The following is a 115913-nucleotide window of genomic DNA, read 5'->3' as shown; positions in this document are numbered from 1 at the left end:
TATATTGAGTTTTGTATTTGGGACATGCATCTCAAATCGAGTGTCCTAATTACAAAGCTTTAACTTTAATAATAAAAAAACTGCTCTTCCATGCCATAGACATGATGTAGGCTAGATCATCCAAGATCATCCAATGTCATTCAATATTAGTAAGGGCCATCACCACCTATCGAACAGCAGAGTTTTCACAACAAAAATAAAGGAAATGTTTTTTTCCCCAAAGTGGCAGATCACTAGATGGTGTCGGCTCTTACTTCTGTAAAGACACTTTGCCTGATTTAGGCTACGTTACTTATATCTATGGCAGGAAACTGGAACTGAAGAGTACATCCTGTACTCAGATAAAGGAATTTATTCAATTCAAATAGACTTCTTTAAATAACTCCTGGATTAGAGCTTTGTGACTAGGGCCCAATGCCAAATTTTATTCTTTAGTCAAGAAACTAATAAAAAGCTATTGTAATCAAAAGTGTTGACAGGAGCTAGATTGTTTTGCCTGGCTCCCACAATTGATTTGTGTTTCATTTTGAATCTAACTCTTACACTGTATTTTTCTAGATTTTCAGTGTCTTTAGTCTGCAACTATTTTATTTAGTTATGCATAAAAAACTTCTGTCAGAAGGCACAGGCGTCGTTGTCCATCCATCAACAGTCCAAAGCACGCTTGACCATTGTTCCATAGTACAATTTCTGTGTTCTTGTGCATATTTTAGCCTTTTAGTCTTGTTCCCCTTTCTTAACAGAGGTATTCTTACTGCAACACATCTTAAGTCCTGATTTCAAGAGTGACCTTCGTACTGTTGATTTGACAGACAACGACACCTGTGCCTTCTGCCAGTTCTGCTGTCAGTTCAACGCTTGTCTTCTTTCTATTCCTTAAGGATATTATCTTCAGGTATTGCTCATCCTTGTTAGACAGCTTTTTATGTCTTCCAGTCCTGGGTTTGTTAATTACAGATGATGCTTCTCTGTACTTGTTGATTATGCTTTGGATACCACACCTTGAAAATCAACTATTACACGTAATGGTTTTCCTTCTTTATGCAAGTCAAGGTTGTTATAATAGCAGAAAACACTGGTGGAGGCTTTGGGTAAATTGTTGATGCTCATAATGCATCAGAGTAGAAAAATGTAACATGTCTCAGACTTTTGCACATATATATTATATGAGAGAGAGAGTAATCCGTTGCATATCCGTCAGTCACATATCCACCCTAACCATTTATCTGCCATGATTTATTATTGAACAGAGAATATTAGTTCAGAGATTGTAGATTCTACCAATGTTTTCATACACTGTGTTGTATCTGCTCCGTGTGATGCTCTTGCTGGTGAGCTGTTCAGCGTGTTGATATGTAAATAAATCCTGTTCGCCTGCAGGGCATGTGTACTTCCTCCGTCTCGATCTCCTGCCTGTCACTCAGCAGCGAATGCACGCATTCACACGACAAACAGCTACTCTGTCACAAACATTAATACCCTGAATCTTTCTAAACTACTTCTTTCTAAAATCTTAAGGGAGCTCTGTAATAAAAGCTGAATCTCAAAACAATAATTGTGTCAATATAGTAATTGTCATAGCTATGGATAATGGTATTTAAAATAAGATCCATTCATCTGACTTTTTACATATCTGCCCTTACTCTGGTATATATATATATATATATATATATATATATATATATATATATATATATACACACACACACACACACACACACACACACACACACACACATACAAGTACTGTGCAAAAGTTTTAGGCAGGTGTGAAAAAAATGCTGTAAAGTAAGAATGCTTTCAAAAATAGACATGTTAATAGATTATATTTATCAATTAACAACATGCAACATGTGACCATCCTTTGCCTTCAAAACAGCATCAATTCATCTAGGTACACTTGCACAAAGTCAGGGATTTTGTAGGCATATAGTCAGGTGTATGATTAAACAATTATACCAAACAGGTGCTAATGATCATCAAGTCAATATGTAGATTGAAACACAATTATTAACTGAAACAGAAACAGCTGTGTAGCAGGAATAAAACTGGGTGAGGAACAGCCAAACTCAGCTAACAAGGTGAGGTTGCTGAAGACAGTTTACTGTCAAAAGTCATACACCATGGCAAGACTGAGCACAGCAACAAGACACAAGGTAGTTATACTGCATCAGCAAGGTCTCTCCCAGGTAGAAATTTCAAGGCAGACGGGGGTTTCCAGATGTGCTGTCCAAGCTCTTTTGAAGAAGAACAAAGAAACAGACAACGCTGAGGACCGTAGACGCAGTGGTCGGCCAAGGAAACTTACTGCAGCAGATGAAAGACACATCATGCTTACTTTCCTTCGTAATCGGAAGATGTCCAGCAGTGCCATCAGCTCAGAATTGGCAGAAAACAGTGGGACCCTGGTACACCCATCTACTGTCCGGAGAAGTCTGGTCAGAAGTGACCTTCATGAAAGACTTGCGGCCAAAAAGCCATACCTCCAACGTGGAAACAAGGCCAAGTGACTCAGCTATACACGAAACACAAGAACTGGGGTGCAGAAAAATGGCAGCAGGTGCTCTGGACTGATGAGTCAAAATTTGAAATATTTGGCTGTAGCAGAAGGCAGTTTGTTCGCTGAAGGGCTGGAGAGCAGTACACAAATGAGTGTCTGTAGGCAACAGTGAAGCATGGTGGAGGTTCCTTGCAAGTTTGGGGCTGCATTTCTGCAAATGGAGTTGGGTCAGAATTAATGGTCTCCTCAATGCTGAGAAGTACAGACAGATACTTATCCATCATGCAATACCATCAGGGAGGCATCTGATTGGCCCCAAATTTATTCTGCAGCATGACAATGACCCCAAACATACAGCGAAAGTCATTAAGAACTATCTTCAGCGTAAAGAAGAACAAGGAGTCCTGGAAGTGATGGTATGGCCCCCACAGAGCCCTGATCTCAACATCATCGAGTCTGTCTGGGATTACATGAAGAGAGAGAAGCAACTGAGGCTGCCTAAATCCACAGAAGAACTGTGGTTAGTTCTCCAAGATGTTTGGGCCAACCTACCTGCCGAGTTCCTTCAAAAACTGTGTGCAAGTGTACCTAGAAGAATTGATGCTGTTTTGAAGGCAAAGGGTGGTCACACCAAATATTGATTTGATGTAGATTTTTCTTCTGTTCACTCACTTTGCATTTTGTTAATTGATAAATATAAACTATTAACATGTCTATTTTTGAAAGCATTCTTACTTTACAACATTTTTTCACACCTGCCTAAAACTTTTGCACAGTAATATATATATATATATATATATATATATATATATATATATATATATATATATATATATATATATATATATACACACTGCTTTGCAAAAGTCTTGCACATGTTCAATTTCAATGCATTATGAGCATTAACAATTTACTTAAAGCCTCCACTAGTGTTTTCTACTATTATAACAACCTTGACTTGCATAAAGAAGGAAAAACATTGAGAGAAATAGCTTGCATCACTTGATTTTTAAGGTGTGGTATCCGAAGCATAATCAACAAGTACAGAGAAACATCATCTGTAATTGACAAGCCCAGGACTGGAAGCCCAGGATGATAATATCCTTAAGGAAGAGAAAGAAGACAAGTGTTGAATTAACAACAGAACTGGCAGAAGGCACAGGTGTCGTTGTCCATCAAATTAACAGTCCAAAGCACCTTTGACCATTGTTCCATAGTCCAATTTCTGTGTTCTTATGCACATTTTAGTCTAATAGCCTTATTCCCCATAACAGATGTATTCTTACTGCAACACATTCTTTAAGTCCTGGTTTCAAGAGTGACCTTTGTACTGTTGATTTGAAGGATAAAAAGGAAAAAAGAAAACTAGTGGTATTAAGGGGAGAGAGACATGCAGTGATGGTTTTCACTCAGCCTGCATGAACAGAAAAAACGTAAGTCCAGGGAAGGCATTTGCCCAGCCTGGACAAAAGATAAATGACATCCAGTGAAGGCGGTTGCCCAGCCTGGATAAAGAGTGGTGGACTGAAGGTGCTACGGTCCAGTGGAGGCATGTGGCTGTACGAGTGTCTGGTGGTGTAGCAGCATGGGTGCAGCAAAGCAAAGCATAGGAAAGAACGGAGTTTGCAAGCAGAGAAAGAAAGAAACCTAAACGAAGTTGCGGTTACAAGGTTGGCGGCGTTACGTTCCTTATTCCATGGTACCTGTGTGGATATACTGGAACAGGGCGAGAAGTGCTGTGTTACTGTTTGACCGAAGGAATATCTGTGTGTTTACCTCCTCTTTAGATTCATAATATACAACAGAAAAGGAAGCGCAAGTAGTTATATGTGAGTACTAAAACATACCAACAATTATTCTGTGTGAATTAATTGAGAGTGGATTTGAAAACTGAACTCTGTGTGACAATGTTTTTAAGAAGACCATTCTGTTGGGGTGGATGTTTTTACTCACGGCTGTATATACAGTACTGCATATGTACGCTCACTGTTTATGGTTGTCTGGACTGTTTTAAATGCTGCACGGTTTAAAGTTGTGCTTCAGTATTTCCATGCACTGTATCCACATTGGTTTCTGTGTGGATCTTTGTGTTAAAAGTATATGTCTTTTGTGTAAACAATTTAAGTGTGCTTATTGGTTTAGAACAAAGCAACCCAGACCCATTCCCAATGGACTGTGTGTTTTAAAAAGGGGAACAATATCACAGCAGTAAATAAATATCTGACTGTGACAGAGAGCGAATGAATCCAAGTCAACAATCTCTGTCCCAACCTGTGAGGGCATGGTATAACAGGAACAGTGTGCCCCGGACTGGATGGTTTGACAGTTCATTCCAGGGTCAGTCGGAAGTCGGCCATCCAGGAAAAGGGGGCGGAGCCCCAATAGCAGAAGTCATTGCTTTAATGCGGTAGGTAATGCGGTGTCAGTCATGGATTGGAGGATACGTGATTGCACTCGCTACCGAAGAGGGCGTGACAGAGGGTCTATCAGGGGGTGTGGCTGAGAAATCTGTTCCTATGTAATGTTTATGGACAGACCTGTAAAAGGAGTACAGATATACAATAACAGTGTTTCGTGTTTTGTTTGTTTTGTTGTTCTGTCATTGCTTGTCATTGTTAGACAGCTAACACTAGCTGGGAGCTGTCGCTAAAGGCTAGCACTAACTCAAACATCACTGCACTACTGTTCACAAATAAATTGTATTTCACCACTTGCACCAAAGCACTCACTCTGGTCTTGTGATCGTGTTTGTGTTCCGTGTGTGTTTATTATTTCGGGACTGAACCCATGTGTATTGCCAGGGATTATTATTTACGGACGCCAAACAACCAGGATTATAAAAAAGAACAAATAAAGAATTGTTTGGACCGTGAACTTTGTTGTGTGTTATCTATTTACGCATTGCATCTCCTGTACACCTATGCACTACAAATCACTTTGCTACTCTGTCACAGACTGTTTTTAGTTTTTATTAAGTCGGGTGTTACAAGTCAGCCAGGACACTGCAACCAGGGCTGGGCTGTGGTTCCAGCTCTTCACCAGCAGTGGTCTCCAAAACACCTGCCAAGGAAAACAAAAGTGAATTATTCAAGTAAAAGACTGTGTAACAATAAGTAAACCTAAACTTACCTGTTGTTCCTGTTCGGACCAGAAGACCGCCAACTTGTCTTGTGGAAATATATCCAAAACCTGGAGATACTTACCTGCATACCTGAAAGGAGCAAAACTACAGTTACTACGCAAACACTTGAGGATTACAAAAAAATTAATTGTGAATGTGATACTTACCTTGAGTGTACCTGTGCCTGGAGACCTCAGAAAAGTGATTTTGGTTTACCGTGAAAACCTGGACTGGACGCAAACAATTTCTGTTTAATAAGTTTGTGTTTTTACTTGCATTGAGATCAACTGATGCAAGGCCAAGCATAGTGCCTGCAAGGCGTATACACAGGGCCCATCAATCCTGACAATATTGCCAGTCCCTGCTGCTGAAAAGCATCCCAATAACATGATGCTACCCCCGCCATACTTTACAGTGGGGATGATGTTACCTGGCTGGTGTGCAGTGTTTGATTTGTGCCACACATACCGCTCAGCGTTCAGGCCAAAAAGTTCCACTTTAGTCTCATCAGACCACAATACATTCTGCCACATAACTGCAGTATCTTCTAGCTGACGTTTTGCGAACTCTTTGCGGGCAAGGATATGGGTTTTTTTCAGCTAGGGCTTCTTCCTTGCCACTCTCCCATAAAGGCCCTTTTTGTGGAATGCCTTGGAGATTGTTGATACATGAACATCATTGTCCATCACAGCCACTGACTTCTGTAACCCATTCAGAGTTTCCCTAAACTTCCTTAAAACTTGAAACTCAGTCAGAGTTTCCCTAAGTGCCCTTCTTGTCTGGCTACTAAGTTTAGAGGGGCGGCCTGATCTATGCAGTGTGGTGGTAGTTTCGTATTTTTCCCACTTCTGTACGATGGACTGCACTGAGCTCCGAGGGATGTTCAATGCCTTTGAAATAGTTTTGTACCTTTCCCTAGATTTGTGCTTCTCTATAATAACATCCCTGACTTGCTTAGAATGCTCTTTCATCTTGATTCTTTCTTTTGAAAGTTTCTACCATACTGTGGGACCATACAGAGAGAGCGGTATTTACCCTCACAGATTAATTTAAAGCAGGCGATCCACTAATTTCTTACACATGGTGGAGTCCATCAACAAATTACATGACTTGTTGAGGTAATATATTGCACCTGAGCAAATTTAGGCTTGCAATTACAAAGGGTATGAATACTTTTTTAATCTGATCATTTCCGTTTTTTTATTTTTAGTAAATTGTTGAAAGCTTTTGGAATTTCTTTTGATTTGACACGGTGCTCAAGGCTTTGTAGATCAGTGGGAAAAAATCCTATTTTAATCTATTTCAAATTCAGAATCTGAGACTCTTAAATGTGAAAAAAGGGATGGGGGCTGAATACTTTTTCAAGGCACTGTGTATATATATATATATATATATATATATATATATATATATATATATATATATATATATATATATATATATATATATATATACATAATATATATGTATATTATAATATTTATTGTTTATTATTTTATAAACATCTTAACACGGTGTGGCCCCTGCCTGTTTTTAATCACATGAAAAAATTGTCCTTGTTTGCCTGTGAAAGGACTACAACTTTTTGAACGGTAAAACACTAGCTAATTTAAAAAATTTAAAAAAAAAAATAAAAAAATTGGGACAAGCATTTAACTAAGTGGCATTGATTACACATTTTCTGTAAGAATCCTAGTGCAGGTTTAATAATCAATACACAAACTTTGACATGTTCTTCATCAAGCTCCAGCACAGAGTAACCATATCAGTTTTTCGAACATTTCAATCAGAGATGCCTTTATTTCCACGAATATGCTTTGTTTTTGTTAATTTCTGTTAATACTTTCATGTAGCTTTTTTAAAGGGTTTTTTAGACAAGCTCAAAGTAGCTCAAAGCCAGGTTAATTATAATAATAATAACAGAAGCCAGAACCACTCTGAATAATTGCCTGCTCCATAAAATAGTTAAGAAAATACAAAAAAGATATGAGAATCTAATTTGAAGCTACTTACTCTAACAGTAAAAAAAACATTCTTATTCACGGACTACATGAAAAAAAAAATATACAGACTTAGTTTGCCAGCATGTTTTTGTCAGCAGGAGGTGAGACACTCTTTAGCTGAAAATAATTAGGATGAGGCCTTGATTAGCAATTTCTTGAAAAGATGACACACAGAATGCCAGTGAAGTGCGCGAAGAGGGTGCAAAATGCAACATTGAGAGTGCAAAGAGTGCTTTTCACCTATTGATTGACATGCATACGCTTCACCACAAACAATGTTGCACTGAAGTAGAAGCCCACCGACAACTACAAGATGATTTCTGGTCAATGCCCTTGCAGGAATTAGAAGCTCTCATTGCACTAGTACATGCCCGGGGGGCATTTGGTGGCAGTAGCCTGTCACCGTACAGTTTGAGGTCCAGTAAGTGGGGAGTTGCTTTTTTTTCCAGAGACAATGCCAGGAATCTTTTTTGTGAAATTTTGCGATTTTCCGCGTTTTGATCTAAAGCAAATCAGAAGCGCCCGACTTCAAAATGATAAATTTGCCCTGGTATCTGAACTCTGGACCTGCATCATTGACAATAGCATTCTCTGCTACAAACAATGGCAGAATGCCAGAAACAATGCCAAACAATGCCAGATTATAAAATGTAATGGCAACAAGACTGTTGATAGCTGTGCAAAATATGGCAAATGTATTGTATATGTTGAAAAGCGCAGGATCTGTACGATTTGTGCCAACACTTAGACTTTGTAAACAATTGTAAATGAAGCCCATTCTGTACAAATGTTGTTTATTCATAGTTGCGTTTATGTGCTTTGTTATGTAGGCAAAAAAAATTGGATACTTATTTACACTGTTTCAGTTGTACAGTTTTGTATGTAAATGATGTACCTGTATATGCACACATTTATTTTCAAATATTAGTTTAGTTCATTTTTTACCATTTTTTGAGGTTTCGCTTTATATAATATGTCTATATATAAACACATTGCTGTTCAAATGTTTGTTTATTTACACTGGTTCGGTTGTGTAGATGCTTATATGACGTTCCTGAATAAAACTACTTTCTTTATAATATTTAGTATTTTTTAACTTGACAAGTCTTGGGAGCAGAAGTGCAGTGTATACCGGAACTGTTCATTTTACTCCAATTGTAGCCATCACACTGTGCCTTATAATGCAAGATAGGACACCTAAAACAAACCTTCTAAAACATCCCCTGAGGAAAAAACTACAATTGTATAAAGCATTGTGTGTAATGGTATGTTTAAGGGATAGGTTAGGGAGAACACAGTGCTTGCTCAACCTGCTCAGCGTGTGTTGCTGATCAGACACAGAGAAACAGCACATTCACACCTGCCTTTGCTCTTTTATCCTCATTTGGCCCTATTGTTGGATTCTATGGGACTGTTATTAGTATTTTTGGTTTTATTATTTTAAAAGGAAAAGGATCTAAAAGATTCCACTTCCAGACCCTCACAGTTGGTTTTGGTTTTTAATATAATTTAATGAAAGTCCACCCCACCCCCACCCCCCCCCCCCCCCCCCCCCCCCCCTACCCCCCACCCCAACCCCCCCGCCCCCCCTACACCGACAATTGGACTTCCTAAGATTCATAACTAAGCTCCAGAGCAGAAGATAATCTTTAGGGATGGAGGTAAATTCACTTTCTGCAGCCACGCTGTCTATCTCAGCAGTTTAATTCTGAATTGGTCCTGCAGGCAATCTGTTCTGATGGGACCTGAATTAGACAGTAGAAAGCATTTTTGTATAGGCTTCTAAACGGCTTTTATTATTAATTTCCATATCTATTTTTTTCAGTAGACGTCTTTTAGCTCAGGGTGATGGGGGTGGGGAAGGAAGGGCTTACTTTAGCCAGCATGAATGCAACCTAAAAAAAGAAAAAGTAACTGGCATTTGCAATGTACAATGGTACCGAGATATCTCAGAGACTTCTGCACAAAGCTTGTATAAAAAGCAATTAGTTTTAGGGTACTTTTTTCAACAATAATATTACAGCATCTTGATCTGAGAAACATGGTAAAAATTGTTTGAATGTGTCATGTCACAGTTGCCAGAAAAAACAGCATGAAAGTTGCCTGGCGTTTCATAGCTTTAAAGTTTCTGTCAATTTTTCAAGCAACTTTTTCACAGAGTAGCTCAACTAAAGCTAGCTGTTGGTGAAATTTGCTTAAAATGGCCCTAAAAGTTGCATTATTGTTTTTCATGGAGTTAACAGTTGTAAAAAAAATACTTACACTGATATTAAATTAGTGTAAAGGACTGTGGCTGGGCAGAAGCCTTTCTGCTGTAAATAGTGTGTAAGGTTGACAGAGATGGGGTTAAATCTGTCCCTGCCAACAATCACAGGAGGCCATTAGATAATTGAGTGCTGATTGTTATTGTCCACCTGTATCAAAGCAGTGAGAAAACATTTGTTTTGTGAAGGAAGTTTTGTGAGTTCTTTAAGCCTGTATTTTGACTACTTCTAGTGAATTGGTTGCCCAGCCTACATAGTATTGTTTAAGCCTTTTATTTTAGACCCTGAGCCCTGTTTATTTGTTGTTTGTTTTAATAAATGTGCACACTTGTGCTTGAACTGCAGCTATTCTACCACAAGTGATGTCAGTAGTGGGATTAAACGGGCACCCCTGACACAAGACCAAGGACCACCATGGTCGAAGGAGGTGAGCGGACCACCTTCCGAGAAGCCCAGGGGGCACAAAGATGGTTAAACAGGCGTCCCCTTACAAAAGCCCAGGGGTCACAAGAGGGGTTAAACAGGCAATCCCTCACATAAGCGCAGGGCTTTTGTAAGGGGGAGCCCGTTTAACCCCCTTGGTTACCTCCGGGATTTTGAAAAGGGGTGCCCATTTAACTCCCTTTGTGACTCCTGGGGCTGTGAGGGGGTGTCCATTTAACCCCATCCCTGCTAAGCTTACATTACCCACATACTATTCACACCAGCAAGGCTTCTGCACTGTCACAAAGACCATTACATTTTAACAAGTGGATCAAGAAATCACCCCTGGGGGAAAACAATAGTAAGATTAATAGCAAAAACCACAGCTAATTTCTTAGAGCAATAAGTGGGTAATGCAACACACGGGGATCCCCTGGTGCTGCAAAATGCTCTAAAAATTATATAAATGCATTCAGATGATATCAACCTTGAAATCTTGAAATACCGTCCTTTTTGGGTAAAAATAAAACTTTCATTTACATAAAATTTAAAGTATGTTAGCTAAGCAGTGTTAGAAGTGTTTTTCACTCGCATATAAGATACAATGAAATAGATTAACACAAACAGTAATGAACAGTAAACTATGTCTGTGTAAGCTGGTATGTAACCAGTATCTGTTTTTTGTTGTTGTTGCAGATACAGTTATATTGTACACACAGAATGTGTGTTATTTAAATGGAGACTCATTATTGCCAATTTATTTGAACAAGGATTGTTTATACATTAAATATCGAGCCATGAGGTGCATGTTGAGGCTAGCTCTTGGAGAGGATGCTTGACCAATAGGTTCTGCACTGCAAATCATGCTTTTATAGATTACAATCGACCAGCCTTCCAGGTTAACACGATAAGTCATCCTCACTCATTTCCCAGGAGGTTTCTGCTGAATGCTACCAGTTCCTGCCAAGTATCCTCTTGAAATCCTCTACATAATTTAAAGGGAATTGCAGCAGCTTTATTAAAAACAGACAGATTCTCTCGTATATATTGTAGAACATATATACAGCATGAAAGTTGCCTGGCATTTCATGGCTTTTAAGTTTCTGTCAATTTTTCAAGCAACTTTTTCACAGAGTAGCTCAACTAAAGCTTGCTGTTGATGAAATTTGCTTAAAATGGCCCTAAAAGTTGCATTATTGTTTTTCATGGAGTTAACAGTTGTAAAAAAAAATACTTACACTGATATTAAATTAGTGTAAAGGACTGTGGCTGGGCAGAAGCCCTGCTGCTGTAAATAGTGTGTAAGGTTGGCAGAGATGGGGTTAAATCTTCCCCTGCCAACAATCACAGGAGGCCATTCTCATATTAGATAATTGAGTGCTGATTGTTATTGTCCACCTGTATAAAAGCAATGAGAAAACATTTGTTTGGTGAAGGGAGTTTTGTGAGTTCTTTAAGCCTGTATTTTGACTACTTCTAGTGAAGGTGGTTGCCCAGCCTACATAGTATTGTTTAAGCCATTTATTCTGGACCCTGCAAATGGACCCTGCAAAATGACCATGAAAAATAACTGTGATAAACTTTTTTAAGGCATAAAGGCATGTCTTGAAGTGGTATGCATGCTACACATGGGCATGCTTTTCTCATATTTTTGTTTTATGGCTTTTAATTGTAATCCTTTTGTGATTAAGAGTCCTTTACAGTAAATAAAAAAATACATAAAATATGGTTTACTTATGATATATAATGGTAATGAAACCATATATATGCATGCATAATAAATATGCTTTACATATTTAGCCATAGCTCAGTTATTTGTAACATTGAAAAACCTGAATCAAATTTGAGTACATTTTGACAAATTGTGTTTCTTTTTTACTGACACACAACTGATAGTGCTGTTATTTTGTAGTTTTTAATGTAAGTTAATAACATTTGTAAATATATATTATAGAGGGGGAGAAATTTGCCATGACATAACAGCTGTAAAATAATTCTGCATGATTACTGATTTGTACCAAGATCTGGTGGTATTGTGTTAAATTGTATTACAGTATACTGCAGGCTGACTGAGAAATAATCATTCTTTCAAACTACGCAAACCAGAATAACAAATTTATTGTGTTAATAATGTGCATTAATATTTATCAAATAATAAAAATAAAACTTTTTCTGCTCCTGAATAAAAAAAAAAATACAGTGCCTGAAATGGTCCTACTGTATGTGTGTTTTCAATAAAGAACTTGTGTTTTGGCCTATTAAGATTACTTGTTTTTCACAATAAAATTAGTATACAGTACAGTACAGTACAGCCTTTCTAAAGGATTGTGGCTTTTACATGTACATCAGGTTTTGTCATTTATCATCAAGACTGACTATATAATAGGCCTTACAAAGTCTGCTTTCACATCTCGATGAGAGGAACAAGGACAGATACAAGACTTTCAGGCACCATCGGGTACCAAACTTCATCCTCAGCTGCAGAGAGTGAAAAAAAGCAATCAGTAATCTCGTGATTGATTTCCTGCTGCCACAACTGCACCAAGAAGCCACAATCGCTGCTCCAGCTCCTGCCTTAAGCTTTGCGCTTCTTTTTGAAATTTCTGCAATCCTAAAACTAATGCCCTGGCTTTAATCTGAGCAGTTTAAGTGTCCTTAAAAAAGGGCAATGCAAGGAATTCTCCTGCCTGATCCCAGATTTAATTGCCTAGTGCAAAATAAAATTGGTTTGATGCTGTTTCTATAATTCCTCATGGTAATTTTTTTATTGTTATGGCCACACTGGGAGAAAAAGGTAAAAGAGTGACTCCAAGCTCCAAAGTCGATACCAAAAATCAGCAGGCATTGTCTGTTTAACGACACTTGGTTTTGCCTTGTGCCGAACAACAACCCTAGGTCTGCATATATTGGGCCATATTTGAACACCCTTTTGTGTGTTATTGCTTCTGTAACTAATTAAGCCAATGGGGATGAAATTGCACAAATAGTATAGGTAATGGAGGGCTTTGACCATAGATGCAGCAACAGCATGTCTCCAGCTTTCAAAATTATTATTGCATTGGTGACATGCTTGATGCTAGGCTTGAAAAGACTATAACAAACTGTCAGATTCCAGTCCTTTCTCTGCGTCCTAGGCTTGTTGACTGTTTTACCACTGGCAATTACAAAGCAGTGCATGGGAGGACAAGCAAAATATGGCATCACACTGACTCAAAAGGACATAAATGGTATAGAAGTAGAACAAACTAAATAGTTAAAGCTATGTTATAAGATACTCCAAGTACATGTTTATTATTTGCTTTTATTACCATTTCTACAGAAGTTTCTCGTATGTACGTGATAATGGTGGATATAGCTGGTGGGTAGCGCAAGAATGCAGTTCTAGAATCCAGAATGCTGTAACCAGTATGTGAAGGAGATCAGAGCGGTCTACAGTTAACAACAAAGTGATAACTAAACTGATTGGTGAAGATGGCGGGTTAACTGGACAATGTGACATCGCTTTACTTTAGTTTAGGACTTCAGAAATTCTAGAACTTCTTTTCATTGGACACAGCTTTACTGTAAGCCTCAGAATACTCCAGGCAACATTGCAGAAGAAGCATTCAGCGTGGGCTTGTTGTGAAATGAGAAACCGGAAGGCTTTTGTTAAAAATGATTGAGCCATTGGTATGACGCACCAAAGTCATCGGAGGATTAGGTGACGAGTATACAATAACCCTGGTCCAAATTTTATTTGGCACTTTGATTCTTACAACAAGCTTAAGCTGTAATGGTCTCTGTATAAATGGATGCATGGATGGCTTTTCATGTAGTGTCATCTGGCTTGAGGTCTACTCAAGTAGCAGTGACCCCAGACTAATAGCAGCTTATTTTACAGGGGCCGGCTGTCCAAAAAGGGTCTGTGCAGATCGTGGAATGGAAAGCATCCATGTGGAACAAATGCAGCGATCTCTTTGTCGCAATGCCACTGATCGTTTTGCTGGCAAATATGTTTCTGGTGTTTTACAAGTGCTGAAGGAAGAGGATCAATTCACAGGGGATTTTCTTGACAAGTCTCTGATCCAGTTTTGTTACATGAAAATATTACAGGTTATTAATTATTATTATTATTATTATTTTATGGTTATAGTATAACAATACTTCATAGTCCTGTAATGTGTTGATATTTTTTAGACATAGTTTGTACACAAGGTGTATCACAAGTCTTTTTAAATTAGCTCCACATTGATAAAAAATAGAAACATCATGCACTGTACAATACTCTATTTCACCTTGTTCATAGTTAAACGCAAAGAATACGTACACCCATCCCATTGGTGCTCAGAGAAACCGAACTACACCTCACGATCCACTGCTCATAATGTACACCCATCCCATTGGTGCTCAGAGAAACCGAACTACACCTCACGATCCACTGCTCATAATGTACACCCATCCCATTGGTGCTCAGAGAAACCGAACTACACCTCACAATCCACTGCTCATAATGTACACCCATCCCATTTGTGCTCAGAGAAACCTAACTACACCTCACGATCCACCGCTCATAATATACACCCATCCCATTGGTGCTCAGAGAAACCGAACTACACCTCACGATCCACCGCTCATAATGTGCACCCTTACACATCTCTATGGAGTTGTTGATCATCTCTGTCCCAGCAGCAGGGATGACATTTTGAATTGTGAAGAGAAATGCCTCACAAGGAGAAACTATCCCTGTGACAAAACTGTATTTGAACTGTGCTGCCTTCTGATGGATGAATGTGGACTTGATCCACCGGGTGATATAGACCAAGCCACACATCTCTACATCACTTTCAAAGAGGAAATAGGGAATGTGCTATAATCTTCCCCATTGTTGGTCTTTATTTGTTTAAATTTATATATATTTTTTGCCATTTTTCAAAATAAAAATGACAACCAACCAAAAACTGGCTATAAAGTTATTAAATGCTTATGGCAGAGAAAAAGGAATTGTGTTATTACCATTGAATATTCTAAAAATAAGAACATTTCAGATAATTTTTTTTCATAAAGTTCCTAAAATAATTAAAACATTTGTAAAATAAAATAAATAAAAGCATCATAAGGCACAAAATAAGCCCTTATTCGCACAGCTGTATGCTATTTAAGACTTAAATGTGACTAATTAAACAATATCAATTTTCAAGACATGTTGGTAAAATTCTACATTCCTTAAAAAAACGGAATATATAGTGAATTGTTTAAGACATAAATGTTTTACTGCCTACTGTTCTTTTAATCCATGTGAACAGAACCCAGAATGGCAACACAAATCTAGATGACTTAAATCACAACTGTCATCCTTAAAACACAAAATGCGTGTGTTGTGCAAACAACCTACATAGTCTTTGAACCAGAGTGAAAAAATATACCTTATAATTATCCGAAACCCCAATTAGCACTAATCTTGGGTTACCTTACCAAAAATAACATGAGGTAGATCAAGATTAGTGCTTATCGGGGTCTATGGCACCAGCCATATATATTTGCATTTCCTGCTTTTAACATCCAAATGGCTGACAGCTCATATTCAAACATCCTTTTTACATTTTCAGTCAAGTAAAGTGTTATATCCAATCCAATTAAAAACAGAAAAAAATGTACATAATAAAGTACATGATAGTACATTGTTCTATGGAAGGCCTTCGAAATTTAAACATAACATGTAATTTAACACACTATCTTTCTTAAATTGGAATAGACTTCTGTAGACAGCCCACTGTTTTAAAGAACACACTTTTACAGAGTTTATCACCTGCAGTTAAATTGCTAAAACTCTTTTTTCTCTATCTTTCATCAGTTCTTAACCAACTCGAATTTATGTACTGTAGCACCGCCTGCTCAATCTGCTCAAAGAAGAGTTATCCAGGTATAGGCTCATTGAATTTCAAGTAAAGTTCTCAGAAAAAGTGCACACAAGTCTCTGCATATCTAGTTTATAAATATGACTTCCCACCTTAATTAAAGCATTCACATTATGTCAATTCTGTGACAATCACCAGCCTAAATATTCTGAAATTCACATCTAAATTCTGGATAGGAATTATAGAAGCATGGCACCTCTAAAAGCAGTCCACAGGTGTGTGCAATCAGCCTTCGTTCCAGACCTCTCAGAGTAGTAAATTGCACTTCAATTTTCTCAACACATAATATCTGCTCTCGACACAAAGCACAAGAATTTCTAGAGTCATCCATCATCCGAAGAGCGAATTAACTGCTTTAAGAAATTCAAAGTCTTGTTCTGGGCTTCATTCTGAACCTTTGCTTCAGTAAGTTTTAGTATTCCTTTTACGGAGGCCTTCGTGGCCTCATATAATTCTACTATAGCTGAAGCATCTGAAAAAAACATTTGCAGAGTGCTGTGGTTTATATTGGACATAATCTCCAAGGCATATTTTGGTTCTTGTATCAGCTGTTTATGGGCTACTTGCCATAAACTTCATGGAAGTGTGTGACAACACATTCTTTAAAGAATTTCCAGCAACTCATCCTGGTCATCTTCTCCAATGCTACCATTCATTACTGCATGTATTATATCGTTCTCAAAAGAAGCAATAAAGCTAAAAAAAGAATCAATCAATATTTTGGGAGTTGTTTCTGACTCTCCGTGGACTACAGCAACAGCAAATGCAAGGGCGAGTTGAATTGGGAAATAGGAATTACCTATGTACGTTCCAATTCTCCTTCAGTGCGGTTCTGCATAAAAGCAGCATATGCATCCTACGAGACACCAGACGCTTCAGCACCTGCTTCATCAGCAAAGGATATTTTCAGAGAAGCATTCAAAATGCTTGAATCTTTAAATGCTGCTATCACATACTGAAGTGTGATTACCCTATGTAAAGTCATGTACCACACATCTGACAGCTGCAGTGGAGGCAAACTGGGTGCAGGTGTTGAGTTTGGTGGCAGTGGGTGTACCTGTTGCAGAGCAGAGCTGGGTGCAGGTGTTGAGGAGGTGATGAAAGTGAATAATCGTTCTTGTCTTATAGGTGAGTTTGGTGGTCTGTGTTCAGGTGTAGAACAAAGACTAGGGTTATTGGTTTCAAGTATTGGCTTAAGGGAAGTAGAAACTGTTTGGTATGAATTGGGAATGCCTGGTGTCACCCAAGGCACGGTGTCATCACACACTTCACTTTCAACGTTGAATGGATAAAACTATACCTCCGAATCAAAAGAAAATATACCACTTTCAAAAACAGAAAATGTCATGTTTCCAGAGCTGCAGAGGCCAAGGTCACATTCAGTGGCGGTAGAATCAGTTAGAAAGCAATGACTGTCAGGCATTTCATTCAGTGAATCACTTCTTACATTTTTGGAACAATTTGAGGTACATGTTTCAGATACTGGGTACATGCTGCTTTTTTCTAGAAAATGAACTTATGCAGACTCAGCAGCAACGAAAGGCACGGTGCAGTCTACAGTATTTGACATTTCTTCTGGAAGATTGTCTGCCACTTGCACGGTTGTTTCAACTCTATTTTGATCCAGAGAAGCCAAGTAGAAACGAACAATCCCCATTTTAACTTTTAACACATTTTCTTTAAAGTCACAGATTTTAAAAGTGAACTCTTTTCCATTCCCTTTTTTTTGACTGGCCATCAAGAAAAAACAGATCTTTCCCAATCTTTAACAACCTATCACAGTCCATGTTCTTTGGGACAGAGATTTTTCTAGTACCACCCTGTGACAGAGAAAGAATGAATCTTGGTAATAAATCTCTCTCCCGACCTGTGAGGGCACTGTATAAGGTAAAGAAAGTGCCACAGACTGGATGGTTTGGCAGTTCATTCCAGGGTCAGTCAGAAGCCGGCCATCCGGAAAGGGGGCGGAGTCACAATAACAGAAGTCATCGCCCCAATGCAGTAGGCGATGTGTCAGTCATGGATTGTAGGATACGTGATTGCACTCTCTACCAAAGTGGGCATGACTGAAGGTGTATCAGGGGATGTGATGAAGCAACCTGCCTCTTTTTGTTATGGTTACAAATGGAGCGCTGTTTAACCATAACCATATTTGTTTTTGTGTTACTAACGACTAACACATTGCAATACTGCACTGGTCACCATTAATTGTGTATTCACTACTGGCACTGCTTGTACTTATTATTGTTTCGGGACTGAAACCCTGTATTGTTTAGCTGTGCAAATATAAATTGCTGTGTATTTGCCAGCATTATTAGATAATGGTACGAAGAGCCACATTAAAGCTGCTTTTTCCATGAGCATTGTTTAGTTATTTATTACTGTGGACTGCATCATCACCTCTACACCTGCGCACTATAAACCACTTTGCCACAGGAACATGGACTTGTCTCACATTGTGTATCGAGCCAAACTCTATTTTCCTGTTGCTTTTTGTTTCCAACCATTGATTTCCCTACTTTGGGTTGTGAATGATTTTCATCATTATAAATCACATATGAGAAATCAGCCAATCACAGAGCAGCATTTCCAAACATTCCGATACCTCTTATCTTGTGTATAAATGTCATCCAGTGCATAGAATGATCTGTATTTTAAAAATAAAACTCTAAATAAAAACTTAGCAAAAATGGAAAATCCTGTTATTAACTTCGACCTTAGTTTGAATTTGGATAACTAATTGGGACATTTTACTTACCAATGTCACTGGCTGTGAATATGTCACCCAAACATCAGCATTACAGACCACAAATCACCAAGGTGGACTTAAAGACAGTCCCAATATCATTGATATACAATGTACTCACAGCCAGATTAAAAAATGTATCCTTTAAAAAGTTTTAAGCTTTAGGTTTCCAAGCTTTAAACTATACAGCCAAGACTTTTTCAAATTCCACAAAACAAATAAACAACTTTATTTTATATAGTGCCCTTAAAAGCAATCACAGAACAAAGATAAATTCAACAAAAACAGTAACACATATTGTAACAGAATAGAGTTCCACAGTTTTGAGGCATAGCAACAGAAGGCCCTGTCGCCCACAGAGCGCAGGCGAGCAGAAGGGACACACAACAGCCTAAAATCGGTGGAGCGGAGGTTGTGAGTGGGGGCATCGGATAAGCGTCAAATTTCGATTTCTCATTGATTCGTCTGAAATCAATGCAAAATCGAGTTGACCCGTCTGGCTTATCGACTAAAACAATCGGACTGTTCCAGTCACTGTGGGACTCTTCTATTACTCCCAGTCTCAGCATTTCGTCAATTTCCGCTTTTATTACCAGTCTTTTACGCTCAGGTATACGGTACGGCCTCTGGCGAACTAGCGCCCCCGACTCAATATCAATGTGACGATGGGCTACTCGGTCTGCCCCGGGACGGGAGAGAACACATCAGGAAACTCCGCCACCAGACTGTGAGCCTTACATTTCTGCATTGGTGTCAGATTCTCAGCAATCTGTACCGATCCTTTTCTTGCCAATACAGAAAGATCAGGTCCCAGGTCCGTGAAGTCATCTGCATGTGCCACTAACAACGCCTCTGGTTGCAACCAAGGCTTTAAGAGATTGATATGGTAAATGTGTTTCTCTGTCCGTCGCTCTGGCTGGCAGATCTCATACTCCACCTTCCCAACCTGGCGTGTAACCTCAAAGGGTCCTTGCCACTTAGCCAAGAGTTTCGACTCAGAACTGGGTAATAACAGAAGTACCTTATCCCCCGGCTGAAATGTGCGCAACCGGGCTCCTCGGTTACATTGTGTCTCCTGTCTGTGCTGCGCCTGCTGCAAATTGTCATGTGCCCATTTCCCCACAGACTCCAGACATTTGCACAGGTCAAACACATACCGGATGGTATTGGTCGAATTGTCCTGCTGTTCCTCCCACATCTCTCTGACCAGATCGAGCACGCCCCAGGGTCTCCGCCCATACAACAGCTCGAATGGTGAAAACCCCGTAGAAGCCTGGGGAACCTCTCTGATCGCAAAGAGAAGGGGAGGAATCAGCTGGTCCCAGTAACGCACATCACTACGAATAAATCTGCGCAACATGTTCTTAAGGGTCTTATTAAAGCGTTCCACCAAACCGTCGGTCTGAGGATGAAACACCGAGGTCCTAATGGTCTTAATTCCCAAAATCTTATATGTTCCGCGGATTAGCCGGGACATAAAATTGGTGCCTTGATCGGTTAGTATCTCCTTGGGAATCCCCACCCGGGAGAAAACCTTTACAAGCTCGTTGGCAACAGACTTAGCGGACATAGATCGGAGGGGAATTGCCTCTGGATAACGCATAGCGTAATCCAGAATGACAAGTAGGTGGGTGTATTCTGCCGCACTCCTTTCTAGTGGCCCAACTATGTCCATCCCATACGCTCAAATGGAGCTTCCACTAGGGGCAAAGGCACCAGTGGGGCTCGTGGAACAGCTCTAGGGCTGGCCTTCTGACATTACCCACAACGCTCACAAAACCGCTTAACATCGCCATCCAGCCCCAGCCAGAAGAACCGTGACACAAGCCTTGCTTTAGTTTTATCCCTTCCCAAATGACCAGACAGGGGAATAGCGTGAGCCAGCTGCAACAAATTCTCCTTAAAGGGCTGAGGAATGAACAACTGATGATGCACTTCACCGGTCTGGGGTAATTTATCAACACGGTACAGTAGGTCTCGATCAATTTCAAAGTGGGGGTACGTGGTGGCGCGTCTGGGCTCAACCACCCGACCATTAACCACCGCTGCTTGGTCAAAGAGCCTGCCCAGCACGTCGTCACGCCTTTGCTAGAGTCGGAAGTCACGGGAACGAGCTAAGAAATCAGCTCCCATGGCTTCCAACTCGGGGTCAGGTCGATCCCGAGCAGAGGCAGCCGAGCCAGACCCCTGCGCTGGCTCCACAACCTTCCCCCCGGACTCTTCACCAACTGCCCCCACCTGAAACTTCTCCGACTCCCTCCATTGCCAGCCCTCATTCTTAGCGATCCGGCGCTCCCGTTTAGTTTTACGGGGTTTAAATCTATGGCAAAACCATTCTGGATCGCGAAAGGGAAAAATCTCTCCAATTACTTCCTCTTTCTTAGCCAATAAAGAAGATTGGGCTGTCAGAGCAGCCAACCAATCTTTAAACTGCTCACAGTCCCGTCCCAGAACTACTGGTACCGGCAATCAAGGACATAATCCTACCTGCACCTGCGTCACCTGCTGGCCAATAGTCATACACACATTGATCTTGGGATAGGAGCGGACATCCCCATGAATACATTTACTATGCACCCGTCCCAATATACGTTTATGCCCTGGTGAGATTAGGCTCTCCTGTACTAGAGACTGACCACACCCTGAATCCAGGAGAGCCTGGGTTTTTGTACCATCCACTGTCACAGGAATAAGAAAACCTGTGTGCTGAAATGACTGAGATAATTGAACGTGCCTACCTGGTCAGCTGAGGTCACACTCCATCATGGGGCAATCCCGGGAGAGGTGGCCAACCTCCCTGCATGTCCAACACCTCGGTTGGTTTCTCTCCCCGAAGTTTTGGCAAAAGGGGGAAACACTGGAGCCATACAAGGGGCTCGCCGATAAGGCGTCCGCGCGAGACCCCGGTCCAACACTGCAGCAACCCGTGGGTATCCCCACCCTGCCCCAGTTCCCGGGCCGGGAGCTCCAGCCGACACCCCCCGACCAAATCCTGAACTACCCCTTCCCCCGAGTCCCCTCGCCCTCTCCGGGACCAGTTGAGGGGTTGATCCGGTGGCCGCGCTCCTCCCAGATGGTCTCACCGGCATTGGCTCTGCCACCTGGTACTGTTCCACCAGTTCGACCGCCCAATCCAGAGTATGATGCCTGTCGCTAGACCCATAGCTGAGGTCCCGGGGCCAGACACCAGAAACCGCTCCACCACGACCAGCTCCACCAACCTAGCTTTGGTGACCGCGTCCGGGTTCAGCCAGCCCATGGCATAATCGTTTAGCCGGTGGGCAATAGCTCAGGGGTGCTCCCCCACCGCAAACTGCTCCTCCCGGAATTTCTTCAGGTAGCCCTCCGGGGTGCCTCCCACAAGACTCAGGATGGCTGCCTTCAGCAGGGGGTAATCCAGCATGTGCTCCGGGGACAGCGTCCTCGCAGCTGCTTGAGCCTCCCCGGTGAGCTGGGACAACAAACAGCTAGCCCACTGGGCTTGGGGCCACCTGGCCGAGATCGCCATGGCCTCAAACACATCCAGGTAGGCGTCAGGTCGATCCTCGGCCATCATTTTGGTGGGTCTCTGTAGGGAGTCTAGCCGCCCCCTTCACTGCCGCGGAGGTCCATCATCACGGCAAACTGGGTAGCATCCATTGCCAGTCTGGTCCTTCTGTAAATGCACTGCTTGGGGCAGTGCCAGTGAATCCCACTGCTAACACCACGTGTGGAAGGGTGGTAGGTAATTCACTGACACAGGAGACAGACAGTTGAATTTGGCAACACCGCACAGGTGCCCAGTTTTATTTCAGGGTGCCTTTTTTTCTTTAGTCCCGCAGATGGCGCTGTGGGTCCGTGGTCTGATTTACCAACGATGGTAAACAGAACCACGGGCATACCAAGCGATGGTAAACAATACCAGCGCCCTTGCAGGTGCTTCAAAACAATAATTAAAAACAGAAGACACAAAGAAACAGGGAAAATAAAACAGTAACAAAAACTACAAAGAAAAGATGCTGCACTATGCAGCGATATCCCGGTCGCCGCTGCCCGTGCGACCCGGATCACCGTCCTACACTGCCAGCTCACTAGCCTGCTCTGATATACTAATCAGGGGTCTGCCCAAGGGTTCCCCGCCCTCAGTGTCTCGTTCTGTACCTCCGTTTCTTTCTCTCACACTGGTTCTCGGTCGTTGACCAGCGCTTCCGCACTCTCGGCGCGTTTAACAGGGCAGATCTGAGGAAACAACAGAGCGTTAATTTATAGGGCTAACAATCTCCCAAGACGCACCTCTCAGCCATTCAGAGAGGGGGAAAGTCCACACACCCCCTTTCCCACCTCCCTGTGTCACTGCCATGACTCACAGGTGGTTGTTGGATGACTGCCGCCCTTTTCCTGCAGCCCGTGAACACCCCAGCAGAGTCAGCATAGATCTCTCCCTGTTACATACAACCAGGTACCATCAACTGACAAATTTACAGCATTGGTTTTACGTAGCTGATGGGAAGTACCTAACAGCATAACCTCGGTCTTATTACAATTTAGGTGTACAAAAAATGTGCAACATCCAACTTTTTATGTCAGAGATACAGGCATTAAGAACAGATGCAGCTGCATCAATATCAGGTTTAAAATGAATATAGATTGGAGTGTCATCTGCGTAAAAATGATAATTCAGGCCATGTGATGTGAAAAAAGGGAAATCTTTTTTTTCATGCAAGTCTTCAGGAACATTAATAGGTTTAAATGATATAGTCATGTATAATAAACCTACTACCTGCATTCTTGATCCTATAAATTAGGTCGCTGTCATAAAGTCAATGATCAAGAAACATTTTTCTTGCAAAGATATTAGAAAGGGTAGTTGCAGATCAACTGCATTATTTTTTGAAATTTATAATTTAACATTATTTTTTTATCCATGAAAAATGTCAGGCTTGTTTTCACATGCACTTAGTACTTAGACAGCTCTTGTTACAGTATTAAATTATCTATTAATTGGCTCTGACTCTGGTTATTTATCAGTTTAAATTTTATTAGATGTAAGTGCTGCTTTTGATACCATGGATCACTCACTCTTAATCAATCGCCTGCAAAATTGTGTGGGTTTATCTGGAGTTGTTTTATCCTGGTTCAAGACTTATCTTTCATAGGTCTCAATTTGTTTTAATTAGGAATGAAAAATCTACATTGTCTGAATTAGTTTGTGGTGTTCCACAGGGCTCTACTCTACTTTATTATTTTCCATTTATATGCTCCCTCTGGGTGATATTATAAGCAAACATGGAGAAAATTTCCATTTTTATACAGATGACACCCAACTGTATTTGTCTCTAAAATCTGGCGATGTCAATATAATATCTTGTCTTACTGACATTAGGACCTGCTTCTCAAAATGTCTTAATGTTGAATGCAAAAAAAATTAAGGTTTTATTAGTGGGTTCATCAAACCAGATAGATAAGCCTGAATCATTTGGCCTGGATTTCAGAAGACTTCATTCTGAACCAGTAGTAGAAATAAGAAATTTAGGTATGATCTTCGACCCTACTCTTTTATTTGAGAAACCTATCAAAACTGTTACACAATTGTCATTTTATCATTTGAGAAATATTGCAAAACTTAGACCTATAATCTGTACATCTGACGCTGAAAGACTAGTACATGCCTTTGTATCCTCCAGAATTGATTTTTGTAATGCATTATTTTCTGGCATCCCAAAATGTTTATTGTCTCATTTGCCACTGGTTCAAAATGCTGCTGCCAGAATCTTGACTAAAACCATAAAAAGGGAACATATCACCCCAGTGTTGGCTTCTTTGCATTGGCTTCCTGTACATTTTAGAGTTGATTTTAAAATACTGTTATTAACTTATAAGGCCCTAAATAACTTGGATTCGATTAAGTGCTCAGTAGAACGTCAGGGGCCGTTTGATTCGATTAAGCCGAGACTCTGCTAGGCCCCCACTCTCATAACACCAGATTTCACCAAGAGTCATCCTCCACACTGATGCATCGGATGTTGGTTTGGGTACAGTTTCATCTCAAAAGATAGACAGAGTAGAACACCTGATACTGTACCTCAGCAAAAAGATGTTTCCCCAGGAGAGCAACTACTCCGTGGTCGAAAAGGAGTGTTTGGCCATTAAATGGGCTACTCACTCTTTATGATATTACCTGCTGGGATATTCATTCAATCTTGTTACAGACCACGCCCCACTCAAGTCGTTAAGCACAATGAATGACAGCAATGCCTAGATAATTCTGTGGTATCAGGCAATGCAGCCCTTCATATATCGTTTGATTCACCGTGCAGGGAAAAAACACCAAAATGCTGATTATTTTTCCTGGAAGGGGGGAGTAATGGGAAAGATGGATTCAGCCAAGTGTTCCTTCAGCTCTACTCTATTTGACAGAGACAGAATAATTCTTGGTCATAAATCTCTCTCCCGACCCATGAGGGCGCGGTGTAAAGGGAACAGTGCCCTGGACTGGATGGCCAGACAATTCATTCCCAGGGTTAGAAGGAAGTCAGTCATCAAGAAAGAGGGCAGAACGATGATACACTAAATCACTGACCCAGAAGGGAAACAACGTGGCAACCACGGAGGAGTGATTGCACTAGTTAACAACGGGTCATAACTGACAGTATAAAAGGGGGTGTAGCAAAGTGATCTGTTCCTTATTATGGTTAAGCTGACCCGGATGGAAAAACTTGTGTTGTTACCGTGAGTATTAACAAATATACTGTTTGTTGTTATTTAGATGGCTAACACGATCCGGAGCTGTCACTAAAGACCAGCAGTAAACCCGGACAACAGGACTATTAGGACCAACCCGTGGATTACAACGAATCAATACCCACCGCTGTATTGCTTGTTATCATTATTATTTACTGTTTTTTATGTCAGCAGACCACTGGATTGTATAAACAAACACCACTGCATCTGGATTATCATTGTCTGTCTGTTCACTGATAACTACCATAAATAATACATAAACTAATGTGTATGAGAAAACCTTAACACAATAATTTTAACCTGAAATATATTAATAATACCAATATGACAATCATAACCTTAATTATAATTAATACCATCAATGTAATACTATACTTTACTCTATTGAAAAAAAAAAAAAAGTATCAATTTCCCCAATGCACCAAGGAAGCACGGTATCTTAGAGATTATCACGTACGTACGAGATAGAGTCTGTGGTTTTTTGGGGGGGGGGTTTGTACTGTGATTCAGGGCTTCCATATATTATCCTTGCCTCAATCTTTAATATAATCATTATGACCTATTATTACAGGAAAACCAAGTATGGACATTTACCTCATTAATTACTAATAATAATCTGCATAAACTACAGGAGTTTACAGCCTTATGATTTACAGCTGACGTGCTGCCCATGTATTATAAAAAGACTTGTGTGCAATCTGTAGTTAATAAACACAGACATCTCACATCTTCAATGACTTTGCCTCTGAACAGCTGCACAAACCAACTGGCAAAGTTAGCAGACTAAAATGGTGTCCAGATTTCAACTGTAATATATTTAAATTCAAGAAAATAATGTAAAAATGAAAAAAAAAAAAAACTATTGCCAGGTTAATGTAAAAAAATACCAGGCACATGTTGCTTTGCTTTATTTTATTGTATTACATTTTTTAACCAGGAGACTATCCTTTGGGAAATAAGCCTCATTTACAAAGAGACAGCAACCATCTTCATAAGCAAACACATGTGCAATGTATTACTAGCACAATACATTACACTCAATAAAGAATGATATTAAAAAAATATTTGAACATGTTAAAATATCAAGAATGCACAGGCCACCTAATCAACCACTTAAACTGCATCCTAGGTGCGAATTTATGTTTGTTACCATATCAACAACAAAATGACCACTAGACTTTAATATTACCATGTTCCCTTAAAAATGAAAATCCCCTTGTGGCAGAGCAAAGCTCTGCCCTTTTAAATTGGCAGGGATGGGGTTAACTTCCCCTACCTGCCTGGGTTTATTATGTTCAGGTGGCTGGGGTTCATTAGTTGATTAGGTTGATTAACGATCAATCAGCGCCCAGCCACCTGATATAAAAGGAGGCCTCAGCTTCTCATTTGGGGAGAGGGAGCTGAGGAAGCAGGTTGGTGTTTGTTTTGTGGTTTTTTGAATTTTCTAAATCCAGTGAAGGCATTGCCCAGCCTGGAAACTTTATTTTTGTGAGTTTTGTTTTTGCTTTATTTGTGTTTGAGTATCTGTTATTTTGCCCTTGTGCACTTTATTTTTGTTTATTTATAATAAAATAGTTATTTTTTTTGAACTGCAGTCTGTCTCTGGGCCTCTATCCACTCGCCAGCCTGCCACATTTGGTGTCAGAAGTGGGATAGCGCCACCTAGAGGCTCAGAGCAGTATTTTTTTTTTTTTTTTTTTGAAAAAAAAAAAAAAAAAATGGGAAAGAAGAGCAGACAGTGGAAAAGGCAGGACAAGCAGCAGCTGAAGAAATGTAAGCTGCTGCAGCCACCGCTGGAGGACCCGGCCAGCCTCTTCCCTTGGTGTTCCTGGTGCGGGAAGGAGGACCATCGTTGGCGGTCCTGCCCAGATGTGCCACCGGCAAACTGGTGTGGCCGGTGTGAGGAGGACGGCCACAACTGGGCAGGATGCCCGTACAACCAGGCCCAGGAAGAGGTGCAGTATTCACCCCGGGCATCAGGGGCCACCCCACTACCTCCAGCACCACCACCTTCACCACCGTCCCAGGAGATCTGGGACTGGTTGATGCACCCTGAGGCAGACCTCGTCCACGATCTCCCCATAGTTATCAACACGCTGTGGCGTCGAGATGGGGAGAGGTGGGAACAGTGGGAGGAACAACACCACCCGGCGTCCTTCCCAGAGGTTGCTCTCATGGTGGTTAATTACCTGGCGGTAGACATGGGAGATGCCCCGGTCACTCCAATAAAGAGGGGTGAGCCGCCTTCCCGAGAGCCAGAGAGGGGTGAGGAGCTGCCGTCGTCCCCAGAGCCAGAGAGGGGTGAGGAGCTGCCGTCGTCCCCAGAGCCAGAGAGGGGTGAGGAGCTGCCGTCGTCCCCAGAGCCAGAGAGGGGTGAGGAGCTGCCGTCGTCCCCAGAGCCAGAGAGGGGTGAGGAGCTGCCGTCGCTCCCAGAGCCAGAGAGGGAGGAGGATCTGCCGTCGCTCCCAGAGCCAGAGAGGGGTGAGGGGCTGCCGTCGCTCCCAGAGCCAGAGAGGGAGGAGGATCTGCCGTCGCTCCCAGAGCCAGAGAGGGAGGAGGATCTGCTGTCGCTCCCAGAGCCAGAGAGGGAGGAGGATCTGCTGTCGCTCCCAGAGCCAGAGAGGGAGGAGGATCTGCTGTCGCTCCCAGAGCCAGAGAGGGAGGAGGAGCCTCCGTCGCTCCCAGAGCCAGAGAGGAGTGAGGAGCTGCCGTCGCTCCCAGAGCCAGAGAGGGAGGAGGATCTGCTGTCGCTCCCAGAGCCAGAGAGGGAGGAGGATCTGCCGTCGCTCCCAGAGCCAGAGAGGGAGGAGGATCTGCCGTCGCTCCCAGAGCCAGAGAGGGAGGAGGAGCCTCCGTCACTCCCAGAGCCAGAGAGGGGTGAGGAGCTGCCGTCGCTCCCAGAGCCAGAGAGGGAGGAGGATCTGCTGTCGCTCCCAGAGCCAGAGAGGGAGGAGGATCTGCCGTCGCTCCCAGAGCCAGAGAGGGAGGAGGAGCTGCCGTCGCTCCCAGAGCCAGAGAGGGAGGAGGAGCCTCCGTCGCTCCCAGAGCCAGAGAGGAGTGAGGAGCCGCCGTCGCTCCCAGAGCCAGAGAGGGAGGAGGAGCTGCCGTCGCTCCCAGAGCCAGAGAGGGAGGAGGATCTGCTGTCGCTCCCAGAGCCAGAGAGGGAGGAGGATCTGCTGTCGCTCCCAGAGCCAGAGAGGGGGGAGGATCTGCTGTCGCTCCCAGAGCCAGAGAGGGAGGAGGATCTGCCGTCGCTCCCAGAGCCAGAGAGGGAGGAGGAGGAGCCTCCGTCGCTCCCAGAGCCAGAGAGGAGTGAGGAGCTGCCGTCGCTCCCAGAGCCAGAGAGGGAGGAGGATCTGCCGTCGCTCCCAGAGCCAGAGAGGGAGGAGGATCTGCCGTCGCTCCCAGAGCCAGAGAGGGAGGAGGATCCGCCGCCGCTCCCAGAGCCAGAGAGGGAGGAGGAGCCGCCGTCGCTCCCAGAGCCAGAGAGGGAGTGAGGAGCCGCCGTCGCTCCCAGAGCCAGAGAGGGGTGAGGAGCCTCCGTCGCTCCCAGAGCCAGAGAGGGAGGAGGATCTGCCGTCGCTCCCAGAGCCAGAGAGGGATGAGGAGCCGCCGCGCTCCGCAGAGCCCGAGAGGGAGGAGGAGCGCCGCCGCTCTCAGAGCCCGAGAGGAAGGAGCCGCCGCCGCTCTCAGAGCCCGAGAGGGAGGAGCCGCCGCCGCTCTCAGAGCCCGAAGGAGCCGCCGCCGCCGCTCTCAGAGCCCGAGAGGGAGGAGCCGCCGCCGCTGCTCTCAGAGCCCGAGAGGGAGGAGCAGCCGCCGCCGCTCTCAGAGCCCGAGAGGGAGGAGCCGCCGCCGCTCTCAGAGCAGAGGTGAGGAGCCGCCGCCGCTCTCAGAGCCCGAGAGGGAGGAGCCACCGCCGCCGCTCTCTCAGAGCCCGAGAGGGAGCCGGAGCCGCCGCAGCCGCCGCCTCCGCCACCAGAGGGAGCCGGGCCGCCGCCTCCGCCTCCGCCACCAGAGGGAGCCGGGCCGCAGTCGCCGCCTCCGCCACCAGAGGGAGCCGGGCCGCAGTCGCCGCCTCCGCCACCAGAGGGAGCCGGGCCGCAGTCGCCGCCTCCGCCACCAGAGGGAGCCGGGCCGCCGCCGCCTCCGCCACCAGAGGGAGCCGGGCCGCCGCCGCCTCCGCCATACCAGAGGGAGCCGGGCCGCCGCCGCCGCCTCCGCCACCAGAGGGAGCCGGGCCGCCGCCTCCGCCTCCGCCACCAGAGGGAGCCGGGCCGCCGTCGCCGTGCTACCTTGGAGATTCGGGGGCCCCCTCAACCAAAGAAGGCTTGGGGGCTCCGACATCAACCCCGCCCACCACCACCCACCATAACAGCCCACCCAAGGGACATAATTGGACTCTTGGGGGGAGGGGGGTGGGGAGGGTGGGGGGAAGGGGGGAGTTGGCCGATTGCGGCCGGTGTACGTTGTACATGGGGGGAGGTGTGTGGCAGAGCAAAGCTCTGCCCTTTTAAATTGGCAGGGATGGGGTTAACTTCCCCTACCTGCCTGGGTTTATTATGTTCAGGTGGCTGGGGTTGATTAGTTGATTAGGTTGATTAACGATCAATCAGCGCCCAGCCACCTGATATAAAAGGAGGCCTCAGCTTCTCATTTGGGAGGAGGGAGCTGAGGAAGCAGGTTGGTGTTTTGTTTTGAATTTTCTAAATCCAGTGAAGGCATTGCCCAGCCTGGAAACTTTATTTTTGTGAGTTTTGTTTTTGCTTTATTTGTGTTTGAGTATCTGTTATTTTGCCCTTGTGCACTTTATTTTTGTTTATTTATAATAAAATAGTTATTTTTTTGAACTGCAGTCTGTCTCTGGGCCTCTATCCACTCGCCAGCCTGCCACACCCCTGGATTGATTTTCAGTGGGCTTGCCAATCAATTTATTTTTTAAGGTGAAGAGTAGAAAGTAGCCTTTTGATGCAGAAGTCAGTCCCCCTGTTATATACCGAGCATCAAAAGAAACTTATCACTACTATGACACATTTATTTTCTAAAATAAATAAGGTATATAAATGATGGACATTGACAAAATGTTTTTGGTTTCTTTTTAATCACTCAATCATTCATCCTTGACCATGACGCGCTTAATTGACTATGACTGAAGCATATGCACTTAATCACCTAATTAGTGAGACAGTTGATTGGACACTGGATATAAAGTGATCTCAGCTGTTGAATTGTAATCTTCATTAAATGCAATGAAAAAAAATCACAGAAAAAAACAATTGGCCATGTCTGTCAAGAGAGCAGCGCCTTCGTGCAATCAGCATGTTAGAGGCTGGACTAGGGCAGCGTACTGTGGCTCGCCGTCTTGGGTGCTCACAACCATCAGTTTCAAACCTGCTGAGATTATATAACCAGACACACATTGTCAATGACAGGCCACAAACTGGGAGACCAAGAGTCACAACACATAATTTTTCAGCATCTTCTTGATGTCAATTGTTAATCAGCACAATAAGTCACTGCACCTGCTCTAAAACAGAGTTTGTCATTTTTCGATTACATCTAGTGAATTATATCCAAATATAAGTGATATGTTTATTTTGATGCTCAGTCCTATGTATATATAATATATATATATATATATCTATATATATACATTATATATTATATTAATATATTATATACAATGAGATAATATGATATATATTTACTGAGAAAATCTTTCGTTCATGAATCTGACGAAAAAAAAAACTTTTTTTAGACGTTGGTCGCTACATTGTCGATAAGTCAGTAATTGTATTACGTTGCGATTATACAGAGGGGTCCCGTAAAGGAGTATTCCTCATAATCAGAACATATATATATATATCATAATATATATATATATATATATATTTATAGAGATATATATATATATATATATATATTTTAGGAGGTATCTCCTAAGGTTTAATTAATTTGGGACCGGATATATGTTGTGTTGGAATATGGTACACCACGTGACTGTATAAAGTTATTCAATAATACACACGTACATGATAAAGTAAAATGTTAAAAATTACAAACACATTTTAACGCTCGTTTTGTAAAATTGGCAAAGCGGTAAGTAGGACGTTTCTTGTATTCCGACTTGAATGGGTAACTTACCCATGGTTGATCACATCGTTCTATTAGCCGGACCATACTTTAACAGAAGTCATTTCTATCTGAACTATTGTTGTTCATTACGGTTAACATTTATGTCCAAAAGCAAAGCAAAACATTTGAATTAATCTCCCAAATCCTGACTAATTTAACTATCCTACTAAATTCAGCTTCTTATATAACATTGCCATATACTCCAAACACAACATGCTTTGAAACAAAAGAAGGTAACCGATAGATTTAATAGATTTAAAACAAAGCAAAAAAATGTATTGCCTTAATTTTTTTCAAGAAAAACATGATTACAATAGACCTACTTCTGATTTGGCTTGACAAATACGAGGCCTAAAGTGTGTATCCTAGCAACGCGCTAATCTATCGAACAAGCACTAAAAGAAGCGCACTATCACAACCTCAAGGTTTTAATGCAAACCGGCAACAGGAGACTTCAGACTGGGTTTTAATTTGATGCATCCCCTAAAACCAACAATTGACTTACCACCAGTACTACAATATAAGATCAAATAATTGATGATCCAAATGATTAGATCGGATGCTGACAAAGTCTTGTCTCATTATTAACTTATAATTTCAGATAATAACCATATGACGAAGACAGCATAAAGTTAAACATTTTAACTAACAATAATAAATAGAAATGTGTCCAATTGATTAAAAAAATGTTTAACTTGCACTACCCCCTCTATATAAATGAATGTGTACATTGTTATACCATTGCAATTGAAGATGCTATAAGGCCAAAATCATATTTTCCAAACAGATATTCAAACTTTCAATCATAATCACATTTAAATATGTTTTACATTTTAATCCAAACCACTTACTACCCACACACAATCAAATTGCATCCATTAACCATAATCCATATTTAAGATAAGCAGTCGTTTGATTATCATTATTAATATGGTCATAATCAGGTTTAAGCTTGATAATAAATTCCCTGTTTGTAATTAAAGGCAGCTCTTTCTGTCCTCTGATTAGTAGACTGATTAAGAATGAGGTGGTTGTTTAGGCTCTTTTTGACCTGACAGATGTTTAACCCATAACTACTATCCACCAACAAAAGTTAATTAAGTACTATCCACGGGTCCAGTGGACCCATCGTTTATTTGGTCTATGAAACTGAAAAATGAAATTCACCTTAGCAAAAGAAAACAACACTACTCAAATATTTCTGAGCAGTTTCATTGCTCAAATGCAATTTGGACACAGTTGACGGGCACATCAAAGACATAAAAGGGCCTGCCGTACATGCCCCCTTGCAACACTGAGAGAAATGCATTTGTAAACAATACCACATACTGTAGAAAAAAGTGGTATTTCTTACATCCACTAGGGGCACTATCTACAAATGTTTCTGTTTGAACCAGTTGTATTAGTGCCCAGCTCCTTTTGAAGGGTTGAAACTATATTTGTGGCCCCCTGTTAAAATAAAATTGTCTGCCTTTGGAAACTGTAGAAATCCCTCTTCAGAAAATAAAATTAAGGAATAACAATCACAGCAGAAAGCACAATTAGAAGAGGGCATGCATTGTATTATAAATAAATATGAAGATTGTATATCTCTAAACCATGCATATTTACCTATGCTTTGTAGCTGGAGAAAAAAAAAAAAGTCTGAATCCTATTCTATATGAAACATAGCATATTCACAAAATTAACACAGGTTCTGTGTCATATACATACACTGTTTCAATGTTTGGCACAATACATTATCAAGGGCAGACACATTGTATTCTATTAAACCTCAATTCCCAATAAAACAATTTAGATCCTGCTTATTGTTGTCTATCTACAGCCTGATCTACGCATTGGCTAATGTCATGCTCAGCACATTTCTTTGGAAATGTCACTGACTGTTATTCAGTCTCCCAGTTGATATGCTTGGTGGCACCTCTGCCCGTGGGTACCTCACCTCCTTACTGTGTCCTTGTTAAATCAAAGAGACATCAGGATATCTGAGCTCAGATGAAAGCTGACAGGTCTTCAGAATTCAGTGCCAAACAAAACCAATTTACACAGTGGCTAATAATAGTACCTTACCATGAGACACAGGTGTCTTCTCCTGCAACCGATTGCATTTGCAATCTGATAAATGATCCTGTAACAGTAGCATTTCCAGCGTATTAATGAATCGAAAAATAAAATACATGAAAAAATATTAACAACAGTGAATTAGTGAAGGCATTAATGCATTAAAATGCAGTGAGTTTACAGTTGAATGAAATATTTATACCGGTTTAAAACTCCAGGTTTTTATCTGGTGAGAGATATGGGAATGTCCGCACCTCCAGGGGGATCTACAGTGCTTCCTCACAAACTGATTTTGTCAGTTCCAGTAACTCCTTCCTCAGGATGCTCCTGGAATAACCTTTTAACCATGTGATGAAGAACTCATCACGTATAAGTACACGCATAAAAAAAACCCTAAAAGATTTTTTTGGTTTAAAAAAAAACACAATTTCTAGGCTGAACTCTGAAATGCATATTTAAAACTGGAGTGAGGTTCGAGGGTGGAATCATGTTAAAAGAGAACGAAAATTTGTGTTTGTGTTTTTAATAATAAAGATACATACATACAGGGGTGGGAGTGTTCCGTCTATAGACGATTTTCCATCTTAATATTTTGGGAACTGTGAAAAATGAGCGTGCGTTTGGAATGTGTACTGCAGCAATGGTGGGTGTTGGCGAGCCGAGAGCCGATTTTGTAGGCAAAAACAAAACATTGTTTTCAGCTTCTTGCAATTTACAGTGAAAAATATGCATTTTATTTTCCTTACAGTATTTTACATTGCAAAGTCATACTTTTATCAGAGCCGTGCATTTGGTTACTATGGCAATGGAGGCAAACAAATACTGACTTCATAATTGGTGTCTGAGTTATACTTATAATAGTCTGTACATTGACATAGCTAGTCAGTGGCATATATGATGTATGATGTTACAATGCACTAATAATTTGAAGGCATCTGTGGTTTTACAACTTCATAACTGTTTCTATGTTGTATTAGAAATGTAAAGAAAAATACAATGCATAAAAAACAAGTACAGAGAGAAAAAAAAGAAACCTTGTTTAAATGAACTACTGCACAACGCAAGTGATGCAAACTATCTTCCTTCTGTAGATAGCCATTTTGTATTCCTTCGCCGTCCTGTGTGCATTGCACTTAAGCAAAAAACAAACAAACAAAAACGCCCACAAATAATATTTACAAATAGAAAAATTCTCCAAAGCGGTTAACATCCTTGTTTACTATTGAAATGACAACAAAGTTTTAATCAGCCTATCAGTGCGTCTTTACTGCTTTTCTGTGACCTGTACTGTGCAGGACCAAGTTGGTGCTGCATTGTTCTGATTTAGGTTGTTAAAATCTAGTTTTCAGCATTGGAGGCAAAATAGTAGAAATGGATGACAAAGCAAAAAAAGCAAAGTATATTTCGGTGATTGGCTGTGTCAAGATCATCTGTATGAATACTTGCAGATCTCTCCCCTCAAGGAGGGTTTTCAGAGGAGGAGTGAGGAGCGAGGAGCGAGAAGCGAGGGATTAATTTAAAACAGAAACGTATAGCTCATGAAGGTGATTGCCCAGCCTGACTTCGGGTTTGTTGTGTTTTGTGTTCGGGATTTGTTTTATTTAAAACCTTTATTTTTGCTCTGTGAGCAGTGTTTGTTAAATTTTTTTTTTTTTGTTCTTTAATAAACAGCGCCATCACGTGTTTTTTTTTAACTGCAGTACTTACCTTACCTCTGCGTTTTTGTTCCTCCTTCTGGCCTGACGTCACCGCAATGCCATTTCCTGCCACATGTGGTGTTGTAGTGGGATCACCAGCGCCTCCTGTACGCAGGCCAGAAGAGGTGCTTCAGAAGGATACTGCAGGTTTTTTTTCTTCTTTTTTTATTATTGTAACTTTTTGGAGTGAGCAAGAATGTGGGAGGAAAAAGGAGCTGGAGGAAGCAACAACAGTAGCAGCTGCTGAGGGATGTCGACTGGGTCTATGTCTTGGATGAGTGGTGCACTGGTTGTGGGGAGTTTGGGCACACAGTGGCTATCTACCCTTTCCAATACGTAGGAGAGGTGTTGGCTGCCCAAATGAGCCAGGACCAGGCACCCTGGAGAACTCAGAAGAGCCTCCGCCCTTTAACAAAAACAGGTGAGGAGGAGGCAGACAGGAAGGAAGGAGCGGGAGAAAGGGGACATGGACCTGGAATCGGAGGAGCCAGAACGTCCTGCGCCTGAGTGGGTGGAGCCCAAAACGTCCTGCGCCTGAGTGGGAGGAGCCCGAACGTCCACAGCCCAAGAGGGTGGAGTCGGGACATCCACAGCCCAAGAGGGGGGAGTCGGGGCGTCCACAGCCCAAGAGGGGGAAGGGCGAACATCCACATCCCAGGTCCCTGCCAGCAGAGGGAGAATGCCTGCTGGTTCCACTGCCATGGGAGGACTGCTTGTCACTCCCACCTCCACCAGCAGAGGGAGAATACCTGCTGGTTCCACCTCCACTCCCGTGGGAGGACTACGTGCCATTTCCACCTCCACCAGCAGAGGGAGAATGCCTGCTGGTTCCACTGCCATGGTCGCTCCCACCTCCACCAGCAGAGGGAGAATGCCTGCTGGTTCCACCATCCTGGACCAACCTCAAGGGAGGTACCCTGCTGACGTACGGCGAGGGAGGCAGGTGGTGGTTCCCTCCTTATGGACGACCAAAGGGGAGGTGAGGGCACCCTCTGATGCACCAGGTAAAGGGAGAATGCCTGCTGGTTCCTCTTACGGGAGGATGGCTTGTGACGGTCCCCTCCACCGAACAATCCTGACCGGTGGAGGAGGGTGGAGGTGGTTGTTAATGGAGGATGGCTTGTCACTCCCACCTCCACCAACAATTAATTAATTTGGGAGATGGCCACCTTCTGCACAAGGTTTTTCTAAATGGATGGGGCTTCCCATCCACGCTGCAACACACTACAAAATTAAAACAAAACAATTGGCTACGCCGTCAATACATTTTTAAATACATAATAAATGCACGGCTTTCACCATTATTTAAATATATATATAATAAATCATAATAATAACCACAATACAATAATAATACAAAAACAAATACACTTTATAGGAGCAGGGTTCTGCCCTGCCCCCTTCTCCTGCACAGGGCTCCCAGCCCTGTTACACCCTCATATTCTGATACTCTTAATAAAGAATATTGTAACCACGTTTCATCACAGTCAGAGAAATAGTGATAGTAGTGTCAGTCTATCTTGTCACATAGATATATATATCTATATCTATATCTAATATATATCTAATAGATATATATATTATATTTTATATATATATAATTATTTATATACACTGCATTTTTATATATTGGCATTCCATCAGTTAGGTTTTTATGTCATTTGTAATTATGTGCTGCTTTTTTTCTATCTTGAACTTAAAATATGTATTGCATGTGTACCTGCTGTGTGTTTTTATACTGAGCTTTGCTGTGTTGTTTGTTGTTGTTGTTGCTGTGTTATGTAATGTACAGCGCTTTCAGATGCTCTGCATTCAGGCGCTATATAAATTAAAGATTATTATTGGTCGTAGTAGTACTGTGCAGTATTTCATGATTATACTAACGATTTCCCACATGTTTAAAGTGTCTGAAATGAACGTCCGAAATTGTGAAACTGCAAAGGATGTTCGCCTCCTGAACAAAGATTTTTTTCTGATGAAAGAAGATTAGACCCTTGTGAATAAGAATACTTTGACATGTGGCCAATCCCTTTTTTGAGATCAAACATCTAACTACAAGAGCTGTACTGAGCATGCTCAGAACCAATGTTTAAAACCCTTATAACTTAGAAACAGATTAATATTTTTTCATGAAATCAGAAAACGGCACTATTCTGGGCCAGTCCCCTTGTACCCCAAAACTGGCAAACAAAAATTCCATTCCGCATATCCTAGCACACATCCAAATTTTCGTGCAAATCCATTGAGCGGGGTTAAAGTTATTAAAATAAAGAAATTGAGGTTTATCATTAAATTGCCTACTCAACCCAAATATATATATAGGTATGATATATACCACTCCTGGAGTGATGATAAGGCATGAGGCATCAGCTACATGTCATATGTGGGAAGAAAAATAATTAAAATAATTAAAACATAATTAAGACAAAACCAGAAACCTTTTTTGTGTATACATCCGCAATGTAATATAGTCCCAATTTAATTCATTGTTCGCTTGTTAAAAATAAATTGCACATGTTCGTTTATTGTAGATTACTGCATTGAAAGTGCCATCTCACTAGAAATTAGAGGACTGAGCACAAACTGTGATGATTCCCTTAATGTTCTTGAGATTTCTTTTACTTATTTCCAGAAAATGAATGTCCTTTTTTTCTTTAAGTACATTAACCATTAACATTAACCTGTATTTTGTGTGTGTGTGTGTGTGTGTGTGTGTGTGTGTGTGTGTGTGTTTGTGTGTGAGTGTGTGTGTGTGTGATTCAATCTTTGTTTAGGTCAAATAGGTCAAATGTCACTCATTTTTAGCTGTGGTTTTGTAACTAATAACAAATAAAAAGGCAGTTTGTCATGGAATTTCGAATGTAGCTGCATATTGATTTATTCAGTGTGAAGCGGCTCATTAGTTCATTCTAGCTCATTCTAAGCAGAAGCTTTTATTATTATTATTATTATTATTATTATTATTATTATTATTATTATTATTATTATTTTATTGTGCATTCATATCTTTATTTGAGTGAGTCTTCCACCCTCAAAGTCTCAGCGTATATTGCAGTTGCCCGATATCCACAGTTGTTTGTCAAAGGTATCCCAATGTATGCTTCTGTTGCACACATTAAGTGGTGATTTCTTGTTTCTTTGAAAATAGATTTATTCAGGACTACAAGAGCACAACACAAACAAAGCAGTACATAACTGTAACAAGCTGAACTGACTGTTTTTTGTTTTGGAACTTTTTTTTATATTAGAATAGGGAGATTTTGGGAATGTACCATCACATATATTTACCATAAATAAATAGGGGTGTTTATAGGAATGTACTATATACATGTATTCAACATTAATTTTAGTGTGTTACACTTCTATAAATTAGGGTTTCTAAACTTTGGACAACCACTGTGTATACACACACACACACACACACACACACACACACACACACACACACACACACACAGTTAAACAAAACATGGATATGCTAAAAGATGATTTGAGTAGGAATACACAGTCATTTGCTTAGCTTCTTTCCTGTGCTGTATATCCAGTATGTATAGCACAAGCGTGGCTATATCTGGCACGGGATACATTTTTGTGGAATAAGTAGAATAACAGGCTTACAGTGACTAGTTTCAAATAAGTATTTGTTTACATTCCTATCCAGCTGTGCTTCGTTAGTTCAGACAATACTGCAACCGACAGGTTTTATAACAACTTTAAAATGTCTGAAATAATTTCAGGTTTCTATTGTTATTTCCATTTGGACCCCAATTTCCTTGAGAATTAGTTTTGTCAAGAAATGCCAGTTACCGATTTGTTTGCGTCTGACTTATCCGAACAGCCTGTAGCCCCTTCGTTACCACTGGTAACATTAGGAAACAGAGGGGCTACAAATTGACAGATTGAGCTCAAAGTTCTATCTAAAAATATGGTTTCGAATTGAATCTAATCCAAGCATAGTCTGCTGAAAATGAAAGTAAAGTCCAGCAGGTAAAATAATTCCTGAATTAATTTATTTCATGTACAAATTGTACACATTTTATTGCTATTTATTTTAGATATATACTTAGGAGGATTTCCTGACATAAACCAATCGACCCTGTCAGGTCTCATGTTTATTGGGACACCTTCCTGCGGTGAACAAAAACTGTATATGTAGGACCCTGGAAAAAATGTTAAAATCATATTGTCGTGTATAGCAGGGATTCGATCCAGAATTTTCGGCTCCAGTTCCAAACTGCTGATTTTGTTCCGTTACACTTTGAACAAAATGAAATACCGGTTACTTCCAGTTTAATTTCTATTGTAGTCATGTAGGATATTGTATTGGTGTTCATAGGTCTTCATTTTCTGGAATAAAACAAAAAAACATGAAATACGGTAAACTCCAGATAACTCGGCACTCAAAGGGAAAAACGTGTGAGTGGCGGGTGCCATTCCAAATATTTTTTGTTTAGTTTCTGGCCCGCGTTTGCGCATAGTACCAGACAGAATATTTGTTTGTGTGTCTTAAAATCTATTACTGTCTAAACAGCACATTAACTCGGTGCATAGCACTTTGGGCTTTATTTGGTGGTAGACAGCAATCTGTGCATAGTACCCTGTACACTCACCGGTGCTCCCATGTTTGGTGCACCTCCATTCCCCATGCATCAACCTGGTGCATAGCACCTTGGGCTTTATTCGGTTGTGCACAGCACTCCGTGCATAGTATCCTGTGTACCCTGTGCTCAGTGCTGGTGCATAGCACTCACGTGCAAAGCACCCCGTTCACTTATTACTGGTAAGTATGGCATTTCACGACATGTGAGGTGCGGGGTCAGCCTCCCTTCGAAGGCCGTCCACAATATGTGCGTCCAATGCCTGGGCTCAGCGGGCACTGGCAGACCACACCTTTTGCAAGGTGTGCTCCAGCTTCACAGGACCCATGCCAAGAGGGCCAGCCATGCTGAAGGTCGTTCCGTCACCTCTGGCTCGCCAAGGCCTTCGTTGTCTCTATTGAGAAGCCCCTCTCATGAGCCTTCTGCGGTTCCTAGAGCCCAGTCTGTGTCTTGCTCCCTTGAGCCCAAAACCAAGAAGCCTAAAAGGTGCAGGCACTCCCCAGATGAGGATGTGTTAGCCCTACAGGCTCAAATGTCTCAGCTAGCAAGCACTGTTGCTAACCAGCAATCGTTGCTACAACGCCTTGTTAATCTGGCAGCTCCCCCTGCACCCACTCTGGCCTTTGTGGTACTGCATACTCCCTCAGCCTCGATACTAGTCCCCCCTCTCCCTCAGTCTGAGGAGCAGCAGGAGGATGTAGTGTCCCTGAGCATCTCTGGAGGAAGGCAAATTTAAAGAGGGAACAGAGGAACCCTCCGTCATGGAAGACTGAGGAGACCCAGGTTCGTCGATTGGTTTTCGAGACCTCGGCATCGGCATCCTCCCGGACATTTTGGAGGAGGTACAGTCCTGGTGGGACAACCCAGCATCGGTGCTTACTTGCTCAAAGCGGGTGGAAGCTTTATATGCCCTTGTGGCAAAGCGTAAGCCCTGCACATGGGGAAAATATGTAGTTTATTGTATGTTTGGGTTAATTGTTAACATATTGATTTAGTTAATTGTTTAGCTGCTGTGTCGCTCCGCCGGGGGCAATTACCCGTCTGCGTGGGGCAGCAGCTGAAAGCAATCAGCTGTTCCAGCAGGCGGATGGGCGTGTCTCAGTGGAGCATCAGTATAAAAGCATGGCGATCACTGTGATCGGGGCTGCTACAAGGCCTGCCGTTTTCACGACACCTTTGATTTATAGTTTGTTGTACTGTGTTTTATTTTGCACTTTTTGTACAGCTTGATGTACTAGTCCTCTGTGCGTTACCATTGCTGGTAACATCACATGACCACCTTTATTTTACATTCGTTTGTTATTTGTTTGTTAATAAATCCTGCGCGCCTGTGCCGGCGTTTCAACACCACCTCTGTCTCTCTGTATGCTTGAACAGCGGCTACCCACACGCGTGATCCGAGGAAGACCCTGTCACAGCCCTCCATGGCTGTTTTCAACAGTAAAATGTCTTAACTTAATATCCATGAATATAACTAGCAAACCTCTGATTATTAACAAAGTGCTTCACTTGTCACACATACTTTTACAGCTTGTTTTCTGTGTACATAACTTAATAAGTTAATAATGGTACTTGTTTATTTTGAGCGAATACAAGACTGATTACGTAACGTGGATCCAGCATGTTGCCGACGGCAAGGTTGAAACCTGAACTAAAGGCAAATATAGTGCTATTTGATTTACTGGCTGCTCTAAAAAACCACGCTAAATGTAATGTTATTCAGGCTCTGATTCAATCCATGGGCAGGAGATGTCAGTCATTATCGATGCCAATGGTGGGCATACCCGTTACTGATTTCTGTTCACTTTGCACTTTGTTTGACCTTTGAAAGTGACTTTATTGAATGTCTTCATGATTTCTGTACAGGTTAAAGTTCTTTGGAACTATTTATTTAACTATGCATACTGCCATACTAATGAATAAAAAGTATATACTGTTGTATGTGTGTGTGTCTATTACCATAAGGTATTCCTTTGCTTATTAATTTGTGAATTTTTAGGATGGATTTCAATCAAGCGCAACAGTAGCTCCTTAAATGGTGTAAATTATAAATTAGGCCCTTTAGAACCCAGAGCTGAGCTGTCATGGCCTCATTGAAACTTTGTACTCCAGACCAATTATTTGACAAATAAAAAGAAACCAAATTTCTCATAAATATTTTACAAAGAACTGTTTGGAGACAACTTGATGAATAATTGATTTGTAATCCCAAATCGGAGATTAATAAATGATACTCTCATTTTCAAAGGGTGACCACTTTCTTGCTATTTCTTGCATGGGTGCTGTCTGAACTGATTGTATATGTCCATCTGGTGGTTATTTAGCTATTCTCCATTAATTCCTTACTATCCTGTTTAACCTGTAAGGCTCACCCTGTGTATAACAGTGTGGCACGGCAGGAGCCCTGCACATGAAGAGTGGATTTTGTGTGTATATATTATAAATAGTATTGTGTAAGATGTGTGTAATTATTGTAATTAATTAATGAAGTACCTGCCACTCCTGGGAGAGCCTACCTGCTGTGTGTGATTACTAGATGTGGAATCTAATCAGCAGGTAGGTGTTCCAGTGGGGCATCAAGTATAAAAAGGTGCTGTATATTTATCTCAGCGCTGCTGCAAAGCCAAAGTTGAGGGACTGAAGATCGTCCACGCTACCCGGACCTAAAGACCCTCTGATTGCCGTAAGAGTGACTCGGGATCAGAACTAAGAAACCAAAACCGCGAGTCGAGGTTTGTTTAGTAATGACCAAAGAAGACTAGTTCAGGGGTTGTAAATTCCCTTAGTGAGCGAGGTGCATAAAGTGTGACCTCCATGCATTAGTGAGTAGCTCATACCATTTCACAGCATCTTTTATTTTATAGTTTTTGTGCAATGTTTTATTTTTATGTACATTCTCCTGTATGTTTTCAGTGCGCAACCATTGCTGGTAGTGTCATGTGAGCTGTGTTCACAATCTGTAAATAAATCCTGTTCAGGATCAACATCAACATCAACCGCTGTCTCACTCTCCTGCCAGTCTATCAACAGTGAATGTACACACCCACATGCCAGCAGCCTTTGTTTACATTCTTATATAAGATGCGCCTCGTATAATGTGCACCTCTTCAAGTGTGTGTGTGTATATTGTGAAGGACTGCTTGTTCTTACCGCGCTGGAGTGTAGCAGGCAGGCACGCAGAGAACCGAAGTAGGGGACGCAGAGAGACACAGAGTTAAAAACGCTCGCCGCAAGGCACAGTATTTAATTAACAAAAATAAACAAAACAGATACCGGAAACCTGCACAGCTCATCACAGACGTCGTGCATTGCTCTTTTTTTTCAGCTGCTCTCTGTTCCTTCTAAATACGTGCGCTCCTCCCAGACATGCCCTCCAGCCAACTCAAAACAGTGGCGTGCCTCGGACAGAGCGTACACACAAAATAAATGTGCAGGTATATAGCGAGACCCTTTTTCAAAGGGAACTTTGTAGGGGTCTGTGGCAAGGCAAAGTTCTGCCCTTTTTAAATTGGCAGGGATGGGGTTAATTTCCCCTACCTGCCTGGGTTTATTATGTTCAGGTGGCTGGGGTTGATTAGTTGATTAGGTTAATTAACGATCAATCAGAGCCCACCTGACATAAAAGGAGGCCTCTGCTTCTCATTTGGAGGAGGGAGCTGAGGAAGCAGGTTGGTGTTTGTGGTTTTTGTGATTTGTGAATTGTGAATTCTACATCCAGTGAAGGCATTGCTCAGCCTGGAAACCTTTATTTTTGTAAGTTTGTTTTTTGTACTGGTTTTTTATTGTTTAAATCCCTTAATTTTGCCCTTGTGCACTTTTATTTGTGTATTTACAATAAAATAATTTTTTTTTTGAACTACAGACTGTCTCTGGGCCTCTATCCACTCGCCAGCCTGCCACATTTGATGTCAGAAGTGGGATAGTGCCACCTAGAGGCTCAGAGCAGTATTTTTATTTATTTTTTTTAATTTTTGGGATAATTTTTTTTTTTTTTTTGAAAAAAAAAATAAAATGGGAAAGAAGAGCAGACAGCGGCAAAGGCAGGACAAGCAGCAGCTGAAGAAATGTAAGCTGCTGCAGCCACCGCTGGAGGACCCGGCCAGCCTCTTCCCTTGGTGTTCCTGGTGCGGGAAGGAGGACCATCGTTGGCGGTCCTGCCCAGATGTGCCACCGGCAAACTGGTGTGGCCGGTGTGAGGAGGATGGCCACAACTGGGCAGGGTGCCCCTACAACCAGGCCCAGGAAGAGGTGCAGTATTCACCCCAGGCATCAGGGGCCACCCCACTACCTCCAGCACCACCACCTTCACCACCGTCCCAGGAGATCTGGGACTGGTTGATGCACCCTGAGGCAGACCTCGTCCACGATCTCCCCATAGTTATCAACACGCTGTGGCGTCGAGATGGGGAGAGGTGGGAACAGTGGGAGGAACAACACCACCCAGCGTCCTTCCCAGAGGTTGCCCTCATGGTGGTTAATTACCTGGCGGTAGACATGGGAGATGCCCCGGTCACTCCAATAAAAAGGGGTGAGCCGCCTTCCCGAGAGCCAGAGAGGGGTGAGCTGCCTTCCCGAGAGCCAGAGAGGGGTGAAGAGGTGCCGTCGCTCCCAGAGCCAGAGAGGGGTGAGGAGCCGCCGTCGCTCCCAGAGCCAGAGAGGGGTGAGGAGCCGCCGTCGCTCCCAGAGCCAGAGAGGGTGAGGAGCTGCCGTCGCTCCCAGAGCCAGAGAGGGGTGAGCCGCCTTCCCGGGAGCCAGAGAGGGGTGAGGAGGTGCCGTCGCTCCCAGAGCCAGAGAGGGGTGAGGAGCCGCCGTCGCTCCCAGAGCCAGAGAGGGGTGAGGAGCCGCCGTCGCTCCCAGAGCCAGAGAGGGGTGAGGAGCCGCCGTCGCTCCCAGAGCCAGAGAGGGGTGAGGAGCCGCCGTCGCTCCCATAGCCAGAGAGGGGTGAGGAGCTGCCGTCGCTCCCAGAGCCAGAGAGGGGTGAGCCGCCTTCCCGGGAGCCAGAGAGGGGTGAGGAGGTGTCGTCGCTCCCAGAGCCAGAGAGGGGTGAGGAGCCGCCGTCGCTCCCGGAGCCAGAGAGGGGTGAGGAGCCGCCGTCGCTCCCGGAGCCAGAGAGGGGTGAGGAGCTGCCGTCGCTCCCGGAGCCAGAGAGGGGTGAGGAGCTGCCGTCGCTCCCGGAGCCAGAGAGGGGTGAGGAGCTGCCGTCGCTCCCGGAGCCAGAGAGGGGTGAGCAACTGCTCCCAGAGCCAGAGAGGGAGGAGCCAGCCGCTCCCAGAGCCAGAGAGGGAGGAGCCGCCGCTCCCAGAGCCAGAGAGGGAGGAGCTATGGCCCAAGGATGCCTGACTTGCACCGCCCAACGATGCCTGCCTTGCACCGCCCAGGGACACCACGCCCGATCCACTCAGGGATGACACATTTGCATCGCCTGGGGTTGCCTGCTGCTTCGCATCGCCTGGGGTTGCCTGCTGATTCGCATCACCTGGGGTTGCCTGCTGCTCCGCATCGCTTGGGACTGCTGGTGTCTCCTTTTTGTTTTCTAGGGTTGCCGAGGGTCCGCTGCCGTCGCCGCCTCCGTCACTAGAGGGAACCGGGCCGCCTCCGCCACTAGAGGGAGCTGGGTCGCCGCCTCAGCCATTAGAGGGAGCTGGGCCTCCGTCGCCGCCTCTGCCACTAGAGATCCGGGGCCCCCTCAACCAAAGAAGGCTTGGGGGCTCCGACATCAACCCTGCCCACCACCACCCACCATAACAGCCCACCCAAGGGACATAATTGGACTCTTGGGGGGTGGGGGGAAGGGGGGAGTTGGCCGATTGCGGGCGGTCTACGTTGTACATGGGGGAGGTGTGTGGCAAAGCAAAGCTCTGCCCTTTTTAAATTGGCAGGGATGGGGTTAATTTCCCCTACCTGCCTGGGTTTATTATGTTCAGGTGGCTGGGGTTGATTAGGTTAATTAATGATCAATCAGTGCCCAGCCACCTGACATAAAAGGAGGCCTCTGCTTCTCATTTGGGGAGGAGGAAGCTGAGGAAGCAGGTTGGTGTTTGTGGTTTTTGTGATTTGTGAAGGCATTGCCCAGCCTGGAAACCTTTATTTTTGTGAGCTTTGTTTTTGCTTTATTTATGTTTGAGTATCTGTTATTTTGCCCTTGTGCACGTTTATTTTTGTTTATTTTTAATAAAATTAGTATTTTTTGAACTACAGACTGTCTCTGGGCCTCTATCCACTCGCCAGCCTGCCACAGGGTCATTTTCAAAGTTTGGTAATTGATGCTGAGTAAATCTCTTATCTATTTTAGAAAATAGCTGAAGATGAAAAAAAGAGAATTGAAATCCCCTTCAAGACTTTTTATCAAACATAAAGGTAATAATAAAGGCATGGACTATGTACAGCATACATTTATCCTGGGATTACTACTACAATAGGTGGCTGATGCAATCCAATGTCTTGTGGTCTGGATCAGCACGCCTTGTTCATCTGGTAGAGTTAACAGTGCCATGGGAGGATGCTGTGGATGAGGCGTATGAGAGGAAGAAACTTCGGTGTGCTCAACTAGCTGCTGAAGCGGAACAGAGAGGATGGAGAGTCCGAGTTTACCCAGTGGAGGTGGGTTGTCGAGGATTTGTGGCACACTCTACAACCCAGTTTCTCAGAGATGTCGGGTTTAGTGGTCAAGAGTTGCGTCGCACAATGAAGAACTTATCTGAAGGAGCAGCAACTGGCAGTGGTTGAGACGGAAAGATTCTGGATGGGGATCTCAAGCACAATAGAAAGAAAGCAACACTGATGTACAGGTAAGTAAGCTGGGCTGAGCTGAGTGGGGGGTGGAGGGGGTGATGCTGGGATGCCAGAATCACTGTTGAGCCCTCTTGAGGTGTCATGGGCTAGTCAACGAAACACAGAGGATGGAAGGTGCCCACTTGAAGACCCCAGCGATGTATCCTACTTAACACAATCCTCGGAGCCAGTGTTGCAGCCGTTGTGTGTGCTGATGCGCTGGGGAAGCAAAATGAGCTGATCCCTGGAGCAAGCATTACACTTCAGCAATCAACACCAGACAGAAGGATATCTACATCATCAGATGGAAAACAATGCAAATGGATGGAGATGCGGATGGATCACATTAGTTTGCTACAAAGCTACGTCTTGGTTGGTACTTTTCTTGGCAAGTGCCAAGTTCAAATCAGCATAAAGTTTAGTATCTACTCTCATGTAATGGAAATCAAATCAAGAAAATTCAGCAGTTTTCTAAAATTATCTAAAATCCATCTGTGGCAAATCCCGACAGGGAACAAGTTGATAAAATGAACCCCTAATTAATGGGATCTATGCAATAGTTCATTGAGTGTCTAGGCATGTAGGCACTTTTGTGAATACATTTAAATGACCTTCAATAAACACTCCACCAGTAACAGGTGTGCAGCATCTAGATCTGTATACAACAGGGACATTTTAATTCAGTGCAATAACATTCCCTCCTACACACATCCACACACACACGCAAATCATTGACAGTCTCACAGGATGTAGTTGTTAAACTAAATGAAGGATGTTACATAACAGTCCACAAGCAATAATCAAGATGTTGCACTAGAAACAGAAACATTAAGCGTGGAGGCTTTTTATTTTTCATGAAATGAAAAAAGCAAAGATGTCTCTTTCACACCACTATTCTTAATTTAATACATGGGAGCATTAGTATTTTTGATTTATTTAAGAGATGCCAGTGGCGACTGTTAAATTATTCTTTCACAATGTAACAAATTATTTGAGTTCAAACTGTATTCTGAGTCATTGTTATAGAGCTATAAAAAATCTTGACGTGCCCTACCCACACATAATAATTGGTATGTTATATTTAGGCAAATTTATGAATATTTATGCTCACAACTTGTTCAATTTTTTTTTTTTTTTTTTTTTAATATGAAAAAACAGTCTTAACTCACAACCTTGATACTGGCATCAAACCATCAAGGGTAAATGGCTATACAAAAGCATTTATTTATTTTATTTATTTTATTTAAACATTTTATAGAGCGAAACAGACCACAAGTGGTTTCAGAGCACTGTACTGGACATATACAAAAAACAGCACACAGCATGAAATATCAGTATCAAAACATTTGACAATGCATTCTCCTGATTAAATTAGTATACCTCATGAAATAAGAATGCTTTTAGTTTACAGTAGATGAGGAACAGCTAAATGAATAAGAAAAAAACAAAGATTGAAAAAAACAAAAAAAAAACGAAAGCATAGGCTGGTTAATGTACTTAAAGAATAAAATATGTACATTCATTTTACGGAAATAACTCAAAAAAATCTCAACAACATTAAAATAATTTTATGTCAGTGCAAGAAGTTTAATTGGGGACTAGTATTCAGTCTCCAGTTTTATAACTATATGGACTAAATACATATTTTAACAGTAGAAGTTTTAACATCTCTACTAACAGTGAGTTTAAAACCAGCAATAATGTATTCCTGTCAGTGAAGAAAACTCTTAGCAAAGCAGGTAAAGACAAGGCCAGACACGACCCCCCCCCCCCCCCCCGAATTACCAGCCTGGATTTCAAGTGTCTGTGGGAAATGGAGGCAGTGTCCCCTGACACTGCAGTCTGATTGGTGCGTAACATCTGGTTCGATCATCAACTTAATCTGGCATGACTTGGTGTCCAATAACTAACAAAAACATATTTTGAGATGCAAAAGGATGAAAACATACTAAAATATGTGTGCCTCGCATTAACGAGTTTGTTAACATTAACGAGTTAACAAACTCACTTCAAGATCTGGCTTCAGCTTCCATCGCAGCTGCTCTCCTTACTTCCTTAGGGTCACTTAAAACTCCGCCCATCATCACAGCTTGTGCTCAGTCTTCTAATTTCTAGTGAGATGGCACTTTCGATGCAGAAATTCACATAAACTAACATCTGCAATTTATTTTTAATAAGCGGACAATTAATTAAAATAAATTAAATTTGGGACTATATTACACTGCGGATGTATACACAATAACAGTTTCTGGTTTTGTCATAATTTAATTGTGTTTTAATTATTTAAATTTTTTTTCTTCCCACAAATGACAGGTAGCCGTTTTGTAAGCGGTACAAAGCATTTAGGGCTGTGCTGTTCCTATGATATTTACCACTTCTGCATGGTATATGTCATGGGAACCGCACGGCCCATCGTGGTTTATACATTACATATATAGATTTTAAAAATGTACGATTGAATCACTCACTTGCATGCATGTTTGTGGCTGGTGAATAAACGGCTGGATTATTGATCTGCAGGATTTCTCTGCGCCATCCTAGTCCCCCTTAACCTAACCTCCCAATTTACCTATCTGTTGACCGAAATTTTGGAAGATAAATCTATATAATAAGTACAATATTCTGTGTGTGGAGTCCGGATGCTTTATATGTACTTTATAGCAAGGCGATCAATAAGGAAACAATATTTCATACCCTCCAACTGTACCGATTTAGCTGGTACAATACCTAATTTCTAACTTTGTTACCGAATCCCCACAAACTGTGTGTACCGAATTTTCAACTGAATTCTCCTGCTTCAGGAGCAGGAGCACTAGCACTCAGAGGCATGTTCGTGGCTAGCTCCATTACTGGGGTGGGGGGGGCATTGCTGAGCAATGAGCGAGTTGGACCCACTATCTGTTAGCTCCCACGTTGCTTATATATGTTCATAAATAAAAATAATTTACTGACCGTATTGTATTATATTTATTTATTCCAGTACTGTTATAGTTACACATTTACTTTTTTTGTTTTAATTTATGTACATTACCTTATTATGCTTAACTGGCACTCCTGTTGCCTGGAGATACACCCCAAGATGTGAGCAATCCTGCTGTGCTGACGGCAATTGCTTCCTTAAAAGGTGACATCATAGCTCTTAAAACACATATATATACACCAGAATTGATAACAAAATCCATGGGGCTGCCTCCCTGCTGAGTGGGGAGATTGCTATGGTTCGTAGCAAGTTGCAGTTCTCTATAGCGACACTGCAAGGTTCTGTTGACACACATGGGAAACTACTGGCGATCTTGGAGCAGACAACTTCTGCATGGTTGGATAGGACTGTGTCGTTGGAGTCTGAGGTAAAGTGACTAACATCTGAGCTCACGGGTCTTCAAAATAAATATGAAGATTTAGCCAGAAGATCCTGCATAAACAACCTCTGCATAATTGGAATTAAAGAGGATGTGGAAGGGCTTCGATCTACAGAGTTTGTAGCACAGCTTTTGAAAGACTGTCTCAATCTGCTTGACAGAGCCCGTAGAACTCTGCAGCCAAGGCCCAAAGAGGGTGAAAGATCTCGCCCATTCATTCTCCATGTTCACTATTTTCACGTATGCAAGGAGATCCATCAAGCCAGCATGGGGATCCAACTGGGCTTTCAAGGACAAGGACGTCTCTCTAGATCTGAATCTCACAGAATGCACTGTGCACGGATCATGTGTTTGTGTATGCTAACACCTCATTTGGGGAGGTATTGGGGGTGGAGTGGAGGTGTGTTTAATAGTTTTTCTCCTTCACTTTTTTCTCTTTCTCTCTTATCTCTATTTACTATTGTACTTTCTTTGGGTGCTGCCAGACTGTCTAGGATGGGAGGTGTTGCGTAGCTAGTCTTCAAGCAAGGTTGTGGAGGTCCCCATAAGTTGTACTATCTCTTTATGGCTTCTAATATGACAAATACAAGTGGTGCTGCTCGTATAGGATCTTGTTCTGTTCACTTGGTTAGCTGGAATGTTAGAAGGCTAATTTACCCAGTAAAGCAAATCTCACCTCCAGCAGCTTAAAGTTGACATTGCATTTCTTCAGGAAACCCATTTACACACCAGAGATCATTTTAGAATGCATAGAGACTGGGTTGAACAGCTTTTTCATTCAAATTTTCACAAGAACACACCCTTCATGGCTGATCAAGTCACGGCAGACCCATATTATTGTTACAGGCAAGATTCATAATACCCCATTAATACTGGCCAATGTTAATCCTCTCTAATTGGGATGATAATCAGTTTATTTCTATTTTTTGTCATCCCTACCAAACCGCAACTCTCATCATCTGCTTCTAGGAGGAGACTTCAACTGTTCTTTATTCCCTGCTTTGGACTGCTCTTCCTCTAACTATGTCCCCCCCCCCTGAAAATCTTCTTTAGCCATTCAATCTTTTCTCAACAATTACACAATCTCTGACCCATGGCACTTTTTCTTTCCTTCATCCAGGCAGTACTTCTATTCTCATGTCCATAATACGTTCTCCTGTATTTTTATTGATAACAGCATACTCTCCTCCATTCAATCTTGCAACTATCGTGGCATTGTTATTTCAGACCATTCTCCTCTGGTTTCTTTTACTACCCCAGCTTCAATTCTCTCCTACTTTCAGACCAAAATTTTGCTCAGTTTGTCTAACCAAATATATATTTTTCTAAACACCAAGTCTCCTCTATATTATAGGAGACCTTAAAGGGTACATAAGGACCTTTTTATTTTGTGTTACATGTTCCCATTTGTTGCTACAACTGTTTACGTAAGGTGTGTATATTTTTTTTTTTTCTTTTTTTACATTTTGACCACTTTTTTTACTTTTAAATTGCATTCCCTGACTCAAGATGGATTCCAATGTACCCACATGGACCTCTCAGAACTACATTTCCCATCATCCTTTAATCTTTCCATTGCTGTAGCCTGATCTGTTTAACAACAACAAAACTTCAATAAAAAGAATTGTAAAAAATATACTAATGGTATCTGTCATTGTATTTATATATTCAATATGTATTTGGAAAGAACATACAAGTGTTTATATAGTTTATCATGCAGGGACAGAAGATGATATTTCTTCTGCAGTATTTGTGTACTTGGGTAAGAGATATAAGTTCTTAAAATTAAAAAGGATACTTTTGGAGTCAGTTTATACCACCTGATTTAAAAACAAATCATCAAATGTGAGCCAGGACAGGGCAACTGAGCACAGGGTTAAGAACAGTGAAGGCTCTTCAGTATGATAGAATTTGTTAGTGGGATTTTGTGAGACATAATGAAAAATATACACATTTTTGTTGTATCTAAATGTAAAAATGTGCATTCGAAGTTGCAGGAAATTGCATATTTTAAAGTTAACATTTCAGAAATTCTCTGCGAGGGGCATGTCCCAGACCCCTTTGGAAGCAGGTTGCTTACTACCACACAATGAACTGCTTGCTCTCTTAATACCACACAAGTGTACCTGTTTTCATCTCTCAAATGTTGGAGGGTATGATATTATCATTTCTTTGTTGGCATAAGTGCAGTATTGGTACAGTTTTTAAAGTATATATATTTTTGGACTCTTTGTTGTTTTAAAAATTGTCTCTTGCCATGGAAAAGGAGAGCACAAGAGACTGAGAAAAGAAGATTTACAGAAATCCAGAAAACTGTAACAGCCTAGTACAAGTGGGAGGAGACGCGGTAGCTAGCTACATCAAGAGCGGCAATTCTATGGACTGTAATATTAATATTATTAAGGCAGGGCTAAGGAGGACTAATTAAGATTATTGTGTGTACATTAGTTCAAATTAACATTACGATTAAAATGTAAGGCAGCAGTAATGCAAGTTAGCATTAACGTATGTACAGTAAATATTGGAAGTACTTGTGACTTGTAAGCAATGTTGCATTTTACTCACCCAAAGTAAATCTTATGCACAGTGTTCAAATTGGAGGAGAGTAAATTGCTCAATGACCCAAAACAAAATCTGGAGTGTTGGGTTCTCGTCCACAGAGCTACATTTAAAAATCAATCAGCCTGTACCCATGCTGTGTTGGTAGCCTATGGTCTCAGCAGCATTAAAAGAGTTTCAATAGAAGTGCCCACCTGGCTGCGGCTATCACACCTCATGCAGAGTTAATGGAACAAACTACACTAAGACAGTTTTTCTTTCTTGAAAAATACAGTCTTTCCTGGCCCAGAGTTCAACCTTAATGCTAAGCTAAATTCATGTTAAACTCTTACCAGTGTGGTACTGTTTATTAAACGTGGAGTGTCTGAGTCTGCTTGACAAACATGTTGCCGAAGATGAGTGCACTATAAGAATGGATTTTGGAGAGTGATTTCTTTATTTTTATTTCAAGTACGTTATGTACTCTTTGTCCTATACTCTAAAGAAAGCATACATTATGTCAAGATGTCAAGGCCTAAGGGAACAAATACAATATAGCTTTGTGTGTTTTTTCAGTTTATCCAATGCAGCAACAAAAGAAATATTCAACAGCTTAAGATTTTAAAATCATTGAATTCAATATAAGCTCTCTAACTTTTAATAACCTGAAGAATACATGCAGGAACTGGTTGATTTAAAACTATTTTGAGTATTTCTTAAATCGAAATTATCAAAGTCGATCAGTTTGGTTATTTCTACTTTTATAATACTTATAATAGTATCACAAAATGTCAACGATTACCAAGTTATGCAGATTTCCATAAACAAAACAGTAGTATACTATATTTAAATATCTGTTAAATTACTGGTTGGTATATAGACATAGGTATATAATCTAATTTTGCGAACTGTATTTGTCTATTTACTTCCCTGCAAAATGCAATTGTTTTCATTGACCTTACAGTATGGCCCTTGAAATGAAAACTATTTTGTTTCGTCGAGCTATAGCAGCTCCATCTGCTGTCTGTTAGGTGGTAAAGCCCTAAGACAGTGTCAAAGCAGAGTCCCTGATTATTGGGTGCCACCCTCCGGGATTACTTGTAATTGCACTCTCCAGGAGTCTAGGATATGTTTTAATTCAGTGGTTCCCAAACCTGGTCCTGGGGACCTCTTTTTTCTGCTGGGATGCATTCCAACTGAGCTCTCACTTATTTAAGTAGACCCTTCATTGAACTGATAATTTGCTTAATTTTTAATTGGTTTCAGCTCTTAAACAGTTGTATATTTCAAGTTAGCTATAACATTTCATGTGTACATGCTGGTAAACTCAATGTTTTGGTATTATAAGTGGTAATCCGTGATATGTGTTTGTGCCATCAGTAATGTGGAATCAAATAATAGTTAGTCAATTTAGGAGACACACACACACACACACACACACACACACACACACACACACACACACACACACCCTTCCATTGCCATGGTACGGTTGGGGTTGAATAAAACTAAGTAGTACTACTTAAACTCAGGCTATCAACCATGAAGCAGAGGGGTTTAGCAGGGCCTGGTGGCCGAGACTGAGTGCTCTGCTGTCTTTCTGTTTTATGCAAACAGCAATAAAAAAACAACAACAGTGTCCAAGAGATTTCTTGTCCATCAAAAACACAACAAGGAGTAGAACTTCAACTTTTCACCACATTTTTATGTCACAAATCGAGACGGAATGTGACACACGTGGATCTCTCTGCAAACCACTGTTAAAGAAGATTTATAAAACAAACCATCTTAAATCAGCCAAGAAATAAGAACAGACATCTGACGCATTCTTCAACAAAATGCTCTGGTCCAGTGAGAACAAAATATAACTTTTCTCCAAAAATGGACAATAATATGTTAGGAGAAAAAAAGGGGGGGGAAGCCTTCAATGAAGAAAACCTTGTACCCACAGTGAGACATAGAGATGGTTCGATCATGAAATGGGAGTCTTTTAGTAGTTCAGAGACTGGCAACATTCATGTGATTGAAGAGCGAATGAATGCAGCTATATATCAAAACACTCAAACTGTGTCATCTGCTCGTAGACTGATTGGCAGACAATTTGTCTTCTTACACAACAGCCCAAAACATACAGGTAATGCAACTCTGGAGTTCTTGAAGAAAACAAAGACAAAAGTTCAGGAATGGCCTTTGCAATCATCAGATCTCAATCCAATAGAAATGCTTTGGACTGATCTGAAAAAAGATGTAACCAAGCATTGTGTATCCAATCTGTAGGAGCTGAAGAAAATATGTACAACAGATTTCACCAACAAGATTTAAAAAACTGGTTATGAGTTATCATAAATGTCTGAAAGCCGCAATAAAAGCAAAACGAGGACACACAAAATATTAAAGCATGAACAAATACTTTAAATGAAATATGTTAGTAGGGTTAGAAATGAACTAAGAAAGGGTTAATATTATTGATGGAAACGAAATTTACCAGACATAAGTTATCTTCATAGGAAAATAGATTGTGTCTGTGTAGCAAACAACTATATTAAGAATGCAGACAAGGGGGTTTACGAAAAGGAGAGTATATCTGTCTGAAGATTGTGCATTTTTGGTTGAACTCAAAAGCACATGCCCACTTGTTAGCTGCTGTTCACTACAATTAGCAAGTTATGGAATATCAGGTGGTAAGTGTGATGAAAATAATGTCCTGTGGAAAAATGGAAGTAGAAGATAGACATAGCACTTAAGCTTGTTTATCTGTCCGTATAAATTGGGGGTACACACAACCACCGAGTGAGACACACTTCTAAGAGCTTCTGTTCCATTCTGAAGAATGCCAATGTGACTCCCAATGGGAAGGGAATATGGCCATTTACCATTAAAACCTAGTGACCAATTTAACATGTCCAATGTTAATCTCTATTAATGCATGTGTTCTTTGAGACTTGGAATCAATAAATATAATACTAGTTAAGTTCAATCATGAGTCATTCTCATCTTAATTACAATTGATAAGGACAATAATGAATCATTATTATAAATATAAGAAAATAAAGCATTAACCTTACATATAACTGAATTCTCTACTTCACATATAATTAAACCTTACAATCTTACATATAACTAAGGGTGTGTTCACACTGGGTCCGTTTTATTGGGTTTGGTCCACACTGAGTATGGTTCGGTATGTTTGGTGTGAGGTATGAACAACAAAGTCCGCTTGGGAAACTGAGTCTGGTTTGCTTGCTAAACGTCAATGTGAACAACTGCTTGACTCAGCCCTTTTGCACATAGGAAACAAACTATACAAGGGAACCTGACTTGGAAGTAAACATTTTGAGCATAGTTTAGTTCATATTCTGAGGAAACAAGTAAAGCAAGTAGTGTCTTTGTGAACTACATTAGGGTTACCAGACATCCCCTGAAAATTGTGATTGTCACAGATTCAGCCTTAATTTGTTGTCCCAGTCAGATTTTGCTTAATTAGACCTTTTTATTTGTTTTCAGCTCTTATCAGTTGCATATTTCAAATTATAACATTTTATTAGTAACTTGAACTCTGCAGCAGTTTAAGAGATGAAAATGATTAAAAAGGTTAATTAAGCAAATTCTCAGTTCAAATAAGTTAAGTAATTGAGAGCTCAGCTGGAATGAAAACCAACAGACACAGGGGGTCCCCAGGACCAGGGCTGGAAACCACTGGACTAGATAACAATAAATGATTTCTTATAAAATAATCAGTTCTTATTATGATCTGCAATAAATTCACCCAATGTTTAATTAGAAATCTGGACAGTGGGAGAAACTGAAGCTAAGACAGAAATTTGGCCAGACGAATCCACGCGAACTGGAGAAAACACACAAAAATGGTAAAATATTTAGTATTTTCTTAAATTACTTTGTTTAATGCAGACAGCAGGAGAACTGTGCAAAATTACACAAACTGCATTCTCCTACTGTAGCATTCAACACATGCATTAATTAAATTAGCAAAGTGCTCCCCCAGTGCTTGCTTCCACAGCAAAATATGTAAGACTCTAAAACATGCTATATTAAAAACCAGAGCGATACATCAATTTCTGTCATCTTTCAATATGCCTTGCAGGACATCCAGTTCACACACCATATAAAGGAACTGAGTTCACTTGAAAACTGCATTGTGAACACAAACAGACTCCATCCTGAAAAAAAATGAAAAAGGACCAAAAAAACAAACTTAGCTCGCATCCAAATGAAGGCGGTCCCTTTTCTCGCAGGTAAGTGTGAACAGTAAGCACATTGATACATCGTTTCAAATTAAACAAACCAGACCGAGTCTGATTGAAACAGACCCAGTGTGAATGCAAATGTTTTCTTAATTTATTTTTTTATAAAGAGTATCTGTTAAATTATTAAACATTGTGTATTTAGCATGCTGTCGTATTAAAAGTACAATTTAGTGTTTGTTTAGAAGGGTTTTCAAAACAATTGCAAAATAATAGATATTATATAATTCTATAATAATGCAAGCATTTCCCTCTGATACTATGGAAATATCCCACAAAATTCATCAGAGTAAAGCAAGATAAAGCATATTTAAAAAATAATAATAATAAAAAATTGGAAGCCATGGTAAATAATAGAAAGTGCATAGTATAACTGATGAAAAAGCATGAGACAAATGGAAAAGTGCAAACATACAATGGTATATAATGATTAAACACACATAATAACAAGGTAATGCTAAAATGAATTGAATACTATTTGTACAAAAACTAAACTCTTTACTTCTACAGCATTATAGCACTCTGTACATATATTTTACAGTATTTACAACAATTAGTTAGTTGTCCTTTGTCATCATCCTAGTCATTCAATTCAAACTAACATTTTTTTCATCGAAAAGAAATACCCTGTGTGCCTGTACAGTAAGAGACAAATATACCAAAGACTATACTGTAGATACTTTCCTCAGTCCCTTTGCATTGCAGTGTCAAAACAAGCTAATTATCTGGTCATGCTCCTTATAGGTAAAAGTGGTATGGACATGCTCTGTTATATTAAATAATGTATTCTTCTTGGTTTTTTTTTTTTGACTAATGTGGTATTTCTTACATCCACTGGGTGCAGAGTGTTGCAGGGGAAAAACAGAGGTGCTGTTGATATTCTATACATGTGCCAAGTTGTACTTTACAGCTGTTACCATGCAAGTAAATTTTAAAAAGCATCAGAATTATTTTTCATTTTACTAGAAAAATCACATCTGGAAGATGAGAAACTTAGTAAATCAATATAATATATATATATATATATATATATATATATATATATATATATATATATATATATATATATATATATATATATATATATATATAATATAAATAAACATTGCATGCATACAGCATTTGTTTGCACATTCCTACTAAATCTGTAGTTATTAGAACTTGTGACAAGAAAATACAGTCTTCTAGGGGAATAAAAATGAGTTATGTCTGATTCCCTGTAAAGTCCCTTAAAAGTTTAATGGCTTCAATCACACTGACCCTGGACAGCCATGGAATAATGCATGGGGCAAGTGAATAACTGGAACTTTGAGATTGGAGGGTGCCAGTTTTTAATCTATTGCAAATAGAGCAAGGGTAATATGTTAGCACTCAGCATAATGGCTCTGTAGCATCCTTCAAAATCCTAGAAGAAAGATTTTTTTCTCAATTTTCCTCAAGATGACTTGCATTGGTAACATTCAAGAAAAGTCTCCTGAACTGTGTAGACAGATGCCACCTGAAGCCTAACCTGAACACCCCTTGCATTCAGTAACGGGGCCTCACTCAAGCAGACACAACAAGACTGTTGTGCGCTGGTTCTGTTGAGACCACCACATTCACACAGCCAAAACTGAATATCTTAAACCCTTACATTGTTCTTTATGTATGTGGTAGTAGCCAAGTAGGGGTGTGCAAAAATGTGTACTTGGAATTACCTTTAAGAAGTTTTTACCTCAAGGTATTCAATAAATCTATTTATTAACGTGTTGATTTCAAAACAAGAAAAAACTGTCCTCCCTCGCGTTTACAATTGAGTACTAAGCACTGGCAACTTACTTCCACATTGAGTGTTTTAAAAGCCGAATAGAAGAATATTTTCCTCTGATCCGGGGCGCTGATATTGTGTACCAAAGCTGTAAAATGTATTTTCAGTGGTACACAATTGTAAACTTGAGGGAAGACAGCTTTTCTTGTTTTGATATAATCACATTAATGAATGGATTTATTGAATACCTGCCAATAAATAATTCGTAAAGGCAATTCCAAGTACAAGCAAACGTTTTTGCACACCCCTATAGTCAAGCTTGTATTCGTTTATTGTTGATTCAATACAAGTCATACATAATTAATATAATTTCCATTTTCCTAATCTGTCAATTCTTACTTATTTAATATTGTATTATATGTGTCTGTATGATTTTGTATTGTTGTTTATGTTTAGTTCTTTATTTGCCTTGATTTCTGAACTAGCTATGCCGCTGCTTCTGAAAAGGCTGATCAAGGCTGCGTGTGGGAAAGTGATGTGGGGAAGCATATCAGTGTTGCACAAGTTTCAAGAACTAAATGCTTTGTTAAAAGGCTTTGGTGCAAAGAGCAATGATAATATTCTTCCCCACCTCACTGCCACACATCAGCATTTCAAAGTCTTTTGAGAAGCAATTATTGCTGGAATACTTAGTAAGCATGGCAAATAATGATCACAGCAGATAATATAATACAGAATCTACATGATACGATTTTAAGAATGTAAGACATTTTATATTTGGAAAATGTAGATATATGATATCCCTTTAACAAATCAAATCATTATCAGACTGCAGTCTTGCATTCCCCGGTATGCCCCAGAACACCTAACATTATACAGTACAAAGTTATCAAGATGGAGTTGGGAATAAGCAGCAGAATAACAGCATGAATCCGAAAGCATCAGGAGAATGACTACTGCTTGGCAGCGTGCTCTCTCCTGCGACGGTTCTTGAAGTGCTGCTCGATGTTCATCGTCACCTCTCTCTGCAGGTTGCAGCTGTTCATCTTGCCTCCTGATCGCACCCAGGGGTGCTGCAGGACCTGCTGAGCAGTGTATCGCTTGTGCTCATCAACCACCAGCAGCTTGCTGATCAGGTCTTTGGCACCTGCAGTGAAACATGACACGGTAAGGAGTAGTGTAAGAAATGGCTGGGTAGAACTCATGAATCTTTAAAATGACCTTTTTCATTTTAATTTACTTGTTTGCACTGTTTTTGTGGTGGATTTTCATAAGAACTTGTTATCAATTACCTAAAGATCAAGGGTCTATAACAGTAGTCCTCAAAGTGGTGCCCGCAAAGCCAGGCCATTGTGCCCTTGGCAGCTGTTCTTAAATTATGGGTTGTGAACACATTTTTGGCGGGGTCCTAGTGTGGGAAAATAAAAAATAAAAAAAAGCCTTAAACACGTTTTCCAACAAAAGCGCCACAGGAGTCTGTTGGCAGTGCTGCTCGCTTATGCTGTGGTTGTACGTACGCGACATTTTTTTTTTTTTTTTTTTTTTTTTTTTTTTCCTGAATTGCTTCTGCGATACGATCAACCAATCTGCATTGTCTCTGCGGTAGCCAAGTCATAAATTAGCTGGGTGGGACATAAACTGTTTTTGTTTCATTGCAGGTACTGACAGTAAGCTTAACCAATAGAAGAGTCAAATATCTGCCAAGTTTTATGCAGTTGTCCAATCATAAGCAAGCAGGGGCCGTTCACGGTATTCTACAGGGAAATTGAAAGCGAGTGAGTAGCCAAAGGAAAAGTGAAAAATCTGACAGCTGTCCAATCATTCGTGAGCAGAGGCGGGGTGTTAATATGTGGGGTGTTAATTTGTTAGTAGGCACTGAATTTCGCCGACTGTTATTGAGAAAAGTAATACATTTCAGTATTTAGAATTTAATGTTCTAGCTCTCTATATTTTAAGTTTTTTATTTCACCAGACACGTGAAACACTGTAGTATATTTAGTTACGAATCCACTTTCTCTGAATAAGTGTACTGGAGATGAATGAACGACATATTTGTCAGACTGAAACAAAGCTATCTATACTCTATATATAATGTCGCGAGAAGGCAGTGTGTAAGGTAAGAACCTATGCAATAGTCAGCGTGCCCGCAAACAGCCAAGTAAGATCAATTTATGCCTGTGCCAAAATTACTTTGAGGACCACTGGTCTATAAGATGGTAAATTTACCTTCAAATGACGGCCAAAACTGAAATATTTACAATGGAAGTTAACCTGTCTGCAAGATTTTTATTTTTCCCCATGTCTATCGGATCATGTGTAGAAACACTTTTTAAATGTTGATTTTTTTTTATTTATTTTTTAATGCGAGCCATCTTTAAACAACTTATGTATTAACTTCTGTTGAGATAAATAAATAATACAAAAAAAAATATGAAAGCTGGAAAAATGCCAGAAATTAAATAAGAATGTGACAATAGACATATTTATTTTTTCTGCAACTACACCCTATAGTAGTTACATTTTTGGCTGTCACTTGTAGGCAAAATTTCTATCTTATAGACCATTGTCCTTTTAAATCACTTTTAAATATGCTGTCTGATACTTTGGGGCCCCCTTGTGCTGATATGGCTTCACAACAACCTATACACAATATGTACTTTAGTGGTAGTCATGAATATCACATTGTTTAGTCATTCTTAATTAGTTCTACTACCAATATACAGTTGAACTGTTAAAAAAAAAAACATTTAGGAGGTGTATAGAATAAATAATAGTAGCCATTTATTTAAGTGCAATTCAATGCATTTAAACCAAGAAGCATAGGCAAAGGCATTAATTAGTAGTTTGTCTTCAAAATAAACAAATCTGAGGTGCAGTGTTTTAAAGCTGCACTTACCATCGGAGATGCTGTCCCAGTAGGGGGACAGGAACTCATACTCCCCGAGCTGGATGATTTCAAACAGCTCCTCCTGGTCTCTCTCCAGACTGCGAAATGGAGGGAAACCACACAGCAGGATGTAGAGGATCACACCAGTGGCCCACATGTCAACTTGCAGACCATAACCTGAAAAAAATATCAACACAAAAAACCTATATTGTATAGTATGGATTCACTAATATGAGTAGGATACAGTAACATGAGTGGAATAGCATTAGACGGATAACATGCATTGCTTACTGGGACTAGTTTTGAAAGTGTCTTTGCACGTTCCACTCCAGTGGTCTCCTGCTGAAATTTAGGATGGAGCTGCACTTCGGTAGTTTAAACAATACTGCCATTGATGCATGTTTTATAACAACTTTAAAATGTCTGAAATAATTTCTAATTTCTGCCAGTGTCTGACTTATCCAACCATCCTGCAACCCCTGTATTAACACAGGTATTGTAGAAAACAACAGGAAGATTGCAAATTGACAGACTGAACTCAAAGTTCAATCTAAAAAGATGGTTGCGTCGAAGCACAGTCTGTTGACAATGCAAGTAAAGATCCGCCAGGTAAAATAATCCCTGATTAAATATCAAAATTTAGAAATTGTATTAATATTCATTTTAAATATATACTTGTAGTATAAACAGAATACAGACAGACCATTGCCTCCAAGTGTCCTCCAGTTAAAGCTATTATATGACAAGTGCTTAGGTCTTTCCTTGCTTTAGAGTTCTGCGTTTTAATCAAAAAGTCAGTCAAGTGCAACTTTTACTCTTAGTTTGACTAAATCAGCTATTGCTATGAACGTTTTCAAGCAGGATAACAGTATTTGGAATCCCGGTTCTTCTAGGGTTTCTTCAGAGTAACACATTGGTATTATAATATTCTCCCCATAGGAAAAAGGGTTACTATACAGAAAATAATAACGCCTTATTTATTCTCTTGTCTAAAGAGCTTTATTTTTTAATCCATTCCAGGAATTTACTCAGAGAATGTTAACCAGTAATACGTGTGACTTTGTTGTATTGAGTCTATTTCCATGTGACATGCATAATAGCTATTTGGTTCTGCTCATTTAAAGGGCATTTCCACAGCCAGACTTACCCTTCTCAGAGAGTATTTCTGGAGCCACATACGTAGGTGTCCCACAGACTGTGAAAATGGGTTCAGTCACCTCCATTGCAAGACCAAAGTCTGCCAGTTTTAGTGTAGTGCTTCCATCCACATTATGTTGAACCTTACAATAAAGCACAGAACTTCAGTCAGTATAGAAAACAGAAAGACTATCAGCAAAACAATGTTATGTCTTTCACCAGGTATACATACAGTACCTACATTTATCTGGGCAAGAACAATAACTTTTTTTGCATTAAACAATGAGAATATATGAAAAAGCAACACATCTGCAGTTTTTATGACACCACAAGAGGGCAGAAGGAACAACAGGTTGCAGTACTATCATGTTCTGTATGTTTGGTAGAGCTGATGACTAAAAAAGCAAAAACTAGCACCCAGTTATTAGCAGGAGTTACTGACCCCATATGTTCCGAATCACACTCTGAGATCACAGGATGCGGGGCTACTGGTTATTCCTAGGGTCAACAAAATCACTATGGGAGGAGAGCTTTTTCTTGGAAAGCCCCTAAATTGTGGAATGCTCTGCCTGCGTCTGCCACGGAAGCTGGGACCATTACAGTTTTTAAATCAAGACTGAAAACTTACTTTTATAAAATATCTTTCTTGTCTTTTGGGTTTTAATGTAACTTTTATATTGCATATTATTATTATTATTATTATTATTATTATTATTATTATTATTAGTAGTAGTAGTAGTAGTAGTAGTAGTAGTAGTAGTAGTAGTAGTAGTATTAATTGATGTGTGTATGTAAGTATATTTATCTGTGTATGTATATTTATTTTTATTATATTGTTTGAATATGTTATTTAAATGGTATGAATGTGGTACATTTACAAATTTATCACATTTGATACATTTTTCTACAGTGTACTGTACAGTGCTTTGAGATACTACAGCTAGGCTTTTTTTTATTCACCAGACATGAACATAAGGATTGGTTAAATTGTTTACTGGTTATTTATTTATCTAGAGTGCACTTCAGTAAATAATGAGTGTAAACATATATAATTATGAATTGCATTTCAAATACCCTTCCTAGATGTTGTTTGCTGTACTGTACATCAGAAGGCAACTTCATCATAGTGGAAAAAGACAATGGACTAGATTTTCAAAGTTATTTACTCACATTAGCACAATTTCTTTCTGAAAGGAAAGATCAGCAATTACAATTACAAAAGTAAATAAAACAACATAAGACTGTTTAGAACGCATAATTTAAATGTGTGATTTGTTTATTTACCACACCATACCATACCATACCAATTCAATTTATATAGCATCAATGTGCAAGCATCCCAGGCACTTTACAAAAATAAACAGCAAGACAAAAGACCTCCAAACTGCACACTTGTGAAAGTCCAAATCAAAGAGAGATGTTTTGAGCTTACAATTAAAACTACTGACTGACTTATCTTTCCAGATTCAATTTGAAAGTGAGTTCCAAAGTGAAGGAGCTAGAAAACAAAAGGCCCTTCTTAAGTAATTCTTGGAATTAACAAAAGACCATCATTTGCCGATCTCAAAGCATGAGCCAGTTTTTTAAAAATAAGTGATTCATGCAAATAGGAAAGGCCAAAACCATGAATAGCTTGTAAGTAAAGATCAGTGTTTTGAAATCAGGGCACTGCTTCACAGAAAGCCAATGTAGTCAAATATGGCAAACGGGCATAATGTTGGTAAGTGTTCTTGCTGCAGCATTTTGTATTGCTGCAACATGTTCAATAAGCCCCCTCATAGGGGATGCAGAATGTATTCTGGGGGGCCTGAGAAGGTTCCGGAAAACAATATATAAAAAATTACTGTGCACATCTTATCCTATATAAGTGAAAGTTTCTAGATGGCGCTCTGCATCTGATTGGTTCCTTTTATTTAAGCTTGCGTATTACTGGAAGAAGTCTGCTGCCATCTGGTGATGTACGTTGTTTATTGGCTTACTATGTGGTGTGCACATTAGGCATTAGACACAGTCGGTAAACTATTATTTGCAGTGTTAAGTTGGATCGGTGGCTGGTTCGTGCGAAAGAAAGGGACATACAGAGAAGCGAGTGCAAAGTTGGATTTTCCAGACAAGAGGAAAGGGGGGCGCAGTCCAAAAAAGTTTGAGTACTATTACCCAATAGGTTGCAAAAGTGTGAATCACCGTGTCCGCGTTGACCTGGGACACCACAGGCCTCCATCTAGCTATATTTCTCAAGTGCCATAAAGAAATTAATAATTGAACGTTAATGGTCCTCAAAAGTCAGAGCAAAACTAGTTTAGTAACTTTATTAGGTGCTGTTTTCCTTTCTGAAAAAAACAAAAACAAGATGACCATTTGGAGTAAAGGCTTTGAAAATCTAGCCCAATGTGTGAAATCAAGAGTTACAGTATCTCACCCCTGGAGATCATCAACCTCAATAAAAATCTATGAAAAAAGAATCATATCCTTCCAACAATATTGTCACAATCTAATATATCAACAGATTAATTTGTTGTTTTACTTCAAGAAATAAATGAATACATAACATGTTTGTTATTTTAAAGATCTTCATAATTGCACAGGTCAGCATGCAAACAGTAAATGTAAACAGTAGGCTGTATTTGTACTAAAAGTCTGTGCTTAATTGCACCATTCATACTGTACATAGTCTAAAGCCTACAGTGTTGCAACTGCTGAAAAAAAAACTGAAAGAAAATAAAAGCAGTGGGTTGACCTTTAAGACTCATGCCTAGATGTGTAATTCCATTCTCATCATCTGCCTTACACACGTGTCATTTACTTGAGCCCCTATTTCTTATGTTCATGGATACAAGACTGGTAAATGCTGCTTACAGCAGTGTATGACTGAAATTGTGTTCCCACACTCCACTCACTGAGCTTTATCATTCCTGCTAGAATTAGCTTAATTTTTACAGCTCCTTTATCAAAGCTTACAGAGATGCACCTGCCTGCACACCGCAGCACCATGCACCTGGACAGCTCATAACAAAATCATATTAAACGTATATGAGATGTGTCACTGGCTGCCTTCAGCTATTATTCTAATGAAATGTGAGTTTGTTAAAGATTTGTAAATATGTTAATTCAGAAGCCATAAATTACTCCTTATTTTCCATGATCATTATAAAACTGCATGACTATTATAAAACATAAGTCTTCATTGACCAAGAGCATACATTTAAAGTTTAAATGAAAACTGTGGAATCATGATACCTTTGGTTTTCTGATTCACTTATAAGTGTTAACAATATACAAATTTGGATCATCTGGTCTTCATGAAGTATGTTGACTAATTCCTTTGAGTTGGAGCATAAGAATGTCCCAGAGCTCTTAATTGTCAGAAAGCCATAGGGTCATAGTATTTCTAAATGCCCACCTTTATTGGACTCAGCTAGATATTCATACAATTTCCGATACACTGCAGACTGAATAATCTTGTTTGGGATCTCAAGTACCATCAGAATGTAAAAGGAGGTTTATTTTATAACATATACTTAAGCAACAAGTCATGACTGGAACATATACAAGATTTACAGAAATAAATTAATGTATGTGGAAGCACGCAATTACATGTTTACTTACCAGCAGGTTCTCTGGTTTGAGGTCCCTGTGCACCACATTTTTGCTGTGAGTATAAGCCAGCGCCTGACAAAGGTCAATGATCATGAGAGCCGCACTGTGCTCGGTGAACTTCACACTATCTGTGATGGCATCAAAGAGGTCCCCTCCGTGAACAAACTCCATGATCAGATAGACCTCGCTGTCAGTCTCGTACTCCTCCAGCAGTCTCACAACATTCGGGTGAGAGAGGCTTTTAATGATAGAGATCTCATTTTCTATCATGTGCTCCTTCCCCTTCAGTTTGGCTTTATCAATAATCTTCATGGCATACAGGGCGTCTGTGTTTCGAAGCTTGCACTCCTTCACAACTGCAAAGTTCCCATCCCCAACGGTTCGACCGATCTCATAAAAGCTCTCTATGTCACTTGCTGTTTTTATGTGTCTAGATTTTACAGCAGATATATTTGTAGATTTTTTTTTAACATTTTCTTCCTGGCTCATTGCTGGACTTCTTTTCTTTTCTATTTTCTCAGTAGCTTTTTCCCCTTGCTCTGCTTTTTCCATCTTTTCATGAAGTTCTTTCTTTTCATTGCTTTTTTCAGTGTTTTCTTTTTTAGAGGGTATTTTCTTTCTTATCTCTGCCCCAGAGCTTTGCTTTTCTATGGGTTTCTGAGGTGCTTCTACTTCCCCCACAGATTCATGAATTGCCCTTTTTGGTTCCTTTTGCACTTGTGGATTTTCTTTTTGTACCATCTTCTTTTCTACCTTGTGTTCTGCATGTTCTTTAGCCACCCTGGAGTGTTCCTTGCAAGTCTTTTTGATGTCTTTCACATTATCTCCCTCTTCTTTTCCTTCCCTGACATTTTTCTGCAATGCTCTAGGACCCCTTTGCCTTAGTTTTTTCTTTTCTGAGTGCAGGTCATCAGGCTGCTCTTTACCCCTCCTTTGGACTTCTTTTTCAGGTGACCCATCTTTTTCTTTGGTAGATTCACAGTGCACTTTGAGGTGTTGTTCTCTTTTACACTTTTCACAGTATCCCACATCATAGGCGACTGCCCCTTTATCAATTATCTCATCTCTTATTGGATAAATCTCCTTTGTTCTTTTCCTATCAGTCAGCTCTTTCTGTTCCTGTTCCCAATGTTCCTTCTTCCATTTTCTGGCTTTCACTCTTTCCTCTTGTCTGGCCTTGGCCCTGACTCTTTCCAGGTTCGTACCAAGGTGTTGCTTAGCAACCTCAGACTCCTCATCAAAGCCGCTGTCTGCCTTGGAGCCCTTATCATAAGTCTTGGGCTTCTGGGAACGCTCCCAGTCTTTTTGAAATAGGCTCTGAGAATATGGACTATCAGGATAGAGATCCTCCAAAACCTCCTGAACTTCCTTCAGAGTCAGCTTTTCCCTTCCAGCTGCAACAAAGACATCATCAGCACGGAAGAAATCTGACACACTACAGATTTCCCTGCCTTTAAGGGTGAATAGTTTTCTCACGTGGTCATTCTTCCATCGAGGAAAACCCAGAGCTTCTGATATGTCTACAATGAGCTGCTCAAAGGTCTGTACAGAACGTCTGTTGAGAAGTATTGTTATCTTCCTTAGGTGTCTCCTCCCTCCCGGCTTCACCACAGTCACTATCCTTGGTTTGACTGGGCTGTCCATTGAATGGATTTTGGGGAATGCATTTCCATGGTGGTGGAACTGCATATTAAAACAAGTTGGGCCAAAGATTTTGCAAGCGTCCTGCAACCTATGGGTGGGTAGATAGACTGAAGTCTACTGAAACTGTTTCTTTGGTTTGTATCCTTTACAGAGATGGGGAATGAGGCTCTCTGCCCTGCAAAGTAAAACAAAAAAGCTTTGGTTAGCTATGAAATATAATATTAATATGCACCTGAGTCCTGCTTTTATAACCTATTATCCCTAATTAGCTTTTAGTAGTAGGCAACGTTGGATATGTAAAACGGGAATGTGATATAATTTGTTGGTTATCTCTAAATTAAAAGGTGAACACATCCAGTGTAACCTAGCGGTGCTCATTATTATACATATTGCAAATAACTGCATAGATAACATGATTGAAAGAAGTTTGAAAGGAACCCATGATATTATAAAACCATTCAGTGCCATCAGCGTCCATGTCCAGTGAGCTTCTAGAACACCATAAATGCCCACTAGGATGTCAGCACATTGGCTGTCCCACTTCATAAGCTTGTCAGTGTCAACTTGACTTTCTTCTACTTCAGGACAGCATAGGTTAGCATCTGGTTTGCAGCTGCTGGTTTAAGAGACACACTATTATAGGCTCTTGTTTCAACAAGGTGCTCAAACTTCACAAACTGCTGGCTGTACAAGCTGCTTCAATGTCCAGATAAACTAAGACATTTTTAAATGAGGTTTATTCTTTTTATGCACCCCAAGCCTTTGATGTGGAATGGAAAGCGGCAGTCAGATGGTGCAGCCTTCATCGACGTGTACTACTGTTTTTAATTGTGATTTCATGGAACAGGAGCAAGGGCTTTGAGGAATAAGCCCTGGAACTTGAAAGTAACTATGTGCTGGAGACTTTGAGTTTCCCCTTGGCTCTTAAACCGAACAGCCTCCAAGGCTGGGAAGCAAGCATTACTTCCCCAAAGGGGAAAATGAAGAGAAGGATAGAGGATACATTTGAGAAGACTAGAAGTCACCCCGACTAACAAGGAACGCCTACACTTCAGGAGATCGGCGCAGCCAGACCTCTGAGACAGAGCCACGTAGGGCGACAGGAATTCTGAAAGAGTGAAGGAAATAAACAAGCAAAGGGGCCAGAGTGGAACACTGGTATTGATAAAAGCAAGAAAAAACAACATCACAGTATTCACATTTTGGTACAGTTATTCTTTAAGCTTACCACATTGGAATTGAAATCTTGGTGCTTGTATACTAGGATCCCACTTGCTCGCTTTAAATATTGGTCTTATGTTGTACTTGCACTGTACTGTACTGTAATTGACATCTAAGTGCTGCAGCAGGAAAGATGTTTCAGGCACAGTCCTCCTTAGTTTTGACTTCCTCGGCTCTTTACAGACCTATCGATCTTGAACTGCCCTTATATAGAAATTATTCATTTCAAACCAAATGCCAACTAAAACCCTTTACTGTACAGCCAAGTAGGATTTATATGGTGTTTCATATTTTCAAGTGATGTTTTTTTTTTATTTATTTATATGATAAGCCTTATTTAGGATTAGTTGTTTTGGTGATGAAGCTAATTTAAAATGGATCATATTGTATCTTTAAACTATAAAGCAGTGACTATGATCCAGGAAATAAGTAAGTTACCGTCCTGTGTTGAGGGGTATTTAACATCTTGTAAAGTTATAACTTTGAATCTCTCTCCTTGGGACTTGATTCCCTGCACATGTTATAATAAACCTATTATTAATTTAGGAAAAGGACTTTGTGTATTTTCTTAAGAAACATCGGAACTCACTTTTTAAATCAATATCAGCCACCCTCTTAGAGGAGAGACCCTTTTCAGATGTGATACCGAACCGATTGGGATCCAAGGCTGGACAGCATGTTTGCTGGCCCCAAGGGGAACAAGTGATAGAAAACAGAGATTTGAGAGAAGTGCATGGTGCTACCTGGCTCAGGGAGAACCACCCTCTGGGAGGTGAAACCCAACCGATCGGACTCCATGGCTGGGAAGCATGTATGCTGCACCCCAGGGGTAACCTGGAATGATACAGAGATTGTTAAGATTTGGCCGGAGGTCCCCTCTGGCTCTTGGAGAACCTTCCTCTTGGTGGTCGAGGCTAGCTCTGCTGGGCCCAAGGTTGGGAAGTGACATCACTTGCTCCCAGAGGGAGACCATTGCAAAGGTGGCGATGCATTTTGGAGACGGGAAGGAAGGTAGAAAACACAAAACAAACAGAGAAAGGGTGTTCGAACCAGGGCTTAAATAGGGAGGTTAATTGATAGATTGACTTGATTAACTAGGGGGAAGCCCCTGCACCTGCTCCCTGAACAACATCTTAACACTAGATCTACCAGACATACATACTGTATAGACAGTGGCTCTTAAAAGTATTCCCCCCAATACACAAAAAAAAGTCCATTATGTCAAAGCAAAAAATAAAATCTACAAATTGTTCTAAATTAATTTCAAATACAAAACAGAAAATAATTGATGTGGAGCAGTAGAGAATTACAGTGTCTGAGATTTGTTTGTTTCACTGTTTTAGTTTATACTGTTTAAACTGTTTTCTGTTTACCCATCTTTTATTTTGTGCCTGAGTTCGACTGTGTTGGCTTTTCAACAGTAATTTCCATCCCTAGTCTTGGAATAGCTGGTTTGCTACACTATTATTCAGAGACGAAAGTGAGAAGTAAAAAAGGTGAAAAGTGGCAGGAATCTGGGATACACTGCTGAGCTGGATGTTTTGCTCAGGAAACCAAAGATTCAGATTACACCTGAAATTAGAATTTATACCAAATACTAAGTGAACTTTAACTGCTAGTTTCGCAAACCCAGAGAAGCCAATACTTGAGAGTGAACAAAACATCACCTGCCAAGCGAAATTAGGCGAAATTAATTTTTAGACAAGTCAGGACAGTAAAATAGGGTCTGTGAAACTTCATGTCAGAATCCAGTCAAATAAAGTTGAGGTAAAATATATATTTAGTTTTATAGTGAAATCTATTTTTTCTTACCTGTGCACACGGGCTGAAATAAATGCTGTACAGCATGTCTTTTCTTTTAATGTTCTCGTTCGTTTGGATCTGAAATGTAACATGTCTACAAGACAAATCATCATCTTTACCTTTTGTTTGCTAAGATGTTTTTCTGTTTGTACTGCCAATTTTTTATTCAACTCAAACTGGTTTACCTTCCCTATCAAAAGCTGAAGGAAGTAGAGAATCAACCTGGTATGGTAGGCTTGCATGGAAGAATCTGCCTCTTCCTCCTTTGAGAGAACATTTTTATAAGATCTGGTAACTTCTTTAATCTGATCAGGAAAGTGCTGTGTCCCCTTGAAAAGAAAATGCTGATAAGTGGGTCCTTTAATTATGGGCTTATTCACTGACCAAATGAACATCTCTCTGCCCTTCAGCATCTTCTTCCATTTGCCACGTAAGTTTCTTCTCAGAGATTTTTGTGGATGTCTTGCTCTAGCTTAGGCACTCAAGTTTTTCTGAAAGTATATTGATACTATTTGGCTTTGGAAGGAACCCTTCTGAGAGTGAAAAAGAAATGGATAGTTGAAGACAGTGAGAGCTGACATCATTTTAAAATTTCCAATAGTAACATCATATCATGATAGCCATCTGTGGGGCACTATATTCCTTGGCATAGTGAATTTCATTCCTAGAATCAGACATACTTCTTCCAGTGCTTCTGTTGACCATTTCAAGTCATTGAAAATGTCAGAGTCCAGCGCTTGCAATCATCTTTAAAATGGCATACAGAATTGCTTGGTAGCAGTTTCTAAACCACTCTCAGATCCACGCATGACATGGCAGTCCATTAACACTGACACAAGGTTCTCCCACAAAATTTGTTTTTCTTCAAAGAGTTCTACAGTTTTGTTAAATAGGGACTGGTTGTCTATCCTGGTTAAACTTAATTATGTAAGATGCTTTACAACAACTTCACCTACATTATAAGTAGCTAACTAAAACACACTGCACCGTCTTTAAATTAGCGCTTGCTGACTCATCTACGTTCAGAGAGAACTTATTATTTTGGAGGTTCTCTATAGTGTTGGATGTAAATGTCTTAGCCAATCCTAGTTTCATTTTAGGAAGCTGCTGTGCGTGATATTGAGAGCTGCTGTAGGGCTTTTGGGTCTCTACTTAAGGCTTTGGATACATCCATTAGTACTGGTGCAAGGGTAAAAGGCAATAAATGTTCTGCAAGAACCCCTAGGAACATTCCCTGCAAAAATGAAAACACTAGTTACTTATATAATATGAATACAGTCGAAGCCACTAAAGCGAGACGCCCCGGTGGAGTGGACAACCGTTGCGCTTAAGCATGAAGAAGTATGTAAAGCCAAAAAAACATTTCCTGCCAATTAAGTCTTACTTCTGTGCTGTAATTTTATTTACTGATTGATTGCCGCTCACGCTGAATAGCATCTCTGTTTTTGCTTATCCTCCCCAGCTGGCTTTTAGAGATGTGAAATTGAGCAGCAACGGAGGACAGAGACGATGTGGGGTTCTGCAGAGCTTCCAAAACCTTTACCCTGTCAGCAAGTGACAGTTTGTTTCTCCACTGAGACACAATGTTTGCTGAAACTGCTTATCAACTTTCAGTGTACAGACAAAGCATAACTCGTGAGAAACCCGCCAATCGTTCCACTAAAGCGAATTTTAGTTTTTTTTATCATGCCTACAAACCAAAGTTGACTTGATTTTTATTTTTTTTTTAATTTAGTAGTCTCCAATTATTTTGTATTATTTTTTCTCACAATTTAGAATATCCAATTATTATTTAGGCTCAGCTCACCGCTACCACTCCTGTGCCACTCGGGAGCGGCGAAGATGAGCACACGCTGTCCTCCAAAGCGTGCGCCGTCAGCCGACCGCTTTTTTTCACACTGCAGACCCACCATGCAGCCACCTCAGAGCTATAGCTTCGGAGGACAACACAGCTCTTGTAGCCTTCTCCCAAGTCAGCACCAATCTTATTGCTGATACCAATGAGTCCTAGAAAGAGTGTGAATGACATTTCTGACCTGAACACATAGTGTCTCAAATCAAAAGGTTTGACAATTCGATCCTGTTGTCCAGCTTCCACTCAGCGCATCTGGGTATCCATCAGTACATCTTTTTTTCACTAGTCACAGCTGACAAACACCTTCTATCTTGGTCTATTACTGTGTTATATTAATAATACAATAATTTCTCAAAATATAAATCTCACTGTACTGTACTGTTCACCTAAACTACATTCGCCTAAACAAAATCGATTTTTTTCAAGATATAACATTTTTTATGATATAACGGTTTGTTTTTCAGACAAGCATCAGATTCAATTTTGGGACTTATATCGCTGCTCCATGTCTGCGGCACCGACATTTTCTGTTTTGGTCTCCCTGTTTTGACCTGGCCATATTGTAAATGTTTATTTTAAGCACAAAGTTGACATTTTCTACTTCATTTTATAACTCACATGCACTAAGCTAAACCCACTGTTTTGACTGTGATGGTCAAAATTACAGTTTCGGTAGTTCTAGGTATAACATATTATATCTCCATAAGTTTGTGCAACCCTGGGTCTTCTGATGCTTTGAGATGTTTAATAGATATATTTAGGAAGTCAAAAAAGCACATACGCCTAGCTGCCAAATCAGTGGAGAAAAATGCATTTAAGGTTTAAATAGAAAGTAGAGTGTTACATCATTAACTATGTATAGCTATGGCCAAACGTTTTGCATCACCCTATAGAATTAACACATTTTGCCGAATAAAAACCTGTCGAATAAAGTCGAATAAAAACTGTTGAATAATATTACGTTAACATGAATTACATACAGCTTTGTAATTTTCCATATACTTAACAAAAAGTGACATTTCAAAATCTAACATGAAATATTGTACTAGTAGACTTTTGCAATATCACTTTGCAATTTATTTGGTTAAATGATGTTAAATAAAAGATCTAAATTATGTTCATATAGTTTTTCTTTACAATTACGTCTCAATTCTAAATTTCTAGCAAAAATTTGGCCGTAACTGTAATAAAAAACATTACAAACACATGAATAGATTTAAATAGAAATAAGTGAGTGCAATTACCATGGCATCAAAAGCCTAGAAGTACCTCCACTGTTTAAAACGAGTGATCAGGAGATGATTTATCGTATGCATTAGTATGAAGAGATTGTGGGACGGGGCTGGAGATGCAGTACTGACTGTCCTGTTGATATGCAGTGCCTTTTCAACCTGTTTTACTTTGAATAAAATTACTTTTAAACAGTGCGTGCAAAATAAACAGCTTGTGTGAAAATAAATGGGATGATGTGTCTGACAGGCGTGAATAAATGGACCGCAAAGGGTTAAGGTATCATGGAATTGAGTCAATTTATCAATTTATTTTCCTTTATTCTTCTGTATTATACACTATCTAATGTGTATTTATTCCAAAACAACAAATTGTAGGCAATTTATGTTATATTCATTTTTTGTAAAGCTTTGAATTATTGGATCATTTATTTTATTTCTTATGTATTTCTGTATTATTTTTATATAATGCTGTACCTGTCTCTCCTACATATTTTATTTTGCTACATTCTTGGCAAAATACACCATAAATACATTTGCATACTTTACATGTGCATGTACAGGTTTTAATGCCCTTCAATGTGTCTATGATCTGTTTATGTTCATTGTGGACCAAAATTTCAGCTAAATTTGCATCCCTTCTAAAAGTATATATATATATATATATATATATATATATATATATATATATATATATATATAATATATATATATAACAATAATTGCTAGAAAAACCACTTTGAATGCTTTAAAAAAAAATAGGAGAACAGCAATTTCTAAGTTTAAAACTAGTAAAAAAAACAAAACAAAACTTTGTGCTGGCGCCGTTCTGAATTGTGCAGTTGTTGCACAGAGAATTGAAGTCTAAATGTCCTCTCAGCGAGCTATCTCTTAAAAGAAAAGGTGTGCTTATTAAAACAGCTGAATGTTTCCTAAACACAAAAATAGGTTAGTTTCAGAGATTCTGAAAAGAAAAGATGCCTACTTAAAAACAAAATGGATAAAACCCGAATGCAAGCAAAAAGCACCTGAATCCTTTCAGTACGAACAAGTGAAATGGTTTAAACACACTCTTGCTAATAACTGGTATAGATTTTGTTGAGGCATTGACGTGTTTAAAGTGTGTGCAGTAATAAAGTATTTTTTTTAAATGATTCAGCTGTTTCGTTATTTTACCTTTTTCTAGATACAGAATTACATTTTTTTTTTCAATAACTCTGTAATCCAACACGCTGTCTAATCTGGTATAATGCATTGTTTATGCAGGTTTTACTGTATAAACAATGCATGAGTATTCTTATCACAGGTTCTGTAAACAGTAACCAGACAGGCTTTAGGGAAATTAATTCTTAATGCAAACTCTGTCCTTGTGTAGCAAGACAGTAGATAATGTAATGTAGCACCTTTTTCATATTCATAGGGTACACTTGTCCACAAGAGCATGCTTCTTCAATAATTAAATCATCTTAGAAAGCAAATGAAACCAAGAGCTTCAGAAGCTATGTTTTAGGACTGCTTTGTTGTGTAGCCTTATGCTGTAACTGCAGACTGCTTTTAAATATTTTGATTATAACAACAATGAACAAAGAGTTACATCAAACTCCATTTGATAGAACCTTTATGTAACCGTTTAACACTAGAACTACAGGAATGGTCATTTTGACTGATCACTGTTTTTAAATTAATTTACTCAGCTTAACTTAGTGGGACATGGGTAAGGATATTTAATACAAAAACTAATAATTTTCTTCAAATCCACTGTTTGACCTGGATTATAAATTCAATAAGGCTCTTCGGGGCGTCCATACACGTTGACTATACCAACTTCTAGGAGGTTGGAGGCACTTGACTTCCTCTCATGCCACACAATGCCCCGAGGCGTCTGTATATTCAACGGATATGGATTACCTGTCAGCCGTTATTGCATATATATATATACAAGGCTCGAAATGAACTTATATTTGGTAGCATTTAATTTGCTACTAGTTTTTTTTTTTTTTTATATGCAGTAGCATTTTTCTGATATCTTACGCTGCAGTATATGACTGACCCTGAGTGAACACGTACATAATTAGCAGTATTAATTTTTTTAACACATACATTATTAGTATCCTTCATAAAGCGGGAAACCGTTGCGAATAGAGCTTCCCAATAGATGACTGAGGTTTGTATCGCCCCCTGTAGATATGTACGAGGCCCACAATGCAAATCGTATTGGACAGTGGAGTGCAAATATCTACAGATGAACAACGTGGATACAATTTAAAAGTATAAAGTTTATTTTATAGACCAAAAATTGAATAACTGTTAAAAACATTGCAATTTTATAAGAGGCAATGACCAATGACCTTAAGTTTATTCATTGTCTATAAAATGTTAATTTTTGTTATAATGTTAACCCTGGTTTCAGTCACGCTAAAAACACATAATAGGCAGATCATTACTACTTTTTTAAAACTGTGACAAAAAAAAAAACAGGAGCAAATAGCTAGCTATAACGTTACCATGATCCAAGTAATGGCTTCTTGTTTTATCAGTACAAATAATAGACAAAATGCATATTTATGAACAAACCAGTTAGTAGAACACGTTACATGAATCTTTTAAATGTAGCCGTACCTTGTTGGAATTAGCTTTCATTTTCAAAACAGCTTGGTTGTAGTATTTATACAATGCAGGATTCAACAATATTGTGCCACACATTACTTTTTTTTAAGCATTGTCTTTATAGGTGTGTATGATTTGTTGGTTACCGAAATCTCAGTCAGCAACTGAAGACATAAGAAATTTCGTACCACTTAATTTACACCGATGAAACATAACCTGGTTAGCTGTACTGATGGCCTGTCAAATGCTTAAATGACACATATTTGTCGAATAAACTGCTACAGAATAAGACCATTTTGCAGGTAGAAAATCCTCATTACTGCCTTAAAGTTAACTTCTAGCCCTGGTATATAGTAGTGATCTCGGTTCCAGACAGGCACATCACACAGGGTGAGGCAATCCACACACAGGCGGAGGGTGGGCACAAACCTGGGACCTCTTGCACTAAAGCATAGCGCGATTACCGCTGCACAAAGGAGCCGGCTCTTTATTTATATATATTTTTTTGTTTTTGTTTCCTTTGATGTCTACATTAATGTGCTTTGAGCTTCAGTTCTATTTTAAGAAAAAGGTACAGTAAAAAATAAGTACATAAATAAATGAAACCACTGATCCCCATACAGTCAGTTGATTAAGGATTGTATACATTTCAGTGAACTGAGAGAAATCAAATCCTCTTTCTTTTTCCCTTGTAATTTTTTCTGTAGGATAGGGTCTGCAAATGTCAAGATTAACAAGATTAAATTTGAAAATTTCAGTCCCTCAAAACCTCTTTTACATGTTCTGTACCTAAAGCAGGAGACATGCTTATCATTCTTATCCTCTCCTGGAATGTTGCTGTTGCATAAAACGCACGGCGAAGAGAGCCGATAACAGAACAGCCTTTCAATAAGTGCACATAACATTTGGTATATATGGTAAGTTGTGCTCTGTGCACAATAAATTTGGCACAGCAGAGCTGTTCGGGTGTTGAAAGATAAAGTTGTAACAACTTAGAACCAAATGCAATCAGCCAATGTCCGTGCAGGAGTCAGCAACAACCAGTGGGCTTAGTAAGTTTCTGGGTTAATATTGAGCAATGCCACTAAGGGTGGAACCCGATACTCAGTATGGGGCCAACCGGTGTGGACACAAAGTCACCCGTGTAAGGCTGGGAAACTCATGGAATGGGTTTGGTGGCCGATCGACGATTGGTCTCTGTACTAATTGGGGTGCTCTCAGTACCAAATGTAAAAACACTGCTACCGACAGTAAATAGCCAGGCTATGCCAGCAGAAAATGAGCCCAAACTGGAACCAAGGACTAAAGATGCAGAAAAAAAATACTTAAAGCATGATTATTTTTCATGAAGGAAGAGGGAGAGCAGTAGAAAAACGGGACATTTCACAAAACAACCATGACAGTCAGTGCAGTCTCCTTTTCAGGCAAGGCTGAAGAAAAAATGCCGGTGATCCCTTCTGGTCACGGCACTTTATTCCTTCGGGGCAGGGTCTTCTTTCCTGACACAGAGGAGGATCTATGACCAGCTTTGACATATGTGCTCAGGTCAATCGTGCTGCACAGAGATACACTCCATTTGATAATGGAATAACATTTCTTACTTGAAAGGGAACTGCCCATTACAGTCTTTCCCCTTCAACCTCAGGCGCACATGTGTGCAGCTGGGACACGTAACAGAAGATTGAGCATTTAAGCTCACCTGGTGCTGAGCTGGTCAGGAGGTCCGGATTGGCTGAGAGGCATGCCCGGGGAGGCTGCGCGTGAGTGGCGCATTGTTTACATCATGGAGGAGAGCGTCCTCTCTGCAGAATAACTATTACAGAACCCTATAGCAGTAGGTTAGTTTGTCAACACAGTTGAACATGTTTAACATAATTTAAATATTGTTTTAATCAATCACTGAAATAGCATAGAAAGATGATGGAAAGTGTTTTATGAATAATACCCAGGGCTGTATGTCTTTCAAATTATTCACAAAACCTCATTTTTGTATAGAGTGTAATGCTAAATAAATAATAACAATATACTACCACAGTGTAATATATTTATAAATAATTCTGAGCCATATTGCTACTACTGCGCACATGGTTTACAAAACACATTCTGAGATAACAATACATTGATAAGAATTTTGTGAACAGCAACCGCTAATATATTAGAAAGTCTGTTCAAGAGTCAATCTTATAACAAATCTGTGTACTAGCAGCATTATTTATAGATAAGGTTCAGTTTCTAATGAATTTGTCACATAGAAGAAGCCATTTCGTTCCCCTAAAATGGTCAATAGCTTTAAATGACAAAATGGGTCAAATTTTCAGTTCTTTACAACAAATCAGTATTAGCACCTTTTTTCATAAAGGAAAAAAGCATTGAAAAGCACACTGTAGTTAGGTGTTTGTGTGTATTTTTAAGTTGTTTCATATTTGTTTTAGAATTGTTAGTTTGTTAGTTTATTTTTCCTTCCAGAAAAAAAAGTGTAAATTGCAATTTGAAGTAAAAAGCTTTGAGAATCTGACCCAATGTATTCCAAAACAGAAACATCACAAAGTCTCAATAGAAAACAAGGGATATGTTTTATAGTCAACAATTTGAAAGTTTATTTTTAAGCTTATTTTTAACATGAACAGACGTCAGCTAAAGATAGGAAATGCTTTTAAAAGTTTTGTTCACGAATAAACCTGGTTGTGGATTGAAAGCTGTGATTAGTCAGTGATGATTAAAACCCAGCGCCCTGTGTTTGCTTACATAAAAAACTTGATTTTACCAGGAAATGCTAGAGGTTTCTTCCAGGGGAGTCTCACACCACAAAGTTGTCACAGGACTTAAAATACAAACGGAACATCCTTCTTGTCAGCTTCGGTTTCCAGGGCAACAGTCAAAATAAAAAAGGGATTTGCTTATGTGCAATTAAGCATTTAACTGACAAGGGTGTTGTATACATAAGAACCTCTGGTACTGGTTCAGGATAGTTTAATGGAGCAGACTTTCAACAAAAACAGAAGCAGCAAGCATTCAGATCCTGGAACAGATATGCCTTTGAACTTTCTTTAGTTCTTGTTACCGGGTAATAGCCCACTTTTGGCACACCCAGGATGCAAAACGGACAATATTCCAATAAAGATATCTGCTAAAGAGGCCCAAAGCTCAAGAACGCCTAGGGGAACCTACTGCTGGGAATTTCAGTGATTGCTAGTTTATAGAAACATGATTGTTTTCACTGTAAATGCCACGGTTCAGAGTGAAGACACATTTATTAGATTTTCTTGAATCACGTTTCTGTACTTGCAACTAGCTGTTGAGTACATCACAAAGTGAGACTGGGAGTTTGTGGCAGAAATATAATGAACCTTGGTTGTAAATCTTCCTCCTGACCTGTGAGGGCACTAAGCAGCGAAAGTAGGGTCCTTTGGACGTGCTGGCCTGACAGTTCTTTCCCAGGGTTGGGAAGTCGGTCAGTCTGAAAGAAGGCGAGACTCAGTTGCAAGAACGTATTGACCTGAAAGGGAAACGATGTAGCAGCTTTTGATTTTAAAGACAGCTGCATTTGTTTACCAAGGGGTAATGCGTGATGACATAAAAGGGCCCGGAGAATCGCAAACTACTCCTTCGCTTGGTTTTTGCATTTGAAACTAGAAGGACCGTGAGAGACCCAGTAAAAACTGTTGAAAAGAATATTTGTGAGTGTTTTGTTTGTTGTGTTTGTTAGTAATTGTCTGTGTTTGTAAACTACCAGATGGCTAACACGTATCTGGAGCTGTTTCCTTAGGCCAGCACAAAACTGGATCAACACTTCACTACAGTCACTATAAATAATTGTTATCACCCACCACAAGCACTACTGCATGCACCCGGACTGGTGACCGTGGGTAGTATTATTGTTTGGTCGCCAGACTGGGATTTCCAAAATAAAAAGTCCCTTTTTTCAAACTGGATTACAATTGTCTGTCTGTGATTATTCATGCACTGCATCACCTCTGCACCTGTTCACGATCAGCAGCCACTTTACCACATGTGGTGTCAGACACGGGAGATGGATCACAACGCACCAGTGGAGCTACTGGAGGCGCTGGATAGCAGATGGGACACAGAAGAGAGAAGGAGAGAGGAGCACTACACTGTGCTCATTGAACGGGTAGGGCTGGCATTTTCCACAGCGCCAGTCCCTACCACAGGACCAGCAATATCGGCACGAAGGCTTGGGCGATGAAGATGTCGGCAAAGGATGATCCAGAGATGTACCTGGTAGCGTTTGAGTGGCTGGCTACCACGGCAGCATGGCCGCGGGAGTTCTGGGCAAGCCAGCTCGGACCCAACTTCTTTTGTTATAAAAATAAACAGTACTAAATTGTTTAATTAAAGCTGTTAATGTGGGTGTGGCTAGCTCTTTAAAAGGCTGCCTAACTGTAAGGGGGAATAAATTGAGAGTACTGACCAGTGTGTGAATCAATGCTTAATATTACTTGGAAAATAAATACTTGTACCTGAAAAACAAAAGAAGGAGCTCGAGTGTCTCTGTGATCCTGACGTGCGAGGTGGACATGTGGCTTGGACATGTCACCCTGTCACACAAAGTGTCACCAAAACAAAACATCCATATCAAGAGATGTCCTGTGTAAATATTTACCAATGAGGATTGTGTCACTTAGGGGTTGATGTAAGGATGCATGCAAAGTGATTTGTGGCTGCAAAACACCCACATTGTGGCCAAAATCTGCATTTTTGCATGCACACATCGTGTTTAGCAACCGTAAAAAGTGGTTTGGTTTGATTTTCATGCTCCACAAATCTCTTACAGCACCTACTGCTCTCTGTACTCCTAACTCACCTAAATACCCCAATGCGCAGGCAGCACTCATTGCGACCCTCGTTATCATGATTGCAGCTCATTATTTGCATTGCTCTTATGCTTACATAGGCTGGGGTGCTAAATAATTGCCTGGCCGCTAGACAATTTGGATTTTGCAGCCACATTTGTTTGCACTGCACCTATCCTTACATCAGCCCCTTAATGTTTGGCTATTGTTGTGTAACATAAGAACATAAGAACATAAGAAAGTTCACAAACGAGAGGAGGCCATCAAGCAGCTTCTTGAAGGATCTCAGGGTGTCAGCTTCAACAACATTACTGGGGAATTGATTCCAGACCCTCACAATTCTCTGTGTAAAAAAGTGCCTCCTATTTTCTGTTCTGAATGCCCCTTTGTCTAATCTCCATTTGTGACCCCTGGTCCTTGTTTCTTTTTTCAGGCTCAAAAAGTCCCTTGGGTCAACACTGTCAATACCTTTTAGAATTTTGAATGCTTGAATTAGGTCACCACGTAGTCTTCTTTGTTCAAGACTGAGCAGATTCAATTCTTTTAGCCTGTCTGCATATGACGTGCCTTTTAAGCCCGGAATAATTCTGGTCGCTCTTCTTTGCACTCTTTCTAGAGCAGCAATATCTTTTTTATAGCGAGGTGACCAGAACTGCACACAATATTCAAGATGAGGTCTTACTAGTGCATTGTACAGTTTTAACATTACTTCCCTTGATTTAAATTCAACACTTTTCACAATGTATCCGAGCATCTTGTTAGCCTTTTTTATAGCTTCCCCACATTGTCTAGATGAAGACATTTCTGAATCAACAAAAACTCCTTGGTCTTTTTCATAGATTCCTTCTCCAATTTCAGTATCTCCCATATGATATTTATAATGTACATTTTTATTTCCTGCTTGTAGTACCTTACACTTTTCTCTGTTAAATGTCATTTGCCATGTGTCTGCCCAGTTCTGAATCTTGTCTAGATCATTTTGAATGACCTTTGCTGCTGCAACAGTGTTTGCCATTCCTCCTACTTTTGTGTCGTCTGCAAATTTATAAAGTTTGCTTACTATACCAGAATCTAAATCATTAATGTAGATTAGGAATAGCAGAGGACCTAATATTAATCCCTGTGGTACACCACTGGTTACCACACTCCATTCTGCGGTTTTTCCTCTAATAAGTACTTTCTGTTTTCTACATGTTAACCACTCCCTAATCCATGTACATGTGTTTCCTTGAATCCCAACTGCGTTCAGTTTGAGAATTAATCTTTTGTGCGGGACTTTATCAAAAGCTTTCTGGAAATCTAAATAAACTATGTCATATGCTTTGCAATTATCCATTATCGATGTTGCATCCTCATCAAGCAAGTTAGTTAGACACGATCTCCCTTTCCTAAAACCATGTTGACTGTCTCCCAGGACCCTGTTACCATATAGGTAATTTTCCATTTTGGATCTTATTATAGTTTCCATAAGTTTGCATATAATAGAAGTCAGGCTTACTGGTCTGTAGTTACCTGGTTCAGTTTTGTTTCCCATAAGCGTAATCCTAAGAGTTTTGTGGAAGTATCCTGTCTTACTTTGTGTACTTTAAATTATTTAGCAGTGCAGAGGTGCTGAGAGAGAGAGAGGGTCCCTGTAACTGATAGTCTCATGTGAACTGAGATGGAAAGACATAAATCTGATCTCTGGTATTAGTTTACAGTATACATAAGAAAAAAGGCATTCATGCAGGAGTAGTTTAGGCAGACCTGAGCAGGATTTTAAAATTAGCTTTGCTGCCGACGTGTCAGGAAAGTTAGGCCCACAGTCAAGTTCAATTAAAATATCTAACTTTATTAGAATACTTGTTTACATTCCCCAAAGGCATCTTCAGTCTTTGGGACCCATATACAGCAAAGTAGAATGGTATATTTATTTAAAATGCATGCAATTTTTCATTTGGGATAAATATAGTTTCCTCCCATTTCCCGTTTCCTCCCAGTAAACCATTACCTTACACGGCAGTTTAAACTGCATGGAAACAATTGAGATTTGAGAGTAGCTATTCACTGTGGGGCTAACTTTATAACTAATAATCTAAAAGCATTTGAACATAATAGAAATGGATTATAGTAATATGGGGGGAGGTGGTCCTGGCCTATTACAGTAAAAAAAAAAAAGTGGTTGATTGATTCAGGTGGTGCAGTAAGTACTATCATTAACGGCAATAACATAAAAGATAATCTAACAGCAAGTCACGTTTTTTTTTTTTTTTTTCTAGAACAATTACTTTTTGATAAATAATTGAGCTCACTTAATTGGATCCTCCCTTGCATTTTATTTGATTTTCATAACCTGTACACAAACTCAGCAGTTTTATTTAGATCTGCCACTGTTTAGGTCAAATGAATAGACCTTCTAGAACTTACCTACATTTAAATGCAACGTTGTATTACTTACAGGTAACTGTTACACAGCAAGATATAAGAGTAAGCATAGTAAAGTGCATTAAAGCATTGTCAAATCAAAGTGAAAACATGCAAAAGATGAGCATACATGCAAGATGGTAAAGCATCATAAAAAAGCATGATTAATCATGATAAATCATAGTAGTAATTAAGCATGGGGCACAGCAATAGTGATTATGCATTTAAATAATGTCAAGTAGACAAACATTTAGACAAGTACCTTCTGTGTTTTTAAGTTATGGATGAAGTATGTGAATAAACTTGAATAATCTTGGTCCCTTTTAGTACCAAATAAAAGACTGACATTGCAGCATTTCCTACAAAGTATACAGTAGGAACCTGAAATACTGCTGCATTGATACTAGAAACAACACAGTCAATTAAACTCACTCTGTGTACATATTTCAAACTATAAATCAGGAATATCTGCTTTGTACATGACAGTGCTCATAAAAAGATTAACTTGGTTCAGTACAGTATTTTGTTGTTCTAGGCAATACCTTGTTTCTCTATTCAAAGAGAATAATACTCTGGGTACATTTTTAGAGTTCACAAATAATTGTGACGGAAAGGTTCTTAAAATGAAAGACTGTTTACCCGGAAATTCAACAGTATGGAATTAACTAAATACTTCAGGAATATTTTAATAACGCTTTGATTCTGCAAACTGATCCAAAAAAAAAAAAAAAATGGAACGACAAATTTAGATTTTAACTCTAAACAGCATTGCAGGAAATAAGAATTTAAAAGTGCAAAAACGAATCTTTGAATAAAAATCACAAATGATGCAAACTCATATCTATTATGTAAAAGGAACAGAAAAAATAGAGTCCAGGTTATAAGAGAGCTGTGCTGGAATAAAACAAAGAAGACCTTGGTCTGAGGATAAGTGACCAATTAATTACAAGGAATGTATTAGTAACATTTATTTATGCTTCCAATATAGTTCCAATAAATTAAATTGCAAAACACACAAAAGTAGATTCCTATGCGACACATGCCTTTTTCTATATACAGAACTGAAGCTGAGTACATTTCTACTCACCAGATTGTCTCCAGTTGGGGCTTGAGGCTGAACTGTGACACCCTTCATGTAAAGCAGGCATTGCAGCAACAACAGCAAAACAATAACAATTACATTCACGCAAGTCACCAAACTTTTAATCACCTAACTTTGTTTCACTGATGGATCCAGAGAATCAGTCAGCCAGTGGCAGGTCAGACTCCCGCTCTGTGCAAAGAGATCAACTGAAGAGCTCAAGCACGCTGGCTGGATACAAGAACAGCAGGAAAGATGCTTTAGTCCTGTGGGTGGAGCCAAAAGTGCTAGCCCTAAAGAGCAACCATCTACCTGCTCAATACGACCATTGCAAAGCACGTGGTTAAGGAAGAGCCTGGCAACAGACAACCGAGGCAAGAACAATGTAGAGCAATTTGAAGACCCAAAACCCCTTTCAAGGCTTTCCGGGATGGTTTGAAAGCTGCTTGGCAACCATACAGAGTGAGGAGTGCCCAAGAAGTATATTTTTCCTTTCCCACAGAATGCACAAATTCCAGGTTTTCTTTCTATATATTTTTTAATTAGGAAGGGGTCCACAACCGTGAGGAATGGTATTTACATTTTAGCACATCAATGGAAAAACCGCATTAAAGGAAAAATTACCATGCAGAAAAAAGCACCCTTTTCATACATACACAGAGTTGATACAGAGTATAATTTTTGAAAAAGGTTTAGAAGATCTTTATGAAGTTTCCAACAGTAAACTAAGGTAAGGCATGGTAATGAACCACAGTGTAAGCCATAATACACAATACAAATAAGCATGAGAACAAAATCCTATTAAACGATTTAGTAAACATCCAGATTTAAAATAGAAACACCTGAGCTGCTTTAACATGGTAGTATTTTTAAAGAAATAGTAAGCTATTTGTTTAAAATCCATTGTGTTGTCATTGCTGGAAATTCTCTGGTTTTCTATTTGTTCTACTTGGATGCCAAGGAAGCATATCAAGCATTTTTATCTTGTGATGTTTTCAAAGATACTGTTATAAAATAATCATAGTTATATTTAAAATCAGAAATTAGCCGATTGTATTTGTTCACCTGAATAACGAACACCCCATGGGTTTCAAAATAATAATATAAAGCACTTACTAGACACCGGTTTGTAGTCTACTGATGGTAACTGTGATACAGATCTCCCAATCAGCTACAGTAACATTACTGATAAGGTAGAAACTCATTGACCCAGATCTTGAATTTCTGAAGTCCAGAATGATGAGGCACTATCTCAGCAGTGTTCAATTATTTACTAATATTCAGAAGCTGATACATTGACATCCTTGCCAAGCTCAAATATAGATGTCCACTCAGATTCCAGATACCATCTCTGATAAAACCAAAGCCCACTTAACTTTACTTAGGTCCCTTGGTGTATTTTTATAGTGTACTGTCAATTACCATGGCTGTATTTTCAACTCGGTGTCCCGTGTACATATGTGAGAAGGTTTCTTGTCCTCAATTACATTTTCCAGTTTTTTCCAAAACTTTCATCTCAGATATTTTTCCCCAGTAAACATCATTATTTACATTGGGGTGTACACAGCATAGCATTGCCATGTTTTTTTTTTTTTTTTTTTTTTTTTTATTTAGTCATTGCCAATTATTTTTATTTTCTCCCAATTTGAAATGGCCAATTATTATTTAGGCTTGGCTCACCGCTACCACCCCTGTGCTGCGGTGCCATCTGCCGACTGCTTCTTTAGACACTGTGGATTCATTATGCAGCTGCCCTGGAGCTACAGCGTTGGAGGACAACGCAGCTCCCAGGCAGCTAACAGACAATCCAGCAGGTGCCCGGCCAGACTACAGGGGTCACTGGTGCGTGTGGAGCCGAAGACACCCTGGCCGACCTAGACCCCCTCCCCCCGGCTACGCTCAGCCAATTGAGCGCCGCCTCCTGGGAACTCCCATCCATGGTCGGCTGTGGAATAGCCCAGACTCGAACCGGTGACGTCCAGGCTATAGGGCGCATCCTGCACTCACGCAGAGAGCCTTTACTGGATGCGCCACTTGGGAGCCCCCAACTGTTTATTCTTAATGTCTAATATTTCTGCAACACTGATACTATACTATATCCAGTTTGTAAGTAATTAGAAGACTCAGAAAGCATCTGGCAATGTAAGGGTATTCCAAAGTAGCCACCACAACTACAAAGATGAGTGGGTATTGACTTGAACACTGAGAAGCAGTATTATAATGTAGGGGCGCACATGAAGGATGTTGCTGTGTTTGGATTCTGAATGGTTGCCACTATACTGTGTGAATCTGATTGATTGAGGTAGTGAAGTAAATTGGCTTATCAATAAGACAGCATTTTATGGTGCATGTTATTAATTCAGCTAAATTGTTGCCTTACATTTAATAAAAAGCACTTTACTTAATTAGCAGACTTTCATTAAAGCTGTGAGAATGTGATACAAAATGGTAACAATGGATAAAAGAATATAAGCACCATTTTCTAATTATTCACCTCTTTGAAATGTTATGATAGTTTGTTTCATTGGACTACTTTCATTGTTTGCTGTCTCTGTGGGGAGCTCAATGACATTTTAATTGTCTCTTTGTAATAAACCTTCCCACTAAAATCAAAACAGACACACAAAAGGTACATTATACAGTAACCTTCAAAGCTCCATCAAACAAGTCAAGTACACACAAAAAGATAAAAAAAACAAGCTTGATAACTGTGTTCACTAACGTTTTTAATATGTATTAACACTGGGTAGAATTCAAATGCTATGTTTCTTTTTACAAATGAAATGCTTCCTATGTCAATAACTTAAACAGGCATATCTAACGATTAAAAAATATAGGATAAAATAGCTCGGAAGCTGGCAATCTAATTTTCAAAAAACAGTTCTTAAACCATGGTGACCTAGTAAAAGATCTCATCTCCAGGACTGTGCTATTTAGAATGCTCTTTTGTCACAACTGGATATGTGGTTCTATATATGTAAAAATACAAAGAGTGACTTACTTGGTGCCTCCACTATCTCACTGTAGTTAGGATAATAATCCATACATTCCATTTCTTCATTTGTATAGAATATATTATAGTAATATATCTAATATATTATTATGTGGAACTCATCATTTTACAGTGTTACTTTATTTTACAGAGTACCACTCAATAATTCACCATTTGGTTAATCACCGGTAGACCATGTTGACAGTCCTATATTTTTCTATATAAGATTCTTTTTTAATTGAAATAATTAATTAAATTATTTTATTGTAATAGTTATAGAAAATGCATTATATTCCATTAATTCTCTATTTGTGATAGTGCTTTTTCATGAACACTTGCAATGATGGCCATGAAGGTGCCAAAATTCAAAGTGGTAAGGAGACCGGGAAAATAGAGCATACTTTTTAAAATATAACAGTTTGTCATTTTGGACAAATAAAATATTTTTTTCCATATTTTCCTTACATGGTTCCTTGTAAACAGTACAACTCCTACAACTGTTAGTGTCTGTTATTGATGCAAGTATCTGTTCAGACATAAGCCCAGCTACCTCTTGAATCACAGCTATCAAGGATAATGGGTCCCTATGAGTATACATTTACAATGCAGAGATACCAGTAAATAGCCCTCAGTCTGTCCAAAGCTGGGACTCAAAACTGTGAGAGCCTTCAAAAATGAGCATGTTAGAGTGCTGAGCTGACAAAAAGGTGGAAGAAAAGACATGAAGTAGACTAAGAATGTGACAACATCCTGCAGGTCTGTGGGACAGATTTCATCAGGCCCTTGTAAAAGTGCACAGTGGGGTACGCCATGGTAAACAAAATCAAATCACATAAAAACACATGTTTTGAATAATTGCAATAAGAACGACTCCCAAGGACTGCAGACATCCTAAAAGGGGGAAGTCACAGAAAAACCAAGAAGAAAGTGAAATGTGAAGCTACACTGTAAAAAAAAAAAAAAAAAAACACGTTTTGCAGTGAATTTACCTTAATGTTTTGGGTTTTTTTCAGTTTTTTAAATTACGGTAAAAGTTGTTCAATATTGGTGTCAAATACTTTTAAAAAATGATGTACATAATAATACGGAAATACACACTAGAATTAATCTACAAATACAGTTTTATTAAGTCAATATTAAGGTAAATTTACAATATAAATGCAGTATCTTTTAACAGTGCATCATTTAACAGTATTACATAAGTGTATATTATTATTAAGCTTCCAAGCCAAAGGCAGGGAAGCATATTGATAATGCTAAGATTTTTTATTTAATTTTTTTAAATTATTATTATTATTATTTTTCTTCCCATAACTTTAAACTGCTGCTGCTTCAAAGCTGTGTGACTGATCAGGTTCAGACTTGGCAGGTAACAAGCCGGATACATGTCTGTCAGATGCTGAAAAAATGTTGCTGCTGCGTCCTTGCAATTGGCGCCGTGACGCATTTCTCAATAAAACCTTTCGAAATCCTCTTCTTGGGAACCGGTGAAGCGATTGATCTGAAACTTGGCATACATCATCAGCTCCAAACCTGCATCAAGTTTGCGAAGCAGAAGTTTCTGCGATAAATTTTAATGTCGAAATGGCTACCACAATCTTTAACAAAACGCGCCCTTAACAGCAAACTGCTGCTATTTGAACACAGTTTGACCAACAAACTCCTAACATGGTAGTTATTACATAACAATGGAATTCAAATATGTCAAAATGGTTATGTTTTATAAAACAAGATGGCTGCCAGGTGTACGCTTGCATCTGAAATTTAAAACTGCCTCAGTTGACAAACGTTTTCCTTGACTAACTCAAAACTTCACAAGCATTGTCCTTGACACTGTAGCAATACAACTGACTTTTAAGAAACTCGCGTTAAACAAGATGGCTGCCTGACGCATTTTTGAAAAAAAAAAACTTTCAAAATCTTCTGTGGAACAGTTGAATTTGTTGATTTTAAACTAGGCAGATTGAGAACTAAACACGCTTAGATGGGTACTGATACTTGGGCTTGGGAGCTGTAAAACTGCCTGGATGTTCTAGTTATTATTATTATTATTATTATTATATTATTATTATTTATTATTATTTATTATTATTATTATTATTATTATTATTATTATTATTATTAGTTTCAAGTTGGAGATGCAAGACTCTTCCAATACACGCCTTTAGTCATGCAATATCGAGGACTTGACTGGAAAGAGTTTCATTGTCATCTGGCTCAAACTGCAGTCCAACAGCACACCAACTATAATATATACATATATAAAAACATATACATTTTTAAAAATCAGCAGCAACACCTAGGAAACAACATTCAGCCCTCTGCGCAAAGTTCTCTTAGCAAACAGATCCTGCACCCTCTTTTCTTTAGCCCTCAGGGGCCTCTCTGAATATTTGCTCTGGTGTTGGTTGCTTAGGGATGGTACTGAACAGCCAGGCAACCAGAATACTTCATCAGTGGTGTGTATACTAGGCAGTGTGTGCCGTTGTATCATTCATCTACACTCTCTGAGCATAATAGGAACACCAAGACTAAACATTTTAAAAGGAGGTCACTATATGGTTCTGACCCCTTCAGAGAAAGCGGCAAATTATCACAGAGACTTTCACAATGGTAAGAAGCCATCCATTTCAAATGTCAGAATTAAGATAGTTGAGCTGAGATTAGTGGGGGTGGCTCATCAGAAAACACATTAGCAGTCAATTTCTTCCTGTCAGTTTGATAATGAAATATGTAATTGTCACTGCTGTGCACGTGCCAGTGTACTTAGTGTTTCGCATTTCCGGTTTATTCCAAATTTTACAGAAAAATTTCAGGATTTTACTGAACCTTGGTGTTTACTGATTTATACACAATTTTTAGTCTACTATTCAGTATTTTCCCAGGACAGTTTTTTAGGAAATACACAATACTTTGATTCAAATGTCTAAAAATAAAAATCTTTTATTTTGACTCCAATATTGAATAAGTAGCTCTACACTAGAGAAAAATGAAGAAAACCGGAGAACTGGAAACACGAAATATTGAAGCAGAGGTGCAAATACTTTTGTCATGAACCAATACTTGAAATGAAATAAGTTTGTTTGTTTGTTGGTAAAGATTATTTGTTAAAGTACTAGAAATTGTGTATTATAAAAAGTAGTTACAAGTAGAATGGTACCCTTTTTTCTAGGAAAGCAGTACAACTGGGGATGGGGAGTTTGTTGCCAGATAACTTCACTCAGATCAACTTTCTCACGAAATATCTTGGTATCCCTGAATAGAAAACCTCTTTAAAAATATACAAGGATGATTGGATATGACATTATCTCTTCATTTTACCCTCAAAAACAGGTTTCTGGCTAAGGACTGCCAAGGACAACACTACATTGAATATTGTACCATTCTTGTCAGTCACCATTCAGGAAAATCATTTTTTGAGATGAAATAGAGAACAAATGCACCATTCTACTTGTGAGATGTCTTGCTCATTAAACTATTTAAAACATTTTTAAAGAGGCGATGATTATCTATTTCGAGATACCAGCGTATTTAGTAAGGGGTCTGGGTGAGGAGAAATAGACAATACAATCCCCACCCCTAGTCTTGCTTTAAATCATTTGTTGTTTCCAAACCTGTCCCTGTGTGTATTTTGTGTTATATGTTGTGTGTGGTGTGTTAATGTTTGTGTTTAGATGTTGGGGATATAAATGGGTCTGTGTAGCACGAGTGATTTAAAATATATAATTGTATTTAGACACAAGGATGGCACAATCACTTCACGTGCAGATTAAAAGGGATATTTGTATGTGAGCATGGGTAAGTGCACAAATTAGTTCACATGCAGATGTACCGAGATTTCAAATTGAATGATTGATTAGCAATAAAAGATGCAGTGTTTCACTCACTCGGGGTTGGGTGTTCAGGGCGAGAGAATGGGAGAGAAAGTCGGGAGTAGGCTTTCAAATAATAATAATAAAATTACAATACTTGTTTGTTTAGCATTCGTCCCGTTTGTTAGCGTCTGTTTCGTTTAGTGTTAGTACGTTTTGTTTGTCTATTTGTTTTGGCCTAAAGTGCTGTGTGATGTTTTTGTTTAACTCTTATTTGTTTGTTTAGTAAACAAATTTTGACAGAAGGCATCTGATATAACTACATAGAGTTTCTCAAATTACTTATTTTACAAAAGGGATTCCTTTAACTTGCATTTTATTTCCAACCACATAATTCAAAACAATTATATTCAAGCAAATGAAGTTACAATTCTAATATACTGCGTCACTGCTATAGTAAAACAGAACTAAATGAATATGTATGTTTCTGATCTGCGATGGGTAAAACCTATAAACTACAACACCACAGTGTCTGTAATGCCCTGACATGTTCAATGGCCTTTTTATATAAGTGTCAATAGAGGTTGGTGTCTTTGTTCTTGCATATGTTTGATCTCCTCATACATACAGAATTGTAAAGGCTCTGCCCCATCTAGGATCCTTAACAGCTTTGTTTTTGTCTAACTCTTGCATAAACAAATCTTTGATGTTTTCACTGTTCTTACTACCTGGCACTGTAAAGCAAAAAAGGCATTTACAAGTTTCCCAGTGAGACGGTGGAGACTATTTGATTGGTCTAAACAGCAGCAGATCTAAAATCCACCATTGTTTAAATTAAACATCTCCCATATGAGCCTGACAAAACAATGTTCCCCCAGCCTGGTGGGTCAATTCATGTACACTTCTGCTGTTAGGTGCTTGGAGTTATTGCAAATGTAACATTGACATCAGCTTGTGCCCTCACTAAAAGCATGTACCATTATAAATCAAAGGGAGGTGATTGTAAGGAGAACAAAACAGACAATTACATTAGAACATACGTTTCTCAAATTAAATTTAAGTAAATCCAGAGTGTCTGCCAATGTATGGCTTCGGTAGAAATTCTTGATATATTTTCTTCCCCCAATATAAATAAAATAAACTATACTCACCCCTGCTTTACCTTTACCGGCAGGTTTATGTTGCATTTGCAGTAAGACAGCGTACAACAGATGCAGGAAAGTTGGGGGTGCTTTGACACTTTCAGGACCTTCCACACGGTCCTCTAGTGTAAGGAACAGTACTCGAAACACAGGTAGATTGAAACAGGGCACTGCCTGCAGGTTTATTTTACAAACAGAAACAAATACAACAAAACTAAACCCTCACTCCACCAAGCAGTGCTTAACTAAACTTCTCACAAGTCATAGCTAAGAAAACCTGGTGGCTAAGCTGTTTACCGGTAACACAACACATATACTTATGAAGTATCAAAATTACCTTTTTTATTTTTTTATTTTTTTGTAAAATCAGCCTGTCCCCACAGGTTTTCGCCACGCCTCAGCCTTCACAGAGAACAAAACCAAACATTTTGACCTGCTTTGAATAACTGTCTGCTAAATCCCAGGCAGGTGACCCACATTAAATTAGAGCAGGTGTAACTCATCCTAGTTCACTCCCATGGCATTCTGGGGGATGTAGTCCTGCACCAAATCCCTGGACTACAGAGAGGTTTCTCAAAGGTCAGAGAAATGACAGTTAAAATAATGAAAGCAATGGTATTTCTACCAGTACAAACAAACTACCTCTCTCACTAAAGGTTTCAAAATAAAAAATTTCAGTGGGGGGGTCCTTAATCGAAATGACTAATCTCATGGGGTGCCATGGGCCAAGAAAGTTTAGGAACCGCTGGTTTAAAGAGTTTTCATAACCTTGGTACACAACTGGCCCCCTTTTTAATGATCTAAATTGTGGCCAGTGTGTAAATCAGCTGATTGAATTCCATGTCCATCTGCTTGTGCAGATCATTTTAATAAGCAGAGACTAGCATTTCAAGTTATGAATAATTCCTCTGAAATCCTTCTGATGAATCTTCTTCCCCCATTGAAACACCTCACACAGTAACCAGACATTTTGCCAGAGACCTTTTTTGTTCTTTGCTTGCTTTTTCAGTAAAATGTTGGGATGTGCAAATTGTTCACGTTTAAACTGACGTTTTCTGTTGTCTTATCACTTGAAGAGCTGTCTTCTGTCTTCATGCTGATACTGTTGGTTGAACATTTTTAAAATTTAAATATATTTTTTTAAAAGTGTAGAACAAAAATTGATTCGGCACAACAATAAGGATATCAATGATAATGTTGACTAGCAACAGGCAATATAGTTTAAAAAAAAGCCTTGGTTATTACTCTTTTAACACGCTAAGGACAGATCTAATAGATAAATAGTTTAGTTGCATTGCTGCTTCCAACAGCTAACACAGACACTTGTTCACAAAACTTCTCTTTCATTCCAGTAAACCAGTAAGTATTAATCCTACAGAAAAAGCTACTTATTTTTCACAACTTGAGAAAAATACTGTCTGCAATTTCACCGCACTCCCTACTTTAATTCTTCTAGTAAATGTTATCATTAATGCTGGAAAAAGAACAAAACATTAGGATAAACATCTGAACTGAGTTCATGTCTATGAGTGATACAAGACAACAGATTAATAGCATTGTATGGGGGCTGCACAATCAGGCAATTGCAGATAAAGCTGAAGTAGGTGGCAGTAATCTTTGCAATCTGATTAATGATACATTCTTCACCCAGAAATCCCAAACACAATGAAAGCACTTTCCTTTTCTTTTTCATTTTGATTTCTCTTTATCTCTCTCGAGATGAGATGTAGATATAGAACAACAGGGTCAAGATCAAATAATCTCACTCACTGCAAGTGTGATTTAGTATGGAGCAATGGGAAGCTTAGCACTTCTCTTTTGTACGCCAATGTGTACCACTGTAAGCTCAGCAAGGGTCCGTTTCCACGGTTTTCTGTAGAGCTGGAGATCAACATCTGTTCAACATTCAGGATACAAGTGCTGTGAAGGGCTCCCATTTTCAGTTTTAAACAGCATTAACCCATCTCACCATGTTTTGGTTCACCTGTTGTAAAGATCACTTAGGAGCCAGCAACTTTAACCCTTTGCAGTCCAATGTTGGACCAGGTCTGACATTACAATTTTTCCTTTCCAATCCAATGTCGGACCCTGTCCGACATCATCAAAAAGACGTCAAGCACAGGTCTCTGGTTGTTTTTTTTATCCAGAAAAAGCCTAGAAAACCTTTCAATGGCCGAATGAAACCGAAAACAAAAAAAGCATATCTCTTAACCCCATGCATTACAGAGATAACAGACTTTTATTTGGTGTTATAGTAATAAAATAATGACTTGGATCGCATTACTGAGGAGTTTGGTGATAAAACGAGTGATCAGGAGAGGATTTATCAGTATGCTTGAAAATTGTTTAACCCACTTTAAAAATAAAATGTGGTGGATGGACACAGTGTTTGCTCAGACATATTTGGTTGCGTTCCAGAAAGCAGTGAAGCAGTCAGAACAGTGGTGTCTGAGTGGGTGCTAGAGATTAGCGTCCCTAAATAAAAAATTTGGAACTGATTTCAGCATGTTGTCTCCCTTCTTCGCTGCCTGCCTGCGCAGAACGCTACAGTATTATACTGTGAAAGTCTCCATTTCTTGTGAGATTCCAGGAAAAGCTTGTGAAATCGACACCCACTTATACATGTAAACATGAGCTTTTTGTGAAAATGTTAATTAGCTTGTTCAAGTCCTTTCCTAAAGCTGCTATAAAAGTCACATGGGAATATTTAAGTGGCACCAGGGAAATTAATGTTTTGTTTGACAGTATTTCCTTTATCAGATTGATATTGCGATAACCCCACTTTTTTCTCCGTCTTCCCTAGAACTTTGCATAATGCTAATTATACACAAATCTAAATGTGTTTGTAAAGTATCATACAGATTGTATTTACCAAGTTTCTGTTTAAAACTATTTTTAAAAACATTTGATAAACTGCATGACTTTATTGTAAAGTACTACTAAGTACTATGTTTAAATGTGTATAACTATACTCCAATGCAATTTCTCCTAGTTACTTATGTCTGAGCAAAACCCATGTCTATCCTCCACTTACACCCATTGGAACGATGAAGAGACTTGGGTGTTAATATCCATAAGGGAAGAGGACATGATGAGACAGTGTGATACAATGCACAACACAAACACCGTTTAACCCACTTTAAAAATAAAATGTGGTGTGGAATTTTTGCAAATTAATTCTTGGGAATCGACAATACTACTCAATATGCAAATTCTTTATTAAGCAGAAGCAGTCATACAAGTACAGCACAAATGAGGCTGTTATATTGGTATAAAGAGATACAAAACAAGCTAATGAAACAAAAATGCGATACAAAATAAAAGTACACCGTCGAGTTACAAATATAAAGACAGCCGTGCATCTCTAATAGCAGGACTCTGTTTTACAGTTCTTGCTGGAGGCTGAGGTAGCTGTTCCTCTGCTTGACTGAGCACCTCCTTACGGTCCTGGCGGATTGTGCAGGATACAGGAGGCTGTAATAATTTGGGGAACAAGCTTGTGGTTCACTTCAGTAGTATCCACCCCCTCCCTTACAAAAGCCCAAACGCTTGTTCAACGAGCACTCGGATTTGGCCCAGTTTATCATTAATAAATATCTAATAACCCACCCCCCCCCACACACACACACACACAGATGATGTGTGAAAAGCAGTGTGAGTGACAACACTAAAACATAGTATTAAAAAAAGCAGACACTATCCATCAGCAAATCAGATCTTTAATAACCATTTACATTAAACATGATGACATGTGGATTCTTTCTCATGAAACTTTTCTCTGCTCATGTAAATAGTAATGTGACCTACTGTCACCTACTCTTCTAGACAAGAGGCAGATTTAGAGAAAAAAAATGTATAAAGAGGCCAGGTAAAAAATAGAAATGTGCTATGTAGAGATCACACCATAACTTCTCAGGATCTAGACATGAAAAAAAAAAAATCTTTGACTTTTTCAAATGGAATGGAATACCGTAAGTGTCACTGGACTGGTCTCTGAGGAAGTTCAGCAAAGGGAATTTGTGTAGCACTAACTGGTACCGTATGTTCAACCACTTTGTCCATCTTATTTAGTCAAGTATTTATAATAATAATAATAATAATAATAATAAACTTTATTTTGTATAGCGCCCTTAAAAGCAGTCATCTCAGAGCGCTCACAATTATTAGCACTACAATAAATAAACAGATTATGCATAAAAGAAACACAAGGAGATAAAACAATCATAAAAATCATAAAAACGCTTTTCTAAAAAAGTACGTCTTTAAATTAACTTTAAAAACACTCAAAGAAGCAGAGTCCCTGGTCTCTAGTGGAATAGAGTTCCATAATTTGGGGGCATAGCAACAGAAAGGCCCTGTCACCCATAGAGCGCAGGAGAGCAGGCGGGACACACAGCAGTCTGAGATCAGCAGAGTGGAGGTTGCGATTGGGAGTGTAAAAAGATGAAAGATCTGACAGATAAGTCTGCGCTAGCCCATGAACAGCCTTATATGTCAGCAATAAAATTTTAAAATCAATTCTAAACCTGATAGGCAGCCAGTGCAAGGCCTCCAAGACAGGAGTGACGTGATCTCTTGAGCGGGACCGAGTACACAGGGTACACAGATAATATACAGAACAGAGTGATGTGTTGCATAACTGTTACATTTTGGAGGAGGGGCTCTCATGATCCGCAAAGGAATCTGTAACAATGACATTTTCCTTTTGTGTGGCTCTTTGCTGGTTCACTTCACCCAGAGTATTTATTATTAATGGATGATAATACCCATCTGTCAGTGCACACCAGGAAACAGGGATACAGTGCATGTCATGTCATTACTTCTGTTGTTGGACTGTGTTTGTTTTTGTAATCACACCACCCCTCTCTCTATCCTGGCACAATCCAATAGTAATGATAAAATGTAGGGGATTAATGTGCAAAGTTAGCCTATATTACAAAGAGGGAAGATGCAGGCTAGATACACATCTTATAATTATATATCACATGGTTAAAGCTATTTGTTGTGCTGCTTAGTAATACATATTGTAGTAGCACAACGTGTGTTTCATTGTTTTTTGAAAGAATTGTGTAACCGAATTTTGGGAGTTGTTTGCGGACCACCTGGAGTTTACTCATGGGCCACAGGTTGGGAACGACTGGTCTAAGGTGATCCGTGAGCTTTATAAGGTGTCATTAAGATGTGCAATTAAAGCTGGTCCTGGACAGGTCTGCCTTTTACAACCACTGAGGAGGTTAGGCAGCACTTCACTTACTAAGTGTAGCCTTGGCTTAGAGGGGGACTTGAGGCTTGGTGTTAATGCTTTTTTCTTCTTCTAAACCTTTCCTTAGTCCTTTTCTTAGCCTTGCATTTCAATTCTTCAAATTATTCTTGCTCCTCAGCACCATCATCCTCCAAACTGATGTCTCTCATGTCCCCAGTTTCTACAGCAAGAAAATATTACAAGGCTATAATAGTCAATAGTTTTACATGGCAATTTGTATTTTTCATTGTGCCCCTGGCTGGTGTAGTTCCCAGTCTAAAATATATTTTTCTTAAAACAGTTAAATGAAGTAGAATAAGCTATATGTATTAGTTTAACATTGCTTTAGCTTGGCTTCCGTAATATAATAATAGTAAGCAACAGGATTACCTACCTTCACCATAACTATACAATCCAGTTTTAACCATCTTCAGACAACTCTGAGCTTCTTCCAGAACTTTTGTTAAATTATTAATAGGTTGCTGTAATTCTTTATAACCTAAGGCAAAAGAAAAAGTTCAGGAAAAATGTATTTGAACATTAAACAATAAAACTCTGAAAGAGTAACAATTTTTATATTTGCAAATAAATAAACAAACAAAGCAAACAAACAAATGACTTATACTTTGAACTACCCAGGACATGCTTGTTACAAAACAAAGCATTAATTATTTAAGAACCTACTTATATCATTGTCTCAACATTTATTTTATTAATGTGCTCAGCGAGCCACAGTACAAAAGACATTTACAAACATTTGTTACTAAGACATCTAACTGTGTATCTTTTAAACGAGTCTGAAGTTAAATATAAATGACAAAACAAACTGTTGTTTACGTGAATCCCAATTTTTTTTCTTGTAAAGCCTCTATGGAAGAGTTAATGTTTTGAATGCAGCTTTTCAATTTTCCTACCACAGTTTTTGATTGTTCTTTAGCAGCAAGCTGGCCTTTCATGCCTTCCTATAGATCCTGAAGAATGGGTTTGGATTTGGTAATTACAGAATCCACACATTGCATAAAATACCGCAGGTAATTCTCATACTCGTTTTGCTTCTGTTTATGTCCTGTGCTGGAGAGGTGGGTTTCATAGTCTTCCTTGTCTTCAGGTATTTCCTTTTCTTCAGTGGCAAGACTTGCATCATCCTGGGCATCCACCATTTGTTCTTCTGAATGTTTCGTCATGTTCTTGCGGAACTTCACGGCACATAGAGCATACTGCGTTCTGTCAATGTCTGCTTTAATGAAATGTTTAGGGTGCGAGGGTTCTGGCTTGGTTTTCATTGCAGCTATTGCTCTGCACAACAAAATGCATTTTCCAATACATCACTCCATCTGTGCTGGATGTTTTTTCTATGCAGCTCCAGCTTCAGCCTTTCATCTGCCTCTTCTTAAAAACCGTCCATTTTCTTTATCATCCCTTTGGGGTTGTGGAGATAAATGAACAGGCAGCAACAAGTAGGAGTATCTGTTAAGACTGACTTTCTGAAAATAAATACCCTTATAGCTACTGTCCCATTTGCAGTCCTGAAGATACTCATCATCCCTCCCTATGAACAATTCCTGAAGGCTTTCAACAACTTCTCTGATACTTCTTGAAACATTAACCTTTTTAATAATATTTATCAGCCTCGTGGAAATTTGACTTGGCTCATCATCCTGAAGTTCCTTCAGTTTGTTTGCTGCTGTGATGAAATTCTCCCATAGCAAGTATTCACATCCAGAATCCAAGGTTTGTTCAATATTCACTAACATCACAAGACGACTGTTCTCTCAGTTTCCCCTGAAGAAACATATTTCATTAAAATGGCTGCCTCTTCCTCATGCCGAAGTGACTTCAAATAATTGTGTCTTTTGAGAAACAAGCTGGTAATCAGGGTTTAGCTTTGCAAGAAATTTAAATATTCTTGCATGTTTTCTTTGTGACATTTTACTGCTGCTTCCAGATAAACTTGATCCTGGTATATGGAAGCTTGATTTCACCTTTCTGCTTATACCTGAAGACATAAACGAAGATATAAATGAATTTACATTTTTATAAAACCATCACCTCATAGAAGTAGGAAAGTCATGAAAATACCTTCCCAAAGCTTCAGCAGCCTCATCAAATAATACAGCCCGGAAATATATTTTTACTGCAAAGTCAAATTCATAGGCTTTTTCAAAATACTTGGCAGATAATCTGCCTTTCTGTAACACACAGCTGCATCTTTCATCTGCAAAGAAATGTAAAAATACATTAATGTATTAGACAGCGCTCCAGATAAAGTTTTGGGTCACTGAGTAATTTACTCTCCAATTTAGACACTATGGGAGTAAAAAAAAATTTGGGTGAGTAAAATACAACATTACCTTAAAGTCCTGAGTACTTCAATAAATACTATATATACTTTAATGCTAACGTATGTGGTATGCATTAACTACAACTATACATTTTAACTGTAATTTTACTTTGAACTACTTTACAAAAACTTTTTACAATAAAAACAAAAGCAACAAGTATTCTGATTTGCTTTACTGACCACAAACAATATGGCTGTGAAGGAAAGACGCTTTTTTTTTTCCAATGCCGCAGATGGATTACAAACAAAGGGCCTGCGTGCACAGACGCTAGATTCATTATGCATTACTAAAAAGTAACGTAAACTGCACTACGAATTTCATAACTGAAGTACTGGATGACTTCCACTTTTACTTAAATCAAGTAAGTCTTTTGAGGTTGGAAGTACCAGACAATTCAGCTTGGAAGCATCTGGTATCTTGGTAAATGGCAAGATTCTGCAAGAAGTACAACAGAGCAAATGACGACCTGACAGTACCTTCCCCAGCCGCTCACACAATTGTGCACAGAGTCTGAACTCTATTGCATTTTTTAGGCACTTCATTGACCGCTTTGGTGCTCAAGTACTCAAGCTGCATTTCCCTGAAAAGAAAAGGCAACATTTTATTTGTCACAATGTAATACATACAACATGTATCCAACAGTCTTAAGTAGACATAAATATTCAGTCGCTTTGGTGACTGTTTAATCCAGGCCATTTTAAGTGTTTTCGTAGTGGTCATAAGTAGGAATGTACAGAAAAACAACTATGTAGATAAATCTACCTCTCATTTAAAATACTTTAATTAACCCCTTGTGACAGAAATACAATGAGTTCTGGTTGTAAATCTCCCTCTCAACCTGAGAGGGTGCTAAATAGCGAAAGGAAAAGTCTCTGGATGGCATGGCCTGACATTTCGTTTCAGAAGTCGGGAAGTCGGTCAGCCTGGAAGGAAGCAAGACTCTGTTGCAGGAACGTATTGACCTGGAAGGTAAACGAAGTAGCAGCTGCAAGCAATAGACCCAGCTGCAATCGTTTACCAAGGGGTCATGCGGGATAGCATAAAAGGGGCCAGAGAAACGCTAATCTTTTCCTTCACTTGGTTTAAAATAAGAGGAACAGGAAAGACCGGGAGATTGTCCCTTGAAATACAAAAGAGTTTGTGTCAAACTATTTAAATTGTACCTTTTTAAAAATGTATAATTAGTTTCAGCACTGCTTAACTGTTTCAGTTACTGCATCATTACAGTTACATTAGCGCATAGTCAGTTGATAAAAGTACTCTCCAAACAAATCCAGTAATTTTTTCTGCTACATGTTTGCAGTGTCAGATAAAGACAAGGTGACCGCAGAAATCAGCATAAGGGCCCGCTGTTTTTGATCCTTAAGTAAAGACAGGATGCATAGCGCAAAATCAAACATGGCTACCCAAAGACCACTAGAGGAATCGAACATTACAGAGGCTGCAAAGGATGAGGAACAGGCAATGGAAAACTAAAACAGTAAATCTATTTTGTTTTTAAATATTTGCTAGTAAGAAGATGACTTACTTGGAAGTTGTTTTCTTAGAGCGCACATTGAGAATGGAATCATTTGCCAGAGCAAGTTTCTCTTTGTCTTCTGCCCCTCCTTTTTGGTAACATTTGGCAGCAACCTACATTAATCAAGAAAAGCTAAAATGACTGTGTTTTCCAACACCTGTGAAAAAGATTGTATTTGTTGTCATGGTATTCAACTTTGACTTGTTAAAACCTTACCATCCAACACTGATTTTTTGCAAAGACGTCTCCTCTTTCAAACCACTCCTGCTGTGTTTCAACAAACATGCTGACATCAAGCTCTGCAATTAAATTATAATGAAACTTGTGAACGATTATTGCCAAAAGCACCTACTGTTAACTCAAGTGTCTGGTCAAAATGACCCACTGAATCTGCTGTTATGCAATTGTTCTGAAGATTATGAAACATTATCTTTGATTTGCAATGCTTTCATGTCTGGGTATTAAAGGCGCTCTCTGTAAGCCCAATTTTGCTTCTCGATGTTGCGTACTATATGTCACCATAGAAATAAATATGAAGCAATCAGGTGGATAATGCCAGTTTCCCAACCATAAACCACTCTAAAGGCCTGATTTGCACCTTAGTGCAAAATGCAAATGGTTAATTATTAAAAATAGCCATATTCTCAATTCAATTTAAAAATAAACGAGATACGAGATATATATATATATATAATATATATATTATATATATATATATATATATATATTATATATTACCTTTTGATTTTAAAATAGAAAAACGATAACGCTTTGCAAAGTAAGGCGTCATATCGCTCCCGCTATATTACTCCCAACCAAACACACGTACACACACGGTGAGCTATATAGCGTCCACAAACCCCAGGTTATATATAGTTCCCGGCACTATATAGCAAGTCTTCCTCTCCTTTCTCAAATGCACAAACCCGCTGCATTAAAAGAATCCATTCCCAATATAGGAGGCTTGTTGCTAGGGAGCTGACTTCACTGTCTTGTGGCTTATGCTAGTGCATTGCTGCCACAAGTGAACACCTTGTTGGCTAAAATAAAAACTGCTTCAGCAAATAGATATTTAATTTGCTTTGTGTTATTGTGCAATGCGTGTGTATATGACAACAGTATGATATTAATGCTTTGTTTTTAATTGTTTTGTATATTTTTGTTTGTGATGTGCAGTGTGAAATAAAACAAACAGTAATTCTAAGTGCCTATGTATATTGCAGCTAGTGCATGTGCAGTCAGACAATAAAAATAGGGAACCAACTCCAGGACTGCGATATTCCGCAGTATAGCGAGGGGCGATATAATGAGGGGTGGGTGTAGTGTGTGTGTGTGTGTGTGTGTGTGTGTGTGTGTGTGTGTGTGTGTGTGTGTGTGTATATATATCTATATATATATATATATATATATATATATATATATATATATATATATATATATATATATATATGGTGCTAATTGGGAACAGCCACAGAATATAAAAAGCAAGCTTGAAGCTCCATTAGGGAGAGGACTGACAGGGAGCTGGTAACATGGGGAAGTACTGTGTGTTCCTGCTGCGTAGGATATGGGCATGTGGAGTCAAAATGCCTGCTACGTGAGTGGGAGATTGTGACAAAGTGCCCACCCCTGTGTGTATTTTCTGTTATATGTTGCGTGTGATGTGTTAAATGTTGGTGTATAGTCATTGGTACACGGGATATAAACGGGTCTGTGTAACACGAGTGTTTAAAAATGTATATTTGTATTTAGCCACGAGGATTGCACAGCACTTCACGTGCAAGTAAAAAGTAATATGTGAGCACGGGGAATTGCACTTTATTAATTCACGTGCAGTTGTACCGAGACTCCAACTGATTGATTGATTAGCAATCGAGTCTTGGTACAGCTGCATAAAAACAGCATGTTTTCACCAATTCGGGGTTGGGTGTTCGGTGAGTGGAGAACGGGAGAGAGAGGAGGAGAAATAATTTGTCAACAATTGCTTGTTTGTTTAAACTCACCGTGTTTTGTTAGTCTGTCGATCTGCTCACCGTTTTGTTAAGTGTTAGTCCATTTTTGTTTGTCTCTTTATTTTGGCGTGGAGTGCCGTGTCCTGTTTCTGTTTGTTTAAACTGTTTATTTTTCAATAAATTGGCGCCAGCAGGCGTCATCATCGTTTCATTTCATCTGTCCTGTCTGTTGTGTTCATTCCTTCCTGTTTCTGATGCCGCCCACTTCGGGAGTCTTTGTGACACGTGGTGTCCTATGTGGGATAACAGCGCCTCCAAGCGTCAGACCAGGAGAGGTGTTTTTGTGGGAAAATAAATAAAAAAAAAAATAAAAAACCAAAAAAAAAAAAAAAAAAAAACAAACAAAAAACGGACTAACCCTTAAAACGGTGGGCAGATCGACAGACTAACAAAACACGGTGAGTTTAAACAAACAAGCAATTGTTGACAAATTATTTCTCCTCCTCTCTCTCTCCCATTCTCCACTCACCGAACACCCAACCCCGAGTGGGCGAAAACATGCTGTTTTTATGCAGCTGTACCAAGACTCGATTGCTAATCAATCATTCAATTGGAGTCTTGGTACAACTGCATGTGAATTAATAAAGTGCAATTCCCCGTGCTCACATATTACTTTTTACTTGCACGTGAAGTGCTGTGCAATCCTCGTGGCTAAATACAAATATACATTTTAAACACTCGTGTTACACAGACCCGTTTATATCCCGTGTGCCAATGACTATACACCAACATTTAACACATCACACGCAACATATAACAGAAAATACACACAGGGGCGGGCACTTCATCACAGAGATGAAGCAAGACTCAGGGAAGCCTGAGGGGCCGGACGGGATAGACGAGCCAGTGAGAAAAGCGCAAAGCGTCCATGACCATCAGCAGCCACTGGAGGCGCAGCTGAGGGAAGTAATGAAATGCACCCTGCAAGGGATCGTCAGCAGCCACAGGAGGCGCTACTGAGGAAAAGTCAGTGTGCCCTCCAGCCACAGGAAGAGCGGATTTCCACAGCGGATGTTTGTTCTAAGGAGAATGCACGGAGTGACCTACAGCAGCCACAGGAGGTGCTGCTGAAGAAATTAAAGGAAGCCCTGCAGCAACAGATGCAGGCCCAAGAAGAGGGAAAACAATTGTTCAAGTTCAGTGGAAATAGCACAAAAGGTCACAAACCAAGTACAAGAACTAATGAAAAGCACAGAGGTTCTCAAGCAGGACAGTTCAATGGCCCTTGACCAGGCAGAGCAGTGGAAGAACAAGCTTTCACAGTGGAAAAAGAAGGCAGAAACCAAGTTCTTGCAGAAAAATGGCAATGTCACATCACTACAAGGCAAGCTGAAAGAGATGGAGCAAGTTCATGAAAAAGTTTGCAAGTGATGTTGCTAAACAGTCCATAAGCAAGACTGAGAGGGACCAGGTTCTGGACAAGAAAGATAAATCAGTGAGTTATCTACTGAGCTACAATGCTGTGGGTTCAAGATAAAGGAGCTGCAAAGACAGCTTGAAAAAAAGAGTGAGTAACACGAGTGTTTTATCTTTGAGCTGCAGCAGAAGAATGAAGTCAAAGAAAAAGAGCTAGTGTTGCAATTGCAGCATGCTCAAGTGCAGTGTTCTGAAATGTGTAACAGAGTTAAAAATAAATAAATAAATAATCAAGAGAAGGTCTGGCAAGGGAGACAGAGTTTGAATCAGGAACTTGAACTCAAACAAGAGGGCTTTGAGAAGTTGAAAGTAGAGGCTCTGAAGAGTAAAGAAGAGGAACTCGGGACAGTAGAGAAATATGATGCTGACATACAGCAGGTTTTAAAAAGAAAACATAATGTATTTGTTGTAGTAAAAAGTTTACATACCACAATGGGTAAAACTCAAAAAATGCTAATTCAAAGTATTCATACCCTTTGATGCTATGATAGTATTGTTTACAAGGTGCTAGAAATTTCAATATGATAATGCAGAACCTAATTCTAGAAAAGTCTAGAAAATGCTAGACTGCAGGTGAACATTCTTAGACAGTATAAAAGGGTAAGGCATAGGATGATTGTTGTCATTACCAATAAGTCAATATGGTAAAAGCTATCTGAAGAACTTAAGCAGAAAATTATTTATTGTAATAAAGCTGGAGAAGAATACAAGAAGATTTCCAAGCATATGAGTATCCCAAATTCAACTATTGTTTCTACTAATCTTTCTACAAGACTCATGGTACTGTTAGAATGTTCCCTTGGTCTGGAAGAAAAAAGTTTTTTTCACCAAGAACAAGTAGAAGAATTGTGAGTAGATTAATAACAATCCGAAATTGACTGCCAAAGATATTCAAAGCGAAATGGCTGCAAGTGGGACTGGGGTTTCCATTTCAACCATAGGTCGAGTATTGCATGGAGAAGGTCTCAATGGTCGCAGGCCAAAGAAAAAGCCATAGAAAAACATCACAAGGACAATCGCTTACAGTTTGCAAAACGGCATATGAATGACGGCTAAGAGTTCTGGTGAAAGGTTTTTGTGGAGTGATTAAACAAAAATCGAGCTATTTGGACAAGCTGATATTCATTACGTTTGGAGAAAGTCTGGTGAGGTGTACAAAGGAAAGAACACCATACCTACTGTCAAGCATGGAGGTGGTAATATCCTTCTATGGGGCTGTTTTTTAACAGGAAATTTTGTTTCAATACATGGCAAAATGGATTCCATACCATATCAAAAGATAGTGGCCAATTATCTGAAACCCTCCACTACAGAACCTGGTTTAAAGCGCAACTGGACATTCCAGCACAACAATGATCCAAAGCACACATCAAAATCTACTTCAGGTTAAAAAAGAATAAAATCAAGGTTCTGGAATGGCTTAGTCAAAGTCTCGATTTAAATCTGATTGAGAATGTTTGAAATGAGTTGAAGAAGGCTGTGCACAAGAGAAGTCCTTGGAATGTAAATGAACTGGAACAATTTTGCATTGAAGAATGGTCAAAAATCACTAAAGAGCCATGCCAAAAGCTCATTGACAAATATTCTAATCATTTAAAAGAGGTTGTTAATGATAAAGTTGCCTCAACTAGCTATTAATTTCATTTTCCTTGTCAGGGTATGAATACTTCTGAATTAGCATTTTTGGAGTTTTGCATAAAGATTGCTGAAATAAATAATTGTAGACATCTATTTCTTGTAAGTTTTTTTCTTCATCCACAAAAGCAAAACTTTTGTGTGTGTGTGTGTGTGTGTATATATATATATATATTCAACATCAGCTGTTCAGAGGAGATTGCACGAAGCTGGCCTAACTGGAAGAATTGCTGCAAAGAAACCATTGTTAAGAGTGCAGAAAAAGATGAAGAGACTTGCCTGGGCCAAAAAACACAGAAACTGGACTTTTGAGGAATGTAAGTCAGTCTTATGGACCAATGAGTCAAAATTTGAAATATTTGGGTCCAACTGATGAGTATTTGTAAGACACAGGAGTGCATGAGATCTGCATGTGTGGTTCCCACTGTCAAGCATGGAGGAGGCAGTGTCATGATCTGGGGTTGCTTTGCTGGTGACAGAGTTGGTGGTCTTTATCAAGTCCATGGCAAGCTCAACCAGCATGGCTATCATAGCATACTTCAGAGGCATGCCAACGGCTAGTTGGGCAGTCCTTCATTCTTCAGCAAGATAACGACCCGAAACACACCTCAAAGTTGTGCAAGAACTATCTGACAAAGAAGGAAAGTGAAGGACAGCTCAATCTAATGACCTGGCCTGCCCAGTCTCCAGACCTCAATCCCATAGAACTTGTATGGGACGAACTGGACAGAATAGTCAAAGGAAAGCTACCCACAAGTGCCCTACATCTCTGGGAATTGCAGCAGAAGAGCTGGGAAGACATGTCGGGTGATTTCCTGCTGAAACTTGTTAACCGAATGCCTCGTGTTTGTGAGGCTGTTATTAAGGCAAAGGGTGGCTATTTTGAGGAATCCAAGATTTAGAGACAATTTTCAATTTTCTTGAACATTGCTTTGATACTCCTTATGTTTTGTTTTGTATATTGTAACATGTGTTTTCATTTTCAAGTATTTACAGAAACGTATACGACGTAAAACATTGTCAATTATGAAAAAAAACCTTGTTTCCAGAAAGTGTACTGAAACTCACTTGATACACACAGCAAACTCCTTCTCTGTTCATAACTCTCCTACACTGCCCACATCAAACATTATTTCCTTTGTTCTTTTACAGGGCGTGACCAGGGATAACTGGCAGCCAATCATTCCATTACCACCTGGCCACTTTCCACACTTTTCCAATCACACGTCAATTAAACACAATTTACATCACCAAACACCCACACACACACGTGCACCCATGTGAACAGCCTCTGCTCTGCACACATCCTCCTCTTACTCTATATATACATAAACTAATTAGCAGAATACTAGATGGTGCTGACTCTTCTATATACTTTTTATTTTGCTGCTCTGCTCCAACAAGAATTACTTCTGAGGAGCTGTTTCAAATTTAAGACGGGTACATGACGGATAAAAGCACGGAGTAGAATTGTTGTGTCGGGATTTGTGTGGACGGGGCAAAAGCGATGAGTGGACACAAAAGTGGACTTACAGCTCACTAAATTCATCATTGTTGCATTCACAGGGAAGCGCTTGCTGCAAAAACGACGCCAAAAGAGCTTTCAGATGTATCCCCGCTGCAGAAAAAATTGCTAAAAGCTCGACCATTGAACTCAAAACTTTTCTTAGCGCTATGTGAACAGATGGGATGTTTGCATAAACAACTTTTGCTTCATACAGACGTCTGATGGCTGTCACACAGTTCACATCACAAGGTAAAGTTTTGGCAAGAGCCTGAGAACTCAGGGAAGAGTGTCATAAGTTTTTGACAAACTCTGACTCCCCACTTCACAAACACTCTTGGCCAGCACTTTCAAGTTTTACTGGGCTATTTGGCTGACATGTTTGACAAGCTCAATGAACTTAACCTTCCTTTGCAAGGTAAGAACTGTTCGAAATCTGTTTTCAGAGAACTTTGCAGCAAAGACCAAGATTGCTGTGAGTCTAAAAAAGAATTTAACTGACGTTGATGGTGACTCTGTTTTGAGAGATTATTTTAAAGTTATACCCGTTGATCAGTTCTGTCTCTTAATTCCAAGAGTTCACTGAATTGTCAAACAGCCATCAAAATACTTGTTCATTTTGCCTCAACAAAACTGTTTGAAACAGGGTTTTCTTCGCTTACTTACATCAAGAACAAGTAAAGAAATCACTTGAATGTAGAGACAGATCTGAGGTTGAAACTCCAAAATCAAGCCGAGATACCACAAACAGTGCGCAAGCAACCAGGCTCACCCTACTCACTGAGATAAATATGACTCATTAAGTGTATTTTTATATTCAAATTTATTACATATTTGAATAATGGTGCTGTGCTATGCTGCTTTCTGTCTTCAGCAAAAATATGTTATTATGTGTTGATAAAATCATCTTTTTCTAAATAATGTACTGTTTATTAGAAGGAGGAAGTGCACATTGGACATGTATCTCTGAAGGGGGAGCAGCAAAAAAAAAAAACCTCTGGTGTAAACTGTGTACTGTCTGTGCTGTTCAGTGTTAACGCATGCCCAGCCTGGCAGCAGTGTTTGTGTTCAGTATTGTTTTATTATTATACTTTTTTTTTTTTTTTTTTTTTAAAACTGCATTTCTCTCTGGGTTGCTATGGGGCACTGTCCCACCACTGCCACCATATGTAGTAGGGCACTGTCCGACCACTGCCACCATATGTAGTAGGGTAGTGCTGCGGTGAAGGCAGGTCAGCGGCAGGAAAGCAAACACAGCTCATAAATGCACGCTTTTAATTAACAAACAAACAAAACACAGGAACAAATAAATAAGTCACTGGGGCTAAAATAAAAGGTGTAAATAAAACAATACTGAACACAAACACTGCCGTCAGGCTGGGCAGTCACCTTCACTGAACAGTACAAACAATACACAGTTTACACAGACACCTACACTCCTCTCCTAACAAAGTATCTTCTCCCCTTTAGAGACCATGTACCTTATTAACAATAAATCATTCAAATAAGGCACTAGCCACATCCCTACATGTATTCTGGCAGGAAGGATTTTAACACCCTCTCTGCCAGCCCAATAATCACACCCACACACATCTACTAGTGTTGCCAAATTTTCAGAGTCAACAGAACTTTACCTGTGTTCTCATCAGTTCTGACAACCTGTACGTTTCCTCGTTTGATAAAGTATTCAAAAGCAGGTGTGTGCTTCTCTCGGTTTTCATCGAACAGCCATAGATTGACACTAGCTCTGGTCACTGCTGTGCACAGCTATTTTAATTCCCAATTCAGCATCTACAATATACAACATACATTAATAGTCAACAATACCCAATTAACAATAACATTCTTTTAACACAAATTATACAAACAGCTTCTTTTTTTTTACTTTATTATTATATACAGTAGATAAACTGGTCTAAATGTTTTCCTATACAGCGGATTTCCAGAATGTTTTTTCTTTCTCCATATACATAAAAAAAAATGTATTTACTAAGTCCATGAATTGAAGAACCCACCTTATGCTGATCAGCATTAAACTCCAGAGACCTGCTTTGTGGGATACCCGTCTCTTCCAGTGGTAGCTCTACAAGTGGCCCACTCTCAGGTTTTGGGATATTCAAAGGGTTAAATGAGGAGATCACTCACCATTCTTTTCCAGCCTAAAGACAGAAAACAAAAAGATATATATATATCTGGTGGCACAGTACTATCTTGACATAACATAACAAACAGTGTTTTATTTATGTTCCCTGTCCTTAATTCAGGGATGGAAATAAGACTGCTATTGCACAGCACTTCCACCCATTCCAGGTTTTAATATGTGCTTGTCGCTCCCCAACAGATAATTAACAAGCTCAGGTGTGTCTTATTAAAGTCATAGTAAAACCAAGAATGGATCAAACTGCTATGCAAAGAGAGTCATTTCAATCCCTGTTGATGTGCCACCTTATAGAAAAATATAACAACTGCCACAGGTATTTAAGAATCTCACCTCAGAATCTGTGAAGAAGTTATAGAGCAGCACATCATCAAACTCCAGACCTTTGGCTTCATAGATTGTAAGAACCAGAGCCGAATGCAACTCTTCAGGAATTGTTTCTTTTGCTGTTTGGTTGGCTACAAGTATCACCTACAGTAAAGCAAACTTAGATACATCTCAAACAGGCATCAACAATACTGTGAACAAGTTCTACAATATTACACAAAGCTGGGTTTTGCACCCATTCACCCAGTACGGCACCCAACAGATCCTGTTAAATAAACTGTTCCTCCCCTGTAGCTGCATGAACAACTCCAAATACTAAACCTACAGACTTACAGTCCTAGACTTATTCAAGCTGTGATTAGTGCAGTCAGTTCAGAGTTGATTTAGCAGTGGGCTATATGCTCAAATTCCTGACACGTGGTCCACATCATCAAAAAGACGTCAAGCACAGGTCTATAGTAGTTTTTTCTCCGGAAAAAGCCAAGAAAACCTTTCAATGGCCGAGTGAGAGCGATAGGAGCTGAATGAAGCAGAAAAAAATAAAGAGGGCGTATCTCATAGCCTCATGCGCTACAGAGATAACACGGACATAACAAAGGAGGTAGCTACTTCCGCATCCAAATAATATCACAGACATTTGCACAGCTTTTTGAGATGTTATAGTAATAAAATAATGATTTGGATCACATTATTGAGGAGTTTGGTGATAAAACAAGTGATCAGGAGAGGATTTATCAGTATGCACAACTATGAAGAGGTTTGTGAAAAATACAGCAAACAAGGGGTGGGGCTTGGCTGGAGATGCAGTACTGATGTCCTTTTGTTATGCAGTGCCTTTTAAATCTGTTTTACTGAAAAAAAAAACAGCATGTGTAAAATAAACAACGTGTGTGAAAACAAACTGGACATGACACGCCTGACAATCGCTGAATAAATGGACGGCTAAGGGTTAAAGAAGCACACATGGTGTCGCACAGCAACATTTATGATGAAACTGAATTAATTTAGAGCAATAATGATCACAAACCTGATGAGCCCCAAACTCAATGGCCTGTGACTTCCTCTTATTCCCTCTGAGTAACACTGTCAAGTTAGTAACACTGCAAAACTCCAACAGTGTGGGTTTGGGTCCATCGAAAAGTCCCCGGTCCCTTGGCAATCTGTCAAATGACTCAGGAAAGAAGTGCTGAAGCAGGTCCACAACACCAGAGGCCAAATTCAGAATCCCTTCAATTAAACCTGAAAACATAACAGGGTTGGCTATGTTACATAGAAGGGTAGGCACAGCAAAACAGGAAAATAGTGGGGAAATTGACTACAAACATAAGTTTATATGCATCTGTCACAAAGATGGCTGTAGTGGGTGACGTCAGACCTGGAACAATAACACAGGACAGACAGAGATGTAGATTTTTGGTGAAGCTGAGCTGTGCTCAGCATTTAATAAACAAAATAAAAGATTTAAACAGAAAAACAGCACACCAAAACAGGATACGGCACTTCAGGCCAAAATAAACAGACAAACAAAATGAATTAACACTAAACAAAACACACTAACAAAACAGCGGACGAACAGACAAACATGGTGAGTGAAATTATGATTTACTTAACGTTTTCACTTTCTCCTCTCCACACCCGTTCTCCACTCACTGAACACACAACCCCGAGTGAGTAAAAACATGTTGCTTTTATGCAGCTGTACCGAGACTCGATTGCTAATCAATCATTGAATTGGAGTCTCCATACAACTGCACGTGAATTAATAAAAGTGCAATTCCCCGTGCTCACATATTACTTTTTGCCTGCACGTGAAGTGTTGTGCAATCCTCGTGCCTAAATAAAAATATACATTTTAAAGACTTGTGCTCGAAACCCATATTTATATCCCGTATATTTTATACATAAACACCAACACTAACACACTACATACAACATAAAACACTAATAAACATAAACACTCTGCCACAGCATCAAAAAAAGTGACTCCTTCAATTACACTTTCCTACAGCTCAATGCACAATTTCTTTTTAATATAGCCATGTTCACCTACCTGAATGTGATCTGTAGTTCTGATACAGCTCATAAATCCTTCTCGGTTGTCTGACAATTAAGTGTTTCCTTTTGTCAGTGTTGCTTTTGCTGGCATAGAAGAACAACGATCGAAGATCACTGAAACGAAAGGCGACTCCTTTCATTATGCTCTGTGCGGTGTCTCCAGTAAGGAACATGGCATTAGGGTCATTGATGACTTTCATGAGAAGTATAAGCTCAGCTTGGCTGAAATCTTGGATCTCATCCCCTTAAAGCTCATGTATTGACCATGATATCTCATCGAGTTTTGCAAACCTTTGGGACAGGTTGAACAGAACATCTTCCTCATCAAAGAAGCCTCGCTGTGACTTGATTTGCTTGTACAGATGAAAGAGAAGATAAACTTCACTTCGGTCCTCCTGGAAGTCCGGGGCTCCCTTCTTACCTAACTTATTGTACTCTTCTTCCATAAGCATACCATCAGAACTGTTGAACTGTTGAAAAGAGCCCTTTAGAAAGAATCTGATTTCCTTCCATACCAAAGCTGGGTTATAGGGAGGTTTGCCCTTGACCATTTTGGGCCAAATTTCAGAAGCAAAAACTTCATATGTCACAAAGAGGCGTGGGTCAGTTTCTTTTACCTGACTTTCTGTGACCCTTCGTCATCCAGTTTATCTTCAAACTCGCCTTCCTATTTATCATCTATCAATTGTGGAATCATTAGATCGTCCTGAACAGACCAACCCACAACATTCCTTTTCAGGCTGCCATCTGGATTTCTTGGAAAGATAGGGTTAGGCATTGATGCATCCACAAGTAACATAAATTGCCTGAAAGTGATAAATAGGGGGAAGTGCTCATCTTGAATATCCTGCAGCCTGTATATGTTGGACTCCAGCGGTCTAAAGTGGCTGGTGGCTTTCATGGACTTGCTCAGCTCAATGAAGTTCTTTTGTACTTCTTTGCACAAAACATGATTTTTGGTAACAAATACCTGATGTAAATGCTCGAGCAAAAGCAAGGGCCCATCAGCCTGCTCTGCATTTACCCAGTATTTTTGGTACTGCTTCCACAGCCTGAAGAGGCAACAAGTGATTTTGCCTGTTCTGCTTCTCCCTATCAAGATGATTGCTTCCAAGCGCTCTGGATTGAGGTCTATTATTGCATATTCCAATTCCCCGACTCTGAAAGGGTACTGGACTTTAGCGTCCATGTTACTGATAATGCTGAGTGCCATGTTCGTGCTGAAACTATGAAACTTAATTATATTGTATTCTGTTTTCACTGCATTAGTTGGTGGAATATATTTTGGAATATATTATTCTCCTCCACCTTTTGACTGTCAGCATATTCCACATAGCAACGTGGAATGCACTTCTTTGTGTTGAGGTTTGCTGAGAGCTTAGCGCTGTTTAGGCCTTTGAGCTTTTTCTTCAAGATGCACGATGAACCACTGTTGAAAGCCAGGCAGATTAAATTAATGGCATGTTTGAGTTTGTCATGGTCAGTAACAATGTCCCACACACGAATAATCCAACTGTAAACCTTTACAGTGGCCTCTTCTGTACTATGAGATAACTGTTTTGTCCTGATAACCTTCTCTGAATTTTGCCTGCAGCAGGGAGAGAAGTCTATTGCAAGTTCCCATAACATCCTCGCTGCCTTGTCTAGTTTAGGTTCACAGAGTTTAATTTCACTATTTAAATGCTCGAGTCTCTTCTTAAGACTTGATGTCCATTCTCCATTTCCAAGCTGCTGAACGACTTGTACAATTTTTGCTTTCATACGTTACGAAACATCCTTGCTGGCGATCTTCTTCAATACTTTAGATGTGCATTCGATCTCCCACGTCATGTTGTCTCGGTCCAGTGCCTGAAGGCAATTCTCCTCCAGTATTTCATAAGGCTGGGTTTCTTCCACCACTGGCTCAACCTCTAGGACTTCCAGTACACCAGGTTCTACAGCAGACCCTTCAATGTTCTCAGAACTCCCAGCTTTGTCCGACGTGCAGGTGGGTTGTTCTAAGATTACTTTTGCTTGTGAAGGTTTAGAAAGCAAGGTACCGGCTTTGGCAGAAGCACTTGCCCATTCCACAAGCTGAATCATTGTCTCTATCTCGTACACAAAGCTTTCACATACTGTATACAGTTTACATTCCTTTTCAACTGGCTTGACCTGCCCACAACCTTCAGGTTTCCCTACTGAGTCTTGTTCCCCCCATCTGATCTGTTGATTTCAGTTTTGAATCCTGTATCTTTTTGTTTTTCGTCTGCACTTTATTCCAGTATAGAAGTCTTGAGTCTTCTCCACTAACTTTAAAGGTTGCCTCCTTCTTGAGCTTATTTTTATTTTTTTGTGTTTATATAAAACTTTGACAGCATATCCATAATTTGTTCAAGGTGAGTTATTTGTTTGAAAGATGAGGTGTAATAATGTGTTGCCTTCATTGTCTTGTACGTTTGGGTCCAGGTAGTCATACATAGTTGGGTCTTTGAAGATATTTCAGAATATGCAAGCCAATTTCATCTAAAAATAGAAAAATAATTGTGGGAGTATAAACAGTCCTATGATTGTTAAAAAATACAACACATTACAAAACATTGCAGGTACATACTTCATAAGTCATTTCTACAGCTTTTTGTTGGCTTGGTAAATAAGACTCCCTAT

At 39.6% G+C, this 115913-nt stretch overlaps 1 protein-coding gene and 1 pseudogene across 1 annotated transcript; both read right to left on the bottom strand.

Annotated features, from left to right (window-relative positions):
• Positions 1 to 59789: 59789 nt before the first annotated feature.
• On the bottom strand, positions 59790 to 85249 carry LOC121313961 (serine/threonine-protein kinase DCLK3-like). Its single transcript, XM_041246732.1, has 5 exons — positions 85121 to 85249; positions 66467 to 68276; positions 62871 to 63003; positions 61733 to 61900; positions 59790 to 59983 (listed from the first exon to the last, which is right to left on the bottom strand). Exons 2-5 carry the CDS (start codon positions 68144 to 68146, stop codon positions 59790 to 59792), a joined length of 2175 nt encoding a protein of 724 aa, XP_041102666.1. The 5' UTR covers positions 68147 to 68276; positions 85121 to 85249.
• A 13175-nt stretch (positions 85250 to 98424) lies between these two features.
• On the bottom strand, positions 98425 to 115352 carry LOC121313960 (annotated as a pseudogene).
• Between the last annotated feature and the right edge of the window lie 561 nt (positions 115353 to 115913).

The sequence above is a fragment of the Polyodon spathula genome, chromosome 4, assembly GCF_017654505.1.
Source record: "Polyodon spathula isolate WHYD16114869_AA chromosome 4, ASM1765450v1, whole genome shotgun sequence".
Lineage (NCBI taxonomy): Eukaryota > Metazoa > Chordata > Actinopteri > Acipenseriformes > Polyodontidae > Polyodon > Polyodon spathula.
The sequence above is the reverse complement of the archived record's forward strand: the minus strand, read 5'-3'. Positions and strand labels throughout refer to the sequence as shown.

Excerpts from the sequence above, each read along its gene's own strand:
- LOC121313961 (XM_041246732.1), bottom strand. The coding sequence starts at position 68,146 with ATGCAGTTCCACCACCATGGAAATGCATTCCCCAAAATCCATTCAATG. Across the intron at positions 63,004-66,466 it reads TCAAACCAGAGAACCTGCTG|GTTCAACATAATGTGGATGG; the intron begins GTAAGTAAACAT and ends CTTTATTGTAAG. Across the intron at positions 59,984-61,732 it reads CTGGGACAGCATCTCCGATG|GTGCCAAAGACCTGATCAGC; the intron begins GTAAGTGCAGCT and ends GTTTCACTGCAG.